Source organism: Falco cherrug, chromosome Z (assembly GCF_023634085.1).
Source record: "Falco cherrug isolate bFalChe1 chromosome Z, bFalChe1.pri, whole genome shotgun sequence".
Taxonomy (NCBI): domain Eukaryota; kingdom Metazoa; phylum Chordata; class Aves; order Falconiformes; family Falconidae; genus Falco; species Falco cherrug.
In genome coordinates, this window is record NC_073720.1 from 16,776,037 (window position 1) to 16,920,215 (window position 144,179).

Here is a 144,179-nt window from a genome sequence, read left to right on the forward strand (position 1 = left end):
CTACTGCTGGTTGTACTATTTTCCTTTGATATCAATCTTTTTCTCTTCTTGTTTTTTTGCAACCCCCCCTTTTTTTTTTTTTTTTTTTTTTTTTTTTTGGCACACAGGGAGCATTTGTTCTGTCCTTGGTCAGCCATCTGCTGCCTATCTATTATCACCTTTTGGGAAAGTGCCTGATTAGTGCCTGATTTCCATCAGGCCAGAGTCTGTTTAGTTTGAGGTCTCTGCAGGCTGAATTCCTGGAGCTTGAACTAGCTCAGGAGTTTTGATTGCGGCAGACCGAGGAGTGATTTTGAGAACAGTACCGCAACATGGAAGTCAACATAATTACATAGAAATAGGAGATATCACACACCTAAATCTGTCTCTGAGACATGTAGCCTCTTCTTGAGTAAATATATGGTGTTTTTTAATGGATAGATAAAATACAGATGAAAACTGAAAACTGATACACAAGGGAAAGAAAATCAGCAACACAACAAGCTCAGAATGATTGTGCAACAAATACGAAGCTAACATGACCCTTCTTGGAAACACTCATCATGCTTTGATCCACTGTTATGTTTATCTTTAAAATATATTGTTTATGTAGCCGATTATGCAGTTGGCTTCTGTGGTCACTGTCATATGGTGAAAAGTCCAGTTTGCTGTGAACAGAAACACTAGGAAAAACCTTGTAAGTCAGCCAGTATAAAGCAGAGTCAAACTATTGCACACTTTCCCTGGAATAAATGACTAGTTACAGGTCAACACGTGCTTGAGGATTCCTGGCAGTTAGAGAAGGTCAACATCTGTTAAAGAAAAAAAAAGGTTCAAAATCAAATTAATTAGGTTAATCACCTTTTCCCTCAGAGCACTGATGCTTACATTTAAGATTGCAAAAGACTGCACGGTGGGGAGAAACTTGCACTTGCACAAAGTAAAAAAGTAGCATGAAACCCAGGTTTTTAGAGCCCTAGTTTAAATAAAATCAAGCGTAAACCACATAAATATCTAATAGGCTTTTAAGTATTAGTGGGATTTAGGCAGTTGTGGGGTGAATTAATTTGTCCAGTTTGGGTATCTAACAGATAGACATTCCAAGGCTTCTGTCAGATTCAGAGTCAATGAGGCACCACGGCTTTTTCCAGGGAAGGTGATTTTTGGACACCATCTCTCAGGAAGATATGAATTGCACTTGAGTGCAACTCAAGCTTACATCTCTGTTAATACACATCATTATGGATATTTTATTACTCTTCAATGGCTGGAGAAAGAGCCTAAATGTTGACCCCCTATGACTTTAGAAGTTAATAATTAGACATCTAAATAGAGATGACTCTGACACCTGGTAAAAACGCAGAGATGTACTTCTCTACATACTATGTGTCTAGAGACCCTAGATAAAAGAGGAGCAATTTTCAATGAGTATTGTTCTTTGTAGGACTATAAAATCTTTTAGAGAGATGAATTTTTCTTTTCTAAATGTTTATTGATTTCACCTGGCTTTCAGTTGCAGCGGCTGGTTTCAGATAAAGTGAACCTCATTGGTCCCTTTCCTCAGAAATTAGAATCAATATATGTTTTACAGTGACATTTTTGTTTTTGATAGGTACAGTAAGTAACCACAATCATAACAGCACTGCACCCTCCTGGCTGCTGCACTTTTAAAGACTGATTTCTGCTTTGTGTGTAGGTAAACTTCTCATGGAAATTAATTCAATGGAGGTCCTCAAAACCTTTGAGGATATAGATAGTATTGACTGTCCAACCACATTCATGATTTGAAGGTTGCTTTTACAAATATAGATAAGCTAAGTAATGTTTTTGGGAAAACTAAGCAACATTGAAAGAGACCTGATGAGGATTCCGCAATGCATCTGCCTTATACTGGTGTAACAACATCTCCAAATAAGAATTTCCTCTTGGAAAATTAAACACCTGTTTAGGACAGAAACCACACTATACAATTAATTAGTCTCCTCAGAATTCCCATATTGATTTGTGAATTCTGTTCAGAATTTCAGATTCTCAGTTCAACACCTTCCTGACCAAGCTATTTTTCCTGGTTGCTAATGTTGATGTTTTTTTCCTAAGTGGTGGAGGATGGCTTAATTTGTGACCAGCCTCCAAAGCACCCCTCTGACTGTTTGAAAGACACTCTGTCCATTAGTATATTGCCTGAGGAAGGGCAGAAAAGGGTGAGAAGAGTAAGAATCACCAACAAGCTAGCATATGGCAGAGAAGAATATGTTACTACTAAGAAAGCTGTCTATGAAAGTCAGTGATTCCTGACCAGTGACCTGGCTGTCTATGGGTAATATCCATGCTCTCTGAAAATGAATGAAGTTTTGAGGGGAAACTCCCAGTGTTCCTACTCAGTTCATTGCTCAAATATTATTAATGAGATGTTCATCACTTAGTATGAGTGAAGGGGTATTTTATAGCTCTTCTAGCTTTTGGTTTGAATCTCCCCTTGAACACATGATGTCATTTCCACTATTCTGTTAAAAATTTTGGGATAGAGTTGTTGTGTCATCTGGTGAAAGGTACTGACTGTATTGTTTGAACTGTATTAGATTTCTGTTTTCGAAAGGGCTGAAAGATTTGTTTGAGGGATAATTAGTGTCCCCTTTTGGTGATTCATAATCACAAACTGCATTTTCACTATCATTTGTAGATCCATTAATATGGTCTTTAGGTGAATTCCTGTCCATGCTGACTGTGTGTTCTTTGTGCCAGCTCTTATGTGTGCTAGAGTGGCATAACCCATTTAACTACTTGGGTATCATGATGTTGTCCAGGAGCTTCTTGTGAATGTTGCATTTTTTTCCTAGTAGTATTTTTGTGTTCTTCTCTCCACCAGTGCCTCTGTCATGTCCACTTTAATTTGACTTGCTTACTTATGATTTTTTCAGCTAGCCTACTGGACAACAAACAACAAGGACTTTAGTTACGGGTATGAAGCAGCAAGCATTTACAAACCTACAAAATCCCTCAGAGGCCAGTTGTGCTCTATTGTCTCAAATTAGTTCTTTCCAACTAACAGGCTCTGTGAAAAGAAACCCTGAAGCTGTAGAAGTTCCAACAGCTATTTTCCTGCCCTGGGTTTAACGATGAATATTATATGTAACCCTGTGACTCACTGTCCAGCCCTCCACAAACTCTGGTCCATGCAGTCGTAATTTCTGTGTCCTGACATCTGTATCCTGGTGCCCACAACCCCCTGCTCTCATGAAATAAACTTACATCGATTCCAGTGCTATCAGGGAGATTTCACAGTATCAAAAGCAAGATTTTTTCCAATAAAAGTATTACGAGTTTGTTGAAACTTTTTTTTCTTCTATGTATGAATATAGACAAAGACCTATTTTGAGGCGTTGTAACTGACAATACCACTAGGAACATAATCAATATCCAAAGTAATAAAAACAACTTGAGAATGGAGCTCTTTTGTGGTGTCTTTGGTATTTGAGTCACAACGTCTGAACTCATGCAGGGTAATAGATATGTGTTTTCAGCTGTGTGTGGAGAGAAGCCTAAAAATGACTAGAAGATGATACATCCTCATATATCATATTAATTACAAGTTCTTATTTGTGATGTGTGTTGCTGGAATATTTTTTTTAAGAGTCAGTTGCTATAATCCCAAGAAGGGCGCTGTGGAAATAGCACCCCCCACCCCTGAGTACCTTTTTCATATTAATGAAGTCCATTGTTTGGTGACTACAAAAACCACTCAATGGTTTTGAGGCACACCCTGTTCTTTAAGAACCAAGAGATCCTTGGCAAGCCCTGGCAGGATTTCAGGTAATTTTTTGTGTCCCCATCACTTCCTGCACCACAAGATTGAAATGTGGTCAAATGTTTGTGTTTTTTTTTAATTGCCAGCACCCAGTTTTTTCTCATAGTATTGGAGTCACTTTTATTAGAGTGAAGTTATACTCCACTCCAGGAAATGATAGCTATTTTTCCCACAAGAAGCTTTCAGATGACATGCTTATTTAAAACAGTTTTGTCTATATTCCAGAATGCTTGATTCTCTTCAACATCTGAACTTGGTAAATGAGAACATAATTCTTTCCTCTTATGCCTTATTTGAATTCTTGAATGTTGTAGGAGATAACTTCTTGTCACAGGTACTCAGTAAGCCAACCAGGAAAGATGCCCTTCTAGATTTGCTGCTTACGAATGGAGAAAGAATCAAGGGGTGTGTGGCAGTAGGTGGTTGTCTCAGTCGCAGTGATCATGAAATGGTTGTGTTTAAAATTTTCAGTGTAATGAGAAAAAAGGACAACAGAGTCAGTACCCTGGACTTCAGGAGAGCAAACTTTAAGATATTTAGGGCACTACTTCACAGACTACCCTGGGAATCTGCTTTTGAGGCCTTAGGAGTCCACAAGTGCTGGTCAGTCTTTAAGAACCAGCTTTCAGAAGCACAGGAGGAGGCAATTCCACTGTGTTGTAAGTCAAGCAAGCAGGGCAGAAGACCAGCTTGTCTGGACAGGGAACTCCTTGTGGAGCTCAAGAGGAAAAGGAAATGGTATGATGTCTGGAAGTGAGGTCAGACTTTGCAGGAAGGTTACAGAGCTGTGGTTTGTATATGCAGGGGGAAGACATGAAAGGCTGAAGCTCAACTGGAGTTGAAACTGGCCACTGTTGTCTCAGATAACAAGAAGGGCTTTCTTAAGTATGTTAATAGCAAGAGGAGGTGTACAGAAAACATTGGATTGGTACTTGTTGCAGATGGTCACCTGACTAATAGAAATGGGAAAAAATGGAGATGTTTTTTCTGTCTTTAGTAACACTGATAGACCTTGGGCTGTCCAGTAACATGAGTCAGAGGACCACAACTGTGGGAACAGTGACTTTCCATTTGTGGACACTGAAGTTGTAAGGGACCAGCTGTACCAGCTGAATGTTCACAAGTCCATGGGACCTGATGGGGTAATTCTGGACTACTGAAGGAGCTAACAGATGTTGTGGCAGGACCCCTCTCAACAATCTGCTGAAGGTCTTGGGGGTCTGGGGAGGTCCTTGCTAACTGAAAGCTAGCCAATGTTATTCCATATATAAAAAGGGCATGAGGGAAGACCCAGGGAACTACAGACCTGTTACTCTAACATCAGTTCCTGGAAAAAGTTATCAAAAAGATTATATTGCATTTCATACTATTGAATGACTTCTAAAGAACAACGCAACCATCAGGCACAGCCCACATGGGTTCACAAAGGCAAAGACCCGCTTAACTAATTTGATGTCTTTCTATGGATGTCAGCCACCTAGTGGATGAAGGCAATGAGGTGGGTGTAGTTTTTATGAATTTTAGTAAGGCTTTTGATACTGTTCCTCACAGCATCCTTCTGGAAAAGTTGTCCAGCTGTGGGATAAGGGTGTTATGGTGTGCTGACTGAAGAACTGGCTGAAGGGAAGAGCTCAGAGGTTTGTAGTGAATGGGGTTACACCTGATTAGTGACCAGTCACCAGTGGTGTTCCTCAGGGTTCAATTCCTGGGCCAGTTCTGGTATTATATTTATGAATGATTTGGGTGCAGTTGAATTCACCATTAGCAAGTTTGCTGATGATACCAAACTGAAAGGTGCTATCGACTCTCTTAAGGGGTGGGAGACCTTGCAGAAGGATCTAGATAAACTGTGGACAGTCATTAATAGGATGAAATTTAACAAGTCCAAATGCTGGATTCTGCACCTAGGACAGAGTAATGCTGGCACAAGTATAAACTGGGAAAGGAGTAGCTGGAGAGCAGCCCCAGAGAAAGGGATCTGGGGTTGCTAGTTGACAGCAGGTTCAACGTGAGTCAGCAGTGTGCCTGGGAATCCAAAAGAAAAACTGCAACTTGGAGGGCATTGAACATGGCATAAACTAACCAGTCAAAAGTGGTGACTATCCTGTTATATTCAGCATTGGTGCGGCTTCAGCTTGAGTGCTGTGTCCAGTTCTGGGTCCCATAATTTAAAAAGGATATGAAGGTCCTTGAATGCACCCAGAGGAGGGCAACAAAGCTGGTGAAAGTGTTGAAAGGGATGTCCTGTAAAGAGTCACTGAGGACTCTGGGTTTGTCTAGTTTCAAGAAAAGGAGGCTGAGGGGTGGCCTCATTGCTCTCTTGCAGCTTCCTGGGGAGGGGAAGTGAAGAACAAGGTGCTGATCCCTTCTCCTGGGTATCCACTGGTAGGACATGTGGGAATGGTTCAAAACTATGCCAGAGGATGTTCATACTGGACTTCAGGAAACATTTCTTTACTGAGAGGGTGGTGAAACACTGAAACAGCCTTCCTAGAGAGGTGATTGATGGACACCCCAAGCCTGTCAGTGTTTAAAGGGACATTTGGACAGTATGCAGCATGCTTTAACCTTTGGTCAGTAGTTGGACTAGATGATTGTTGTAGGTCCCTCCCAACTGAAACAGCCTATTCTATTCTAGTCTATTCCAAAATACCTGGAGATATTTTTCATAAGAATATGGAAGTTGCAGTATTTCAGACCCTTTTCCAAGAATCATTAGAAATTTTCATGAGGAAGCTGTGCTAAAGAGCAATTCAGCTTTGTGAATCAGGAGTAACTCCAATCAAGCCAATGATTTTACATTGATTCTATTCATTTCTAGAGAAGGAGAAATAAATCAGTGTTAAATATTGGCTAGGGAAGGCTGTAAACAAAGAAAATGGCAATGCAGAATCTAGGTACAGTTTCTGCCATAACTACTGGTTCTGCAATACCAATAGTCTGATCTTGTTTTATATCCCTCTAGTAAGGAACAAATTGGCCAGGACAAGTCATAGGGAACCTCAGAAAAGAAAACAGGAATTAGAGATGGACCCCTGGTACAGGTGGCATGCTACTATCTGTTCCCAAATTAAAAACTATCCTATGTCTTCTGTAATTCCATCATCATAAGAGAAATTGTCTGTTATTCAGAGTATACCAAACCTTTTTCCACAGAGGGATCTATGTTCTCTGTTGCCAGAGGCTGGTTTGTGGCAGCCTGATGGATTCACACATAATTACAGATTAAGTACAACGTACAGCAGTCACTAATTTATTTATAACACTATTATGATTATTTGTCAACTGGAAATTTTGTACACTAGTCGAGAAAGTCTAATTGTTACAAAACAGGCTAGAGCTGCAGATCAAGGTGATTTTCTTTCCTTAGCCACAGGTGTTGTCAATGTCATAAACTCAAGCCACAGAAAAGAATTTAGCAGATCCAGTCCCTGGTTCTGATTCAGCTTGTATTTGCAGTCAGAGTTATATATGGATGTGATGATGCAGTGCTTTGCAGAAATCTGAGACTGCTTGATCAGAGTGCCTTCTTAACATTAGGAATTAATATAAGCAGTAAACTTTGCAAGTATTCCTGACAGGCTATGTGAATGTATCTAGGATTATACGGGCATCAGTTTGCTGACTTAAATAAATCTTGTATCATTTTGTATCAACAGATCTAATCTCTACTGGATACATCTGCAGATGAATTAAATTTGGGTCTTCAGACCTTTAATGTAGAATTCACCTTACAGGTTGAGACACCTATGTTTAGGTGGTTACATATAAGTGTCTGCATGTAAACTGTGTATTGACACAGTATAGCTGGCACTTTTCAAATATCTTAAACAGATTCCTCAGTTCCTTTGCAATTTCAGTTCACACTCCAAACATTTTCCTAAGGTTTTTCTCAGGCCATGAACCTGGATACAGTGTACATGCTATGGAAACAAAAGAACATATATAGAGGTTCTGATTTATTAGCCATTAGTTGTTCTCTCTCAGGTTTTTCTCATTTGCTGCTTGTTCAAACACTTTTTCGACATAAAGCTAGTTCAAATCATGTAAATTTTAAACAATTACATAAATAACTAAAACCATAACCATTTTGCAGTACATCTTATTTTTCACATATATTATATATATATGAAGGATTATTTCAGTATATGTGAAATACATATATTCACATACATATATTATCCATAATATTTTATCTTGAATTTACTCTTATATAAAAAAGCTTTGCATTACCATTGGGAGTGATTAGGAGCAGCAGGTTAGTAAGCAGCTAGGGTTTTCACAGAAACTGTTACAGTATCCCTTCTTACTTGATAAAATATGAAGTGAAATGTGCTTGACTGGACCATGTATGTGTTGACTATAGTGCTTGAACTACATTGCAAAGGCAGAATTGAAACCATATGTTAATGGAATGCGGATATTGATGACAGGAAGGATGTTCTCATAAACAAAGCATTGGAAGTTATATCCCCCTCCTCCTTCTGCTTTTTTCCATCTGCTGGCCAAGTACATCCCATGACTCAGTTTGTATTAGTTACTGAAAATAAGCCTAAGAGTACAGTGAATTACAAGAAAAGTAACTGCTTAAGCACAGCAGCAGCAGCAGCATGGGTTGGGAGATAATTACACAAATGTTAATTGAACAAAATGGGTCTCCTGAGTGTGAGTGTAACCCTCTGGTGTCAAGGCAGAAAACCTAGTGCCAGCAGGCATATTTTTCTGCTGTGACATTTAATTGCTGGCAACAAGCACACAAGAAAACAGTGTCAAGCAGTTAATCTGTCTTCATATAGGTGGAGAAATATCTGTATAAGGTACAAGGACATAGACCTGTTGGAGCAAGTCCAGAGTAGGGCCATGAAGATGATCAGAGGGCTGGAGCACCTCTCCTATGAAGACAGGCTGAGAGAGTTGGGGTTGTTCAGCCTGGAAAAGAGAAGGTTCTGGGGACAACTTATAGCAGCCTTCCAGTACCTAACAGGGACCTACAATAAAGCTGGAGAGGGACTTTTTACAAGGGCTTTTAGTGATAGGACAAGGGGTAATGGCTTTAAACTGAAAGAGGGTAGATTTAGATTCAATATGAGGAAGAAATTCTTCACTGTGGGAGTGGTGAGACACTGGAACAGGTTGCCCAGAGAACCCATCCCTGGCAGTGTTCAAGGCCAGGCTGGATGGGGCTTTGAGCAACCTGGTCTAGTGGAAGGTGTCCCTGCCCGTGGCAGAGGGGCTGGAACTAGGTGATCTTTAAGGTCCCTTCCAACCCAAACCATTCTATGATTCTATGATTCTATATTAGATTGATTCAAGACAAGTCTTACCTGGAACTAAGAAAATGGTTGCTGTGAGATGAACTCTGAGAAAAAGGCTGTAGTACTGACAGCACAAACAGATGCTTTTGCAAAACAATATACACAATACATGCCTCATAATATACACAAATGAAACTGTCATCTATTTTGCTGCAACTCTGTCATCACAAGCAATGGAATTATTTTGCACCAAGCCTCTTACTCATTAGAAAAGACTAAAAAGGCCTGGTAGTAAATACATTAAAAATTATCTAAGACTATTCACCATTTTAGAGACCTTCCATGAAAGATTTTCCATCTCTGGGGCCCATAGCTGTCATTTTGCTCTCCTGTAAAACCGACAGTGCTTTAGACTCTTGTGGAAGAAGCCTTGTGAGGAGCTTTAGCATAAAGGAGTAATATGAAATAACACTTTCCAAGTTAAAGCAGAGGCAGTCAATGAAATTTCCCCATGACAGTTAGAGAAGCCTTATCTTCAATTTGTTTGTGGGTGGGTCCTGATCTTGGAGATACATAGCGGTTGGGTAGTGATGTGAGCTGTGAGATTGCTTATAGAACCTGTTAGCAGTAAGTCTGTTATCACTGAATGATGGGACTGGGGGGACTGTAGGGAGAAAGATTGTTATACAGTTTAAGCACTGGGGTGCTGCCCTGGAAAACTGTCCCTGCTTCTGCCACAGTTTGTTTTTGTATAAGCAAGTGCTGTAAAATCTGAGTGTTAGCCAGACTTTCCACTCCTGGATGTTATGCTTGGATTCCCCAGCCTCTGGGTATCCAACTTAGCACCAGTCAGTCCTGGCATTTCCATATGCATCTAAAGTCAAACAGTGATATATACCTAACCATTCTAAAAAATAGATGTGAGTCTTAGGTTGAGTTGTTCCAACTCAGTAGATGTGTTTGACCTTCACAGGTGGTATATTCTATTTATCAACCTCTTAAGAATAGTATCTCATAAAAAAGAAAAAAAAGTAGAATACAAACACTTCTCCAAAAAGATCATGATTATATATTAGTTATTTCTAAAGAATGACTTTAAATATTTAAAGAATATATTTATGAAAAAGTTCTGACTACTGCATAAACAATGTGCCTTTCAAAAAAGTTAAATAGAATTTACCTATGGAACCTTTTTATTTGATTCTGCTTTTGTTTTAATACAAGTGTATTCTGCTTTGCTCCAGACAATTCTACATTCTCTCCAGGCAGTTCTTAACAGAATTAATTTATTATTTTTTTTTATTTCCAGTGAGAGTAGTTGAGGAAAAAAAAATGATACATGAAGTCATCTGTATTTAATGAGAAAAGATCTTAGTGGAGAAGACTGATATCCTGGTTGGATATGGCAGGATGGGGACATGTTTCAGGTAACTCTTTAGAGGGAAGAGAAAGAGTAATTTTGCCAAGAAATGCAGTACATCAACAGAAATAACACTGACAATGAGCTGGGTTTGGCTAGAACTTTTCCAGATTCCTCCCTTGTATCATGTCCAGTTTGCTCACTTTCATACGCTGCGTGTTTTGCATTCAGCAAACTGAAAAAATTCCTAAAGGCAGAATTTTTGTTCTCTCCTGTGAAAATAAGCAAAAGTAAGCAGTTATGTTGACTCAGTCTCAACTGTTGCCTCGATAGCTGGAAATATTGCCTAGAAATAGCTGTTGCATTGAGACAAAACAAGTTATTATATGCACATCTTTCTTTCTATGAACAAACATAGCTGGTCGGTGCTACTATGTCACGTGAAAACTACATGAAATAACTCAAGCATTTCCTTCACTGAAAATAGTGGAGATTCCTGTCTGAGTACTTTACATAGAAGAGATCAGAGGATGTGTCATCCCTGGTCACCCCGCCCCCACCCCCTCACCAAAAAAGAAATAATCAGATCCTGAAAACCCCATGCAACTCAGCAGTATCAAGAGCAAGCAGCAAATTGGTGGAGTTTGCTTGCACGGGAGATCTTAAATCTACTTAGTTTGCAGAGTTAAACAGTAGATACCCCTCCAATGTCTTCAGTTCATCCTCAAAGCACAAACAAGATTTCAGCTGATTTGTAAACTTGAATGCAGAAGATCCAGCTGTGGGAGGAAATGACTAATAAGGAATGCATGACAACTTGACTTACTGTTGACTTCTTGAGTGACCAGTTCAAATAGCCAGAGGATGTGTTAACCAAACCAACAACCAGATTCCAGTGGGTGGAGGTTATGACAACATTTGTCTTTCCAATCCCATGCCTGCCAATGCAGACACAGGGCAGATTTCTGCTGTTTCTGAAGACTCTCCAACATATGGAGCCACCTTGAAGTTTGCATAGTTCATACTCAGATTGTAGGGAGATACAGAGTAAGAGCAAGGAAGAAGCGACCTAAACAAGTGAATAGTAAATAACCCTGAACCCATGTTGCTTTTACCTATTTCATTTTGATTTAGAATAGGTTGTACAATTTGGCACTTGCCTAGCAGGTTAGAAAGACAAGGCTTTATTAGTACTAAGTCGTTAAGTCAAGATATTACAAAAAAGTTTTGCAAAGCATTAAGAAGAAGTATTATGACCTTTCTCTGACCTTTCCAACAAGACCAGCTCTTTCTTACTGGACTACTTTGAGGGACCTAATATGCAGGCTCGGGGAGGATTCTGGCTCTAAAAGACTGGTGCTGTGCTCTAAGAAGATCATACTGATTATGGATTTTTCTTACGGCAGAAGGCCTAGGAATCAGTTTAGAGACTTTTTAGTCATTTCTCTCTTGTTTTAGAAGACTAATAAAAAAAATGGCCTGTCATCATGACGTGCCAGCATGGTATTAATACATAGCCACTGTTTCAGTCCCTTGCAAAAAAATGACCTATGCATCCTTTCACTTGAATGCAAACAATATATACAGCCCTCAGTCCTGTAGTATCAGAACATTTCATGTGAATGATTTTTTTCCTCAGAAAGCTTATGTGGAATCTGGAGGCATTGCCTCATATTTTTTGTGAAAATTGAGGCAGAATATTGTGAGGTAATTGCCTTTGGTTATGTAGAAAGTCTAGATTAGAAATTGTGTTCAGGTCACCCAAGTGACAGAAAACAAGGAAATCATCCCTCCTATTGCTTCCTATCGTGTTATTCTTCGCCAGTTTTGTCATTTACTGAATGCACAGATTACGTGTGATGATGAAAATTAAGGACAAGTGCTTTTAAATTCCTTCTGAAGCAGTTTAATTCAATTCTGTCTTCAATCACATAACTTTGAAACCCAGCATTTCACTTTTAAAATTATGAGGAAATTGATTTCGGCTGGCACATTTTCTTTCTTATTCTGGTTATTGCTTTTTCTTTAGAAAGAAAGCATTTGGAATACAGAGCAGTTTTACAGATGCATGGAATTCTAGCAGATCCCTCACTCTGAAGATTCACTTCAACATGGCACCTTCAGCTGTGTTAGCAAGAGCCTGAGTCTGTTCAGAGAGGGGGGGTGATGACTGCACAGCTGTGTGGTACTTAATTGCTGGCTGGGGTTTAACCACAACAAAGCTGTATTTGCACTATAACTAAAACCAACACAGAACAGGTAGTGATGATCAAATCCTTGTTTGTTCTTTATTCTATAGTTAATAATATGGACTAAGAAGTGCTAGTGAATTTAATGCCAAGATATTGGTACTTCTAAAAATTAGTGTTATCTTAGTGTTTTCCAGCACAAAAATCACAGCAGCATTGGCTGTTCCTGTTGCCCTTTGGTGCAAGTTAAAGGTCTTTCTTTCTATAGTTTTCAAATAAACTTACACATTGCTCATATAGTTTGTGTCTTTTCCCTATACACTGTTTGTGTATAAAAGCTGCCCGTCTGAAAAGTTCATTGTTGTTGGTTGATTGGTGAGATAATGACAGTCCGTAATTTTTAGAACTAGAAATTAGACCATGTACACTTAAGTTTAATCTCCCCCTTTTTAATGCTGTTTCCCTTCAGTGTCATATCTTGCATCTGAACTAAAGGAGACAGACAGGCCCTGGAAATGCATTCAACAATTATTTCTTTCTACAATTTCATGGTGTAGTGTAAAATTGTCATAAAAAAAAAAACAACCCACAAACATGTAAAGTTACATGTGTTTCTCTTAGCTTGCTACATGCCCAGCAGTGGATACGCAGGCTAAAGAGTTTCTGTCTCAGCAAAAAGGACCTATCCATACAATTTGAATACAGTATAATTTCCTTGACAAAATGTCAAAAATTTACATAGTTATGGTCCATAATAATTTCAGTGGTTTTCTGCTACTGGAAGTCTAGATAATGGATGTATACCTTACCTGTTCTGGGCCAGTCCAAAGGGAATCAGCTTCTTCTACCACTGTCTTTATGCACAGCCACAGGGAAAAAAGTATAAGTAATACTCTGATGTGGCTATTCATTGTCTCACTTCTGAAGGGGAATAAGACAAAGACTTGAGCCTGTCCCATAAATTGTCACTGTCTGCTACAAATCCTTACATCGTCTCATTCTGTTATGTTGGCTTTTCTTAAGTGGATGAATACTGGTTTGTACTTGGGCCTCACAGGAAAACTCCCCTTTCAACTTCCCAGCTAGGTAAAAAAACTGTCAATAAAAAGAACAGAGGAAAGAAGAAATTAAAGCTAGAATCTGACCTCGTACAGAAGTTACACAAGGCATGAATCTCTTAGAAAATATAAGGAGCAGTTTGCAAATAGAGCAAAGCGTCTCACTGTAGGACTCTGCTGTATTAATTAAGAAATCTTATAAGTCATTGTGGTTTTATTAATGACTGTAATTGTGCTTAGGAGAATAGCAATTACTGTAAAGTTCATTGATGGAATATAGCACTGATCTAAAACAGGCTGGTTTGCATATAGAATGCCTTTTACAAGCATTTAGAGTTGACTTCAGTTGAATTCAGATGTAAATCACATAAATTCTGACTTAGAGAGAAGCTGATTTACCCTAGTTGAGGGCTATGGTCATTAAAATGTAAAGCCCATAGCTTTTTTCTGAAATATTACTTTTTTAGTATCTGGTAAGTGAGCTACAAATGACCTATCTATGTCTTTGAGACAGATGTATATGTTATAGATGAAGAAACATCACATGTATACATATATGCACCTACTCTCTGAGAGTGAGCTGTTGCAAGCTTGATTATAGCACAGGGCTGGGAGTGAGCACATCTCAGAGTATTGGCCACACTCACGACAAAGTGAGACCAAAGGCTAGAATATTGCAGGTAGTTATTGCAGGACTCATAACAGAGAACAAAAACACTGTGTTCACTTGCATTTTACTTTACTCTTATGAACTGTATCCACCTGTCCGCTCTTTTTCCTTGTAAAGTGCAAAAGACATGTATTCATGTTTGGAATTCCTGAGGGAAAAAAATAGTGTTAAAAGAATACCCAAGCAATATATTTAGTATTAAAAGTACCTGGGATACCACAGTGATTAGTAAAGAATGATTACCTAAAATAACAAAAGAGCCTGTGCATTCTGAAATCGCTTTATTTTCTGATTCAAGTGAAAACCAAACTAGAAAATATTGAAATCAAATGTGTTAATAGATCACAAGGAAATAAGTTATTTTTGTCTGTCTGTCCAGAATCAAAGACATGCAAGGCCTTGGAGAATGCCTGTCTTCATGTGATTTTTAAATTGAGACCTAAAAAGGAAATGAAATTTAGAAATATACAACAATAAAAAACAGGTTATCAAGTCTGTCACCCAAATGTCTTAAGGGTTGAAGAAATTCACATTTTAAGTGGCAGTTTGGATTTAGTGCTGTTTTATCTGATCTGAGCTGCTATTTCCAGAAGGGTGAGTGTATCTCTCTCTCTCTCTCTCTATGTATATATTTGTACTTTTCTTTCTGTAGTATTTTGTTGAACTATGCAATAAGAATTGGAAAGAAAAAGTTTTTATGTGTGCAAACAGGGCAAAACATACCCTGTGTTTGGTTTTTTGGATGGAACTCCAAAGACACATATCTCCCACTGCAATGATTTTGTATGCCTTTTCTTTCTACTTTATTTCTGCTCTCTATTTTTCGTACTTACTGACTTCTGCTTTAGTTTGCTTTATGGCCATCAACTAAAAGTGAATAGTCATCATCAATTCATATCTAATCCTGATGATGTGCTTATACTTAACTTTATGTATAAGATGTGAGAAAGGCTGTAAAAATCAGTAAGGATTTTCTAATGCGTGCAATCAGTCATAGTGAAAAATGAATGTAGAACCTGATCTGGTTTTGGCAGAGGTATGGTGAAAAGGTGGAGCTCAAAATGTGGCATTCGACCTTTCCGTATTGTCAAAGTCAGCTGCTGAATGTGGCAAGTTAATCACATCTCTACTTTTCAGTAGTGGAACTTCCTTGCTTTATTTAAAGTTAAACCCTTTTTAAGGGAAAAAATGATAATTTTTTTTTCAGATGATGAGTGCACTGATGAGTGCTGTATTTCTTAAGCTTGATATATTAAGTTATCTCAAATATATTTTTTCCAGTGACTGGTGAACTTCTAGCAAGGGTATTTTTCAGACTGGCATGACAGCCCTATTTCTGTGATAACACTTTATGATTACCTGGTTCCTGTACTTCTCCCCTTCTCTCTATCCCCTGCCATTTATTGGGATGTTTCCAGGCACTGAGACTATTCCCAAACAGTGTAATGTGACCCACGTCTGTACATGTAAACTGTCTTAACTCTAAAAACAGAGCAGTGACCTGCCATGTGCCTTTGGGGAGTATGCTTCTCCAGCTGTGAGATTATGCTTGTCTGGGTGAGGGTAGTTGATGACATCCAAAAGCTCCAGGATGAAGATCCTGGGTTGTCATATTTGAATGAAATTCCCTTGTGCCAGTTTTCTTTTCTGCAGGAAATATGTTTGTAACAGACTAAAACTGTGGTGTGATCTAACAGTCATCATAAAATTCACTGGGCCTAAATGCAATCTTTCTTTGACCCTGACTTTTCTAGTGATGACCAAGATGTAGATGTATGTGTGGTATAGGATAACACAAAATTCCAAACCCAAACAATCCATTGCATCTACAGCTCAGATAGGGGAACACAGGAGAACAGACATGATGTCATCAATCATGTTTCTTAATGCGTGGCTAAAAGATGCTCACATACAGCATCGATAGATCATCTTCTGGTATTTATCAGGTGTATTATAGGTGAGGTTATGCCTGTTTTCTATTTGTGAGATATACAGTGTAGGTTTTCAGCAACACTTTTTCCTTTAAAACCAGTAAACCAGCTCATTAAAAATAGAACAATTTGCTTTGGAAATTTTGTGTATTATAATATCATCCATACCAGCAGAAGCAGTCTTGAATAACAATTTCTAATGTATTTTGGAACTTGATGTAGTTCCACACTGTGTCTCTGAAGTCACACTTTCCCTTTTTATAAAACTCCAAACAGTGGGAAGCAGGTGGTTCAGGCACAGCCTTACACCACACTCTGTAGCTTCAGCTTCTTGATCACATGCCAAAACCAAAAATGGTTTCCAAATAAAGCTGTAAAGTGACTTCAGTTGTATGAACCTACTGTTCAAATGTATAAAGCTTTGGCAAATGAGAGAAAGAGCTACACTTATATTTCTTCTATCTTAGAGCTGTTGAAATGGTAAACACTGAAAACTTACGCACTTTAGACAGTACATAACAAATGTATTGCTAAAAATATGGGAGGGTTTTTTTGTGAAAATAAAAATAATTCTGGGCTTGTTATAAAGTGTGAGGAACACCCCAGGGAGAGCACAACCAGATGCTTCCTCCTAGCTGTTTCTCTTCCACCTGTTTGTTTTCCATTTGAATTTTCTTTGTTCTATCCTTGCTCTGTGTCTTTTTATATTTGTTTTCTTGTTCTATTTTCTGTGAGTAATTTTTATTTCACTTTTATAGCAGAATTGTCTCCCTCTTTCATTCCCTTAGGAAGAAAACAAACGTGATAACCACAATGTTTGAGTGGGCTAACAATTAAATAAAGAGTCCTTCTGTCCTTTCCCAAAGCACAAAGCAGTAGACTTGCTCATCTTGGTTATGCTGTCTGTAGCATCAAGACCAGTAAGTATTGAACAATGCCTGACTGAAGATGCAATAATGGTTACCAGGTTAACTGTTTTGCATCTTAACCTTTTCCATTCTCATCCAGACTCCATTGTTTTGGAGTTTAAATCTTCCACAAGTTCTTTTTTCCCCCCAGTCTTGGCTGTGGTTTTCTCCTTTTACAGTGGAAGGTAGGATATACAGTGATAGAATCAAGTAGTTAATCAGAGATTAAAGCTAACAATGTTTTCAGTGCCAGAAGAAGACTCAGGGAAATAATGTACTCATCCTCACATACATTATTAAGGCAGTAGTTTCTTATTAGCTAAAACCTTAAATGTTGCATGTTGATTCTTAGGACTGAAATAAATTTCTTGCTTAAATATTAAATTTCTATGCAGGTGGAAGACCCACTAAAGCCGCTTCATGATATGTAGCTTTTAATTTAGCAAAACCTGAGTGATTAAATTTTTGCATATGATGTAAGCCCAGCAGTGAGTTATCCAGCAATTTAACCTAGGCAAAGATCTACCTTGTCATTCCAAAAGCAGTAATATCATCCTTCAGTCTCAGGCAGATATTTTGAAGACCATCTGCTGTGCTATTTTGGTGGATCTGCATCAAAGTGGCCTGCAAGGTTTTTCTCCTTGCAATTTAGTGTATAGTCCCCTTTGTTTTTTAAATAGTTTTGCGACAAAGGAAATAATGGTTATCAGTTTGTTTGAGATTTCATCAAATCATTTTCAGGAACTTGCATGGAGTACCTCTTTCGTACTCTAGCTAGAAAGTATAAATTTGGCCAATATATTTTACTGTTTAACAATGATACAGCCAACTGAATTTGCCAAACAATTTTAAGAGACATAGGAATATATCAGAATGGAAATAAATAGTAGATTTTAATGTAATGAGTTACAGTCCATGTCTATATACATTCTCTTAAACACGTTGGCAGGTTCTGCTTTATGAACATCATCTTCTATGACAAGATGATCCTCCTAGTGGATGAGGGAATAGCTATGAGTTTTATTTACCTGGACCTTAGTAAATCCTTTGACACTGCCGCCCATCATAGTGCTGTGCTTTGTATTGGTAGCTAGAAAGGTGGTGATAACACACCAGTTTTGACCAGTTTTGGCTACTGCTGAGCAGTGCTCACACAGAACCAAGGCTGTCTCTCCAAGCTTCCCCCCACCAGTAGGCTGGGGGTGGGCAGGATCTTGGGAGGGGACATAGACAGAACAGCTGACCCAAAGTGACCAAAGGGATATTCCATACCATATGACATCTGCTCAGATATAAAAGCTAAAAGGGGGATGAATGGGGGGCATTCACTATGTACAACGCTTGTCCTCTGAAGCAAACTGCTATGTGTACTGAAGCTCTGCTTCCCAGGAAATGGCCGAACACTGCCTACTAATAGGAAGCAAAGAATAACATCTTTTTTTCCCTTCACTTCTGTGTGCGCAACTTTTGTTATTGTTTAATTAAGCTGCCTTTATCTTGACCGACAAGTTTGGGCTTTTTTCATCTTATTTTCCTCCCCTGTTCTGCTGAGGCGGTGAGTAATAATGTGGCTTGGTGGGCACCTGGTGTCCAGCCAAGGTCAGGCCACCACAGGAGCAGCTGAGGGAACTGGGATTGTTTAGCCTTGAGAAAAGGAGGCTCAGGGGAGACCTTCCCACTCTCTACAGCTATCTGAAAGGAGGCTGTAATGGGGTAGGTGTTGGTCTCTTCTCCCAAATAACAAGTGATAGTGCAAAAGGAAACAGCCTCAAGTTGTGCCACGGGAGGTTGGGATTGCACATTAGGAAAAATTAGTTCCCTGAAAGGGTTGTCAAGCACTGGAACAAGGCTGCTCAGGGAGGTGGTGGAATCACCATCCCTGGAGGTGTTTAAAAAATTGTAGATGTGGTGCTTACAGACATGGTTTACTGGTGGACTTGGCAGTCCTGAATTAAAGTTTGACTTGATCTCAAAGGTCTTTTCCAACATAAATGATTCTACGATTCTATGTTTTCACAGCCTCCTGCATTTTTAAAAAGAAAAGGTATAGTCATTTTATCATTTATTCAAAATAAAATACTTCAGTTTTTAATTATCCTGTGTAGAATACCTCAGGAATGTTGTAAAGTCCCATAGGACTCCATGGAAGCTGTTCTAAGAACTGCAGAACCCAGTATGAAATGCAATTCTACTTAACATCATTCACCTGTTCCTGTGGTATGACAGGTTAGCATCTGGTAACAGATCATAGCATTTCTGTATACCCAAGCCTGAGGATGCTCCATAAGGAAGGTCTGAGTAGTTGTGATTAATTAACTTGTCTGGAAGAGAAGGCAGAAATACATGATTATGTTCTCTATGAATGTGAAAGGTTGTTAAGAGTAAGAAAATAAAGTCTTTTCTTAAGTTGATATGTTTATGCAACAGTATGGGAAATCTGAAGTGAACAGGAAACAGAAACCCTACAGTTTCTAAAGACAGATAAATCATTAAGCAGATTTTTTGGAGATAATTTTGGGATCTCCATAATGGAATGCTTCAGAAATTGGATCTAAAAGGTGTCATTCAGGAATGATAAAGAGAGAAGTTGATTCTAATTTAGACAGGGCAGGGGCATAGGCTAGAAGTCCCCACAAGGCATTTTGGACTGTATGTATAGTTTTCTATAACAAGGGTGACAATTTTACCTCAAGATGTGTATCTCAAATCATAAATCCTATAGTAAATATATTTGCATGTACAGATGTAATCATTGTTCATGCCTTTCCATTCTCTAAATATATTTATTTTTGAAGTTGCTCAGTCTCAGGAAATTAATTGGGGTGTTCTGCAGTGTATGTGGAAATCTGACTTTGGGTTAAATTGTTGCTTGCTTGAATAATGTTCACAGAATAATACCTGCCTTTTAGTATTGACGCATTTTTAAGACAACAGTCATATTTTGTAGTTCTAATAATCTGAATAAAATGAAAGCATTACAGTGCTTTGTTTAAAACATTTAGCCATGATGAAGAGCTATTAATTCTAAAAGTAAAAGCCTTTTTGTATTCCTATACTTTTGTTTATATTTTCAAATAAAGTGCAACTTTATGTAATTTCTTTAGAAATTTAATGTTGCAATGCTTGTTTATTGAACAAGAATCAGTGATGTTGTGTTGAATTCCTTTTTCCATTCCTGTGTTGACTGGCCAAATCCTGCAGAAGTGCGAATCATGTAACATACACTGAACTGAGTGGTGTTCGAGTTTTATGGACTGAGGAATGACCATAAATATATGGATTCCAATCTTCTTTCATCTATGTCTCTTACGGGTCAGCTGACACTTCTACAGGGGGATGGTATGAAGACCAGGTAAGTAGAAGGAAAAAGGATATTCAATTTTTAAAGCAAAGAATATCCTGGTTATGGGTTGTCTTTTGGTGCATGATTTTTTTTAGTGGTAAACAATTTCTATGATCTGGTGCGGTCTTGATACAAAACAGTCCAGCAACGTTCCCCTCAGCTGATAATACTTCAGCTTTTCTGGAATGGCTGTGAGGCATTTGCATCTGACAGCATAACTACTGCTTTGTAAGCAACTCCATAAAGCAGAGTGGGTGAGGAAGTAAGCAGTCCAAATTTAATTTGGTTGCAGTAAGACCTAAAAGTAAGATCAAAAGGGAAGACATGGAGGTCTTTGCATGCAACTGAAAAGATGCTGAAAATAAGAATAAGAACTGGATGTAATTAAACTGCCTGAAGTGAAGTGGCAGTAAGAGAGAAGAAGGATAAGGATAGGCGTGAGAAACAGATGCAACATTTTATACAGATTATATTGGCTTTCAGTCAGTTCTGCTTGATTTCTAATAAAAAGAGAGCCTTTGAATGAGAATGGCCTAAATAGATGAAAAAAATAAATGGAAAAGGTAAGAAAAGAGGAAGAAAGATATGAAAGCATATAGATTGAATATTCCATTCTCAAAGTACTGAATAAAACTGCCTTAAAACATGATAGACGTATAAAAGAAAATTGCCCCAAAGTCAAAGACTTTTCCATTCAGATCACAAGAGTTCCATAAGCTATGGTGGGATCCTAATATATCTGCCCTTTTCTGCACTCAAAAAGTGTTGAAACTATAGGCATGGGTGCAACAATGCAAACCAAAATATGCAAAACAAGGCAAAACAGAAATAACTACTTTATAACCCAAGTTACTCCGCATTCAGTATAAGACATTTGATGTCTTTCAAGGAAATATAATGTCATCGTAAAAATGGTTTCCCAGTCTGACACTTGGGTATTGAGTCCAGCAGCACATTTGTTTTCATAATATTTGAGAAACCCATTTTCTTTTTCAAATTTCAGTAGTGCAAATGAATAAACACAAACAAAACAAAAAAAAAAAAAAAACCAAAACAAACCACCCAAACAATGACAGAAGTTACTGCTTTAAGGTTTTCTTCCACACTTCTCTAACTCAACATTGCATTGTTTTTTTGCAATTTTTCAAAGTCCTCCCAATCCACCCTGTAGTGGTTGTGGAGTCGTACTTCTGGCTACTCAAGGAAATAAACATTTTAAAATAACTAAATGCATTATTTTGGAAAAAATGTTCCTGCACATGTTTTGCCACAACACATTAAACCAAAAATGTCAGACAGTTTTAGAAGTGGAACATGTGGAAGTTGCACGGAGACATATAATAATAAGCCACAACAAGGGTGCACATTAGCAGATTGCTGGTATACTACTTGGATGTGATGTGAGCCTGGAGACCAGAGGCTGAGAGACTTCAGTATCCTCAGATGTGGGTTAATAGCACACTGCTGTACATCTTGACATGATTAATTAGTCTTAAATGTAGCTTGCTGCTAACATATTTGATTGAACTCTCTAGAGTTTCATGTACCATATCTTTTCACTATGAACAATAAAGACCAGTAGAAGAATAAGAGAAAAAATAGCTGTGATTTTCAACATACTCTCTCATTTTAAACAACTTTTCTTCTCAGCCTTCTTGGCTTATTCAGCCCTTTTTTGATGAATTCTTTTTGCTCCATTAAGCCAGCCTGTCCTCTCAGTAGTAGTTTCAGATGCAATAGCTATTATCTAAAAATATCAACGGCCAATTTGAAATATTGATGAGATCTGCTTCACCTATTGTTTGTGTAAATTTAACTGTCTGTTAATGCTTATTGTTATTATGGACTCAATGTTATATTTCAGTGTAATTTCCATGTGATAGAGGTTCTGCAAATGCTTCTGGTAGGTTTAACTGAAAATGCAAGTCTATTCAAATGCCATGTTCTTTTTCACGGGCAGAACAGAACTCCTCTTGGGTCTTCGGTTCTTGGGATTGTACATAAGAAGTAGTAGGAGGAAGATTTTAGTTTTCTGAATAGGTATATATGCTTAGAAGTGACTTCATCAGTGGTATCCGAAGTGCAGACATGTCAGAGGTGTATTGTAACTGCCCTTACTCATTCTGTTTATGCTCAGTTAAAGAACTATACATTTTGTGGAGAAGTTGTATGTATCATTTCCGCAAAATGCTTCCCACAGAAACTGTGAAGTGGTGAAATTACGCATCACTTGATTTTAATGGTCTTTTTTTCGTTCATGGCTACGGAAGTGGCCTGTGTCTGAAGAATGACTGTCAGTATATCTGAAAGTAGACATTTAATATTGTTGGAAAACTAAGGGTGAGATTTTTCTCATCTGCTTTCTTAGACTGATTGACTCCTTCTGATGGTCAATGGAAGGAGGTTGTCACCTCTGGAGAATAACTCATCCTAAAATGTAACTTTGTACACTGAATAAAGAGGGGTCCCAGTTGCCAGTTAGATGCCTAAAGATAAATCTTTATCTTTATAGAACCTATATCTATAAATCTATTTATACCGTCTGAACTGGCAGGTTTAGAAATATACTTCAGGAAAGAGTTTCTTATATAGCACACTTTTTATTTAACTAAAATGTAGAAAAACCAAAGATATATCATATCTGAAAAAGAAGTGGAAATTGCAAATATATCTGTTTAATAAGACAGAACCATGTTAAAGGATCAAAATAACGTTTAACTATTTATAATTTTGCAGTCTGACAGACTGTCCATTGTAATTAATGTAGAGGTAAAACCACAGCATTACAGTATCGCTTCTACAAAGAAGGATAGCATTCTTCCAGATTTCATAAACAAATGCTAGATTGGCTACTATCAGTTTATATGGTAAGGATCAATATTTTCATCACATTTTTCCAGTAGTGTGAAATTACACTAACTGATTATATTGCAATGGTTCTACTAAATGGTTGAAGAAAAGTATGTATGTGTTCTTAAACTGTAATTAGTTTTTAGCAGAGTATAAACAAAATAAAGAATCTTTTCTAATGTGCCATAATCTACTAAATTAAAGTCTGGAAAACAAGGATTCATCTTCTGGGCTGCCAGCCTAACCACAAATTCTTTGTAAAATACCTGGCTCAGCATATACTATTTACTTTATGAGGACAGGGAATGCCCAGTGGCATAATTTCCTTTTTCTTTTAATATAAAGGAGACTGAGAATGTAAGAGGGTGAGTTTTCCTTGAGCCATATTCTTCTGTGAGTACAGGTACATACTAAGAAGTTTCTAGCAGGCTGATAGAGGGCTGAATTCCTTTCTTTTCCCTCAAGTTTTTAGTGCAAGCTTGTCACAAACAATTTTTCATTACTTTCGCTGGATGAAGAATCTAAATCTTTTAAAAGTTGTTTGGTTTATGTAACTTTAAATCTGTGCTGTTTTCATTTTCTGTGAATTGCATTTTGACCTTTGGAAGCAACTTCTTACGTTCAAAGACAACAGCCATTCTTCTCTGAGTGAGGCTAGAAGACAAAACATATAGCTTCGCACATAGGTATGTCTTTTTCATTATGCTCATTTTGCAGATTTCATTGTGCAGGAGTGCTCATCCCAGATTCAAATTCTGCCTTGGAGTTAACACAGACACACTGAAACAGATCCTAAGAAGATATAAATCAGCATAGATGTCATTAAGGCAAGTGGCACAGTACCTCATGTCAGAGAAGGGTGTGGTCAAAGGTTTCTCTGTTTTTTCTTTTCAAACTGAAACCAAACGTAAATTTACTACAAACCATCCAAATATCCATCCAAACTATCCAACACTTTTTATTCTGCTAGTCAGGATCGATTCAGCAGTAGGGGCCAACAGACCTGTATACCTGTGACCATGGCTTTGTGTCATGCACACTCCAAATCTTCAGTTGGTGGGAGAAACTGCGTTTCTGAATTGACAACAGCAATTCTGTGGTGATGTGCAGTCCTGGTAGTAATGAGAAAATTAAAAAATAATGGAAGGAATGGCTGTTTTTCAGAAGTTTTTGCAATGAGACAAATGTCAGTATTTTTTAAATCAAGTCAGCAAAACTAAAATGTTGTCAATAAAGTCAAACTGTGGGGCTGGTAAGAAAAAAATAGCCTCTTTCTCCATGTGTGACTCAAAAGTTAGCAGTATTGAGTCTAATAGTAACTCAATAGCACACTTCTCCCAGAGTAGCAACAAAAACGGTTGTTTATTATACACAGTATTAGAGCTGTAATGCTGTCTAGCACTCAGTGAAAGTAAAGGCAGTCAGTATTTGTTAAGATACATTCATATTATTGAAAATCCAGGATTTCTGAATTTCAAAGAACCCATGTGGGACTATCATATTACAGATTTACTTCCCTAGTAAGATTCAGTCATAAAACTAAGACAATTGTCAGCCTACAATCTGCAAAAAAGTGAATTCCTCTAGAAGACTTTTTGTAGGTGATGAACATTTTGAATAAAAGAATAAGGTATTTTATAGTTATCTCTTTTTATGATTTTCACCTTTAGCTGAAAATTTTAGATCAAATATTTTCCAAATTTCCTTTAGTACCTCCAGGGAACTTTGAATTAGTCCCTGAACCAGTCTTTTTCAGACAGTGAGGGAGTACAGTGTATGCTGGCATGCTACAATGTAGGTATTAGAATTTTTAGGTGTTTACTGTCCCAAATATTTTTCTTTATGTTGATATATTAACTTATTCTTGTAAAAGCTACTAAAGCAGCATATTACAGTCCGCAGGTAAGTTTTTGCTGTCATTGCATTTAATTAGAGGTATGACTGTGCTAAGCTAGTTTCATTTCTTGTTAAAACATTTTATCAGGACATGAAATAAGTGGGATACGGTTTCTGTGTACAAGCTTTGTCAACATTAGCTAGATGGGGATAAATCATTGGAATCTGAGTGCATCCTTAAGTAGAAAATAGGAAGATTTGACCATCAGATCATTTCTTCATTTCTTTTTCTGAATAACTTCCAGCCCAGCATTTCCAAAAGTTTCCTGTTAGGATGTAGTCTCAATGGGCCACAAACTTAAATGTCCTGTGTGGGTTTCTATGTACCCTGCCTTTCATTTTACAGGGTTCTTTCCATCACTGATCCTATTTCCAGAACTAGGTATTGTGCAGCAGGGCAGAAAATCTTCTACCTTTGATGTTGTTTGAAATTTACAGAGCCAGAACCAATATGGTAAAATCCTTGGACTTAGATCTGTCTGGAGTTATTTCTCAGATATGTCAAATGAAACCACTCTCAATACAAATATTAATTGGAAATTATTTAAAAGTAAACAAAGAATACAAATAAGAAATAATGATTGTATTAGTATAATTAGAACATGAAATTGTATTCTAAGATGCAAAGTCTGTACTTAGTTCCTAAAAGTCACTACAGTAAATAAGAGCTTTGTGTCTTTGTGTTCTTTGTGATACATTGTAAGAATCCAGGGGTACCATAATTAAGTGCCACTTGCCAATATTTTCCAGCACTGTGTAAAGTTAACTGCACATATAAAACATATTGTCTCCTGCTGCTGACTTTTTATGGTCCTGTGTCTGTATTAAATGCTGGACTGGTATGCTTAAGGATATAATTTTGTGCAGGAAACCACAATAAGGTCTGAGAATATTTGCAACACAAGACCAAGATTAAAAGATAGAATTTTGCAAAAATCATTTGACATTTTTATCAAAATGTTTTCTCTAAATACACTAATTGTAATGATCAGTTCATGTATAAAGATAAATGTTAGCAAGAGTAACTGACATTTAATGTTGCCACACACCAAAACAGTTACATAAGGCTTGATCAAGCCATGACATTCCCTTGTCATCTGATTCAACTCTCGGCTTGAAAACCATTTTGTTATACTATTTTACAATCCTTCTAGCCATGAACAGTTTGGCTTTAAAGAGTATGTGTTAGATACAGAGTTTGGCTCAGTCTTACATGAAGCTGTTCTTGAGGAGAATTGCCAGACCCAGAGATCTAAACAAGACACGGTTTAATATAGTCTGCCTTCCATTATAGTTTATTCCAATGGAGATTTTCTTTCTGATGCATGAGGTCAGGAGAAAAAAGCTGTTTTATTCATCGGCTTCCTCTTTGTTTTATTCAGGAGGCCTTCTCTCCTTGATACAAAGTGGAAGGTTACCCTTGCCTCCCTGACCCTTGCCATTTTGCACAAAATTCCCTTTGAAATATTTTTTCTTTCCTTTGAGAGGGAAAAGATTTGATTTATGGTTCCAATGTTTCGCAGACAATTCAAAGCAAGTCCACAGCAACAGAACAAGCAACACTGTAATCCATACAGCATGTGCCATCTGTAGAGGATGTAATTGCAACAGTGTTATAAACTCTTCTCTGTGGGCCAAACATGTGGAACATTCTCTAGACGTTATGTTTGGCTGAAAATGTTTAATGTCGTGGTATTTTGAATTGGGATGAACATCCACTAACAATGTACTGTTCCTAAGCATTGAACAACTGTATCAAACACGGCATTTGAAGAAGGGCTTGTAAAACACAAGAGCTTATAAACCCCATACAGACCTCCTTGGGGTCAGAATGGAGAAGCTGCACTTCAGAGCTTTGGTATAAGATTCATGAATTACACTTAACTGTGTTTAGTTAAACTAATCTCATCTTGATCTGAGGACTTAATTCATACCAGTAGGTCCAGTTGGACCAAAGAAATAAAAAATGAGCGGCTACTTTCTTTCTGTAGTGGGCAAAGAGTAGAAAATGTCCATTAGTGCTTTTTGCTATTAAAATGCATTGCTTAAAATAATGGATAAATTCAGAAAGTTCTAATTTTTAATAACAACACCTTAATTGCTATTTGTTGCCACAGAAGCTCCTATCAAGATTATGGACATTCTGTGGAAGGAAGTGGCACATAATAAATACAGTAGTTTTCCTGAAGAGATTAAAGTCTTAGTTGGTCCAGTCTGCCTTTAGCCTTATGGAAGTTAGTATCTAGTCCAATCTGGATACCTAGGCTTCTCTTGTGACTAATGGGGAGACAGCTTACTTCTCAGGCAACACATTTCAGGCTGAGAGAATTTTCTGAAGAGCATAGTTAACCTATATTGAGGTAACTTCCTGGAAGTTTATTCTTAGGACCCTTGGAAGCATCGCTGCTGCACATGATCCTGCCCATGACAGGAGGAAAAGGCTGCAAAATGGGAAGAACAAGTTAATGAAAGACAAACTTAGAGCTCTGCCTAAGTCTGCAGTTTCAAGAGAAATCTTCACGATTCACCATTTATTTCTATAAGAAATGACAATTATTATTTTTTTTAAGTGCAGGACAATAAAACAGAACAGACTTGAACATAGATTTTCTACTTCCTTGGCAGATAATCTAACCTGTAATTTAGTCTAAGCAGTAAATTAATCACTAAATGGGCCATAGGTGAGTCAAGAACATTGTAGAATTCTTATGCTAGCCAGGGGGAGTTGACTACTGTGAAGTACCAGAAGAAAAATTTTACAAGCAGTTGTTAGTCTGTCAATTTAACCAGTTAAATTAAATGTATTTAGTTGTTTCCTTGGTAATTGCAACTGCAATGTGATGGACAGAGAGAGGGGATTTGTCCCACAAGGGTGGATGAATGCCTGAAAAGGTCATACTTACCAAAGTTCTGAGAACACTGTTCTGAGTGATAGATGAGGATAACAGCTCTGCCAGCCACTGCGTTGTGGAAGACAGCAGCCATTTTTTTGCTTGATTTGGTTTTGCTGATGTAAGATCAGCTGCCCAAATCCTCAGCTCCCATGAGTACCTAACACAGAAGAAAAACATGTTTAGAAGGGAACTTGCAACTGAGATGATTAATCACAATGAGAGGTACAACACATACAATGTAGGGACTCTTGACCAAAAAGACAAAAGTGCCTATGGAATTTAAGCAGCAACCAAATGAAGGCTGTCATATTACAAATTCTGATCTGGGCACCTATCGTCTGCTGCGGACATACTTTTTAATCTTTATTTTAGGCATTTTTATTTATATCTGACTCTGCATAGTTTTTCAAGTTCATATATAGCCATTCTGGTGGCTGAGATTTGAGGTCAGAATTCCAGTCCAGTGTGCCTTACCCACAAAATTATCTTTATGCTTAGATACTAGAGACATCTTTTGAAAAGTTTGGTTTGTGGTTAAGATTGCAAACAGATTTCCTGTCTTCTACAGTAAACATTTCAAAGAGGGATAGCTTTTGGTTTGAGGTGACATGAGGATCTAGCACTCAACAGTTGCCCTTCAGAAGTGGAGCATAAAGATGTAATAATACATTTAATATGGGTGTTCTTCTGTTCTCCCCAGCTTAGGCTGGAAAGAATTTCATTCTGTCAAAGACAAAAAAAAAGACAAAGAAGTTTCATATTATTTCACCTGCTTTCCTCATCTGTGATTCCTTAATGCTTCAGTATTCACATGAGTCTGAGAACATGCTGAAAACCATTTGAAAAGCTTCTTATTCAAGGCCCTAATTTCAGCAGTAAATAATTGCAAAACTAACTAGTCATTTTGTAATTAAAGATAGACATTTAAATCACATCACAGCACCAGTCTTGGCACATTAGTTTCAAAATCAAGCAGGCTTCAGTAAGGCACTCTATTCAGCAACCTGCTCTTAGGATGCACCATAATATCAGAGCCTCTGTAGATTTCTAGTTTCAAAGATAAGCTAATCTTCATACTGCTCATTTATCACCCAAACACAATCCACTGTATTTTAAAGATCTGTCTCACTTCCAATCCCTCCTGACCCCCTGTATCATGGATTCTTAACCTCTTGCTTTACTGGAACAGTGGCAGAGAAAACATCCCAGACAGTGGTAGCTGAAATCTTAGCAGATATATTTACAATGTTTTCCAAGTCACATCCTGCAAAATTGTAGGCTGCCTTCTATCTATACATTTTATAAGTTTTTGCAGCTGATGACTTGCTGCTTTTATTTGATAGGTTAACTAAATCTCCCAAGTGTCTTTTTAGAATAAAAAAGAATAGCTTATCATTAAACAACAGAAAATGAAGAAAAATAATTGTCAGAAATAGTATTTCCTTTGTCTGTTTCCATGAATAATGTGAACAGATAATGATGCTTTGACTCTGTATATGGAGGATTGACACTGTAGGGTGCAGGCATAGAAGTATATGGAGTCTGAGCTTAAAGAAAAGAAAGATGAGTAATATATTACTTATAAAACTTACCTAGTAACTACATAGTGACCAGTTCTGGAGAATGGGTTATCAAGGCAGTTTCTTGATACTTGGCCTTGAAAATAAAGGTCAAAACCTGAATGAAGGATATGATTTTTCTAAAAATTAAGAGGAAGAATTGGAGGTGTACTGGGTTTCTTGGCCTGCACAGCAGAGTGATGGTGCCCAAGCTGACTCACAGAAGTCCATTGGTCTCCTTGCCATACATACATCTCTGCTTTCATTGTGTGTGTGACAGTAGGGTTCACAGTGCAGAACCAGTCCCTTATAGATAAAGAGTCTGGCTAAAGGCTTTATACTTCAAACACCATTGACTTTGTGGCTACTTTTTATTAATTGCAACTAGAAAAGAAAACAGCTCCACCAGTCACCTTTCATATAATAATCTGAGGGCACTTACCATTCCCTGGCTCTTAAGAAAGTGACATAACCATTCATTTAGAAGGTGTGCAGGAGGTGGCCATTGTCCAACATTTCCTCATGAGGATACTGCTGTAGGGCCAAGGGACCAAATTAGTGTGGCCAGAGAGGAAGGAAGGAAGGGGAAAGTTCTATCCATTTCAAGGACGAAGATACTTTCAGAGACAGAGAGTGTCCTAGGTTCTATTCCTTGGTTCCAGGACATTCTTTACATTAAGAAGCAGCTTGATGTAGGCATGATAGCTGCTATAAATTGCTTCAAGTTGGACATAACATCATAGGGAGAATGACAGAATAAAATTCAAATTTTCTGCCAACCTTCACATCCCTTCTTCAAAGAACAATGTTGCTAGATTTGCTCAGTGTAAGCTGCTCTAATGTGTTTTAAAGACAGCATGTTTTTAATAAGGAATGTTGCTTGAACAATGTTCTTTTTCACTTCTGACATTTGGCTTCTTGTTTACTAAGTCTAATGAAAGGTAATTTGCATTTTGACAAAAAAAAAAATCAGCAGAGTAAGATTGCTCCAATAAACTTGTAGGTGGCATGCAATGATGAAAACTCTTTGTATTTGTCTACTCTGTTGAGCTGAAGTGTTTTGCATTATGACACTAATTTTCTGGAAAAAAAATTATTCCAGAATCATATAATCCTTTAGGTTGGAAAAGACACTTAAGATCACCAAGTCCAAACATAAATCTAACATTGCGAAGTCCACCACTAAACCATGTCACTAATTGCCACATCTACACTACCTCCGGGGATGGTGACTCCACCATTTCCCTGGGCAGCCTGTCCCAATACTTGACAACCCTTTTGGGAAAGAAATTTTTCCTACCATCCAATCTAAACCTCCCTTGGCACAAACAGGACATTTCCTCTCATCCTGTCAGTTCTTACTTGGGAGAAGAGACACTCGCCTCACTAATGTCTCCTTTCAGTTAGTTTTAGAGAATGATAAGGTCTTTCTCCCATAAGCCTCCTTTTCTCCACACCAAACAACCCCAATTCCCTCAGCTACTCCTCATAATACTTGCACTCCAGACCCTTCACCAGCCCCCTGCCCGTCTCTGGACATGCTGCAGCCCCTCTGCGTCCCCCTGGCAGTGAGGGGCCCAACCTGAACACAGGAGTCGAGGGGCGGCCTCGCCAGTGCCCAGTGCAGGGGGACAGCACTGCCCTGGCCCTGCTGGCCACGCTGTTCCCGGCACCAGCCAGGGTGCTGCTGGCCTCCTTGGCCACCTGGGCACACGGGGGGCTCATGCCCAGCCGGCTGCCGACCAGCCCCCCCAGGCCCTTTCCCCCCAGGCAGTTCCCAGCCCCCTGCCCCCAGCCCGCAGCGCTGCGGGGGCTGGTGTGACCCAAGTGCAGGACCCGGCACTGAGCCTCGTAGAACCTCACACAACTGGCCTGGGCCCATCGCTCCAGCCTGCCCAGGTCCCTCTGCCGAGCTTTCCCACCCTCAAGCGGATCAACGCTCCCCCGCAGCTTGGTGCCCCTCGGCAAACTCACTGAGGGGGCACTCCATCCCCTCGTACAGGTTGTCGATAAAGCTATTAAACAGAACCGGCCCCAGCACGGAGCCCTGCGGAACACCACTGGTGACCCCTCGCCAGCTGGATGTAACTCCATCCCCCACCACGCTCGGGGCTCGGCCAGCCAGCCAGCTTTATACCCGGCGCAGAGTGCACCTGTCCAGGCCACGAGCAGCCAGTGTCTCCAGGAGAATGCTGTGGGAGATGGTGTCAGAGGCTTTAGTAAGGCCCAGGTAGGCAACATCCACAGCCTTTCCCTCATCCACTAGGCGGGTCATCTTGTGATAGAAAGAGATGGGGTTAGTCAAGCAGGACCTGTCTTTCATAAACCCGTGCTAGCTGAACCTGATCACCTTGTCCTCTGTGCAATGTGTGAAAGAAGAACCATGCAAGGCAAATTGTTACAACTATACCGGCAAGTAGGACTAGTAGATACAAAGAAAATACAGCAAGAGTGGAGGAGAACAACATGGACAGTGTAGAGGGAAAGCTGTGCCTTTATGAAAAAATTATGAATAATGTGGTTTAATCGATGCACAGTACCTTTGTGGTATTGTGTACCTGTGTTTGCAAAAAGGACTTTTTTGGTCCTTGTACACATACAGCTGTTTCTTTGCTCTAGTGTTATTTTATCTTGAGATTTGTCTTTCATGAGATCAGTATGGAATTATTGTTGGAGTTCTGAGTCCTGTGTTTTGTATTTTCTTATTACACATAAAAACAATCATAGGTATGCTCACAAGCTAAACAGCGTGCATTTCATGGATGTGCTATGTCCTAATCACTCCTGTTCTAAGGCAGAGAAGCAAAAATGGAAAAGGCTTTCTAGACCTGATCTCAATTAATCAGCTTCTTATAACCATGACAGATGTTCCTGTTTTTCTGTATTATATAATACTGGAAGTAATGTTCAGAAAATGGCCTTTCAGAACATACAAACGAAATACTTATTCCAGATATTTAAAACATGATACTTGGGATGTGTAGGATTGCTTTAGATTAGTATAGATGCAGTTAGCTATCAGACACTTAGGCTTGGCAAGTGTTAGAGTAAAGTAAGCATGTTACACGTGTTACATGTTAGAGTAAGCTAACTAAAGTAAATACTTGCCTATATAAGGTTTATGTGAAAAAACAACCAGTTTATCTTGACTCTTACTTTCTGGATCTCGAGAAGCAAACCTGTTAATTGAATTGTTAGAGCAGGAGTAGATAGAAGGTAGATAAGCATCTGTAGTAAGTAAGGTTGGAAGGTGGAGAGAGGAGATTCTTCACTTATTTGTATTTTGGCTGTGGATGGTAATAATCACAGTCTGGATTAATACTTATCTGCACTGGTTGGATGCTTTCTCTGCAGTCCTCTGTTCTGTGCTAAAGCAAGCTAGGGACATAGGGTCTCAGTGAAACTAGTATAAAGTGAAATGATTGAAAACCACCTTACCTATCATTTACTGACGACATGAATAGCAAATGGCCAAGAACTGGCTTAGCAAATGCAGGAAACATGTTGGGGACACAGATGAAAGCGAATATGCATTTATAAAAGAGGCAAATGTAATTCCAGCAAGTTAATAAAAACATGTCTCTTGTTAGATTTAGGATGTGTTTATTTCATGCTACCTGGTATTGGTAAGCACTTTTGAGGGAGGGGGGACAATTTTTCTGAAAGGCACAGAAATTGGAGATAACTTATCATAAATAATATGGATGATAAGCAGTTTAGAAAACGTGACCTCCAAAGAAAGTATGAAAGAATTTCATTTGTTTAGTCTGGGAAAGAGAAGAATGAAGAAGAGGTATGATAACAGGCTTGACATGTATAAAAGGTTATTGAAAAGAAGATGGTGATCAAGCGTTTTCATCCTTACAAAAGATAGAACATGAATTAGTTAGATTATTAATGAATTGTAATCAACAAAACCAACATGGACTTTCTTATTTGTTATGTTCCTACAGCAACCCGTTGTCTTAGTGATTAGATGAATAAAAATTTTCAGCCCATTTATGGATTCAGTGGAAATGGAGATTTGAACCTATGTTGGCAAATTAGGCATATTGGTGATAGATTTTTTCTTAATCCTTTGGATTCTTTATGAACTATCTACACAGAGTACATTCTAAATTAGTGAATTAAAACAGATTCCTTATATGTAGCACGTAAAACTGTAATTATCATCAGAAAGGCATGTGGGATAACTCAGGGGTATATAAGCCAGTCAGCTTTATATAATTCCTGCTACAGTATTTGCGACCCAGAGAATGAAAACACAGTAATAGCTAATGGGCCTCAAAGGAAATTTAGACCTTATGAATTAAATTAGATTTTCTTTGGTAAGATAATAAGTTTGATAGATAAATTAAATGTGTAGATATACTACACTTTATAAATTTTAGCATCATATCATATTGTAGCTACAAAAATCAACATTATGAAATAACAGTAAAACACATGTTAAATGATACACCAATTGGCAAAAAATAGCAGTCAGAGAAGAACAGTTGAATAGAGAGTTTAGACTGGAGTTCCAGAAGTGAGCATATTAAGCCTGATGCTATTCAGGTTTTTGATCAGTGACCTGAACATAAACTTTTGACATATCTGTATGAACTAAGTTATTAGAAAAGTATTCTGTGGCAAAATGTGAACTAGTCTCATCCTCAGACTACAAGTAGGGGTGTTAAAGTTTTGTTAGAAAGTTTTGTTTCACTTCTGCATGGTAGGATACTGTAGACACTATATATGCTGCCACACAAAAAAGTCCTAAAACATTATCAGCGAAGGAGCAAGGTACCGTATGCTGATCAACTGAAAGAATTCTGTCTATTCAGAAACATTGAGAGTGTTGTTATTCTGGTCCTTAATAGAGAGTAAAACACTGGGTATTACTGCCTTTTACCTCCAGTGGAAAAAGGTAGAATTGAAATAAAGATTTGCATAAAGCCAGACAAACACAAATTTTAAACACAGTATGTAACTGGAACAAAACTGGACTCAGTCTCTCTTCAGATACTTCTGTCAAGGTAAGATCATTTTCAAGAGGATATACTTTAGTCAAACACAAATTAGACTATAGTCAGTCACAAATGTATTGAGCTAAATATAGCTACAATAGAGAAATTTGTGAAGATGAAGTGACATTGCCTGCCAGCTTCATGCTTTTTGGGTACATGAGAGAAAGATGAATAAGTGTCTTGTTGGCAAGAGTAATTACTGGAAAATTCTATATCTGAGTATGTGTATGAAACTATTGGTGAAATAATTATTCATGACTGAAGGCACAACAGTCATGGGAGTGTGGAAGCAGTGGTTCATTAAACAGTGTCAAGTGTTTTCAGTGAATGATCAGATTGTTTCTTGCACTGATGGAGTTCTCTTGGTTACTACAGGTAATCACACCAGTCCAGGTCTTCCAGCCCACTCTGTAGCCAACTTCCTGCATTTTCTACTTCAGCCTTTCTCCTCTTGTGTCTTGACTTCATTAATTTTTCCTGAAGTTTTCTCTCCTCTTGCTTATGGAACCAATATTTAGTATGGAGTGGAGTCTTTACCCGAACGTGTCATATAAAACCCTGACTACATCAGCCTTATCTGCCCTTTTTCCACTGTGTAAACTACTTCCATTCTTGCTTTACAATGCTGCTCTTCCAAAGAGTGAAGTTTGATGTTGTGTGGCAACTGAGGACTGCTGCTAAATTGAAGAAGTTATTTCCCAATGGATTTTCTCAAGCATGTTCAATGATAGAGATCTGGTTTATCACTCATGTTAAACTGTTTCAGTGTCCCCTGTAGAAGTCCCTGGGTTGGCATGGATTTCATATCATCTACCTGGGTAAACACAGGCTGCTGCATAGTCCCACAGTCAATGTTGTGGTTCCGTACAGTACTAGCTATATGAATTTGCGGGGAAGAATAGAGTGAGAGTGTGTCTTGTTCAGTTCTACCTAGGTGACAAGAAATCTGTTGTGGATTTCACGCTCAATAAAAAAAGACAGGAAACAGCACAAGATTTCTATGTATTGCAATAGTACTGCCAGCTGTCCTCTGCTTAATTAGGGCTGTCCTTGTTGCATGGTGTTTGTTTTAAATGTGATCTGGCTCAAGTTAAGAAAATTCTCCATTTTTATATAAAACACAATAATGTTACCAGTAAAATGTTTAAAACAGACAATCCAGAGGAGTCTGAAAGAAACAAAAATCACATTTAATTTATTAATTAGAACCAAATAGCAGCTTGCTTCTAGGACTGGATTTGAAGAAAATTTGAACTTCTCCCTAAGGCTCAGGCGCTGGCCGAAACTTACATTGGACTTTTTCTGTGAGGTTCTGCAAAGTTAATTTAAATCATTCTTCCCTATACTCCTTATTACCACTTCTGTTCTTCCTGGCCACATTTAAATTCTCCTGTTGCTTTTGTGATGTGACGCTTGTCCTTGCCCAGCAGTTCCTTGCAGTGATCCCCTATGCATAAATCTCCTTATACCACCTTACTGTACTTAGGCCATGCCTTCTAAGTAATGATTAAGGCTCTGATTTTGCTCTACAATGCTGATACGATCCCTTTTATTCTCATGTAATATAGCCCTGAGCTAACTATTTGTTTAAACAAGCAAATAGAGGCAAAATTTTTCAATAAGTTTCATGTGTGGCTCTAGATCTATCCACTCTTCCCTCTCTGCAGCTTTTGGTCCACACAGTTGATCCTGCCACTTGTGAACAACATTGACAATTATGTTGGTCATTACAGTGCATTGGCAAGTTTCATGTTATGCTCCTCTGAAATAAATGTAATATTTTCTTCCAAAGCACAACTGTATTTGCATGATTAATATCTTTTTCTCAGTAACAGTTTTCTAAAATAAAATAATGAAGTCCCATTTAGAGACCATTTTCCAACAGGTAAATACCAATTTACTTTCAATTCCTGCCTGAACCTACTGAGAAGATGTGCCTTATTCTGAGAAGACCATAATGATCACATACTTAAAGGATTTTGTCCTGTTACTGTTTGGCTGGGATGCCAGCTGTACTGTGTCCCCACATTATGAGTATTAAGGAGACAGCTCCTAAAATAATTCTTCCATCACAGGGCTTGGCAACCCTTCATTGTCTTTCTGTCTTTGACCACGCTTACAGAAGAGGGCTCTATAAGATTTTTTCTGATCTGCCTTATATGATTTACTGATCTTATGATACTAGCTGTGACTGGTATCTCTGACTTCAGTATGTCTGCTAGGGTTTAGTACGTGCTCCTTCTTTTGGTCTGAGGAAAAAGAAAAATCCTTCAAATGAAAATCTGTATAGATTTTACTTTACTTGTCATAAATCTCTCCCTGAATTCCACCTTTCAGTAAGGACTATGTATATAATGCCATCCTCCATGATACGGATTAAAGGTATGCATAACAATACCTTAATGATAACACTCTCATCTATTTATTGTTCTCTGTCATATGCCACCATATCAGATAAGAAAGTTGTAATCATACTGGAGCAGTAACATGTATTCTCTTACCTTTTATTGTTTGGAACCTAAACCAATGGAGTTTTGATAACAGTGGTAGCAGTAGCTAGCAATTGTACTTTTGCTATGACTAGTGAACTGATAGCTGCTAAATACATAAAGAAATGAGAACACCTACCTTAATGACTTTGAGGTACAAGGTTTTGTCACATGCATTTGTAAGAGCTGTGAATCGTAGAGATGGGTACTATCTTCAAAGGATGCTGATTAAGCTAATTTCCTACCGAATTTACAGAAGCAACAGGAGGGGATAACACCGGTGCTCCTATGGGGTGAAAAAATGAAAACAATATAATTAATATGGCAGGAAACTGCCAGTGGTGTAAATGTGTGCATTTGTGTGGTACTCATGACTACTGGGTATAAATATTGTTGTATGCATTAACATAGACCTAATTTAAGAAAATGAAGATCAGGATGTGTAGTATACTATATGTTTCATGATATATCTGTATCTGGTTAGTGCTAGCATTAACTGAAAAATAGTTTTACCTTCTTCCTCCTGTAACTTAGTTATGCTGAATCCTTGACACACTTGCAGAGTCTAAGCAGTAACAGAATAGTCATAATCGTTGTATATTTTCCCTCTTCCGCAAAACAGTACTTCTTTTCAGGGCTTATATAAAATGGTGATACAAAATCTAAGAGGAAGAAACTATGAGTGGCTAAGCTGTCCCCAGTATATACAGAGGACTCTATATTCTAGGGTCAGACTGTCATTTGATCAACTGCCACACTTACTTTAAAACTGAACAAAAGAAAATAAACATAAAATAAGCAGAACAAATTATTGAGCTGCCATCAGATCAAATATTAAATAGAACAAATTGATTTACTGGTTAATTTATAGTGCCGTTCGTGATAGATGAAATAAGTAAAGATTCTTGGACAGTATCCATAAATCAACCGATATTAGGGCACAGTATATTTTGAGGAGTGGATTAATGGAGAGGTTTATTCATTGTGGCATTATTCTTGCAAGAACCACTTAAAAATGTAGCAATTATCTACAAAAATTATCAGTTCATTTTTGTGCAAGTTACTAAATGTCAAAAGGAGGTGGATACTGACCTTTGCATATTGTAACTGCCTGGGTCAGTCTTGTTTCCTGCAATCAGCGTGCAACGGAAGCTTGAGTCAGACCCAGATTGCATCTCTCTATAATGGTTAGTAAAAAGGGACCAAATACCATTTTGCTGACGTTTTCTGGAAAGGTTTGTGCTGTGCTTAAAAAACAAACTTGGCCTGCTTTTAGCCACTCTGGTTTCTTTTAGTTAGAAATATTTTAGCTAATTATGGTTTTGTCCTGTTCAGCACTGCAACACACTCGTGTAAAGTAATTGGGGTGGATGGGCAGGGGCAACTGGATTGCTCTTGGTATTGTTTTATAGGATCTCTGCATGCTACTGGCTTAGGTTCGAGCCTGTCGGTAATAATTGACAGTTATGACTGCAGCTTACTGCCTAATGTTTTATATAGATGCAGCTGGTGATTCATAGAATCATAGAAAATACTGCAGTAAGGGTTGCTGGAAGAGAACTATTCCATCCTCTTGTCTGTGGCAGAATCAACAAAGTAAACCATTCCTCATAGTTCTTACATGTTTAAAACTTGGAAAGAAAGTTGTACAATTATCTAATGAATTTACTTCAGAGCTCTTAGTGTTAAGAAAGTTTTTCCAAATATTTAAACTTAAATTGCCCTTACTTCTTGATAATTGCACGCACTTACTTGATATTTGTTCTTAAACTAAAATATCCCTAAAAAATAGGGATATTTGATTTATCAATGTAACATAATAGCCTAACTGGACATGTATCAAAAATCAACATAGCCAGTTTTGACTGGTCTCAACATATTTGAAGGATTAATGTGTTCTAATGGTTCTGGAAACAGAACAGCTTCCTCAGTAGTAGTGGTTCTATCTCAAGTCAGATGAGGCGAGAGGTACAGGGTGATATGGAAATGCTGCCATATGACGGTGACAAGCATTGTAGCTTTTGAGAAGAGCTGACTCTCTAGAATTATCAATCCAGGATTATTTTGCAGAATTTGTTACTGGATAACTCTTTCAATGCAGTTTGATTTAGTAACCTAATATAAACATTTTAGGCAGAAATGTTCAAGTATTTCTTATGTAGTGATATACGTTTTTTTATTTTCTTGGACACAGATATTACACGTAAAGCAGAAGCTGAGGGTCTGGCTTTCTGGAGTATGTTGTATGTACCATGTCTGTGTTTCACAAATTACTTGGGTACATGGGGTCAGTCTGAATGGAGCTGGGCATGCCCAGCTACTGCAGTACTGCTTGTGTGTTGATCTGCATATGAGCAGTGGCTAGGTGGGCATTTTTTGGAAGTCTAGAAGCCAAAATGGAATTATTGGTGTGCAAATTAAATACAAGAACAGATCTATTGTGCCAGACTGAAAATTATCCTCTAAAATGTTCTGCCTCCAATAGTAAGCATAAATGAGTGGCAAAAGGGATAAGCAGAATGAAGCAATTTTATATCATTTCATTAAAGTACACTACCAAAGTCCAGCACCAAGAAGCTCAAGTACTTCCTGTGCCAAAAGATGGTGTCTTGTATTAATATCCCTCAGTGGACAAGCTGAAACAACTGTCTGAAGTCCTTTATGGCAAAATAATTCACAGGTTTGGGAAAATCTAATATATGTAAGGCTTAATACCAAACAGAATACCTGTCACATAAGTGCTGAGGAGTAGCCTGCTCTTACATACAGTCCTGTGTCTCACAGGCAGTTTTCAGCAATGCTTGTGTTTGCAAGGTGCCACCTTGATTTTTTGTCACAAGTGAATTTTCATCCTTACTGCTTGGTGTACATAAGATGCCGTGTTAGAAACCTCACGCTGTACTGCATTCCAAGTGCAATGAGGAAACACTGTATTTCTGTCAGGACTCAGACAAGAAGTCCAGGGAAAATGTTACAAGAGTGAAGGGGAAGAAACACAATTGCTGCAGGTGACTTAAACTCAGTCACTGTCACTTTCTGACTGAAAATAGAATTTGCTTCACATTCTACATCTGTACACATAATCAATCAAGTTTTTTGTAAATTTAATGTGGAGAATGGTTAAGACACTAGAGACGTCAAGGGAACAAAGGGCCTACCATTGCTTCTAGATAACTGACTTCCTGCATCTGGAGGCCCAGGCATTAATTTACAACTTGATGGTGGCTTCCAGTATGAATATAGGCTGAACCTCACTGCAGGATTTGGTATTGAAGTATTTTAACTGGCCTGACACTGTACCTTCCCACTGCACCTCCCAATTACCATGCAAATGTAATCATTGTGGCTATCAGCAAGACTTTTCTTTCATACTGTATCATTCACCTCAGAACATTTAAGAAGCAATCAGTTAAATAAATTAATGTATTAAATCTTATCAGTCGCTGTCAGGCAAAGGATACAGTACACATTTAATAGGATAAGCAGAGCTATATCTCTTCTTCCTAAGCTGGAATCTTTTAGCTTAATCTATATTTAAGTGAGCATAAACTGTATGCTGTATCAGTAGCACTCAGTAAGTCAAACTGGCTGGCCATGAGGAAGAGAAAAAGGCTGACCTTTCTTTTACAACATTGCTGGTATCTCTATTCTGTTTCATCACTGAAATAAGATCCAGTCAAAGACCAGCATAGGTCATGTATTGGCTACCAATTAAGAAAAGCAATGAAGACTGTAAATAACTATAATATATTCTTTTCTTTTGTTTCTCTTTTCTTTAGTGAACCATGGAAAGTGAAAGAAGGTGGTAAATATGTTTTCCTTTGCAGTGTATCTTGTGCACAGTAGTTGTTATATTAGCCAAGCTATCCTCACAATGCATATTTAACTTGTGAACGTAATTTGCATGTTTATATTACGTATATGGATAGTTTCAGGGGAGCCAAGATTTATTAAAACACTGCAGTATCACTGGGTCTCTGTCATGTTCTACATCGAACCAGAAATGAGAGTTGCATTTGTGGCGTTAATGAGTGTGTACTGCAGACACCAGTTGTGCAAGCTCGCTGAGCGAACCATTTATAATTTTTGTTGTTTGGGGGCATCACTACATGTAAAAGAAGGAAAACATCATAGAAAATTACCATAATTGGACAAGAAATATACTGCACACACGAGTACAAAAGTAAACCAAAAACTTTATATTTTGAAAATATTAAATGAAGATTGTAGGGTTTTTCATGCTCCCATTTAGTGCAAATTTTAAAATATCTCACATGAATACTTAAGTTCTGATTTTTATTTACACCCAATACCATAATTTTTCAAATTGAGATTTGTTAGAAATATTGCCTGAAGGGTTCTAGCCTATTGACCCTAACATCTAAAAGGTTTTTATTGATTTTTCTGGAAGATTCTGCTCTTCCTGAACTAGTCTTTCTACAACTGAGTATAAATAAAACAGTTTTTTTTGAGTAGTTAATTGTATCTGAAGCTTACTGATATGGATACTAGAAGATCATGCTCAAAACATTTTGATTGACCTGAATGGATTATTTCAGTACAATTTGGAAAGAATGTTGAATTGTCTGTACAGTGTCCTGCTAAGGCAGTTCCTTTTCTGAATGCTGTCTCAACTTGTTAAAAAAAAAAAAAAAAAAAAAAAAAGGAAAGAAAAAAAAAAAAAGAAAGAGAGATAAAAGGAAAAGCCAAAGTGCTCATATGGTTTTGTGACGTACATTTGGGAAACATGGGGAAGTCAGACTTCTAGAGTATTTCTAATACAAACAAGTATACAGATTTGGACATCATGAAAATAACAGAGCAGAGAGATTCACTTTTCATCCCACTCAGATACACCTCACTGAGTAAGGCAAGTTCCTGTGTGTACAACATTGAATGTAATCTGTTTTTCCAGCTATTTATAGGTAGAAAAAAGTGCAGATTCAGGTGTAGACCAGTGTTTGGCCTTTTCCCAGGCTTCTGTGAAGACTTAGCAAATAAAAAAGTTAAAAGTTCATTAAGCAATTAATTAATTAGAAAATTAAGCATTTTCATAATAAAAAAAATAAATTAAACCAAGCCACAGAATAGTTTGGATGGTGAAATAGTACATCTGGAGCTTGAATGAATAGCTACAACAAAGGTAGGCACACTTTACATTTCAGTAGTAATAAAGAACCTGTAATATCTTGATTCTTCATTTACTATGTTATCAGAAGATAAATATAGAGTCTGAGCTTTGATGTAAATATAGACTCTCTTTCCACTGTGGTGCATTTTCTATATACTATCAGTGCCCTAAATATCTTGCACAGAACCATACAGTGGGTATTATCTGTGGCTTTTTTCAGATATTGTGATTCTCATAACCTCATAGTTGAACAGTGGTCTGATAGGACATGTATTTCTGATGTCACTACCACCATATGCATTTATTCAATTGCATGAGTTAATATTTTGCAGTAATGAATACATTTTATACTGGCATCACTAAAGGTCCTGGTGAGGAATTTCAGAAGTGTGAATTCCTCTCATTTGTACCGCAGTAACTTAAGAGATCAGTGTTCCCATAGCAGTTACTTGAGGCTTAGTAAAGGTTCCTTTATTTTGCCTTTCACTGGAGCATATTTTCTTTATGTTGTTGGGGTGGGCAAAGGAAAACTGCATTTTTTTGTCTGGAATTAATGAGTGAGAAGACATCAGTCAGGTATCTGATATCTACCATGTTTCATTAAAAAACCTCAAATTTTATTCCAAGAAATCTTCCATATATTTAAACTTGAAATCCAAATATTTGAGGAGGTAAGCATAATTATAAATCATAACCTGATAGACTCAAACCCAATTGATTTTTCATATTCTATTTGTTGCTTATAGTATGAAGGGAAACACCTTTTTTTTGCATGTGTTACTTGCAGTTGCACTGAAATTTTTCTAATCAATGAGCTTTTTCTGAAAAAATAACATCAGTCATCACACATTGACTAGCTGTAGCAGAAAATGTGTTTGTGTTATGCATTGTACTTTTATTTCTCCAATTTAATAGGAAATTAGCAGGATGAATTCTGTCCCAAAATCTTAACAGAGTAAATAATGATACTTGATACTTCAAAAGAGGAGCTGTCTTCATGCATTAGTTTCGAGATCACTCCTTGAAGCAGTTACAACTGATGTGTGAATAGGGAGAATCAGTTTCAGCAGGGGCATGAATTACAAAGTTATGCTCATATACTGGTATTCTTGTATTACTAAAGCTTACTAACAGTTAAGGAACTTTATAACCTGAAATGTCTTGGATGACATCTTATATAAAATGTAACTATTTTTCCATATCTGAAGTTTACTTTAAAAATATGAGTACATGTTCTTCCTAAATCCTTCATTCCTTCATAAAATGTGCTTGCTTTAAATTAGTTGCTTTTTACACTGTATAAACTAGATGGATTTGAGTATTTTCAAGAAGAATCTGAAGCATTTGGTTGTTATTAGTGTGGAGATATCTGACTCACACATGCAAAACATTAAAGAAACTTGCAAATGTTCAAGAAATTTTTGTTTTGTTTTGGGGCTACACAGCACCAAACCACATCCTGTAGTACAACAGATATTTTCCCTTTTCATTTTTATTGTATAGTATTATTTCAGGTTCATAGAACAAACAAAGACAATACTCTTATTCTCTGTTCCCCATGTTTTATTATTTTTATTTAAATACAACATACTATACATTGTTCCTCAGTGATTTTTATTTCCCCTTTTTTTTTCTTAAATCCCTCCCTCTGTTTTCCTGTTACTCAGGAGTCTGTTATGCTGAGGGTGATTTAAAACAGAGCTTATGGTTGAAGATCTGTGATATTTTAGATAGTGTCTGCAGTTTGCTCCCACTACAGTGGGTATTACAGTATACCAAACACACAGGAATCATTGATTCCTTCAAGTGTTTTATTTTTATTTTGGTTAATTTTCAGAAACCACAAATAGCTCCTGACGCACTTTGGAAAAGTGATATTTCCCCATATTGGTCTTTTAGCAGCATGGTGTTTTAAGTACTACGATAATATTTATGTACAATTCATCCCCTGACCACATCATATAGGTAATTCTGTCAAAAGAGAATTTCATTTGTACCCTAAATGTTCTTTAAGTGGTCATCCAATATTGCATTCACCCAGGCCCACACTGAATGTTCACTGCGGGTGGTCCATTATGTCTTGTCAGTTTTAATTATGATTACAAATTTAAAGAGAAACTTGCCTTTATCACGGCAGTTAAGTTTTTCTGTGACCTGCAATTACATTTAAAATCTGAAATCCTTATTTCTTTTCAAAAAAAATCTCATTTGTGAAGAGAAAGCTGGAGATAAAGTACCATCAAATACAATGTCAGCTATCAGCTAAAATGTTGTCTCTCAATGAATTCCTAGTTTTAAAATAGTTGACTTTATTTAAGGACAGAAAATACAATCTGCCCATTTTGTATTTTTTTTGCTTTTTTCTTTTTTTAAATGGCTAATATTTAAATAACAGATTAAGATTGATGTGCTGGTTAAACATTGACTTAAATAAGTTATAGAAGATTCCAACAACACCAGCCTTTATACAGGTTAAACATTCTCAAAAAGACACATTAAGCAAGGCTCTCCTTTGTACCAAAATACAGTTTCCAAACAATAAAAATAAAACCAACTTTTTCACAACAAGAAATATTGAAGATAAAACTGCAGCATCAATATAATCTCATAGTTATCACTTAAAGTATTTAGAACAAAATAATATTATACTACTTTTGTTTCTTACTAAAGACACTGCAAAGACTTATTTATTTACTTAGTGGAATACAATGTGAAGACAGTGGTACAAATTGTTTGATGTACTGTTTTCTACTTATCTGCTCTAACAAAATGAATCTCAATATGGTTACATTGATGAGCTATCCAGAGCTCTCTAAAATTACAGAGTAAAGCAAAACATAAAACAAACCTTATGTACCTTTAACTGAACAAAATTCATATTATGCTTAACTTTATTATACTGCAGTTGCTCAAGTTAAGCCATGGGACTAGTAACACGTCCTAAAAATGTGCTGGATATTATGTATTTTGAGCCACCAATTGCTATGATGGATATGAAAGGCATGCTAAAGCTGGATACCAGCACAGCTTTTTAGTTGGCTCTCATATATAATATATGTGTGAGTAATAATTTCTGATAAATGCATGAGCATGATTTTGGATCCCCGTCCCTCAGTCTTTACTTAGGTATCACTCCCACTATATGCCCATGATTCTGCAAGCTGGTAACAAGGACAAACGTGCTGAATGGGTGTATTAATTAAAGAAGGAGTGCAGGACTGTGTTGCCTTATTACCTACCTTTCAGAGGCCAAATTTTACACTTGGGAATTACACAGTTAAACATTTGCAATCTTAGTGACTTTAACAGGGCTGTCCACACCTAGGTTCCAGCCCAACGCTTCCTGCAGAATACTGCACTGATTGCAATGCGTTAGAACTTAGCTCCACATTGAAATCAGAATCAGATGAATATATACACAGATGCATTGACACCAAAGTACAGATGTATCCCCTTCTCTCAATTTCAGAAAAGCAGAAAGACCCTTTGAACAAAGTATTTCTTGAAGTTTGTTCTTGAGTGCTGGTAGAGTAAAAGAAATGCTCTGCCATAGAGACACCCAATACGATAAATCCAAGCGCTGCTCATTTGGTCTTTTTGCTTAAGTGCAAGACAGTTTAGGGAAAAAATGGATTATACACATTAAAATCTGCCTTTAAAGCCTTGTCTAATACCTATTCTCAGAGTACTTCTGAGGTTTTGACATTTTAACCTATCAACCTCCAAGTGAAGTACTGAGAAAATGGGAAAGTAACAAAGAAGCAAATGAGGAAACATTTCAAATCAAAAAGATATTTAACATCCTATTAAATAAATAACTTAGAGAGAAATAAAAAGAAATGAATTTAGAACATACAAGCAAACCATACTATTCGTTTTGTTAGAACAGTTTCACACTACTTTGCTTATATTCTTTAATCCTATTCATTTTTCCACAAGGCTTCTCCAGAAATTTCATTATTTGTGCATATGACCCAAGTGCTTCCAGTAAATGCTTGTGTATCTAATTGTTCATTGGATCATTAGGCTTGACTGAGCAATTAAGGTCTTTGATATGAGTTAGTATTCCATAAATAGCATTCCCCATGAAGATCATTCAACAGATTGTCTTATGTCCCATAAGTTCTGTTGAAGAGGTAAAAAAACAATTGTTCACACTGGCAATAACTTCCATCCCATTTGATCCAGCTTTTATCTTGACTATAAGATATGACACTGAACTAAAAAAAAGTATTTCACGTGCCAGGAATGAGTACAAAACCTTCAAAGGCTTCCCCTGCTCTCTTTTCAAACAAGCAGATGTCTGCACTATTTCTTTGCACTTACTCTTCAGGATTACCAAATATTCTTGAAATAAGAGCCTTTGGTTCAACTGCATCAATAAAATAGTTCCTTTATCTAGGACATTACTACCATTGGAAGAAAGTGAGCTGAAGTATTTTTCCTTCTTGTTTTCTGCCCTCTCTTTGTGGCTCCCCTTCCATTCAAGGCCACAAACATTTGCCTTCCATTGTGCTTCCAATTTAAGGACGCGTATGTGTTATAACCATTTTCTTCTATTCTTTCCTTCAATTTGCAATCACTGTTAAACTCCTTCTGTTAAAAGAAGAAAACAAATTCAGAATAAACATAATATTTCAGAGTTGCAGCATACTGCAGGTAAATAGTTTCTAAAATTCTAAAACCATTTTGGAAGATTTCAATGTTCTGTATGTGACACCTTTTTAGGATTCCACAGTGTATTTAAAAAAAAGTTTCAGTGTGCCCAGAGCATTTAAAGCAACATCAGTTAGACTGAAAAAATGAAACAAAAAAAAAGACATAGTCAATTATTCAGTACATAATTATAGCAGAGATATGATATAATTCACTCACAGATGAAATTAAACTTCTCTGTATTAGAATATGGCAACAATATTAAATCAAATTCCCAGTCATAAACTCAAAGTATGAGGTGGCAATCTCAGAATCATTCATCATATTCCAGTTCTAACAAATATAACCATTAAATATCCTGAATGAGATTATTGATACTGTATGTTAAACAAATACGCATGACATAGGCCTACTTCTTATTTGAAGTAAGATCCTTATCCTTTACACCACACTGGACATGAAAAAGGGCTTTTTTGGTTGGGTGTAAGTCACTGTTATGCTGCTGTTACAATGGAAGTGAGGCCTGTTTACTCTGCTGACCTCAAAAGGGGCTTAGTCAAAAAAGAATAATGTACCATCCTGTATCTTATTGACTAAAGAAAGCAACTCTGCATATAGTACTATGGTTTAAGATTTTCTGTTTTTAAAGGAGAACCAGTTACCAGTTGGGTAGAAAGAATAAAAAATAGAAGCATGTAGGAGGAAATGTTGTTTGTTTTTTTTTTTTTTTCTGTTAAAAGCACTCTTACAAAGATCTTCTTCTCTATAATGAAGCCAAGAATGCTTTGTTTTCATAAAAAAATAATCCCTACATATAAAAACCTCCACTTTTATCAAGTTACTTATATTCCATTTAGAAGGCCTTCAAAAGTGCAACATTTACAACATCCTTAAATTACAACCAAAAATTAGCATTTTGTTATTTCTGTATTTCAGAAAATGTCATTTCACACCTCAGGCAGAAGCCAGTCAGAATCTGAGAGTATGATATACTAACTACATGTGGCATTTTTAATGTGTCTATTAACAAGGTAAGAAATATGTCTGAATAATAAAACAATTTTCATGGCACAGATAAGAACTTCTGGCATGTTTTATCTTTAATTATGATCAATTCCCTCAGATATTCAGCTATTAAAGACACAGAAAGTATCCACATTAATAAAAAAGGACATACGAATATTAAGATATATTTTCTATTCCTATTAATTTAAATTGGAATTTTTAAAGTAGTTAATGTTCAGTACTTTGATACAGTAACAGTTTTTGGGTCTATAATTAATGTTTTACTTAGCTGCTAGGAGCACAGAACAAGTTTATGTTTTCCTAACAAAACTGTGCATAATTAAACTCAATTTGACTTCCAACATGCTCTTTGACATTGGGAACAGTAGTTATTTGAACCACTGGTGGGGAAGACACTATCAAGAGAAGAGTCTACAAATCCACGCTTGATATTTCTGGTATTCACAAAGCTACATATAGGTCATTTAATATTTATTTACTGCAATACATCACCTCAGGCATCAAGGTATTAAGAATGCAGCTGGACATCAGTCACAGATCCAAACTGCAATAAGTTCTCTGACCTACCAGCGGCTTATTTTGTTAAAGAAACCAAATAGTGAGTCTTCTTTTTCTCCCTCAAAGTCAGTCAAATTGAACAGTATTTGATAAACATCGAGTCTTACTTGTTTTCCCAGATGCAGAATGTTACTCAGATCCAAAGTTTTATCTCTATTCTTAGATAATAAAGAGAGAACAGATGATGTTGTGATGTGGTTAAGAAGTCTTATTGGCAGGGGTCTGAATGTTAGGCCAGGACTGCTTTGCTCATGTCAAACAAATGTCAGCATAACCCTGCACCAATGTCTATTGTGCACATGCTTAAGAGTGTTTTTAAATTTTTTATTGGTTCTGTTTTTCATATCCATCTGCAGGCTGCCACAATGTAGTAATATAGGTCTAACTGCAAGTCTTGGAGGATGAGAAAAATAATAACAGAAGCATTCTTGAAATCTCTGAAGCATTATGGAATAGGTTTTGATAAGTCATTATGCTGTGATTTTATGATGTGAATATTGAAAAATTATCTCAGCTGGAATTAAAAAAAAGGCTTTCCACATTCGTATCCTCCTGTCAACACTATTTCAAATACACTATGAATTACTGAACCTTATGGCAGCAGTTTCCACCTATGGTACATGAAAGATACTTTGACTTCTTTTGTGTGTATGTGGGGTTGGGATGGACTCTCACCACACAAGCCACAGCTAACAACTTGGGTAGGAAAACTTAACTCAGGCTTTGGGACAGGCCATCAAAAATGACTAAACACTGTAAACTGAGATGTGTGAATTGAAGATGGTGATTTATGCTGACACCTTCGTATGTGTACAGAAGCATACCCATGATCAATGAGTGTAGCTTAACTGACAGATAGTAACTTTGTCAGCAACTCAGTACATGCTTATACCTCTCAATGGTGCAGGACTGAGCATTGATTGTCCTGTATTTCTGATCACTGTGGTTCTAGAAGTTAAAAACCACATTTACAGGAGTTTCAGAAACATTTCTCTATTCTGGCCTTTCCTTAATGTGGTTCTCTGACACTGTCCAGGAGTTTAGAAAGTCAGAAGTCACCTTCTGAACCAGGAGTGACTAGCTACAGTGCAGATGAGGGAGGATAGTTTATACAGCTGTATGAACTAAACCCACCTATAAAAATGTTTCCTTAAAAAAGAGGGTCAAATGACTTCAAGCTCCTTGAGTCTTAGTTGAGACTGGCATTACTTCAGTATTTTCAGCAGAGGCTTAGCTACATTGCCTAAGGATAAACCCAGTGCCAGTATCCATCCGTGACCTGCTGTCTTTAGAGCATCTATGGGTGCTCTGAACACTGAGCAATGTGATCAGCTCATAATCTTTGCAGATGACTTGAATAAGTTTACATTTCTGCGGGCTCAAACTCACTGGAACTGGAAAAAGTTGCAAAATTTTAAACCAAATCAGATATAATACCAGAACATCTGGTGTTTGTGTAATCATGTGGATGTGTGAGGGTACACTTGAGTTTAGCAGTCAGATTTATAGACCATATTGCTTCCTATTAAAAATATTTGGATAGTTACTGGGTTTTGTAGGGTTGGGGTTTTTTGTTTGCTTCCCTCCCACCCCCCCACTCCCACCCCCCCCTCCCCCCAGAAAGTATCAGTAAGCCCAAACTTACATAAATGCAAATACAGTTTTCAAATGATACCCAAATTCTGCTCAGACACGAAGCTTATTCTGATAGAAAGTGCCCCTGCTTATGGCAGGGGGCCTGGAATTAGATGATCTTTAAGGTCCTTTCCAATCCAAACCATTCTATGATTCTATAATTCTATGATGTATCTGCTGATATATAAGTCCGTGCCTGTCTGTGTTGCCCACAATCCTGTTTATTAATTAATACACTCAATTTAAAGCTGGCTACTCTAGATATCTTCCCCTTCAAAGTCATAGTTTGATAATTTGGTGTGTCTGCTCCACCAGCTGAAGTTTCAAAGATTTCAGGTGCACTTTATCCCTCCAAGATTTGCTGCTAAATGTGAATGTACTGCAGAAAACCAAGGAAAACCAGCCCTAAAGATTACATTTTGTAGGATACTCTCCATTGGCCACTACTTAATAAGAAACCTGAGTGAAGCAGTAAGCATGATAAATCCCTGCAGCTGCTTTGGTATGATATGAGCTTACCAAACAACAGGGAGCTTGTGCAGACTGGGGCTGATGGTTTAGCAGAGAATGAAATTTTGATGAACAGCTCATTTCAGCTCTAATTAGTAGTATATACACAGACAAGTGGGGTTTTCAGTGGGTAAGAGATGGAACTGTGCTGTCTGCTTCAGTCCGTTTGCAAGGTAGAAAAATACTTACAGAGCCGTAGACTTTTCCTTTCTTGTTCATGGCTAAATAATAGTTGCTCTTAATGGACTTAACTGCCACAACTCCGATTTCTACAGATGTTATCTCCAATATGCCTAAAAAATAAAATTTGAGCTATTTAATCTCTTCATTAGAGGATCTTCTTGCTATAGAAATCACAGTAAACCTAAAAAATACTAAACTTATATTTGGAACCAACTGACCAACAAACTTCAGCAAAATTCTTCTCTAAACCATTGCAAGAATATATACAAACATTGTTTCAATTAACATGTTTCCATTGCTAACCCTGCATTTTAAACCCCATAAATACTGAAACAGCTCCATTCTTCTTAGCGTAGATTTTACTAAAATTTATCAGAAGAGACATCTGAACCACAGCATTAAATTAAATCTATAGCATATGTCAATAGAATGTGATATTTCTCCCAGTCTTCAAAACCAGTGGTAAACTATTTATTCCTTGTAGGACATTTAGATAAACTAAATCTCTTGGCTGCACTGAGCTGGTAAATTCTTTTTTGGCAAGTGTGTTGACATTTTGGGATACAGTAAGACTAACCCTAACGGCCGTGTTATCTTTGTCTTTCAGATATCAGAAACATTTTGTTCTGTTTGTAATAAATATGATTAATTTTTTTTCTTTAAAACAAACTCTTTCTGGGATAGTGGATGGCTCAAGGGGCCAGTAATGGGAGACAGAGTTTTTCACCCCTACGTTTTCTGCCCAAAAGCATAGTGATCTGGGAGTGGTAGAAGTTACTACAACTTAGGTAGTGACTTCAGAGATCCCTTTTCAACTACTAATAGAGTACCTAGATGGCTATGTTGTTTCAGCATTGAGTCTTAACAGAGGATAAATATGGCTCCAACCAAACAACTTCTAAATGTTTTATCCCGGTTGTACGCCTGGCTGTAACATTTCTCCTGATACTAAAGTAGTAGTCAGAACAATAGCCCGTCTAACCCAGTGGTCACTAAGGGCCCAATGAGGAAATTACAGGAGGGGCAGAAAAGGACATCCTAGGCTGAGCCAACAAATATAGTGAATAGATCAGCTGGAATAACGCTGATGACTTGTTACCTGTTTAAAAAATAAAAGAATTTGGAGTGATTTCCTCCTAAACATATTCTATACTTTTTGTCTGAGCAGAGTAGTACTGAAAAATCCATATGTTTTTTCATTTACTTAAAAATTCCTTATGGTAACTACACATCAAGTGAAGCCAACAGTGTCACTTGGGATTCAGTGCTTTTTCTGTAAATGCTGATATTGTGTCCCTGAAAAATGAACGCATTCTGTTCAGCCTGCAGAACCATGTGGACTTCAGTGTGCAGAGACATGAGGAGGAAGTTTTTTCACTGTATTTTTTTTTTTAAATGGCTGCTTTGTATGTGGTACAAAAGCCATTCTGTATGGCCATTGAACTGGTCTGTGCAGTTCAGGAGTGTGGCTGTCATTTATTCTGTGACTGGAAGTAGAGGCTTTGATGTTACCTGGGCAGCAACTGTGAATCAAGCATGAAAAAGTAATAGCTGTTTTTTATTCAGAAGTAAACATTATGTAGTTTATGGATGTGAAGAAGAGGGAGAACATCAAACTAGGCAGTTTAACATGAATGACCTCCTTCTATTGTCAAGAAAGGAGAGGTGGCCTTTCCTGGATGCATTTTTCAATATATTTAAAATTCTGTATTTATATATGAAGTACTTGATATGAAGATATATAAATTCCAATGCAAGAACCAGAGGCTCTGGGTTTACTTAGCAAGAAACATTAGCTTGGCCACAGTCACCAGGTCTATAGTACTTGCATATGAGAAAGACTTCAGTGAGAACGTCAAGAGAAACAACAGTAGGTCTAGGATGTAGTAAGCCCTTCAGAAAATGGACCATATTAAACCAGACATAATATTTAAAAAAATTTCCTTGTCCAAACCTATGAAAAGATGCAAGTGGAGGATTATTTTGTTTAAATACTCATATGAAAATGCAAATATAAATGTTGATAGACAAAAATGATGATGTAGTATTAAAAAAAAATCAACTGATAAAGCCTTCTGCTGTAAGATTTTTATGGTAAGAGTCTTAATTGCAGCATGAAAAATCATTATTGCTAAGGATGCAGTTGCACATATAAACTAAAAACTTCACCTACACTGTCAAAGATCTGAATTGCCCCTGAGCTTCTTAGAGCCGTTTGAAAACAGTTCTGCATGAATTGCCCCTCAGGCCTGAAACCCAGACTTGAACAAACAGAGTGAATGCACAGTTCTGTACAGCACTGCAAGTCTGCTACCTGTGAGGGAGTAAAAACAGCAGTTCCCAAATCAGCTCACTCTGCCATCAGTAGTATCCAACTCCGTAGCAGCAAAGGTCCCTCTAATAGCTGGAGCTGTCTAACTACTGCAAAGCAGAAAAGTTATGGCTATTTATTTAAATGAAAACTCTAAGCACAATTTCCATTATTTAATTATATGTAACGTTAGCTTGAGAATTAACACAAGGTGCTTAGGTGTAAACAAGAGGATACAACTTAGGGGAACTGTCATCTAGGAAGACCCAGAAAGAGTCAGTTAAGGCCAACGATCTACTTCTAGGGCTAACTTGTCTACTGTTGCAATGCAGACATATATCACTTTCCGTATGTGAAATTAAGAGAATTATACTCTCTAATCTCAATAGAAGTTGTGAGGGCTCCCTAATTAAGTCTTGATGGTCATCTTATATATACCACTGTCATGCCATTGATACAAGCAGATCAATGAGTCCAATCCAGCCAAGGCCTATTATACTTGGATTACTCTTGCACAGCTGCTCATTTTCACAGCAAAGAAAAGCCAGTTTCTTTCTTGCTTTTCTGTGAAAGCATTAATACAGAGCAGTGGACTTTAATACTCCTTTCCCATGGGACATCTCTTCAAGTATTTGTGCTCAAAACCAAACAGAATTAAGCGGAGAACCTTAGGCTATGTGGATGACGAGCTACTAAAAGGTAAGAATGTGGTGCAAACACTGCTACAATGCCCATTTCCTTTTACAGAGTGATGTGTATTTTGTATTTTCCATGCCAAAAAGTGATGAGAAGAATTTAGTTAATTCTTTCTACAGAAATTAATTGCTGTAATCCAAATGTGGCACCACTAAAACTAGGCTGGGTCCCTTTCTAACAGCAGCAGGAACAAAAAAACCACCACCACCACTAAAAGAAAAAAGATACTGGCATAACATGTGCCATCATTACTTTTTATGTTGAAATGGATTAAACTGAATTACATTTTGTCACATTTTCCTTGTAACAAAACACTGTATTAGACCATTTCAGCTATGGTTCAACATTTCAAAACCATGACTATTACACTTGCAGCTGAAAGAGAACAGTGCTTAAATAAGAAACTTGTTCTGAATTAACCCGTTTTAAGTGTCTTGCACTTGAATGATGGAGATACACTGCTCTTCAGTTCAGTACTTAAGTTAAAGCCATGGAAGTATATGAATGTATACTAATTAATGAAAATATAGTATTTTTTTCTGGTAAAATTTGTTTGCAATCATACTCCATTATATCCCAAATACATACTTACTCCATTATATCCCCAGTGGGAGAGCTGAAAGGAGGTCATGAGGAGAAATGTTACTACATTTACATTATATCCACAGTAACTGGCTTGATTATACTTAGTTACACTATTTAACTGGAGCCAAATGTAGCTGAATTCTTGAGAACTATTATCAGGTTGATCTCATCACCAACGATCCTGGATTTATTCTTACTGAGTGTGCTTTGTGTATTTGGAAGTTGAAAAATTATAGTCTTCAGTGACAATTTTGCATATTCTAACTTTTGCAGTATTTTGGGAGGAGAAGGGGAAATTTTAATGGACGTTTTTCCTTACAAATTAATTTAATACATGATCTATTACCCCTTGGGTAACAGGGACCTGATTTGGTATTTATCTACCCTGCTACTCCCTGTATACCCTTTATCTACCCTGCTACTCCCTGTATACCCCAGAGACTTCACTGGAGTTACATGCTAGTTAAAGCACAGAACTAGCTTTTGTCTAGATTGCAAATTATTTAGTATTATTTACAGATTTTCTCAGGAGAAGATTGTTACAGGAGTTTTATAGAAATCTACTGAAGGCAATAGGAATCTTTTCATAGGTCTCAGTGATGTAGACACAAATTTCAAATGTCAGCATGAAAGCACCAACTCATCTGAGTTGGACCTACAAGCAGAAGTCATAAGGATTTTTCAGAACTTTGAAATAGACTGGATGTAAATCAAATGCCTTGGATGTAAGGGTGAAAATATGTATTTGATTATTAAGTCATTATTAAATTAAGAAGAAACATATAAAAATATAACTGACATTTACATTATGAAGGTTAAAACTGTAGCGTTTTTCTCACCTAATGAAATTGACTTCTTTGAGGGCACAAAAATTTTTGCATTTTCCTCAAGGTTTATGTAGTAGAGTCACAGGCTCTGATTGGACTTATATACTACTGCAATAAAAAAATATAATTTCCATGGGCTCTCAAGATCAATTTGACACAATTTCATATTCTTCAAGAGCTGCAGGATTGGAGGTATGAGCCTATGTGTAGTCACAGCCTATACGGCTGAAAGGATGCCACATCACTGTGGATACTCCACTGGACTTAATTAGGAAAGATATTCTTGATGGATGGTTGTTCTCAGACACCTTCAAAACCTGAGATTCTATAACCCCCTGGTAGCCTATTCTACCATTTACGTTAGAAAATGTTTTTATTGTCCAATTTAAATGGCCTTGTAATTTGAGCCCATTAATTCTTGTTTAAACTGTAAACTAACATGAAAGAGATGGTTTTTAATTTGCAGTAACCTTTTACATATTCAGAAATTATTATTAAACCTACATATCTACCTACCAGCTTTCACTGTCTAAACAAGCCCAGCTTTAAAATGCTTTCCTTAAAGCTTTCAGGTTTTCTAGACCTTTGAACATGCCCGTTGCTTGTGCCCACAGCATGGCCATAGTACTTTAATGAAGCCTTACCAGTGTTGATACCTGAAGGAACATTTCATATTTCCTGCAAAGGATATATGCATACTCATACATTTATGCATAATTCCTCATTTTTTACAGTAATATGCTAACAGTGATTCTTGTTTGATTTGTCATCCACCACACTCGGATACACAGAAGGAATGTAAGCAACTATTTCTCATTCTATAGTTGTGAATTTGATTACTCCTAATTAAATGTTGTACTTTGCATGTGTCTCAGTTGTGGCCTTTTTGTTTGATAATTTCTCCAATTTGTCAGTGTTTTGAGTTCTTATTCAGTCCTCCAAAATACTTTCAACTATTCCAAGTTTCATATTGCCTGCAACTTCTATAATCCTAGTTTCAATTCCTTCATTCAAGTTCTTAATTACTTTTTACTAGGAGATATGTTGAAGAGACTCTTGTGTAAATTGATGCCTCTGTTCAGATTGGCAGTGAACAACTGCTCATTCCGGAGTACGGCTTTCCACACTGTAAGGCTTTCACTTAGATTTTGCTTGCTGATCTTGGTTAAAAGAATATCATTAGGGACATTAAGTTTCAAAAATCTTTCCCAAATTTATGGTATCTGCTGCTTCTTTCCTATGCATGAAGATTTTTATCTCACCACAGATGAAATTTAGGTTGGTTTGGTATTGTTTTTATTTCATTAATTCTTTAATTAATTGGGTTTGGCTGTTAATTTACTAGGTGCTTATAAACATTTATTTAAAAATTACTTTTGCTGTATTTTTTCTTAGGATATGCTGACTTGTCTCTAGGTCTTTTTCCCTCCTTTTTTAAAGACAGGTATTACATTTACTACATCCTCAGTTATCTGGGGAGTTGTTTTTTTCCTTGATTTCAGAATTATTCTCTAGAGGCTTGGCCAACCTACTGAGTACAGCAAGTAAATTTTATCAAGTAAAAAACAGATAAATCATCCAACTCATTTTCATTTTGTTCTTTTTCTATTCCAACTGATGAAGACCGAAACAAACAAGGCATTTCAACTTACTTCCTTGTATGTATCTTTTATCTGATTTTATACTATTGCTTGGGCTCAGCCATTTCCAAGCATTAAACTTTTCACTCCAAGAGAATGTGTAAAGTAAATAACTTCCATGTTATAATGTGACTTGTAATTAGGTTTGATAATAAGCACTACAAATCATTAATATTATTGGGGGGAAAATTCTTGTTAGTAGTTACTCATTTCTGGCTTTGTGCTTTTTAGGAACTTGGAAAGGAAACTAAAATAATTAAAAGAAAAAAATATGCTGTGGCCTCCATTATGGTTTTAAAGCAGATAGCACACTATTATTTTACAGCCATAACTCTGTAAACTTCAACAATTATAACTAATCCCCTTTGACCACATCCACTGTAAAAGCATAGCTTTCAATACCCAAACCATTTCCAACTCATTATAATTAGAAACATTTCAAATATCGACTTGAAACGTGCCCTGTAGCTATGCATGTGCTCCCTTTACAGGTCCCGAAGGCTAGAAACATATTCCCAATAGAAACCAAATATATTTAACTTAAATAAACTATTTTTATAGATTATAAAAGTCATCATTATATAAATGACAAGGCAACAGAAAGCTGACTGGCTGTCTTGCTCTGCACAGGGTGGCTATAAAAAACAAAAGTGAAAAGTGGCACTTTCATAATTCTGTATGGTAATTCCAAATGTCCCGTGTTTTTATAAAAATGCTGGTAATATGAAGCAAAACATTTACAAAACATCCTAGAATGTGAGTGATTTGTTAGGAAAGCAATTTGTTAGGAAAGACAGCTTGACAGAGTACCAAATGTATTATCAAGGCAGTACTGCAATGGATCCAAATATAACCTGCAATGAGGATCACTTGATTCTGGAACCAAATTCAACTACTTTGCAGTGTGAGACAGTGGCCATTTTTCTGTAGCTGATCCTGTTTGTGTAATAAATTCTTAAAATGCACTTTAAATGTCTGTAACCCTAGTTGCAGTCCTCTTAATGTAGAGGAACAGGACCACCTTGTATCTTCCTCCCCCTTTCAAAGATTATCCCATATATGTGGCGATCCACAGACAGCCCCCCCCTTGCTTGCATTTTCTTCTGTCTACAGAAATACCACAGATGAAGAGTGAGTTCATCTGGATGGAATGTGAAGATGACTGATGGCTGCCAAAACTTCCCAGTTTCCCAAATGGTGACAAGAAGCTGCTGGGCCTGTGACAGCAGCTGCTGCTCTTGGTGGGTAACTGGACAGGACGAAACTTGGTAACATTCCTCTTTTCAGAACTTTGGTTTGTGCACCCTGCAGGGAGCTTCTCTGAAGGGGTACCTTTGACTAACGTTGGCTTGAGTCAGATAAAGTTGGTGATAAGGCATAATGTTAAAGATTTCATAGTTCAAAAGTTTGCTTTTAGAAGGTGGTTTAAAAAAGGGTGGTTTAAAGAAATGAGAAGACTGGTTGGATGTGGTCATGAAAGAGTGAAGTACTAAGCAATATGAGGCCACTGACCCTGTTTCTACTCTGTTGCACCATTTACATCTGCACAAACTAAGCTGAAAACATTCCCAAATGAGAAGTTATACAGTTATTCCTATCTCTTATTTGTCTTGCATAAGAATTATTGACAACAGAAAGAGGAAGATGGTGGAGTAGAAGATAAAATAAACCTAGGAAACTGAAGATGGGCTAAGCAAGATGTGCCTTTAGAAGCTTTATAATGAAGCAAAGTAGTTCCATTAAAATGTAATCTTACAGGCTTTGCAGTTGCCTTTGGAAGGCATTTTAAGATAGAAATCTCACAACCCATGATACCACAGTTATGGGCAGAAACCTCAAATAATGACCAAGGTGAACCATAACCTCAGCTGTCACTCAGAACTAAAACTTTATTTGAAGTTAAAATCCATTTTGTGCTTGTTATTATTATTTTCTGAGACCTCTACCCTTCCTGCTCTAAATCAGAAGTGAAAGTACTGAAAGACCACAGAACAAGCTGCTAATGTGTCATATTTAAACTATAGCCAAAATGTGAATGTCCCACGAGCTTTCCAGTCCAAATTCCCTCATCTGATGCATTTGGATAAGATGTACCTTATACATGTATCCAAACTTCTTGAAGACTGTGGGAACAGTATCTCTAAGCCCTCCTGCATTAGCACAATATTAGCGTAAGGTGTGAAGTCTCTATGGTGCATAAAGACCATGTAAAAGATTAGTTATTCAATAATTTTCTCAGAACCACAAGGGGATTTAAGGAAACTAAACCACTTCTCTTCCCTTTTCTACTGCTTTTATGTCTTTAATTCCAGAGCAGAGCGAGGACCACTCAACCAGTGATTCTCTGTAGACCAAGTAAATGGGAGGGTGGCATAGCATGGCAAGAAAGGACCTCTTTAGTGATGCAGTAGTGAGAGCTGTTGGTTAGCAAAGGAGATGTTTAAGTTTACTTACAAGAATGGCAGGAATCAATTTAGCTAGTATATGTCCTGACATGTAACAGAAACAAATAATTCATAAGCACAGTTAGCCTATGTTTTCCCCTCTTGTCAGTGAAAAGAGGCGACTCCAAAAAACAATTCCAAACACCAGCACTCCTGTTAAATGTCCACAGTTAGACAGGTTAAACTTCAGTAAAGGAAATGCAGGAAGTGACTTCGAGGACACATCTATGCTGCCAGTTAATATGAGTTCAGAGCTGTCCTCAAGGGCACCTGGTCCATCACTTTCATCACCAGCATGCAAGTATGCCACCAGATTTAGCCAAAGTCCTTGCAGGAGGGAAGATATCACATTTGCTTCCTTCACATGGATTTAATTCACGTTGTGGAGGTGGAATGGCTACAGACAGAGCCAGCTGTACTGAGCTCTATTAATCAAAACCCAGATTTTTTGAGCTCCATGCTTGGGCCAAGATGGGAAGATGTATAGACAGCAACATGAATGTTGATGGAAAATATGAGGGTCTGAACACCTCTGCATGCTTGACCCCAACATTGCAAGATTTGATAACTTGTAAACCGGACAGAGACAGTGTCAGAATTCATTATCAGATCTGTTTCTGGGATGAAGAGAAAAAAAGAAAAGCACTACTCCCCGTCCCTACCTCAGTATATATGGTTAGATGTATGGTTGTAGTTATCTGATTTGCTAGATCTCTTGACAAAGGCGGCAGCTTAAGGAGTCTCCTTAAATTCCATTCCCCCAGGTATTTTTTTCTGCCTCTGTGCTGAAGTTCACCAACCCTTCAAATATAACTGTTTGTGGAGCAGCCCTATAAACAAAATCATTGGAAGGATCTGGCTTAAAAATAACTCTCAATAGAAAATAAATCAACCTATACCCCTAAGGATTAAACAATCCAAGTTTTTTAAGTCATTGTGAGTAGTATATGTTTTCTAGACCTCCTATTGCTCTCCTTCTGGTCTCTTTCCAATTGGCTAATTTTTTTTTGAAGTGAGATGCCCAAGACTGGACTGACGTTCTAACTAAGGCCTGATGGGTACTGAATTGAGCAAAAAGATTACTTCACATGTTTATAAGGAATCTTGGATCACAATCCAAATCCTAATTGAAACTTGGCAGTCCATACATGTTTCCATTTAGCAGACAGGACCAGGCACTCAGGATTTCTGTCAAATCTTAAATTTCTAGGTCTCCACAGAAATACACAGGAGAATAGAAAGCTTATAACAGACTAGTACAACTCAGTAAATTTTCTAAGAGTTGTGTGGAGCTGCCTATTTCAATCTGGGTGGAATGCCAAGTTATCTTCCACACTCATGATCATTATGTTTTCCTCCTGCATTTTACCATTTGTATAAATTTCAATATGAATAATTGCAAATTGTAAGAAACTGAATGGAGTTAAAGCTGTTCACTTATTGCCCATCCTAACACACAAGGAAGGGACAATGCAAAAGAAACAGTCAAAGTGCATGGTGACTGCCAGGAGAAGTAGCTGTCCATCACCTGCAATATCAGGAAAGGCAGGTCTTCATTGCTCAGGCAGTCAGCTGCCGTTCAGTCAGGAGCTTCTAGCAGATACAGTAAATATATTTACAAATAGGGCACAAATTATAATTAAATCAAGCCAGTCCTACTCAAGTGCTGACAGCTATGAGCAGACAGAAGTGAGCCTGGGTGCTAAGGCAGTGTATAAACAGATGAAAAAAGGTATCCCTATGAAATGTATGGAAGTTGTGAGACTTACAAAACTCAGTGTGCTGCAGATGGCCTCTGCTACTTGTCTGTCAACAATCTTTATCCAAATGACAGGTTTGTTGCCTCCTACTGAGACTGATACATACTGTAGCTGTTCATGTGAAGGCTGCTCAGCTGCACATCAAAATGAGACAATTTATTTCAACAGTTATGTTTAATTTTGGGCCTCATTTGTTCTTATTATGGATCTCAACCTGACTCCCCATTGTGTAAGACAACAAGACTGGAAAAATATAGTTTCTCATTTGCTAGTTTCAAGTACTTATCTTCTTGTGGAAGGTGGGAGACAGAAGGAAACTCACTGTGTAACTGTACCACAAAGATTAGCAATGTGCATTGCACTGTCTGTGGCAAGTAGGATCTTTTCCTAAACCTGTACGGGCATAATGACCTAGTAATGGGGTAGAACAGAAAAATCACAAAGTTCTACAGGCTTTTTTTTAAGAGACCATGACCAGATACAGATAACAGCATCCCACTACTGCTGTGTTTCTCTGAAAAAAAAAAAAAAAGTTTTAGTGTTTTCCCTGCAAATCAGAAAGTTGCCAAACACACTAATTCACCACATCAATTAGCTGTTGGTTCTAATGGTTTATGTCTGTCTGCCTAACACAGGAAAAAGGAATCCGTGGTATTTTAAAATATGTGATCCATATGTTTATAATGCAAGACTACCACTGGACAGCTATAATATTCACTGTTTCACATAATTATCCTTGGTGGCAGTTACTCATCAACACTTTCAGCAGTTTTATGCTACAATGCAACAAATATTCCCAGTATTGCTTGGTCACAATAATAATTCTTTTAAAGGAAACTTTATCATGACTGTGGGAACAGAATGAACATCTGAGAAGTGTAGATTAGGGCAGCTGTATAGTATGGGTGATCAGCATTAAGAAATGACTACAAAAAATATTACAGTATATTTTAAAATAGCTAACTGTTGGTTTTCCCTCGTAGCTTTTTTCTGTCCACAAATTATTTTCTTAACTGACCTGGATGTGTTCAAATGAAAGACAGGTCTCTGACCTTAATACTCTTACCAACATAGTCTGGGTCAATGTTGCATATGATTTAAGATGACCAGTCACAGATTGTGGGTAGCTCATAACCCCCTGGGTACTTTGCAAACAAACTACTGTCCAAACTTTTTCAGCCAAAATATTTATTGAAAGGCACAATTACTATAACTATTGTTATTGGACAGTCTTGGAGTAAATAAAAAGAAATTAATTACCAGTTGTTACTACATGAAAAGAAGTTAAGGTTAATAGTTTAGCAGCTGAAAAGAACTGTGACCTCTGATCACCAGTTCATTGCTTTGTTCATTCATTTTTTGTTTTCTCTGACATAAATATTTATGTGTACTTAATTCATCCTAAATTACAGCTAATCCAAACTAAACAAAAAGACAACATTCAATAACTGTATTATTCTTGTTATAATGCTACTTGATCAGCTTCTCATTTTTTAATGCTAGATTTGTACTTCATCTTACATATTCTGTACATTTCTTTCATCATCAAAGGTATGTTGAAACACTAAAGCAAGTATCAAGATCTATATTCTTGCACACAGATGTAAACTATTGCCTGCTATAGTGCAAGCACCTGATATATGTCTTTCACAGTGTTTTCATCTTTAATACTTGACTGTCTCCTAACCTGGCTGGAGCTGGTATTTTCAGTCTTCTAGTACAAACAGTTTTTTTAAAACTTTGATGAGCAGCGATAAGTGCTGTCTTCTTAAACATTCATTCAACACCTCATGAAAAAGCAAGATGACAAAATCGTCAATCTTGCACAGAAACTTAAAAGGCTGATCTGCAGAGCACAATCACTTCACACCCTTCTGCTTTCATTATCTTCAAGTCTCTTTCTATATTGTTTCTCATCTTCCCTGCTGACATTCTCACATAACAGTTAACAAGCATGTTTTGCACACAGGATTATGTGATCTAATTGCACGTGCTTCTGCCTCATGTCTTGTCCTTTTATACAAACTCTGATTCCCTAGCCTGGGCTGCTGAAATATTTTTGGTTTTTCCTTTCCTTGAACTATGTAAGTCTCTTGCACAAACACTCAAAAACCTATGCCTGGGACAGTTAATGAATGGTACGATTCAGAAGGTTTGATACATTCTTTCCAGCTTTTCTACTCAACTTTCTCTATTTAAATTGATTTTTCTGCTTGCTGGAGTCCAACAGCACAAAATCCCGTGCAGCCAACAAACCCCAATCAACCACTCAACTGACACTGCATTTTCTGCTGTGATTCCAGCAGAATCCTTGCCAGGGGACATGTAGAGGGCAGGCGAAGAACCTCCTATCTTCTCTATGTACTTTTATGTCAGGCTCAGAGATACCTTTGCTTACAGTACTGTCCAACATTGCAAAGAGCACCTGGCCCCTAGGCCATTTGGTGAAAACTGGCTGACAATCATATTTGCACCTTCTAGGGTGGTCTAGTGCATCCCTGAGAGTGCTTGGTTCAATTCTCCTCAACTATTACCTCTAGAGACTTTACCCATAGCCCTCAGACATGTCTGTGGTTTTTCTGTTCTGTGTCTGACATACTGTGGAGGCGTGTGGCAGCCCACTAGTCTGCTGTTTGTATAGTCTGGTGTCAAGGTCAGGTAGACATCCTCTTGCAGGGCTGGCATGAAAGTGTATAAAACCAAAGGAACCAAAGCCGGCTTGGTCTTGTCCATACTCCCTCTTAGGAGTGATCCCTGCAGTGAACTGTCCTGGTCCCGAGAATTTTGTGGAGGTTCATTCCAGGAGGAAATAGCTCATGTCAAAAAAAGGCTAAGTGTGAACTAACATGTGCAATGCAAAAGGTCAGGAGTGCTGGATCCGAAAGCTACCCGGGGAGCTAAATTATTTGACAGTGTAAAACTAGCCTTAGACAGCTATGGAGATGAGCAGCTGAAGAACAGAGCTGCCACGTTTCTGTCTGGGATTTTGCATGTGAAGACAGACATTTCTAAGCAATGTCAGAGCTCAGACACGAGCTGTGCATGCTGCCTGTGCAGCTTGGCCACAGGCAACAAATACAAAACCATGTAAAAATGTCTTATTGCTTGTGCATGAAACAACTCCACAATTGTTTCAACAACCATACGCATGTTGTGTAGCTAATGTATAGACAACAATAAATAAATAAGTACTGGATTAAAAATAGGGAACAAAATTAATCAGTTTTCTCAGGAAAGTAATCAGCAAAATCCTGGTTTTGTCTGTGCTTAATGTTTTCATTAATGATCCACAGTAATGCCATGACAAAAAGTGTTATTTACACTAAACTATTCAGGATAGTAAAACTGAAGGTACTGAGAGTAACTGCAGAAGAATCTCAGGATTCAAGCTGACAAGGCAATAAAATACCAGATAAAATTCAATGCAGGTGAATGTTGTAAAAAGTGGTGCACATAGGGAAAGTAATGTTCGGTTTATAAACACGGAATGTGTTACAGAATGGCTTATGGCCCAGCTATCGCTTCTTGGTCTTCTAATAGATAACAAAACAAAAATTAGGAATGTACAGGACAGGAGTAGGGAATGTTTCGGAAATGGGTAATAGAGCAACAAAGTTTAAATTCATCTGTGCTTGCATTTTGAACACACATGCTACCCTAGTCTCTCATCTCGTAAAAAATGAAGCAGAACTGGAAAAGCTACAGGAAAGATCAACATGCAGCTCAGAAATAAGGATTAACTATTGTTTGAAGAATAACTAAAACCTAGGGCTTCACAGGGTGGAACAGGAATTAGTTGAGGGGGAATCTATAAAATTGTAGGCAACCTTGAGAAAGTGAAGAAGGGGCAACTATACACTGAATCTTAAATGAAATTGTTGGGCAGATATTTAAAACAAAAGAAGGTACTTTTTCACACTTGTTAGATTACAGCCATCATTGGTAGGATGTCCATTTACATGAACTAAAAAGCAATCAGAACAACTGATTAAAAAAATGTGTTCCTAGGACAATTAAAGAGATGTCATCATTAGTCTTTGAATTGCATACTGATGGACACTAGGAAAGTGTAACAGGCAGTTATCACTTTTTCTTCTCTTCAAGCTTCTGCTACTGCTACTGTCAAGAGACAGGAAACAGACTGACCTTTAGTCTGAAGTAGGGGAGTTGCCCTTTAGTTCTTACTTACACATTCCCTCATATAGAGAAATGAAAGAAAGTAGAGAAACAGTCAACAAAGATTTTTCAACAGCAAATTCTCTTAGATCTTATTCATTTTATGACAATATGACAGGTCATTTCAGGGAAAGAGATACATAGTTAGGCTTTTGACACTATCACATTACATTATCATAAATACAGTAGTTTCATATAAAACTGTATTTTAAGAAGGATGGAAAGCAGGTTAGAAAACTGTATTTAGAGAATAATTCTCAATTATTCACTGCCAAAATGGAATGAAGTATTAAGTAAATACATACACAGGTTGAAGAAAAATGAGATACCAATTTTACAGAAAAGTGTCTGGGTGGTTAGTGGGCCACAATCTGGACTTGAGTGAACAATATGAAAATCAAATATCTTTCTAAGATGTATAAACATGAAAATAGTGTGTGAAACATAGAAGAAAATCTTTCCACATCATCCAGCATTTGGAAGGCTTCACCTGGGCTCCATGCTCATTTCAAGATGAGGAGGGTAACCAGCATGGCCATAGAAAATATGATTTGAAATGGAAAATTTAATAAATCCAATCCTGTTTGTCTTAAGACAAACTGTGGGAAGAGAAAGCATACCAGTAACTTTCAAATACTTAAAAAAAATATCTGGAAAGAAGAGAGGAATGTTCCATTCAAAAGGCAACAGAAATAATGGACTCAACAGCACAGAAGAGTAACAGAGGATATTAAGAATAATAAGATTTTAATAAGGGTGGTAAAAACTCTCTGTATTCATTAAAGGTGCTTTGGAGCGTGTGCAGTCTTTAAGAGCAGGTAATAAAAGTGTCCAGCAGAGCTGATGATAGATATCATCCGTATGTACATTGTGGGACAAGGGAATGCACCACATGATCTTCTGAGATTTCTTGCAAGCCTATAAAGCTGTGTTTCCACACACAAGAAGTTAATCAAATGTTTCTGAAAATGTTGGACTTAATATGCTATAGAGCACTATTCTGTACAGTATTTGCATAGGAAGTCAAACACTTCTGGAAATGTATGGACTTACTGAGTGCATGATGTGCAGCTGATATAATGAAATTTTCACAATTTATGGTTACACAGAAACCAGTCAGAACTACTGTATGATACTTCTGATCAGTGCCTTGTAATTCCAGAAGAAATGCAAAGAATCGTTGAAAGGCCCAGGCAGCAGAAGAGGTCAATTCAGATATGTGGCAGTTCTAGGTGACAGTAGGAGTGTGATAATTTAGATTTTGCTCACGAAAACTTCAAAACTATAATCTGTGACAAGTGCATTGTCTTTACAAATCATGTATAAACTTTGGAGATCTTGCTTTTAAATTGTGGAATTTTCATCCCTTATCCTCGTGTTCTTCATTTGCAGGTTTGTGCCTGTTGATTCTAACTGATATCTTCTGAACACATGCAACACTAATCGTAATTCCTTTTTGTTTTATTAGAAACTATTCAAACACTGTAGTCAGTGTTCTTTAGAAATAAGACACCCATTTATTTCTGTATTATGAAAAGCATAATTATGACAACAGTACGAGGACTGCCACACTGAAATTTGAAGGGACTTCTACTTTAAAAAAAAAAAAGAGTTTGCATACTGGTACATCCTACAGAACAGTATCTGAAAGCTGGACTCCCAACTGAAGTTCCTACAAGACTTACAGATTCATGGGACTCCTTTCACAAATCAGGCTCATAGACAGCTGGTCTTCTGCAACACAAAGCATGAAGATAACAGAACCACTTCTAACAATTTTGATTCTTACAGTCCATGTTCCTCTGCCCACCTCTAATGAATTATTTTCTTTCTATTCATCATTTTCCTGGTGCTTCTTTTTCCCCTCAAGCCCACACTGTAATCTCCTCTGTCCTTGTGGTAGACACTAACAAAAGAACTTGATAGAAAAAGATTAAGTTGAAATGTATGGCTAAGAATCGCAGTGGCTTCCTTTAAGCTGTCAGTCCATTTATTTACTTTATTTACTTTGCTGTTTTGAAATCCGTGTGTGCCAAGACCACGCTCTGGGAGCTCCTTGCTGTGTATAAACTAACACAGTAATCAACAATTACAAGACGCTGCTAAATCTATTGTCATGCATCTGCACAATCATAATTCACTTCAATGCAACTACAAAGCAATTGGACTGCCTGACTCTGCTCAGTCCCACCAGCTGCACTGTCAGCTGCCTATGAAAAAAAGAAAGCCCTCAGAGAAAGCAGAAGATAATATACCAGTATTTGGTATGAAAGAGAGAACGAATTTTTGTATCAGGATAGAAATTATATTGCAAATATTTCCTTTGTTATGTCAATAGGGTAACATCAATACATTACTGACACTATTTGCAGGTGATTTTTTTATTTCCATGTCCTGTATGTTTCACGTACATGCTGAGCAACAGCTAGTGCTCTGTAAAATCTTTAACAAGACAGAGATGACAAAATCCTAGCTGGCAAACTGCCTTCTCAGTTCTCTAGTGTTAAAGTGGAACAGTTCTGGTGCAAGGAGTCTAGCACACAGCCCGAAGATCTCAGAGCTATCAGTGCCACTGCTGCAAATCTCAGTTGACAAGACTCAGCGCCCACTGACCTTAGGAATCCCTTCTAATTGATCTTAACTCTTTGAATATCAGCCTCTGATTTCCATTGTAACAATTCCAGTGCTGTCAGGCACATAAAAGGGACATCTGTGGCCACATTCCCAAATCAAGGAAGACTACCCACAGTCAGGAAAACCAGAAGTTTCCAAAGGCTGACCTAAGTTTTTGCCAGATCTATCCTTCCTCCTGAAATCCCATTTCAACAAAAGATGTTAGACGAATTGGGAAGTGCCTAGTTTGGCACAGTTCTCAGCTGGTTCACCATTATTTGATCAAAAATATCTTAAGTCCAGTGCTTAGAAACAGAAAGATTTTAATAAGAAGTAAGCTCTGATTTATGAAGCTTCATCTCTTCTCCTTAGTTAATGTATAACTTGTAGAGCCAGTGATCAGTACTGTACCAAAACATGCTGTAATAATCAGCCTATATTCAGCAATTCCTTATTTCTGTGTTCCTTCTGACAAAATTACATAACTCTGAAACAAGAAACGTTCTTGCAGATCTGTGGCCTACAGTTGATTAAATCTACAATTTTTCTTAGCTTAAAACTAATAATTTGTCACTTCTTTGGTTGCTTGCCTATTGTCTCGTAAGAGCTGTATCTCTGAGCTATTCATTAACAAACCTGAAAGAAAATTTCCAGCAGATGCAAAAGTTATTAGAGACAACCTGCACGATTACTTAGATCCTGCTTCTTCAAGAAACTTGGCTTACCTCTTAGTAACAAGTGAGCTAAAGGAAATCACTGATGGATTTGTTATAGGACCATTCTACAATGTCTTTCCACTCTGCCTTCATAAAATATTTTTATCATGCACATCAAAAACAGGCTATTACCCATTTACTCTTAATAGACATGCCCCTGAATGCCATTTCCCCTTTATGTATGTGTTAGTATATATACATATTACAATACCTGGAAAAAGTGTGACCCTCATTCCAGGATCATTAGGTATCAGAACCAGGAAGCTTATACCATTGACTCAGAAGACCAACAGCTTTGCAGCAGTGACCCAGCAGAATAATAACAAAGTTTCAAATAGGACTCTGCTATCTGAGTTCTATTTCAGTATTTTATCCAGCGAGGCTACAATATCTAATAACAGCAATCTTCCCTGTTTATCTTAAATGAGCTGAACATCAATCTCTGATTCCCAACTTTAAAATTCCAGTGTTGTGGGACACAGATAAAGATTTCTAGATGCCTTTCCAATTCAGACAATAATTTAGGTTGGAAAAGGCCTTTGGAGGTCATCTGGCCCAAACCCCAAGAGCCAAATTCAAAGTGTTGTTACATTGTTCTAGTTCTTCCTTTTGGTATCTATGTTATCTTTAACATGGCTGTCCTGGAAAAGAGTTAAGTGTCTTCCATGACTGAGGATCCTTTAGAATCCTTCTCTGTCGACAATCTCTTGCAAAACTGCATCTGCCATATGCAAACTGAAACCTCAGTGGAAGTCGCTGTGGTAGAACTGGCATTAGATGGTCCTGATTCCACTGGAAATGAATCAGAAGCATTAAGCTTGGAGAAGATCACTGACTTTTGACAAGAAGGTGGCTAATGGGGCACTGTAAAACATACGCAAAAGACAGTGACAGCTGATTCTGATTTCTTTTCCAACATGTGGATTATGTTACATCCACCCAAGCGCTAAGCTTTCATCTCAAACAGCTGTGAAGGTGAAGGCTTCTGGGGGTCTCATTCTCTAATTATGCCTGACTTACAATTCACTTCACTTAGAGTAACACGGATAGGAAGTCAAGTTCTGTTAGCTGCTCCACCTTTCACCTTACCACACATCTGGGAAATATTCAGATCAAGATCATAACCTTGCATTTTGGCATTAGCTACCTAAAAAAACATTAAGATATCACCAACAATTTGCCTTTGACTTGGAAAATTAGAAGCATATTTGAGATGTAAACACTGCCGTGGCACTAATATTGCTGGTAATGATTAAAGGCTGCTACTTTAAGTATAATGGAATAAACCAAAACTGACAGTCTTAGTCCATGCCCATTTTCAGTTTAAACAAGATAAGGAAATCCCAGTGGTATATCATATTTTGAGTGAAGGGGAAAGCTGGAAATATTTAGAGATGAGTATTTGCAATGAAGTCTACAAAGGGAAAGCAGTATGTGTAAAGTACTGTAACAAATTTGTGGTTACAAAGCAGAAGTGGGGATAAGACCCAGTTCATTCTGCTGTAACAGGCCTCTCTGCCACTTGAACTTAGGAAAAATTGTCTTTAATTGTTACCAGGCTAGACCTATGCATACCCTAGGGCTGATGCAGTAGAGGGCAGCATTCATTAGCCAATTTATTTCATATTCATTAGCCAATTTATTAGATTATCATCCGCATTATTATTGTTATACTTCACAAAAAAGTTATCAAAAATGAGAAGCTGGTAACATGGGAGTTTGAGGGAAACAGCAGCTGGGGCTATCCACAGGCAGGAATGGGGGGAGCCAAACTCCTTTTTCCCTGCTGTTTCCAACTCAAACTTCAGAACTCAAGTCTAAAGTTGGGCCTATGTTAGGAAGGTTTGCTATCACAATCATACTGGCAAATTTGCTCACTTCTAGGATTATTTCTGTGTTGAAGTTTCTGCTCGTTTAAAAAAAAAAACAAACAAAACCCAAAACACTGGCTGCCTAATGTAAAATACTCAAAGACTGAGCAAAGTCAAATTGTAGAAGCTGAAGGCAGTAAAATTAATGATGAATGAAAGCACTTTAATGGAAAATTTTGATGAGGCTTTGGTACCAGCTATCAAAATAAAAACGAAGATGCTTTATATATCGATGTGTTTAAACCAAGCCTGTTTGGGATGTATGATTAGCTAAATATTAGTTATGCTCAGACTGGAAGTTACGCTCAGACTGGAAGTTACTATTGTCTTTGCAGTATTAACTGTAGGGAATGCAATAGTTTGTGATATGTAAGCAGTCAGACTAGATGTTATTGATCTATCCATACAAATAAGAACTCTAAGGATTGCTGTACATAAGCAATTTATTATGTTTATTTACTTTTTTGTTCTTCAAAGTTGTATTTTTAGGTTAGAATTGTTGTGAAAGATGAGATTTCCCTGCAGAAACAAGTGTTTCCTACTGTATCAAATTTTCACCTCAGTAAGCAGCCAAAATAGTAACTCTGACAAATCATGAAGCTGTATATGCCTCTAAAGATGGTGAAATGAGATACAGCACATGTTACAAAAGCATCTGCCTCGCATGTTTAGTTTCTTAAGCCTTTGATGTGTTTCATATATTGGTAGGGCCTTTTCCTCATCTTCCCATTGCAGTGCAAGTTCAAAGAAAACATAAAAAAGCTAAATTGTAACAAAAGCTTCCTAGCAGCTTTGCACTGCTGCATACAGCTTTAGCATTTACAAGAAATGCTATAATATCTAACCTAAGATAACTAAACATTTTTTGTTGGTTGGTGACCATTTATCTAAAACAGGAAAAAATAAATGAGGGTGGTGGAAATAGACTATAGAAGCCTGGAGGCATCAGGAGTATACAGGTAGTATACTGGCTATAGGATTTATTGTGACAAATTCAGTTCTGTAAATCAAATGTATCAACCAAGTTTAGCCAGAAGAAAGCAGAACATTCTAAGCATGCAAAAACTTGGTTCAAGATAAAAATAATTATTTTATCTTTAACTGGATTTGAATATCATTTCTTCTCACAAAAGTGATACACATAGCTCATAAATGAAGGAACCACTAAATGTAGGTAAGCTCTAGGAAAGGCAGAAATAGATGCAAAAAATTGAAGCCACAGCTGAACATCACCCGACAAAGGGAGGAAGAGGGACACAGAGAAAACATAACTTGCAAAATCCAAGAGGTAAGGCATTTTCATAGTTCCCTTCCAAATAAGTTAAGTTAATCAATAGCTTATTAGATTTATCTAGTCAGTATATGCTTCAATTTTAATATCAAAATTTAGTATGTTTTCTCCTTTGAGATAAAAAGAAAGCTTGCCTAATTCTGCCATGTTTATTCCTTAAGATTCTCCTCCATTCTCCCTCTGTCGCTTTGCCTGGAAACACAGGACAAATCAATATTGTGCACAACGCTGCATACTTACCATTACTTCTAGGTATGCAAGGCTAAAATAGTGAATGCTAACACTTAAACTAGAGTAACTTTAGCAATCGTTTCCTTCAAACAAGCATTGGTTTCAAATAGAGTTTTTTGAACATAAGTGACAATAAAATTCTAATAGGTATGTATGATGTGCAGAAGCAACACGTATAATCAGATGTGTAGGTGCTGGAGGTAGGAGTTTGCCTGCCAGACAGAAATGAAAATACCACTGTGTGAACTGAAAACCACTCTTCTGAAATCCTTGGAATTCATTAGTGTTTATGACTAGAGAAACTTGAGTAACATCACTTACCAGAACAATTAAAACAAAACTACAGAGGTTTTACAACAGTTGAACCAGTACAGAGAATTTTTTAAAAGGAAATGTGATTTGTCTGCTTGTTAAGATATCTCAACATCTTGAAGAGCAGCCCATCTGTGTGACAAACTCCCATGCAGGCTAGGAGCTTGTTTAATTTGAATGTAATGCCTTTAGAGGTGTTACATTGTGTCTAATAAAAAATAAAAAATAAAAACCAAGCAAATAATATGTTTAATGTGATCACATTTTTCAGAGGAACCATCTCCTATTTTGTACTTGTACTGTGTTTAGTGTAACAGGATTAGCACCACGGATTTCGAGTGCTCAGCACGCAATGCGTTAGCTCTGCAGAGTGATTCAGCCCAGTGGCTTGATTGCTGCTGATACTCAGGCTAGATAGTTTACAGTGAGTTTGTACAGATTTGAAATATTTTTTGGAAAAAAAAAAAAAGTGAAGAAATCCTTGGTCTATTTTCCAGAATACCTCTCACCCTTTCTGTGTGACTGATTCTGATTCTCTGTGCTTAGCCGTTCTCCTGCATTAGATGCTATCTCTTTGTAGGCCATTGGTCCAGTTGGCTGGTGGTGTTTTCACTTTTGTTCCTATCTTACCACGTCTTCAGATAATATTTATAAACTGGCATCACCTACTAAAGGCTAAGTTTCCATGAACAGTTTTGCATGTCCCTTTACCCAAAAGACACCAGAATAACAAATGTTTCTTTATAACCTTTTTATAAGTTATTTCTAAGTTTTATTTATTTTATATTTCATTATTAATATTATAATTTATTTTATAATAGATTATTAATATTAGAAATATTTTTATATTTATAAGTTATAAAGTTATAAGTTCTGCTATAAAACTTAACTGATGGAGTTCCTATCTTTATCTATGCACCTGCAAGTATCTACATTCATCTTGCTCGCTACATTAAACTGCACGTAGGAAAAGGTTTTTTTCACATATATATTTTTGCATATGCACTAAACATATATATAATTGTATGTATGTACCTCACTCTGCCTCGCTGTAAAAATACAGATCCAACCATATGAATGTTAGCTACTGAAATACTGTTTATGAAGACTTCTTATATAGAGACAGCATTTCACATATAATTTAGAAATGTACTCCTGAAGTCTGAAGTACATCTATTTGTATGAGAAATCCCTGGTATATTTCCTATCAGACGCTAAATCACTGCATAGCTAGCAAATTGTTCACACTCAAATTATATTCAATGTGTATAAAGTGCACTATCTAGACAGAAAATTATGCAGAAAAAAAAATTACAGGATTCTATGTGCAGACAAAATGATAGTGACCTCTTGTAAATACCTCATGTGATCCAAGGACACAGGGTGAATTTGCTTCTCTTAAAAGTTGGTGTATTTCAACATAAGCATGAGACACCATTCGTCTTCCCTTCTCATATTTCTATCCCCAAGACAGATGCCAATGTTGTCTAATAGACAGATCCCATCTAAGCTATTTCCCATCTGGAGGCAGGCCAAACAAAAGAAATAACAGCTAGAACCAGAGGAGGATAAGTTTCAGAACATATTTTAAGCTTTTAAGTAATTATGGGCATCTTTTCAGCTCAGCTGTGTTTAGCCAAAATTTAGCAAACATCTATGAAAAACATGATCTGGTTTTGGTGACATCAGATAACACGTATGTTTACATTGATATATCCCTAAAGATAATAATATCTAATAATAATAATCTAGTTGATTAATATTAAGCTTATTAATGCAGGTGGTTGCATCTCTCTCCACACCACAAAAATTTTCTGCCAGATGTCCCAATGCATGATTTTTCAGTATAAGTAAGCAAAAACATTCTCAAGTGACACAAAAGAAAATAAATAATGAAAACTGAAACTGATGCACTGTATTGCAGTGTGCACTTTGGCACAGGGCTGAAGTGTATTCACACAGTATGCTCACAGATTAACCACAAATACATCACAAATGCATCATCAAAAATTTTGTCTGTATAGGGACACTTCATTAATAAAGAAGAAATCACAATGAAACATTTGGCTGGTTTTGCTGAAAAGGAATTGTGGAATCTAATCATGAAATGCAGTGTCTGAAAATGGGTGCACAAAATGGCTGGAGTTTATATATAGTTTTTCTTCCTGTGAGCCATGAGCAGGGCTGGAAAATACAGTGGTGACAGCACTTTTAGTAGAGATGTGTCAGCTATAGTTAAATCTGAAGTTTGCTCTCTGACTTCTCCACATAAAATACTTTCACTTTACCACCTGGATGTCTTGCCAGCACTGGAAACAATCTACTGCTTCAGAAAAGGCTCAGGTCCCTGAAAACATCATGAAAAATCAGTGTTTAGTGAACACTGCAGAATTAGTAGATATTATGGTACACAAGAGCATTCACAATTCATCACACAGCTTCCTAGGCAACTTTATTTTGCCTTGTTTATTGCAGTAATATATTATGCGTGCCAGTAGAGTCAGCAAATAAGGTAAATGCACAGTGACATTTAAAACTGGCCTAAATGTAAACAGTTCATTCTTGTGCTAAATCTGCTTCCACTAAAATCAATGTTTAATTTCTTTCAACCCTGCATTACCCCTACCCATTTATAATATTACGCCTCCTCAGTTTCTACTGATCGCGCATTTGGCTCTTAGATATATAAACAGATAGTTCTTTGTAGTGGGGTGTACAAAAATCTGAATACAATATTGGGTTTTGTACTGGTTTTGGCTAGCATAGAGTTAAATTTCTTCATAGTAGGTTGTATGGCGCTGTGTTTTGGATATGTGATGAAAAGACTACTGGTAATTCAGGGATGTTCTAGCTATTGCTGAGCAGTTCTTACACAGAGCCAAGGTCTTTTCTGCTCCTCAACCCACCAGCGAGGGGCTGGGGGTGCACAGTCGGGACAGCTGCCCCCAGCTGGCCAAGGGGACATTCCATACGTCATGCTCAGCATATAGAGCTGGGTGGGAGAGGGTTTTTGGCCAGGGCTGCCATTGCCTGGGGGCACTAACTTAGCTTCAGTTATTGGGTGGTGAGCAATTCTTAGGGTTTGGTTTTTCTTTTTGGGTTTTTTTTTTTGGGGGGTGTGGTGGAGGTGGGTGTTCATCACTTCTTTTTCTTGATTTTGTTTCTTTTCCTTTTTATACTTTTTTCTTTTTTTCTTTTTTCTTTTTTTAAATTATTAAACAGTCTTTCTCTTGACCCAAGAGTTTTGTCACTTTTACCTTTCTGATTCTTACACCTGTCCCACCGGGTGGGAGAGTGGGCAAGTAGTTGTATGGAGCTTACCTGCTTCCCAGGGTAAAACCATGGCAGTTTTTAATGATGGAAGTTGCTTAAATATTTATTATAGGCAATGCTACAGCACTCCCCATTATTAAAATGTCCACCATGTGTCTCTCTTGCAAAATTGGAAAAACAGAAGTCTGTAGCACTAGATTTTTTAAAAATAAAAAACAATCAGTGTTTTTATTTACTTTTGATCTGATATTTACTTAGCTGGTTTATTTTTCATTTAATAAATACTATCTAATGAGAACTGCTGCATGACAACATATTAAGACTGACACTAAGATCATGATCTTAAATTAAGTAGTATAAATGCTAATCAAGTTAGGTGTCGAACACCTGAGTAGTAAAGGACATGGATGAAACACTTTGTCTCAGAGTTTCAGCAGAGAAAATAACATCTTTGTTATGACTTATTCATGCCCATAAGTCATCCATTCAAAGTTAAGAAGTGATTAGGATTTTGAAAGATAGTGAGATTTGTAACAGGAAAGAAACTAATGATTAAAAATAAGGTGTCAGAAGGTGAGTTCCTACTACTTTTGAAACTTCAGAGAAAACAGTAACCAGAAACAGTTTAGCTCACTAACTGCATACAATCCTTTTGCTTAATATATTAGTCCATACTGAATGCAAAGCCTGTTTTGACAAATTACCCTTTATGTTTCCAACATAATGTCATTTAATGTAATTTAGTTAACAAAACAATGGTAAATTGATGGGTTTTAATTTTTTGTAGTTATATGATAATTTCTTGACAAAAGCCATATGTAAATAAATAACTTACCATCCACCATTTTCTAGAAAAAACAAAAAGGAAAAATTGCAAATGTGAATAACTGTTCATTAATCCATGTAACTATGGATATACAAATCTGCAGATACTTTGTGGTTAGTAAAGAGGAGCCTTAAACTATCGAACAGTGAGAACCAACAAAATTACTAAAATAAACAACTGCAAAATCATTGTTTTTAAATTAAATACTCCTGTTGGATGCTTTAAATCATGGGAGTATATAGTGGGGTAGTAAATCTGAGCTCAATTACTATATGAAGCAACCACATCATATAATCATTTCATAAACAGATAAACCTTAATATCTGCTTAGTTTTTTGTTGAAAGTGCATTTCAAAAATCTCCTGTACTGTACAATTAAAAAACATAAATTCCAGCAAAAATTTGAAAGGGTCAGTTTTTACCCATTTTCTTCTGTATCATTATCTCTTTTAGTGTAACCAGTCATCTTGTCTCTTTCCATATCTGTAAGGTTACTCCCTTCTATCTTTCTGCTTAGATATATTCACAGAGAAGTCTTACATCCTCTTTCAGCCTTTCTTTTGCTTGTTTAAACAAGTAAGTTTTTTTCAGAATCTCTGAAAAGTGCCTCCCCATTGCAGGGCTATCCACAGCGTCATATCTGCCTCAGCTCACATTTCCATTTTTTTTCTTGACTAGAATAATGCATTTTATTTCAGATCAGCTCTTAACAGTGCCAGAGTGGAACCACAATTGCTCCACCTCTACAGGAACTCTCTAATGCAGAACACTAGAAGCTTGTGTTTATATTTTTCATAGCTGCATCACATTAGAAATTCTCACTCATTCTGTGATGAAGCTGTATGCCAAAATCCTGCTTTCAGATTAATCTATAGTTGCCTATACTATATATTCTTGTTAGTAGCCTGTAATGTTATGTCTTGCCCTTTAAACCACCAAATTTCCTCTTACCTCTCCACTCAGGAGTCTCATGAAGTACTTCCTATATACTTCTACTGGTTTATATTTTAGAGATTTCTTAATGTCACACCACAAACTTTAATTTGCTTTGTTGCCCAAGTTACTATGGAAAGCAATGAAAACAGATCAACTCTCCTGAAGTGCAGTCAAATAGATGAGATCTCATTTATTTTCCTTGTCTAGAAAAAACAATCATCAAAGAAAGATCACCCTGACATTACGCTCTTTTGGAAAATCCATGTTAAATTTTATCCAATTTTCTATTAATTTCCCTGCATTTAAAGTGAAGAAAGTTGAAGAAAATAATTATGTGTTATGATTTTTAGATTATCTGATTTTTAGTTGTGTGGATGAGTCAAAAGGGAAAATTGGAATGGAATGAGCAGAAGAATCTAAGAGCAGTCAGAAACAACAGTCTTTCTTCTCCTAAACCAGCACTAGATCCCAACATGGCTGAACATTTTTGCCTGATGACAGCCAGTGGCAAAGCATCCCATTTCATTTTTGACACCACTCAGTAAAGAATATATAATGGACAGGTGTGGCCAGCTACCACAGGACAGAAGGCTCAGGATAAAATTTTTTGCTAAAACCTGCCTTTAGGGTTCTACGTCCTTTGAAAAACAGCTCACCAAGTGGTGTTTTTCTGAAAAAATGCCTGAATTCATCTTGTGGGGAAAAAAAAAGTTTGTCTCCTACACAAGCAGGATGGCACTGTAAAGAACCACAGTCTGTCCTTCTTTATCAACAGAAGGAAGTGAAATTACAGGTTTGTTGTCTTCACGCAATTGAAAGGGTGACTTGCACATGGAAGTAGGGAATGAATATAGTAATGGTGAACAAGACAAAATGATTCCTCTTATAAATATGCTTAAGCTGACCTAACATGCACAACGTTTTGTGTGTAGGAGTGAATTACACCAGACCTTTGTCCATAACCATATCTTTACATGGTCTTCCATAAACCATCTAAAGCACGTTTCTTGCTTCTTTACAATGACAAGAAGCATTTTCCTAACATGGAAAATTTGGGCTATGTAGGCAAGTGCACACATCAAAAGTATTTCTGTTTAGCTGCAATGGTGCTTGGACATCTCATGTAGGATGTACCTCTCTATTTTACCAAGTTCTGTATTCATGCTCATTCTTGCAATGACCCTGGTCCCAACAGCTTCCACCCCAAAAAAATATTGACAAGATGCAACAAATAGTATGTGAACACAAGTTAACATTGTAACAGTGTGGTGAGGCCAATTAGCAGGTTTTCTGAGTGTGCTATGCTATATGAATTGGAAACAGAGAATGGAAAGGATGGTATAATGGCTTTTACAGACTTTTTGAAAGAGTGAGAAAGATGAGAAGGAACAGAAAAGAAATAGCAATGACATTCGCAGAAGCCGGAGTAAATGGTAAGTAAAGACTAACATGGTTATCAGGAGCCAAACAAAGCTTTATGAAGGTAACAGTTTTCAGAATTCGTACTGACAGACTTTGTTCAATGAGTCATAGCTTTGTGCTTTTACCATTTCTTTGTGCAGATAAAAATATTCCAATGATTAATTCTGGGAATAATAATGCCTTCGTGAGAAAAATGAGTTGGAAATTGTTTGAGGGAAGATTGGTGGGATATGAGAGAGAGCGATGACAGTGAGATCATCTCCAGATGTCAGAGACCTGAATCTTTGAGGTCAGCCATGTGTCCAGTAGGGCCCTTTGAGACAAAATTGTGTTCAGAATAAGATAATGTCAAGAATGAGTTCAAAGTCATGTTGAAATTGCTATCCAGGATCATTTTTCAGGAGGACACATGCTTATCTCTAAGGCAAAGCAAGATATTTTATACTTTGCAATCCATCCCAAGCATACAATAATTTTTAAGAATCATTAAAGCTTGGAAACATAGAATGGGAATCTTCTGGGGTACTCTGAGAAAGAGGGATATAACGGTTGCTGGGCTTTTCAACCTTTTTATCTAAAACACACTTTAATTCTTAGCTCTATTTAAAACAAATATTCTGCCAAGACAGCCATGTTAGAAGTTGATTTATCTGGAAAGGCATTTAAACCTGATTTAAAAACTCTCATTTAAGAGTTAAGGTAAAGAATAGTTCTTGAAGACAAGAGGCTTAAAAAAAAAAACAAAATAAAAGTCAACTGTTTGTTTGAAAGATTTTTTCTCCTGACCTCGCAAAGAAGTACCTGCCTTTTAACACCACATTTTAACAATGTAGGGAGCAACCTCTCTCACATAAAATAATGATTTACACAGAACTGAATTTTTTGTGTTGAAACTAATTGTTGTTATCTTCCAGTTGTGAACCAAAAGTGCAGAACAGTATGTTCAAGTAGGCATCCTAAATTTGACATTCATTAGGGACCAGATTTAAAGTTCACTGGAGTCAGCAGAAACATTTCCATGAACTTCAGTCTGGACCCTTTAATGGCACATATCTCAGTGAAGTCCATTTCCTCACAACTGAAACTCAACCCTCAATCAGAATAAATATTACTTCATCACAATCTGAAAATGTACACACAACACAGAAAATGTCTGTAAAATAAAACATACCAAAATTATGTATTAATGGATGTTGATGATCAGCTATGTCTGTGCCAGATACAGTCAACAGTTGTTTTTTATCAATCTACAATGAAAAACATACTTTTCCTCAAAAAATAATAATCACTCTACCAGCAACACTCAGCAAACATATGCAATGGGGCACTTCCTATCTGACCTTTTAAGAGTGGAATATTTGAATACCAAAAGCAAAATAACAGAAATGCTATCAAGCCTTCCCACTCACAAACAAAAACTTGTGTAACTCAGTAAAAGGGTCAAACTCTCATCTAGCTGATATCAAAGCTCCTCCTCTGTAATCAATAGAATATCTTCTTTTGTCCCTCAATGAGGTCTCACTGTGTTTATTAATGTTTTTGAGTAGTATAAAAAACCCCCTTTTAATTAGTTTCTTGGATATGAGGTTGTTTGGATTTTGTGGGTGGGATGATATGTAAAGGCCCTGGTGATACATAACAGTCTAACAAAGTTTTTGGTTTCTGGCATTTCAGTGATTTAGTAACTTTCAAATAGGGATGGCCCAGAGCTTTTGTCATCTCCGGAACATTGCTAGTAGCCCACAAAGAACTAATGCCCAGAAAATGTTTTTCTGCTTTATTTCTATCCCTGACACCAAATTAAGAGGCTACTTAAAAACACAAAACGACCTCAGCAATTTCAACAGAGATAAATAAGCTTGAAGCTAAGGCACCCAAGAATCTGTCTCAAATTGTCAGTTTGCACACTGCTATGCTATTGCTTAACTGCATAAAATAAAATGCCACTCTAAGACAAAAAAGTGAGGCTTTCCCTTGCTGCTAATGAAGTGGTCTCTCTACTAAGATTTGCTATGCACCAAGACCACTTTGGGAATGTGTCTGTCAGTGACTTCTATCTAGGGCAATATTTTTTCTACGGATTATTTCATATGAGACAAAAACTGTGTGACAGTTGTGACACTTCTACACTTGCAGGTTGTGAAAGGTAGTTCAAGGGTTGCTTTAAAAGTACCATTCTTCTTCAGAAATCAGTGGTTTACACTCTGGTGAAATGTAAGCTGTCCCTACTCCCAATGAAGTCAATGGCAGAACTGCTGCTTTGAACATCAGGTCCTGCAATTCCAGCTGCTACTTACTTACTATAGTGTAATACAACAAAAAGATGCACTAAATCCACTGAGGACATGATACTGACTTTGTTGGAAAACTAACTTTTGCCAGCCTAGGAAAGAAGTTTAAAGTGGTGTATTTTGTTACTTGATACCTATCACTGATAGGAGATTGCACCACAGTGTAGCAGGAAGACAACTTTGATTTACATTATAAAGAAAACGTTTGCGTTTGATTTAAGTAAGAGTTTAGTGCTTTCCACCAAAGAAACAACAGGGTAAATCAGAACTGTGCAAATTACTTGAAGTAAAAAAATTAAAAAAAATTTAAAAAATTTTCCCTTTTAAGGTTTATTCTGCAGTTTTCTGTCTAAAAAAACCACACTAACATGCATTAACTGTTGAACTTTGCTTCCCTTGTAGTGAAAGTTGCGGTTTCTAGCATACTGCCACTGTTACTCAAGCAAACAGAAGGGCAAGGGCCCCTTCTAGTGCCTTTCAGTGCTCAGTTCCCTTAGTTTAATTCTCTGAGTTTGCACCAAAAACTAATCTCTTCTTTCCCTTTCATCCAACTCAGTAAATGTGCCTGGGGCACGGCTTAGTCCAGAGCATGTTGCAGTTGTTCTACTCAATCTTCTTACCCTAAGCTTACACTTCGAGAAGAAAACCTTTTGCTGTTCCTAAAACTGGGAGCAAATGACTCATTTTGTATGCTTAAGGTCCTCCAATTACTACAACAAATCCTGAAATCCCCAGTTTGATGAAAATTCCTGACATGTCCTCTTCCTGTTCCTCTTTTCCTTGCTGCTTCCAAAGACACTTGTGCTGAGACTGTGCTTTCTAAAGTGCTTGTACAGCACCTTACAATGAGGCCCATGTGGTCTCAGAATCCAACTTCATACAAATTTTCCCCGAACCACCAAACGACTAGAAACAATGAAAAGGCAGCCTGACATCTTTTAAGTCTACTTTCAAAAATATTCAGTACTTCTTTTTGTGAGACAGGGTAACATTATTATAGAGGAGAATGTATCTCATGTCTTTACACAAACAATTTAGGGAAATCTTTCTTTCAACTGCAGCACCAGAAAATCAGATTATTTTACTGGCTGTTTTATTAGGAAAAAGGAGGTTGCATTCACTAGGTGCTTACTTACATACAAACTTGCACTTGGTTTTAATTCACAGCTTTGGTTTTCCTAAGGTTTGGAAATAGAGGGATAAGCTACTGAATGTGAACCAAAACAAAATGAATTATCAATTGCAACTGTCTGATTTACTTTGATATTTTTTTAATTAACTTATCATATATATACTTCCTTTTTTTTTGCTTAAACAGTATCTATTACAAACAGCCGAATGGCAACGTCTGAATGGCGGTGTTTAGCACTTCCATACAGAGTTTAGACTCCTCAATCTCTCCTCCTGTTTTGTTTGTACTTTTATTATGCTAGGCAGTAGTACTTATGAAGTAACGAAATATGGTGACATGATGATCATGTAATTTTAAGCAGTTAAGTGACAAGAATACTTTGAAAGCAATCTTAAAATGAAAACCAAAAATTCAGATTTGAACTAGAGGATACACATTGAGGTGCCGTTGTGAGGTTTTCTGCATGGACAAGCACACCTCCATGCTCAATTACCTCTCTGAATTGCTTGTACATCTATGCACATAGCATAGGGAATAAACAGGAAGACTCAGAGACCTGTGTGCTGTTGCAGGGCCACGATCTCATTGCAGTTACAGAGACACGGTGGGATAGCTCACATGACTGGAATGCTGTTATGGATGGCTCTGTACTTTTTAAGAAAGACAGGCCAGCAAGGAGAGGTGGTGGAGCAGCTCTTCATGTGAGGGAGCAACTGGAATGCATTGTGTTCTCCCCAGGGGGGGAAAGCAGAACAAGTTGAGAGTAAAAGTAAAGATTAAGGGGTAGGCCTACACGGGGGACACTGCTGTGGGTGTTTGCTACAGGCCACCTCATCAGGAAGAGGAGGTCAGTGAGGGCTTCTGTAGACAATAGGTGGTAGCCTCATGATCACAGGCCCCAGTTCTTATGGGCAACTTCAGCCACCCCGGTATCTGCCGGAAAGACAACACAGCTAGGCTCACACAGTCCAGGAGGCTTCTGCAAAGACTGATAATAACTTTTTGACACAGGTGGTGAAGGAGCTAATAAGGCAAGGCGTGCTCTCAGACCCTGCCTTCACAAACAAAGAAGGGCTGCTTGGGGATGTGAAGGCTGGGCTGAGACTGTGCTTTCTAAAGTGCTTGTACAGCACCTTACAATGGGGCCCTTGTGGTCTCAGAATCCAGCTTCTTCATATAAAGAAAACTGTTCCCAAACCACCACAAAACTAGAAACAGTGAAAGGACAGCCTGACACCCTTTAAGTGTACTTTCAAAAATATTCAGTACTTCTTGGCTGCAGTGATGATGAGATGGTGGAGTTCAGGGTCCTGCATGGAGGAAGCAGGGCAATAAGTAGGATTGTAGACCCAGACTTCAGGAGAGGTAACTTTGGCCTCTTCAAGGATGTTCTTTGAGGAATCCCATGGGTTAGGGCTCTAAAAGGTAGGGGTATCCAAGAGAGCTGGCTAATATTCAAGCATCACTTCCTCCAAGCTCAGGATCAGTGCATCCTGATGAGTAAGAAATAAAGCAAAGGGGGCAGGAGGCCTGCACAGATGAGCAAGGCGCTTCTGGCTAAACTCAAACAGAAGAAGAAAGTTTATGGGATGTGGAAAAAGGATCAGGCCACTTGGGAGGAATATAGGAACATTGTCAGAATGTGCAAGGAAGCAACAAGGAAGGCTAGGGTCCATTTGGAATTAAATCTGGCAAGGGATATCAAGGACAACAAGAAGGGCTTCTTCAAGTACAGCAACAGGAAAAGGATGACAAGGGAAAATGTGTGCCCCCTGCTGAATGAGGCAGGTGCCCTGGTGATGAAGGATACAGAAAAGTCAGGGTTACTGAATGCCTTCTTTACTTCAGTCTTCACTGCCAAGGCCAACCCTCAGGAATCCCAGACCCTGGAGGCAAAGAGAGAAAGTCTGGAGAAAGGAAGACATTCCTTCGTTGAGGAGGATCATGTTAGAAATCACTTAAGAAAATCTGACACTCACAAATCCATGGGAACTGACGGGATGCACTCCCAAGTGCTGAGGGAGCTGGCAGATGTTATCACCAAACCACTCTTCATCATCTTAGAAAAGTCATGGAGCACAACAGGAGAGGTGTCTGAGGACTGGAAGAAAGCCAACACCATACCAGTCTTCAAAAGGGGCAAGAAGGAGGAGGCAGGAAACTACAGGGCAGTCAGCCTCATCTCCATCCCTGGAAAGGTGATGGAATAGCCCATCCTGCATGTCATCTCTAAGCATGTGGAGCAAAAGAAGGTTATCAGGAGCAGTCAACATGGATTCATCAAGGGGAAATCATGCCTGACCAACCTGATAGCCTTCTGTGATGAAATGACTAGTGGAGTAGCTGAAGGGAAAGTGGTGGATGTTGCCTATCTTGACCTCGACAAGGCTTTTGACACTGTCTCCCTTAACATCCTCATAGGTAAGCTCAGGCAGCGTGGGTTGGATGAGTGGATGGTGATGAGCACTGAGAACTGGCTGAAAGGCAGAGCTCAGAGGGCTGTGATCAGCAGCACAGTCCAGCTGGAGGTTCATGGTGTTCCCCAGGGGTCAGCGCTGGGTCCAGTCCTGTTCATTTTATTCATCAGTCACCTGGATGAAGGGACAGAGTGTAGCCTCAGCAAGTTTAATGACTATACAAAACTGGGAGAAGCCACTGATACACCAGAGGTTGCGCTGCCATTCAGCGAGATCTGGACAGACTGGAGAGTTGGATGGAGAGGAACCTGATGGAGTTCAGTAAAGGCAGGTGTAAGTTCCTATTAGGAACAACCCCACGCACCAGCACAAACTGTGGCTGACCTGCTGTAAGGCAGCTCTGCGGGGAAGGACCTGGGAGTGCTGGTGGACAGCAAGGTGCCCATGAGACAGCAGTGTGCCCTGGTGGCCAAGAAGGCCAGTGGGATCCTGGGGGGCATTAGGAGAAGCGGGGCCAGCGGGTCAAGGGGCTTTATCCTCCCCCTCTGCTCTGCCCTGGCAAGGCTCCATGTGGGGTGCTGTGCCCAGTTCTGGGCTCCCCAGTTCAAGAGGGGCAGGGAACTACTGGAGAGGGTCCAGCAAAGGGCTGTGAAGATGATGAGGGGACAGAAGCATGTCCCTTCTGAGGAAATGTGGAGAAAGCTGGGCCTGTTTAGCCTGCAGAAGCGAAGACTGAGAGGGGAGCTGATCAATGCATGCAAGTACTTGAGGGTGAGTGTCAAGAGGAGGGGACCAGGCCCCTTTCAGTAGAGCCCAGTGACAGGACAAGGGGCAATGGGCACAAACTGCAACCCAGGAAGTTCCACCTGAATCTGAGGAGGAACTTCTTTACTTTGAGGGTGACAGAGCACTGGAACAGGCTGCCCAGAGAGGCTATGGAGTCTCCTCTGAAGATACTCAGAACCCACCTGGATGTGATCCTGCGCAACGTGCTGTAGGTGAACCTGCTTTACCGGAGGATTGGACTAGATAATCTCCAGAGATCCCTTCCAACCCTGACATTTCTATGATTCTGTGACCTCTATCAGCTTTTATATTTTATATGAGATCATGATATAGCATCATTAAAAACTGCTGTTTCAAAAAGAGTTAAGATCTGTGAGTATTAAACCTTCAATGTGCCCCATGAAATGAGGAAAAACTCTTAACACAGTGAAGCCTAGAGTCTACTTAGACCCCACAGGTATAATGGGAGTGGGATAGTAGTATTCCATGCACCTTACAAAAGGAGAGGTGGTCGTCTGCTGTCTCCAGCCACATTTACCTTTGGGCCAGGCACATAATGGAAGGCCACAGTGTGCAATACATGACTCTTGGACCTGAGGTCTCCAGTGAGGACCGGCTATATGAACCATGACTTATTCTTTCCCTTTTCCCTCACAATACAAGAACAATATTTTCTCAAAGGAAAAGAATAAGTGATATTTGCCAGAAAGTCATCTTCTAACTGAGCTAAGATCTGTATCTACTGGAGTGGAACCAAAAGACTTCTCAGCTCCTTGGAGCATATTAGTTACAAAAGACAGGTACACAGCTCAGATTCCTGGTTTCAGCTCACAAGTTAACATGGCAAGATATGTGACACTCGGTCGGCTTCCAGCCAGTCTTTATACAATGGAAGACATCTTCAAACTGCTATTTATCAATTTCAGGGTGACCCTGTTGCTCTCATACCTTTGTGCCATGAATTTCTGAGAAGTGCCAACTTCAGAGCTGACAGCTGCCAAAAGTTGTCTACTGTCTGTTCCCTGCCGTGTACACAGAGCACTGCAGTGCTCTCCTCTGCAGGAGTCAGCCAGAGGACTCCGCTTTTGTCGGTCCTTTGCTTTCTGCATGGCTGAGGTTTTCAGCCCTCAGAGACACCAATTTGCCTGCAGGCCCGAGTTTGTAATGAAGGTCTTGGTGCCAGGATTTTGTACATTCTATTCTGCCTTTAGTCAGGATGAGGAAACTTTCAAAACAATTATCCAATTTTAAAGACAAAAGTAACAAATGTGTACCCAAGGAGCTGTAAGGTTCAATATAGGGCATTTCCTCATACGGTTAATATTGGCCTACAAACACCAGGCCTAAGTTTAGCAGTGATTAAGATTTAAAACTCTGCAGAGCACAAGAGAAATAAATCTGTATTGAAGAAAACTGCTGTGGTGGGAAAGCTGCCCTCTACACATTACCACCCACAAAGCCATATGGGGATTCCATGGATAAATATGACTGCTAGCAAAAGCTGGGTGGGAAACCATCTCTCTAGCCAAGGAAACATTTCAAGATTTCAAAAGTGTTCTCATTCTGCATCAAGGAGGCTGACCAAGCCACTGCTACCACTGGAATCAGATAGGTGGCTATTTGTGTCAGAAGTAAAATATGTTACAGAGAAAAAGATATAACGACAAATTAGGTTTCAAAATCTACAAATTTGGGAAAAAAAATTAAATTATACTTTCTCACCTCTACAGCCTGAGAGCAAAATTAAAATAAGAGAAGTGTAATTGGAGTCTTGGTAGCCTGGCAAAAATAATATATAGTAGAATAGACAAAGCCCATAACAGTTACAGCACAGTTCCCCTTTCTCTTTTCAAATGTAAATTCTCTAGTGTGATAGCATCTGGTCATTGGATAGGCTAAGACAGTTTAGGAGTAAGAAAACCCTGAATGTCATAGGGCAGATTCAGAGCACCATAATCAAGCTGGTGGCGAAAGACCTGCTACCCTCTTTCTTGATGGCCCTGTGACAGAAGCCACAACAAAATGTGACTGTTCCTGATGTATGGTCTTGATCAAATAATAAATGACAATCCATTCTCAGATCAAAGTGATGGTGATGTGAGGTCCTTCAGTGCCGCTCTACTTTTCACTAACTCTAACCAAAAGTTTTCATCATAGATTGACAACTAAATTAGCAGGCTGTCCATGAAGTATTCAATACCACATCCCACAAATGCTCTTGATAGGCAATGCTATTTTGTATTACTTATAAACAAAATAGTCCCCTAACATGAAGGCAATAGTCAGACTAATTTGAGAAATCAAAATTTTTCACAAGAGCCTCACAAGGCTACTAGGTGTGAAAGGTAAATTCCCTTGACATCTGTCATAATCCTTATAATCATAATTTTTCACTGGTATCAGATAGCTCAAGCGAGTCTGGGAACAGAACAGGACATAAACTGAGAATGATGCAAACAGCAGTAAAGCTAACAGGAGAATTTTCTGCATTTTAAACAGATATTGATGGAAAAGCCTGAAATTTGAAAGTCTTCATAGAGAAAAATGATGGCTTTGCTTACTGTAGTATTACTCCAGCTAATATTCAAGACAATTTCTCATGCAGACATGTAAGCTGATTATGTTATCCTCCTACATCACATTCAAATCACTACAAGATTTTTATTGCTTCCTGTGCTTTAAGAAAATTAATTAGCTTATGTTGCTATAGCTTTGAAAAATTGAAATACTAATGCTAAATACCATTCTGTTCAACAGGTTGATTAGTATTACATTTAATTGTACAGCTTTGATATTTAAGAATAAACATGTAAAGTTCAGGACAAAGAGATTTTTTTGGCTGGTGAAGTGTGCTTGCTCTGCATTTCTTTGGCACACCTTGTACAGAAAAGAAAACAATACTTTTGCCAAAGCCTCCTGATCTATAAAAAGGAAGAACAGACTGAAGAACAGTCTAAGTATGAGACACCTTGGAATGCTGTGTTTGACAGCAATGCTGCAACAACATCTCAACTAAATGTTCCTCCTGTATATATAAGAAAGAAGCCCTCAAAGCACGTCGATGAACTTGAGTGTCTGATGTATACAATGCAAATATTTTAGTAGCAGTGAAACATTGTCCAGCTGCCTCTTTTAAGCTTTCAATCCAGTTTAGTAGGAAGCCAAATGGACCTAGGCTGCTACATAAATTTGGTGACATCTGAAAGAAGTGGTGTGCTCAGCTGGACAGACAGGTTTTGCACAGGAATATGTTGTATTAGGAAAGTTATAAAGCAGCTGGAGATTTAATACAGAATCTGTGATGGATAAAATCCAGGGCTACTGGCTGTGCTACTGCCTGCCCTTAGTCACACCATCTCTACTCAACCAACACATGCAACATATTAACAATGCAATAATTAGTACACATTCCTGTCTGCGACTTAAAACTTCACTCCCAGATGCTGCTTTGGTCTGATCTCAATTTTATTACCTTTGATGATTCCCTGCACTTCGTAATACCAGGCCCCATTGCTATTCATTAGACTCAACCGTGGTTAGGCAGACACTAGCTGAAGCCAGGTTTCTAAGAGGAATGCCCTTGCTTTTATTTCATGTGGCTAACTTCTGTAAATTACTGTAAATCCTTCCTCCAGATCCCCTGCAATGTATGCTCATGCATGTGTGTATCTAGGCCAAATAACTGCAGCCATGAGAACAAAACGAGAAAGCCAGTTTACAAGCCAAGTGATTAAAACAAACAAACAAACAAACAAACAAGCTATTTTGCAGTAAGCCACCTAGAGTAAGGTGACTTTGGTTACTTAATTCTATTCTTTGTGTACACACACACACACTCACACATATACACATCTACTCCTTTCAACTCTCGCAGTTTCTCTACACCCATAACACTACAAGACACCTAATACTCTCCCACAGCTGGGCAGTCACACCTGGTCATCTTATGTAAATATTTCTGCTAAGAAAATGCTTATGAGATTTACATCAATGATTAAATTTTTGTTTATAATTTTAAATAACCAGATGTCTCATTTTTTATCTTATTGTTCTGGGCCTTGTCTCACCTTTCTTATTTTCTCCTAACTATTTTGTTGCAATGTATGTGAGCAGAGTGAAATTATTTGGCACATCTTTCTGGAGAGCAGCTATAAATATTTGAATGTACAAACAAGTATGCACATTTGGACACTGTCAGTGGATACTCAAAGGCTTAGCTTCCAGCATCAAAGATTTTTAAGTTCTTTTAATTTAAAATAAATATGAAGGGAAAGATTTCATACAAATACAAGCTGCCAAGGTTTGGCTTGAATTCATCCAAAAACCTCCACCCCACTAAAACATCTTTACCTGCCTCTTTGCTTACTGCTACAGCAAAATATGCTAAGTGAAAGGGAAATAGAAACCCAATTACCTAGTTTGCAACAACTGGAAGTATTCACAGTAAAGCCAGAAATTGTGAAGCTTAGCAGATGTTGACTTTAATGAACACTTTGGGATTGAGTTGCTGAAAATGTTTATACAAATCATTCAAAAAGAAACCTCGCTGGTGTTTTTGTCTATGTGAAAATCTTTCTAGAACCTGAATTTTCTTTTAACATTTTTATTCAGTGAAACCCCAACTAGAAAGCTAATTCTTGGATGAAAGAGTAGTATACATCTAGATTGACAGCACAGGCTCTTTAAAACTGCTGTCGTTGATTTTCAGACATCTTTATTTCAAACTGGCCTAAATACATTGTATTTTCAAATTTGGATTTATTTTCTTTTTCGTAGAAAAGCATTTAATTTCATCTTCACACTTCAGAGATATTTGTAGCTACAATTTCAATCTGTCCTTCTCTTTTTCTGACATGTAATTTAGTAGACTGTCACCTCTCATTGCACAAACACGAATTTAAAAATAGTGCAATGGTTTGACTTCTATTACCCACAATGAGCAATTTTTTAACATAGACATTTCACATCATGTTCTGTTTCAAGATACACCTTATACTACTCTACTTACTGATGAGATGGAATAAATAAACAAAACCAATAAGCTGCTCAAATTCCTTAGATTGGACAATGACTAATTAAGTGTTAGTGTCCAGGAAGGGTGTCAAACCAAACAAGGGACGAATGGAGCTTGTTTCCCACACTCTCAATCAAAAAAACCTACTTATGAAACATATAACTGGTCATCTTGATAATGGAAAAATAAACAACAAACATAACTCATAAAAGCTAGGGTGTGCAGATTTTGTTCAACAGAAATGCCTTGGCAACTTGCAAGGAAAGCAAAACCAATCCCGCAAACTCCTCCATTCAAGTGATATTTAACCTCAAGAAAATTATCCAAGTGACTACAATAGGGTTTTGATGTAAAGAATGAGATCCTTTAAACTGTACTTGTACTCTAATTTAAAAAATATGGAAAAGGACACACTCATTTTGAGAACCAAGATCTCATTTGACATAAAATAATAAGGTGAGCTAATTCCCATGGGCAAGTTTCCACTACTAAATATTTAACCCTCATTTTTTGACTTGCACTATGAGATAAAAGACCTTTTCCACAGCACATAGATCTCCTGGGACCAGCAACATCTTACCTGTCCAAAAGGGAAGTTGACTACACAGACTCTTGCTTATAGGGAATAAAAGCTCCACTTTAAACTATTCTGTTTTAAAGTAAACTCTCAAAATTGTATTCTTAGAAAAACCTACTATTACGTAGCAGTTAATTGCTATTTACAGGCATTACTGTATCAACAGCTTAGTCTGTTTCAGTTAAGACGAAGTAGAATTCAACTCTCCTTCTACGCACTCTCCCCAAAAATGATGCTAAATATGAACTCAATTAAACACCAATCTGCCAAAATTTAATAACTTCATTAACTGGACTACCTAACACTTTTATTACACAACACACTAAATTATATAAACATAATTTTTGGCATATGTGTATTGTAATTCAATGCAACAATTGGCAAATCACAATCTTATCTTGGCTTTTGTAGTAATAATGTCTAAACAAAAGTAGACATTTACTGGCAACAGCAAACAGCAGAACTTGTGTCTTTTCCTTTTCACAATTCACAGTATCATCTTGGCATTTGTTATACGTTTCTAAGCACATTTTGACAAGCTAAAATGTCCCACATCATATCTCAATGTAATGGCTGTTTTATATTATATTTTTGTATCTAATCCACTTAAAAAAATGATGATTCAATTATTTTTGGTACAAATGAATTCCTTCAAAATTCTGGTAATTAAATCTAGCAACCTGGAGAATTCTTTGAGTGTCCTACGATTTTTTCCCCCCTGTGATCTCATATAGGCAAATTCAAGACAGTTCCTATGCAAGCTGTGTCCAAGTTGCTTCAAGCATACAAACCATATCAAACAGATTTAAAAGATTATTGTGCTGCTGCTCTGAAGAAGCAGGAATGAGGTGAGACAGAAGTGAATTGCCACACTTGGAGCTCACTGACTGACCTTCCAACCCTTCCACAACTTGTTCCTGCACACTCCAAAGCATAAAGTGCTGCCTCTTCTCTTCAAAAAGAGTAAAGAAAATGGTGTTGGAATGTAAGAAAACATCATAACAGGAGACAGAGGGAAGCAGGTACTTGCACTTCCATTTCTCTGTTTTGCACAGAAGATAACTGATTTCACTAGAGTTTGGCTTGAAATAAAAAAAAAAAATCTTAAATGAGACGTGATTGTCCTAAAGACTGCTTTTGTTTGAAAACCTTATGTTTTCTGTTTTTAACCTAACACCTACAAGGATCCCTGTAAAACAAAAGCAATGATTTATTAGTATGCCTACAATGTACTCTTGACAGCTCTTGTTTAATAAATTTCACTATTTTCCCAATGGAAGATATCTTCTAGGTCAATATGGAATTTTCACAGGACAAAAGAGTAAAAACATTTTTAAACCAGCAAAATGTGATCACAGAACCTCAAGAATTCTCGACAAGTACAATATATGCAGGTGTTCTAGTAAAATTGCTCTAAGCTTTTTATTAAAAAAGAAAGATTACATACTTTAAATAAAAAGAAAGCTCTTAGAAAGGACTGTTCAGGTGTTACATTTCTGGAGGATAGGTAGGAATCCTTTTCCTTGCGTACATGAAAGAAATAGCACACACAGGGTGTGCAGCTGACCAACAAATTTATGTGAATACATAAATGACTCATGCAAAACGTTCAGCCATGTGTGAAGGCTTCAAAATGCAAGCAGATTGTGCATGAGCTGGGCAGGCGCTGCCTGCTTTGCTAATGACAGCTTCTTTCAGATTGTTTATGTAGTGTGCTGAGAGTGTCAACTGATGTGGACAGTACTGGAAACTTTCAGGCGTAATTAACCTCTGTAGCCTCTTAATGCAGTTTCACCTATAATCCACAGGTCCATATCAGAGAAGAGCAAAGACTTTGTTCAGGCCCAATTGCAACATTTCACAGAGAAGTCACTGATTAAAGCCAGATGTACAGATAGTAAAAGAAAAGGAAAACAGGAAAAAAAAAATGTCATGTGCTGCCTGTTATCTCCATAGATCAGCTGCAACAGTCCACGCTTCTTCTATGACATCTTGATGCATCAGGGGAGTACTAAATAGCCTTGGCTGATAGATCAATCTTAGAATGGCAGGAACATGAGAAAATATACCTAAAGGCTTCAGGAAATACTATATTGAAAAGATCTGTCATAATACGAAAAAAACCATAATTGTCAACACTTCTTTTCACCCTTTCTTAACACAGAAGCAAGAGACCTGTATGGATTATATCAAATGCAAATACACAGCCACATAAAAGCCACTGATTCCTAAAGTGTTTTTCTAAATAGAAATGCGTGTTTAGCATAAAAATGATACAACTTCATGAAAAAAAAGGTTTTGGTTCCTCAGCTTGCACTGTATAGGGCAAACAATGCTTTTGCTTGGGAGCAGAAAACAAGCATGTTTCCTAATACTTATCCTAAACCCATTGATAACACTGATGAATGAAGCCAAGAAAGTAAAGGTAGAGCTATGCCTGTTCCCTTCTACATGTGGGACAGACAGATAACAACCCATGGGCAGGTTTCTGCATGGAAAGCAACAGTTCTGTATGCAATGTTAAGCCTTTATGGGTATGTGCCCCAACTCTCTAGTGTTTCTAATTCAATAACTCTTAGGGACTGAAGCTAAGACTAGCTGGAACTGTCTATTCCTTTATCATACAGATGTCTGTGCCTTAGAGCCTCAAGTATTAACTTAGATGTTTTACAGTCAAACTGCTTGCCTGGACCAAGAACTTGGACACAGGCCTGTGCAAAACACAACATAGTAATTCTCTGTGTTTAGCATCGTGTCAGTGAAGAGCCTGATTATTTTGGCAAAGAATACTGCAACCCTCTTCTGAGCATTTATTTGCTCACTCTCCAATTCTTTTCCTATTTTGAAGTTAGCAAGCTATAGATGGTACTTTTATGACCAAAAATTATTTCATTTGAAAATATCACTAAATAAATTTCATTTCCCCATAGAGATAATGAGCTTCAACCAAATTTTCAACTCCAGTTTCTAAAAATTATGATAAAATTCATTTATTATACTTCTAAAAGAAAAAGATAAACATCTTGTTAAGCTTACTATAGTAAAAATAGTATTTCAATTTGGACAGTTTTCATTACATGTTTCTAACTAATTCCCCCAAAATGTCATGCTTCATCTAAGCAGACATTATTTTGGACTTTGATTTTGTAGGAAAGTCTGTTTCAATGTTTCATATTCAATCCAGTTGGAAAATGCTTTGGCATTTCAACGTCTTTAAGAAAGGGGGGAAAACAAGTTTCCTCCCCAAAATACCCATAAAACAATATTCTCCTTTCAAATTTCAGAAGTCTTATACGCAAATCAATGACAGTAGAAGACCACATGATAAATTGTTTCAATTCACCTTTGTCTACATCAGCTGTATTCTGACCATCAATCAACAGAGTACTTAAACCTTTTCAACACTCTGCATTGACAAACACACCGTAAACCAGGCCCATTTCTGTAGTCCACATTTCTTTTACTAGTTGGGCAGAAGGCATCCTTTGCCAAGTGAGAAGTGAGGTCTGTTTTGGGGGTTTGCTAATTTTGGTAATCTTGGAATTATTCTTTTAGGCCTGGGACATGGTGTGTAGTTTTGGTTTACGACCAGGCACCTAGAAGCAGTTTTAGAAAGACAGGAGAATGAAAGCATTCTCTCACAAGAAAAGGGCATGTCTACACGGAACCAACCAGAAAACCCACAAGAAATACTTCAAATTAAACTGCCCCAGAAAAGCTATATAACTTAGGTTTGGAAAGCAAGACAGCTACATTTCCAGGGTGCCACACAGGAATTAATATCCTCCACCAAGATGCATAGTTTATTAGCGTATGTGGATGTAGCTACATTCCTTTCCATCCAGAATGAGCAGGAAGATGGTAAGTGATGTCTCAGCACCCTGTTCTCTGTTTAGCAACGAACCTGGCATACCACGTTTGAAAAAGAGAAAAAACAAGGAGAGAATATAACTGCTTTCTATGTGAAAATGGTGGTGGCGAACTCTAAAGAAGAAAAGCTATGAGGCAGTGAAGGGTGATACTAGGGAAAGTAGTGCAGATTATGAAGGTATTTTGACTGAAAATAAGAATTATTTGTAGCCCTTAGAGGAGCAAGACTGTGGAATAGCCTTCTGTAAAATACAGCTAAGGAGTATGATGAGCAAACCTAGCTGGTGTTAATTGAACTTGATATAGTTCTGAAAAAATGTATATGACAATCACTGGTGATAAGGGGGCTACGTTAAGGCTCCCAGGAGGTTCTCCTTGGTCCTACTTTCCTGTGACTTGACACATTTTTGAATAACAGACACACACTGACCAAATGCCCATGGTGAGGCTGTGCACAAAGCTGAGCTCCTGAGTCATCGTAAACTACACAGTGATGCTGGCTGTGTCCTGATCCTGGGACACAAGGGCTGCCTGACCATTTTAAAGTGGTCTACCAAAAGTTGATGTTAAAAGAAGAAGCCACAGGAAGATGAGTAGAGATTGGTTTTGGTGCCATAAGTTCACTGGTTATACATTACAAGGCTTTGCAGAACTTCCCTGTTTTAGGCCAAGAGCCAAAAATCACTCTCCACCTACCTACAGCTCTCAGACTGCCAACAGATAGGATGTTTGTAGGTGGGAGAGGCCACGTGGAAGTGCCCACAAGAGTGGATGAGAGTGTTCCAGAGATGTTGTAAAGATGCCATTGGTACCATGCATAGGCTGCTGTTCCACAGAAACTGTCAGCTGAAGCCATTCAGTAGGAATGGTTCCAATACTGGCATTTCACCTTTGAAATTCATGCTGATAAGGAGAAGACAGAGCTTCTAAGGTAGCTGCAGGGCACAAAAGATGAGGAGCTTATTGTGTGAATTCAGAGTGCTCCTGCCTCCCCACTGCAGCCTGCAGCACAAAGAATTCTTCTTTCATTTCCTTTTCCTCTTTAGCCGACAACTGACCTTTTCCTTCGGCTATTTCAGTTTACTGTAAAGCTGACATCTGCAACTTTTTCCAGGATTGGCACAACCCATAAAATCAACTGGTATTTTCTCCTGGACTGGGTTCTAAGGTGGTATTATTACTTTTATAAGGTGCTGAAATGGTACTATTGGTAGAAGCTGAAATCACAGTGCGAATAAATTGGCTACTTTACATTGCCAATTTCAAAGAAATGTGAGGAATGCATAACTAAGATCCTAGACTGCTACACTTAGGTACAGGGTCAAAACTCCATCCTCTCTATTCAAAGTCTAAATGATTTTGGTAATTTTATGTCAAATGTCACTCCTTTTAACACTTCCTTTACTTTTTTTCCTTCTGAAACATCCTGCATCCCTGCTATGAATCATGACTAAAGGGGAAAAAAAAAAAGTGTCTATGCCAGCCAGTCTTTAGATGGAGCTTAGCTGCCTTCCAAACACTCCAGTGTACACTTGCTTTAGATAATACCAACCAGCCAGGATGGCTGAAATCTTGAATTTAAGCTAGTAAAGCTAAGATGTGTAATTTTGCATGGGGAAAATTATAGAATGCTAACATGAGCTAGTGAGATTTAGTAACCTCCAGCAGAGGAGTTCGAACAAGTTCCTGGAGGGCTTCCGTTCTAGTCACTCACTTCTGGTAGTGATTCTCTGATTGCAACAGTATCTTGATTTTTTCAGTGTCAGACCTCTTTCCCCTGCCTTTCTGTAGGCAATTTTCTTTTGTGCCTGGTTGAATACCTTTTCTTCAGTTAAATATCTCCTAAACATTAACTCATCCATAAAAGCTCAACAATATGAGAAGGAAGCAATTAAAATGATTAATTTAAAATCCATATGCAAAATCCGCTGGTTTTCAGACTCTGTACTTCCAAAAGGACAGACTCTCTACAGCTGGTATCTGTAGTGAATACATTAACAGCACTTAAAACATTCATCTTTCATGATAAAACAAACTCAGTTCCCAAACTCTTCCAAAGGATAGCTTATGGGTTACCAGTAGCTCCTAGCTTTGCTTATTAAGAACAACTCATTTTCAAACATTGCCAATTTTCTTGAATCCATGGCTGACAGGCATTTTTACCAAGAGAAGACACTTTCCAATACCTCTGTCTTTAGACTGAATTGCTTAATGTCTCTTTTGAATCACTTCTGTCAACTTTTCTTCTTTCTGTGTCTTTACTGTCTCTACCTTCTGTATCTTTAACCAGTGTTAAAGTCGTCATTTAATCTGTCATACATGTACATCTATGTTGCAGAAACACTCTGTTATACAAAATAAATTACACTTTACCCTTCAATTTCCATTTCTATTAAGAATGTTCATGTCATCCTTTGTATAGTGAACACAAACTAAGGAACAGAGTAGAATCATCAGGCCAGGATTTATGGTGGAATAAGATTGAATAAAGATAAGAGAAATTCTTGGTCTTTAAACTCCCTGCCTCAGTCACTGTCTCTGAAGACAGGGAAAATAATACAGCCATACAGTTGACTGGTCTTTAACACATGAGAATTTTAACTACTTGTTACTTTCGGTTTTGCTGCAACTCACCAAACTTTCTGCCACTACTTATCAAAAGTAAACATGGAGTTACTGTTCTGAGTATAGATGTATCACTATAGTAAAACAGTCTGCTGGCCTAACACAGGGCTCTGTAATACTGCCTTTTCCTAAAGAGCTCTTATCCAGTTGAAAAGTTCACTTTACCATATCAGTTATTTTTGTTTAGAGATATTTTAACTTCTTGTTCCTAATGGAAACCAGTTAGAAAAATGGGGGCAAGAGGTTAAACATACATCTGGTCTCCCTATTTAACATAGAGGTTTATCTTTTGCATGTTGCTGATGATAATTTAGAAGGGGGGCACAAAGGAAAAGAAAAACTTCCCTGCCCTAACACTTGTATATTTTTGTGTTATGAAAGTGACAGCCTCCATTTCTCATTTGACATATGAAATAGCTTTGCCATAAAACCCTGTATTTTTCAGCTTTTTGTTTAATTATTTGAGCCAAGAAAACAAGGTGAAGAAATAAGACAGATCTTGCTTGGCTGATACTGTTTGAAAAGTAGGCTATGGCAAGCATGGCTCTCATTATATTTAAATGGATTAGTCTTTTTCCTTTAAAAAAGGAAGGGGGGGGAAGGAGAGATTAACAAGCCACCAAGGGCCTGCTGTAAGATTTTGACACTTTTAGTGGCTTGTGACATATTACTTGTGAGTATCAGCTCTCCTTCAAAATCAGAAAAAAAAATCTTACCATTTGGATAAGGAATGCAAAGAAAAAAAAAAAGAGAACAGCAAAAAACCTCTGCTACAAAGTCATGTGGTCATGTTAACTAGGATTCATTAGCAAGGTATTTATTGGACAAAGAGAAGAAGTTCTTTCACTAAGCTGAAATTATTATTAGATATCTAGCAGTCTCTACCATCCTTTGCTAGGTAAATTATATGCTATGGTCCTTGTGAAGACAGTAATCTAATCTGTCTGAATACTATAATAATGACACAGATGTCTACTTGTACTCAAGATGTTTCACCTCATGACAACTTTTAAGCTGTAAACTCAATGGAGGGAGCTCTCAGGTGTGCTCAGAGCAACAGATGCACAAGGATTACACTTGTCAGAGCTGTTACAGACTCTTTGGAAACTCCATTTTATGTGGTACATTAGTTGCATCACCATGCAATCTACTCTTGCACTATCAGTATGGCTGTGAGTGCGTAACAGGTGTTTTGCACATAGAACTTCTATAGTTTGGCCCACAAAACACATCTATAAATGAATATATATATATATATATACACACACATATGACTGGCTACTGTGAAAAGCAGAAAGCTTCTAAACTACCACTGAAAAGTATTTAGTTGAAAAAAAACCAATACCAATACTAGAAAATGCCAGGCTGAAATTTACTCAAACACCCAAATTATTTTTCCATCCCCGTTACGGACTTACTGAGAAGTGTTGTAATCTCAGCTGTAACTACCTATATTAAGTACAAGACGGTTTTACGTACTGGTTTTCCTGCTCTTTATTACTGATACTTCTTGATTCTGCATTGGGGTGTGAGCACAGCGCTCCTTATATCTGTGGCTTGCTTTTTAAGTATATTAAACTGTGATGAAGGTCTGGAGGTATAGGATAGGAGAGCTGACAAATCCTTCTTCCATCCACACAGTGGCTTCTTTTTTTTTTTTGTAGCATTTAATAGGCTTTCATAGTTAAACAACACTAAAGATCCTCCTGAATATAAGCACTGTGATTCGCTTTTTTTTTTTTTTTTTTTAAGTTCATCTTGGACACAGGAGTTACTATAATTCAGTCTGTACTGAAAAGCTACATCAGCCTTGGTTATGCCCTGAGTACAGTCGAAAACAAAAACGTTACATCTTGCTGACCTTTATGGTCTACTGTGTACATTTATAAAATCAGCAAAACCAAAAAGGGAAGAGTTCCACAGAAAAATTACTACAGATACTGTACAACAGTGTTTGTCTCCAAATCCTCATCTTTGCAAAATGTTTCCTGTTTCATAAGCAGAATCAGCTGCAAGCAGAGTCCACAAATGCATGTGTGGCAGAACTGAAGGAATAAAGCAAGCATGGTGAATTTTGAGCAAATCTGGATAATGCTTTGAGGAATTATTTGGTGTGTGGTCTGAGGCAAGAAGCCACAGAGAGGCGGAAGTTAATCTTATGTACTCCCCAGCTGCAGATATGTCTTTTTTGAGAGCAGACTGCAGCAGGAGACACAGAAGAAATGACCAAGAGACCAGATTAATACCACATGAGCCAAGTGTCAGCCTCATTAGATATGTTTTCACTAAAGTTGAAAAGACTTTAACTTGGATGGCTGTCATTTCAAAGAGAAGTTGTGACATGTAAAAGTAACTATAATAAATTAAAATAAAAGAATAGTGTCTGTAACACTAAAGGGGAAGTATCAATAATAAAAAAATGGTAGCAAAAGAAATAACACCCAAACAAATAATTCCTGTAGCTTAACTTCAGCACACAGACAGAATTTAATAGAAATTAAGGAAGTTTCAAACTTATACAATAGGTGTAAAGACAATAAATATTAGGTGGAGATCACGCTTGATTTTTTTTGACTGATAGACCTGACAGTCAAGTGAGTGAAATCGCAATTACATTTCAACTGTTTAATCATAGAAATTATATAGATCCTTGAGCTGAAACATCCCAATGCTCATACCTTTAAAGCAAAGTAAATTTTTACATCTCTCATGACTATAATGTTCATATAGCACAACCAGACCTAGAGCTCTGCTTGGCAGAAGGACAGATCCAGTTTGCACCTATGGTTATGCTGTTTGGTTAGGAGCTATTTTGCCATTACCTCTTGTATACATGCAATAAATTTGTTGAGTAATCTTGACACAGTGCTTGCAAGAGAGGCTATAGAATATTTTTTTTTCCATGGAATCTTGTTTTTTCTAGTCAAAAGACAAACACCTAAATCAGCAGAAGAGTTAAGAAGTAGCCTACTCTTTCTGTTCTGTAAGAGGACAAAACTGCCCTTCCTATTCCTTATATCCAACCCTTCCTGTAAAAAGAGAATGATTACCCTCTGGGTGGGCTTTTTTTTCCTGGCACTCATCACAGTGTTACTGGTGTGTTTCACAAATAATTTGTTTTCATAATACCCTTGCTCATGAAGGAAGTATTACTATTCTCATTTTATAAGCAGCAAAGAGCCAAAGAGAGATTAGAGTAAAATACATTTATAAATATTGGGCTACAATGGATAAAAAACATATATAAGGATCTGATATTTCATAATACCTAACACTTCATGGCACTTGTCATACTCAAAGTTTAATTCCCACAGACTATCCTTCTGCCAAATTGTCTTCTTCCCTTTCCCCTTAAGCAGATTCCTCCTGTGTTGCTTGACCATCAGTAGGAGGAGCACAAGGGACACAGAAGAGTCCTCCAGCTCCCTTTATGCCCAGGGTGTCTTCACAGCACGTGGTGAAGCACATAAACCTTTAGTTCCTCACATTCCTACATCATTATTCCAGTCCTTATGCATTTCAGTCTTGCTTTGATAAAAAAATAATCCATCATGGTCATTAAGAATCTTTCTAAAGTTAAAAAAACCCGCAAACTCTTCTGCAAAGAAAGCTGGTGTTGGACCTTTTCTTTCCCAACCAATTTGTTGCAACCTTGATGCAGTAGCTATTCTGTAAAGTATACCAACAAGCTGAAACGCATTTCCTTATCCAAAGCTCTATAGCAAGGTATTTAACACACTGCATTTACTAATAGTAATCTTTCTGTCTTCCACACAGTGATCATAAAATGGTTTTAGTAATGTCAGTGGGTTCAGTCTCATAGCTCCTTAATAGTTATCATCAGCTTTGAAGCAACTGGCAGTCACTGTTCTTGCCATATGAGAAAAGGAAGTACCAAGGAATAAACTAATATATAGCTGTTACATATTACATAGTCTAAATGTCATGAGATGTACATACTGGGTTCCATTTACCATTCCTCGGGTTATTGAAGCACATGAAGCTGAGAGAGGAATGGTACATTTCTCTACATAGTACTTTGAGCAGAGATTTTTGTTAGTATTGTCCCCCTCGCCCTGTCCTGCAGTATCTCCCACCGTATGCTGGCAATAGGAAACATCATCATTGCCAGGATGTATAGAATTGCCAGTATGCATGATCTCAGCATCTCTGTCCATCCTCCTGGGCCTAGGACTAGGGCTGCCCACAAAGCAAAACCCACAGGAAACAGCAAAAATGTTTGAACTGAATCCACTTCTGGGCCTCAGAAAGGGCATTATTGGCACCTCCCGGTGCTAACCTTAGTGAATTACGTTTTAGCTGCTTAAGTGGTTTAATCTATACATTGTCCTAAGAAATGAGTCATTATTTATGCGTGCTTACGGGTGTTTGGAAGCAGAGGTGATGCTGGTCCACAAAAAAACCTAACAGACATTATGGCAAATGTTATTGTTTGTAATAATCAGGGTACTTTGCACATGTGCCTTCACCCAGTATCTTCATCTCTAAGAAGGTGAATCATCATTTTCTTCTATTACATGCTACTCACTTTCAAAGCTACTTCTGTCAGAACCAGGTAAAGTGATAATTTAAAGAGCTTGCAATGCTTTAGATGTCTGGTTGTATCAGAACGCCTGGTAAAACACAGCTAGTACTAACTTTTAGCTCCAGTTTACACATGGTGTTGCCTTAGACCAGTTGGTCAAATTACCTACTGCTGACCCAGCTACTTGGGAGGGGAAGAACCAAAACAGCACATGTATCTTTCATGGGAGGAGGTTATCTTTTCAGCGTCTGAAGAGGCAGCTGAGCAACCCACCCCTGAAGCACACTAACAAAAAGCAGCCACAGCTTGGCTCATGTGGTTAGCTCTAGACTCTTTCTGCCGCTTCTCTTCATGTCACTGTTGGTTTTGCAGTGACAGATCCTCAGTGAGCACACAACTTCTGTATTGCAGTTATTAGCACTAGTGTTTTGACAAAGGAAAGGTGTCCCGTCATCACAACATGGGCTGTGCACCACACTCCTTCCCCTGAGACAGGGGAGAGAGGCACAGAGAAGTCTGCTAAGGTTACAGTTCAGGGGAAGGTTTTCATTAGCTTCCTTTCGTCCAAGGGACAGGTGCCACAGGTACTAAGATACTTCATGCAGATGAGAAAGGTACTTCCAGACTGACAATGTCTACCTCCAGGAAAACTATATGGAAAAAATGAGTAAGTGGGAAATACAGATAGAGCAAACTTAGTTCTGTTGAAGTCAAAAGGCTCTTTCAGTGAACATCAGAAGCTTTAACATCTCCTAAAAAGTCATAAGAATGTATAAAAAGGTAGCACTAAAACCATGGTCTTATAAAATCCACTTCCTATTAAACACAGTCATCCTGTACCCTGTTCTGTTCTAGGGCATATACTCTCTTGCTGACTGTAGTAACAGTTACTGAATATATGAACTTATAACTACATTACTACTTCAAATCTTAAAGATAAGCTTACAAAATACGACTTACTTGGTAATACTAAATGTATCAATCACAAAAATACCCTATTCCTCCCTCAAAAGATTACAACCCTTAGAAGTTTAGGATATCTTGATGTCCTTCAGGTGTATGTTTCTTATAATAAATACAGTGGATAGTACTAGTGTAATGAAAAATTGAAGAAAAACCTACTTAATAAAACCTTAACATTTTTCTTCTTTAATACAGGTTTGCTCGTAACTCCTTTAAAAAGCTTATTACTTCCAAGGGCAAGTTTACCCACCTTTCTGCTTGGAAGTAGTCCATACTGACTTTAACATTAGGAATAAAGCAAGTTGTTAATCCTCTGGAAGAGGATAATGTGAAGAAAAGAATCCCAGAGCATGCATCAAATAGTATCTATTATCTATAGAATAGTGTCAGAGAAGACACAATGAAACCACGAGTTGGAAGAGTTTATACCCCAACACTGATTATGCACTTTTGAACAAATTCAATAGGTACCTTAGTGACTTCATAGGTTGAGTCTGTGAGCAAACTGATGAGTCAGTGAGATGAGACAGGACAATTCAACATCACCAACACTTCTCCGCTGCCAAAATTGGTAAGCCACATTGCCCCTTCTCCCCACACCTCTCTCCCACTCATGACACATGCCACCCCTATTTCTTTCTTGTCATGCTTTCTAATGCTGCTCTGGCACTCGCCACACTTCCCATCGCCTTCCTCTAACGCAGGCATGCTTTCATTGATTTACACCCAGCCTCCACTTGGCAACCATGCATTAATTCCAATTAAACATGATCTTGAATGATTGCAAAATGCTTGTGTTCCCTCCTCAGCTCCCACACACACTGACTACACTTGACTACAGCTGCACAGATGTGCATCAGGAACCTGAAAGAAAACTTGAATTTCCTTTTTTTCTGTGCAATGTTTGAACCTCTAATATGTGGCAGAAGAAGGAAGAGCAATTAGACTCCTCAGGCCCCCCATTTTCACTTCTGGTCCCCATGTAGGAAGAGGAATCAGGAACTGCAAAACCCAACTAAGTTTATTGTCCTTCACATATGTATTGCACCATGAAAGGAGCAGGCATCATATTGCTTTACTAAATCAAGGTTTATGAAAGATATGATCTTTGTTTTTATATAAAATTCACGAGCATTCATGTTTCTAGTATCCATAGCCTTTTCCTGTCTTGCACTACACCAGAAGTTATGGAAGGGGGAAGGGAGAAAAGTAATGAAACTTTTTGGTGCAGTTTCAACATCTCCTTTTTTTCCTGAAAGTCAGCTTCGATGTGTGTGAAAATTCCTCTTAAACTGTAGAAGATATACACTACTGACAGATTATTTAGAGGTATATGTGAAAGGGGACAGGCTAATAATTCTTTAGGCTAACTATAAAATAGGGGAATGCTTTACAGCTGACATTGTGAGTATATCAACCAAGTAATTGGATGCACGTGTTAGTAGCAGTAAAAAGGCACTGTCCAGTTGTCCACTTTACATGGGAGTCTACTTTGAGTGTATTCTTTGATTTACTGTTGCAATTAGAACTGAATGTTCAAAGAAAGAACACAAGTGACCTAATTTAAAAACAGAGTGCCTTTAAAGCCATTATTTAGCGTGTGACCTCACTCACTTGTAACATTTTTTCCCCCTGCAACTTCTATTTGTTGCATTGTACTCATGAAGTAGCATAATAATAGCTTTAATAATCCACTCAGCTAACAAATTCAGTTTTAATATCCATTCAGTGATTAAAGATTAAGCCACCTCCTCCTCACTCCTACCCTTGAAGATTTTAATTTTCTTCATAAACACAGAGTTTTCCCAGGCTGATTTTTCAAAACTTTATATAATAGTGTTTCCGGTCTCCTTTTTACTATGTTGTAACTAACACAGACATTTTACAACAAATTGGCAGTAGAAACACAAGCGATTCATACAGCTAGGAAAGGATCTTTCTAGTTAACAAAACTAATGGTTGCAAGTACCATTGACTTCTTTTCTGTGTTCAGAGCAGCTGAGCAATAAAGGGCTGCAAGATATTTAAACACTGCATCACAATAAGTTGTTCAAGCAAAAGAAGAATCTGTTTAATACATACATACAGTCAGACTAGTAGTACTAGTATTGATCAGACTAGTATTGATCAAGAAACATATGTGCTAACGTTAACTAAATGCATCCTCCATTTCTGATCTAGTAAGTTGGTTTCCATAGCCCAAAGCAAGCAAAGGTTACTTTTTCACAGTCTCATCAGGCTGAAGCTGGTTGTTAATGCTGATAAACATTGAAACTATTTGTGCTATTCAAAGTGGCAAAAAGGCCATTAGATGATAAGCCTTGGAATATTAGAATAAAAGTAGTTCAGTGTCTTATGGTGACTGCAAGCAGTGGTAGCAGGTGTTCAAAATGTGCAAACTGAACTTTCAATTCAATGCAATTTTGGGGAAGAAGGGACTGTAAAAGCTTCAGAAAGCTCTTCAGAAAATGAAGAAAACCAAACAAAACTAGGCCAGGAAGACAGCATTATAGCAAATACCAAGTTGACTGAATAATTTCTCTGCTTTGCTGACACACTTTCTCTATCATCCCAAGTATTAAGCTTAAGAACCTAAATACAATATTGTTTATAAAGATTATTTTTCCTACGTGGAACCTTCCTTGTACAATTATATTACTTGCTCAGAAGAAAAGTCAGGAATCCACCATGAGAGGAGATGTTGCCCTATGTTCATACAGGTACCTGCTATTTCTAACTTAAGACATACAGGTTAACAAGATTTGCTCATAGAAGGGCTCCACCTTTTCCAAAATGAAAGGTTCAGTGGAATAAACTCCCCTATTGCAAGATCCAATCTGACTCCCTTTTGAAGTGAAAAGGCCCCTATTCACACACACAGCTCAAAGACATCTGAAAGTCATCTTAAAATGCTTTATTTCAAAACAGAGGATCTTATCCTATGAGTGAATGCATCCAAGATGTTTCAGAAGTATAAGCACATTCTGTAGTGCTCACTCAGCTAATGCCATCTTCAAGGGAAGCTTTGGCCAAGCCACTACTTGAGAACCCTCCCATTAGAGCAACAGCATGGCATCTATAAACCTGCATGCCCCTTGGTTTCTTTCTTCTGAGGTTTTGAGAAGAACAGACTTTTTCCCATCACCACCACTCCCCCAGTGTAAGTGGCTATAAATTAGACTTATGAAGAAAAAAAGACTTCTTACAACTCTGTATTTTGAACAGATTTATGACAGGGTTACAGTACCAGTATGAAGGGTCCACAAGGCAGGAATGCAGTAAGGGGAACAGGAGAGTGTCATGTAGACATTAAATAGTACAATTCTTTCCACATTCATAAATCTTAGTGCCTAAGGTTGTATACTGCTAGTTATAAATTATATAACTGAGCTCTGCAGAAGGAAAAAAAAAGAAGAAAATAAAGACTTAAAGTACGATATCATCTCCATAAGAACTTACACATTGCCTATTAAAGAACCAAAGTTCCAAATAACTTCGCTAAAACAGTATTATTTCCTATTTCAAGTCTTTTGATTTTATTAATAAATAATCCAGATCTCTATGGAGTGTAAAACAACAAAACACATATGCCTACTACTCAGTCTTTAGAAAAACAGAAAATTTCTCACACTAATTTGTAAACACCAGCTCACGAGGAGCCCATAACCCCAAACAGCTAGCTTAAAGACGTTCAGTAGCAAAAGAATGTATTTTACCAAGTATTCTTATCTGGTTTGAGCTTTACAGCTGAGGTTGAGGTACCCATCAAGCTTTATGACTTTATTACACTTAAGGTATAATCAAAAAGCTGAGTATCAAACCGAGTATACTTAACCAAAACACATTTAATGCTATTTTTATGTATATAACCCAATACATAGTAAAAATCTGTATTTATATGTAATATACATATGCACACACTTAAACCCCTCAGTAGTAATGTTCAGCACTTCTAGTAATTAAGAGTGGTTGTTTACAATCTTTTGGGCTACAGAATGAGACTCAAAACTTTCTTGCTATTAGTGACTATGTTGCTAATCTGAACCCACGCTAACTAAAATAAAGCCAAAGGTTATCAGGGACTTCAGCAGATCCTAAAGCTATATAAAAAACATAATTGCATACTCAGGGGAAAAACCTGGAATAGGTTAGCTCATGAGAAGTAGCTAATTGTTTCATGCTTGCTCCCCAGTAAACACTGTTATTCTGCAATCACAGCGCCTTTGCACTGTTTGGATCCATCCACTTTGGAAGCTCAGAAGGCCAATTAATGGACTCTCCGCTGGTGTAAAGCCCTTTTAGCTTTGCTTGATCTGCACTAGCTCATACAGCTGAGGATCCAGCCCCTTCTAGTCCACCTACTTCGAGCGGAGGTGACACCACACAGTGACTGTGCCGCCATCTACCGTAGGTTTTGCATAGCACTGCTTGGTCCAAAGCCCGCAGGAACAGCTTCAGCATTCCCACTAACATCCAAGCTCTGTGACATAGACTCCAGTCCCTAAACTCCCACCTAAATAATGGCCTGATCCTGCAGTTCCTGCTCAGGCAGAACGCCGTCCACACACTGCAGGTTAGCAGCTGCTAATTAAGCACTGCATATTGTGTTACCGTTCTTTAGCTGCTAAGATCTGTCCTGTACATTTGAAGTCTGTGCACTTCATAGTGCTATTAGCAGCTGCCTTAAAAGTCAATTGAAAATACATTCAGATTTCCCTCAACCAGCTTATCATATATCATGTAGTCCAATAAACGCCATCCATTAAACCCCAAAAATTTCAGTATCTTCAAGAGAGCTTTCTGGGTGCAATAAAGGCAGGATCTGCACACATATGGTTCACTCCCAATTTTAACATCTAGCTTAACCTTCTCTTGGTCATCCCAGATATCAAGTTGTAGTGAAAGCTTTTGTAATTCCTCTTTGGAAGCTTTTTGGTTTTGTTTTTCCCCCATGTACTTCAGTCACCAGAAAGCAGTACAGGTCTCCTTATTCATGCATGCAAATAGCTCTGTCAAGCACAGGGGCAAGGGAACTCACAGCTGTGGTGCTGTGGGAGGAGCTATCAGTTGCATTTTGAGGACAAACTTCCAGACGTAAGGATCAATAAAACAAAACTTAAAATGTGTTCTACTTCTATGTACTGACAGACACCCTCCAGATACACCAAATGCTGCAAGTTCCCCCAGCCTCCTGACAGAGCAGTCAGAAGCTACCTCTGTTCCCCTTACCCTGTAGGTAAAGAAAGGTTGATGGAACAGTTCCAAGCAATTAAGTTGGAAACCATCTGCCAGATCAAACTTCAATTTAGCACACTCTACACAATATTTACAGAGCAAATTATGAACGCTGCATGAGCCATTTAAAGGCTGAAGACTAAATTCTGTTTTCTGAATGTTTACTCTGACTTTCTCCAATTGTTCTTGCTTGATAGTGTTTAACTGGCATCCAGACATGAAAGTTGTTACCTAATTACGTATCATGATCTTACAGCCCTACAGATAAGGCTTTACTGCAACATAAATGAATTTTAAACATTAGCATATAAGAAAAAGAAAATTAGCCCCCAAATTAGAATATTTCCAAGTCTTGTGTGTCAACATTCACTATTATTTGTTTAGGAAAGCATGGTTTCAAGAGAGGAACATGTATTAGAGGTTAAATAGCCTCTAATGTTCAACAGGCTACAATTTTGTAGGCTGGCTGGCTGACTCTTCAAGCACGGCAGGAATCTATCCACATATAATTATGTATTTCAGACTATCTTAAAGATACCATATATTTGTATGGAATCAGTCCAGCTCAGGGTTACAGCAGTATTATGATAGCACAGCTACCTTTGAAATAAAGGTGCTGTAAATATATTCTTAAATTGTCTCAGACTATGTACTTTTACAGAAAACAATTTCACGTGGCATATTGTAATGACTACTAAAGAGGAACATACAACTGTTTGACTTATCTTCTAACAAAATCCTAATTGTTTCGTATTTAAAGATGCACACTAGGTCTGATTTTGTGATATAAGTGCAGTTAGCAAGCTGCAAGTTTTAGGATGATCTGAGTCCTTTCTTCACCGCACATAAATTTGAGGGACAGGATACAACTATGCATAATGAAGTCATTGTTTTGCTTTTATATGAAACAAATTACATTCTCCTCTGTTTCAGTAGATAGTTGCAGATGTGACAGTAACCATGACACCACCAGAATGCAAAGTCTCTTTCTGATGCATTGACTGGAAAACCAGGGGAAAAGGATCACACTCTATAGTTGCAGTGGGTTGTTATTGTACGTTGACTGAAAGTAGAAAGATCAGTATGTGCATTTCAGTGTATTCTACCTTTTCTTGGCAAGGTCTCCCAGAAGCACATGCATGCATGCAACTTTACTGACTGAACAGTTTTGCTGGCTAGGTGGGACCGCTCAAATGAGTAGTTACTTAGCTCTGAGTACATTGTTGTCCGATTGGGCCCCTTACAGCCTACTTGACAGTAATGCTCTACACATAATGGCTTGTTACTCTCAGAGGTGCACACAAAGCTTTCAGAATCCCAATTTTGGGGGAATGATGCTGTCCTCTGCCAAACAAAATTAAATCTAAGGAATACAGTGCTAGGGCCTCATTCCACACAAATTTATCAAAGCGAAGCCTTCATCGTAGCTCTGTTTTCCAATAATTTGGCTTTCTGTGGAACACAGAACGGGAGGTATTAAGATTAAACTGCTTTGACATCTAAAGTTTTTATGAATATTAAGTGCATAATAAAGTATGAAGTTGCAAGGTGGAGCAAGTGAAGTAATGACACATGACACTGCAGCCCTCTCCTCCCTCTTTGTAAGCCTACATTATGGGTATTTAATAGAAAAACAGCTGAATTAACAGTCATGTCTGTCATATAGCATGGCAACCTGCTGAAGTACTCCATACTTTACACATTAGCTAACAAGACCTACTTAAGTTACTTTAAGTTGTTTTAATTTAACAGAAGACTTATCCTCAGATTTATTTGGATTTATGTAAACCAGTCCAAGAACCAAAATGTGGCTGTCCACCACTGAAGCCCATCAGAGAGTTTCCTCCAGCATAACAGAGCTTACTTTCTCAGCATGCTACTATAGTGGGATGCAGTCACTTAAGAGTTACAGTGCAATATATTGTGATTTACTGCACTTACTTCAGCTTGAGATTGCCCAGGCAGGAAAACCGAATAAAGGTTACATTTTGAGCACTGACAGCCAGAAATACATTACCAGGAGCATGCTATTACTAACGGTCTAATTAGAACTACAGAAAAGCTCAAAACTTCAGCCATGGAAACAGTCATATGCCTTTTGCTTTGAAATAATTAAAAAAAAAAATGACAATGAAATGCGTGTGAGGTCTGCGCGAAGCCGGCCCCAGATGTTTACAATGGAGCGGTATAGCGGCGCTGCGGCCCGGCAGCGGGCGGCGGGCGCGCCAGGACGCGGCTGGCACCGCACCGGCACCGCCGCGCTGCGGGCGGCCGCGCACCGGCTCCCTGCGCCCGCCAGGCGCCCCCGCGGCATGGAGCGAACCCGGGCACGACCCCAGCCCAAAGGGACCCCCCCGTTCCGGGCTCGGGGAGGAGGGAGTGCGGAGCAGACAGCTCTTGTGCGGCTCCTGGAGAAGAGCGAGCGTGTGTGCATGGGGGGAACTGATGCATTGTTCCAATACAGCGTTCTCATCAAGGCACTTTAATGACAGGGGATAATAATTTTCAGATTCGGGAGACAATGACCCCCGCCACTCCGCGCCACATCCTTGCACATCTTTCTAATTTGCTTTGCTTTTCTGCCAGGCAAAGAAACAAACTGTGCTAGGCGAAGCCATTTGCAAAACAAATGTAACCGAGGAGACTTGCAGATACGGGCTAGCGGAGAGCTGCGTCCCGGAGGAGCCCACCCCACCCGCGCCCCCTTCCCGCCGAGGCGTCGCCGTCCCCGTCCCCTTCCCTCCCCAGCGAGGGGGCGAGGGCGCCGGGGCTGCCGCGGCCGGGGCGCTGGGCAGGCGCTGCCCGGCAGCGCGGCGGCGGAGCCGTACTTACTGAAGGGGCAGTTCTCCTTCTTGGTGCCGCTGACCTTGCCGTTCTTCTCGATCTTGAGAAAGTACTTGTTGTAGGAGTAGAGCTTCCTCTTGCGCACGTCTCCTTGGAGGTGATTGTAGCTCCGCACGTGTCTCCCCGCACTGGAAGGAGAGGAGAAGGACGAGGGGAAGGAGGAGGATGATGAAGAAGAGTTGGTGGCCTCCGGGGACAGCATGTCCTGGCCGAGGTCATGGCAGGTGACAGGCACAGAAGACACCAAGAACAGCAGCAGCAAACAGCAACAAGGCAGGTGGGAAAAGGCTGAGGCACCATTTGTCAGTATCCATTTGCACATTGTACTGAAACTCTGGGCGCTGGAAAATGTCTTATCAAATGAAACATACTGGAAGGGTAAAACCTGGTAAAAGGCAAGTGGAGAGCCGGTGGTTGCTGTTTCTGGTTAGATCCCTCTGAGCTCTGATCTGGCCTGAAGTTAGTGCACCAACATCCATAACTCAGGGGACAAATCGCCTCAGAAGTTGCTGCCTTTTAATCCTTCGAGTCCTCCCTCAGAAAAAAGAGCTGTTGGTTTTTTTTGGGGGGTTGCTGTGGTTAATCCTCTTTCCTTTTGCTCTTCCCCACCCCACCCCCCCCCCACATACACACACACTCCCCAACCTGGTTTGAGACTTCCCAGTAGTTATTTTGTTCTCTTCCTCACTCCTTTCTTCACCATCTTAGATGCAGAAAGGTCTGAAAAATAGATGACAGCATAGTGAACAACAACAAAGATAAATAATAACCAGTGGAGAGGGGTGCTGGAAGGAATTTTTCACACATACCCCTTTACACACGCACTCACACGTTGTGGCTTTGCACCTTCTTCTGATCCCCACCCCCTTGCCTTTTTGCAAATCCCAAACCAGTTGCGCAACCCGTCCTTTCTCACTGACGACCCCAGAGGAGGCAGTTTCTTTGTTTTGCTTTGAATTCTCTAGCACAGTATTAAAAAAAAAAAAATCCAGAAAGAGAGGGAGAAAAAAAAAATCCCACGTTGTGTCTCCCCCCTCCCGCCCCCCCTTCCTTTCCTTCTCCCCTTGGTTGTAAACAGGTTGGAAGCCGTAGCCTAAATGTTAGAGATTACAAATCAGAGGTGGGATGTGCCTCTGGTGGTCAACCCTCATTTGCGGCGGGTCAGGCAGCGGTGGGACATCTGAAACCCTTGGAGCGAGCGGTGCCTGCTGCGGAGGCAGCGCCGGGAGCTGCCCTCGCCTCCTCCGGGGCTGCAGCGGCGGCAGCCGCCGCCTTTGGCTGGCTGCTAATTGCTGCTGCGGCGTCCTGCTCCTCCGCCGGCCACCAGCATGGCTCGGAGACTCATGCTTTACTAATTTCCCTGTCTTCCAGGCTGAACCAATCCCCTCCAGGGAGGCTTCCCTCCCTCTTCACCCCACCCTCCCCCCCCCCCCCCCCCCCAAGAAAAAAAAAAAAAAAAAAAGAACCCAAAAAACTTTTCTACCGGAGGATTTTATTTTATTTTTTTGGCAGTGGAGCGCTTGAGAAAGCCACCTGGAGCTTGTTGCCTGCTAGATCCCCCCCCCCTCCCCCCCCCCCCACTGGAGGAGGGGTTGGTTGGAGAGGTTGGAAAGAAGTATATACTACAGGCAGACCCTGGAAAAGCAGATTATATGCTAGTCAGAGAGAGTAAAAAGGGAAGAGACATAATTAGCTCCTTTTTCTTCTTCTTTGCCAGCTTCCATGGAGGTCTTTCTCCCTCCATTAATGAATCACTGATTTCTTGCTTCCGTTGCTGAAATAAAAAGTTCACACTTTAGCCTGCTCTTCCTTTTAAGCCTCTCAAGATTTATTGTGTTTCTTTCCCCACCCTCACCCTTCTTGTCTCAAAAGAAATCAGGGCCCTAAATGACCATTTACTAATTGCTAACATGAGTCATTTACCGAATCACACATCTGACTTCAAAGCAAAAGGGGTTTTATTGGAATTGCAAAGGTTTCCCCATAAAATCTGTCTGAATATTTCGCTGTCTTTATTTTTTTTTAAACTAATGCAGTTTTCTTTGCCAGAAAGAAATAAATTTTCCATTTTCAAGGCTATTTTAAAGCGATTTTTCAAGCTATTATTTTCATTGAGGGGTGTATGTTGTTGGTTTTCCCTTTGATTCCTTCTCTCCTAATGGACTTGTCGTTTCACATACTGAATGTTACGACAGATTAATATTTCTAGCCCCTCACTCAACTGTTAACTTTCCCAGTAATTGGCGGGCATCTTCCATATGATGTCTTTTAACACCAGAATAAGGGATCATTGGCTGGGAGGGTGCAAGCAGCATGCAAGACATTACATTTCTGTTCAGCATTTAGTATTGTTAAATAACCGTATTGGAATGCAAGTAGGTGGAATATTCACTAAGAGAATGAAATAGAGGAGAAGTGAAGCAGCACATAAACACAGTGAGTAGCTCAATACATAAACCCAGATATTTGTTGAAGGCAGTTTATTAATACAGATCAGTGGACTGCAATGGAAAACTGCCTATGCAATTACATTTGGCATTTGGAGTAAATCTTAATTTAAACAACAGAAAATGCAGAAAAGAACAAATAGTTCTAAAATTAGACTGATGCATTAGATTAGGATGTTAAATATATTGTGAACTTCACAACAGAAATTAGAAAAGATTTTCTCCAATTATGGTGTTTATTCTGGAAAGAGCTGGCTCCTAAATTTATGATTTCACATTCTGGGGGTGACATTTAAACAGCCTTAAAAATGAAACCATTTAATGTTAGAATCAATATGTTTTATGGTGTTGTTTATGATACTTCAGAGTATTTATTCTGCATGTATTTGCAATGAGTGCAAAGCATTTCAGAAATTTTTTTGTGAATCTGATTTAGGCTTTCCTTTTGTGGCAACTAATAAAAAAAAAAAAACACCAAAATGAAAAGCAAAAGCCTACTTTTCAGTGAATGCCTCACAGCTTATATATATCCACAAAACTGATGTCAATATTTGGTTGCTGTCTAGGTTATGAAGGGCACAACACATTATTTCTAAAACTGAAGTTCTTTTGATTCCAACAGCTTAAATTGTAAATAATTGCTATGTCTTGAAACTATACATTTGAAGAAACCTTTCATTTTTTTCTGTCTTTTTTTCTTTTTTTCTGTAAAGTGCTGGAAAATACAGTGAATTGGCATTTTAGGATCTCTGGTGGCAGGAGAAAAATAGTAGTTTGGGGGTTGAGCAGAAGTATTTAACCCCTACTCATTAAAAAAATAGGTACTGTCTTGAATTTACTCAAGAAGACTTCTGCTTACATGTATTTCTGGCTTGTTATTGGCTGTATGTTGGTTGTAAGATCTTGTGGTTAAGAACTAAACCAACATATCAGGAATTTCATATTAAATCTGCTTCTGGCAGGTGCAATATTCAGTGCAGTACTTAAAACTACTACAACGCATAGAGTCCTTTTCAATCCTGTGTGATGACAGGGAGGGCATTTACAAAACAGAGTCCAAATGAAAAGCTGACATAGCTTTTTAGATTGTATCTCATTCTTTTTTCTACTTTCTGTATAGCCTTTCTTTTATAGCACAGTTGAATCCCTAAATACCCCACTACTTTGTATTGTCGGGTCACCTCTTAGGTTAGCCTGAGAAAGCCTGAGAAAAGTTCCACAGGAAAGATGCACTATTTAACGGAATTCAATCTGTCCCAATAGATTTGAATCACTAACATAAATGTATGAATGTAGATTATATCTCTGTAATGAGGCCTGAATCATTCTCAGTTACTTCAAAGGACTGAAATTCAACCTTCCTTTTTAGCAGCAACAATCAGACCTTAATGGGTTCCTTTATTAATTGTTCCATTGCTAAGCTTGAAAAGCAGCTACCTTCAGCACAGGTCCTAGACTAGAAATGGTACCTGCTGCTTCTAAAACAGTGTTTCTGTTTTGCCTTTTACCACTCTTAAGATTCTGTGACCAGTATCCTGCACTGCAGTTTTATGAATCCTGAACTACGTTGACTCATCCAGAATGAAATAAAGAAAGCTCTTTTCAAAAAAATGTGTAAAAAGTAGAAAATGTATTTTAAGAATTTTCTTTTTGGTCGGTTTACTTTCCAAAGAATGTTGGAAATGAGTCGCAGAAGTGAATTGTAATGAAAAATAATCTAACCAAAATATTTGTTTGATACTTGTAGTGATAACTTATGTCATGTTTTTGTCTTTTGATCAGCAAGGAGCAATGCTTTGGGGTTTTCTTTATTTCTGGTCTGGGTTTTTTTTCCTTGCTAAGCAGGTGACTTGAATCAGAGAAAGAATATTTTAAGGTAGTTGGAATAGATTTTGCCTTGTATGATTTTCCCTAGGCAAGGCATTATCTTTTCTGGTGTTGTAAATAAATCTGTCTATGCCTTTGAGTGTTAATGTAATCAGCTCACTCTTGGATGTGTAATCAACTCACTCTTGGATGTGTAATCAACTCACTCTTGGATGTCACTGGCCCTGCAGTTTGGATTGCTACATAGCGATCAGAACATTTACTGCTTACAGTATGACGAGAGAGATGCACATACATCTCCTGGTCATGGGACCCAATTCTGTTCTTAATTCAAGGTGTTGGGGAATTTGGCAGTGGTTTCATTGAGAGAGATTTGGGCCAGGAATGTCACTGCCAGATAGGCAGCTCTGCCAGAAATGAGGTGAGGAATGCCAAATGCTAATGACAGCTCAGATGCCTCCATCTGTATGTCAGTTCCAAACTGATGAACTTGTTAGTGCTGTAAAACACTGCTCTTACTTCTGAAGAAAAGGCAGTGGCACATAGTATCCACAACTACCAGCCAGCAGTAAGGCAAGCTGTTTGTTTTGAGATGCAGTGTTATTTGCTGAAATCTTTACACTGTGGAGTTCATGCCCACCAACAATGGGGACTAACGGCCATTGTATTTTATCTGAGTAAAGTATGTCTTAAAGCGTGAGGGGAAAAAAAATCATCATTACAGTTGTTTTCTTATGAGAAATCTGAGAAATCTGAAAAATCACTGTCATTGAATTTATCTCTGTTTTCCACCATTTTATGCACCTCCATGTGATTTAAAAGGTGTTAAAATACTGATATCATTCTAATTTTATGTATAGAGTGAGGCATAAAATAAGTTGTCGAAGACCAAGACTGAAGGCAGTGTAACTCTTTTGTGTGTATGAAGCTGGAATAAGACACATAAAATCAGAATACTCTTTTAGCTGCCCATCATAGTGGGATTTGGTAGTGTGTGGAGCATACTCCTCGGCTCTCCGTGCACTTTCCTTTCCAACTATTTATCCAAAACTGGAGAATAACTCAAGCAGAGTTTAGCAGAGGTTAATAAAATGCTTCTTTCAGCATTGATTTCTTATTTCAAACCCACTTGCATTTCTAGGTCAGGCATAACAACAGACACGTGCAAAACAAGTCTGAGATAACCTAAATGTAGTTCAGCCAGAGCTGGTTCCACCCAGCCTACAGTCACTAGTGAGAATGGCCAAGTGCCCTGCCTGGGCTGAGGCTAGTCCTCAGGAGGAGTAGGACAGTTAAGATGCTACTCACTCCATGAGATCTGGTAGAAGAATGAAGAGTTGGCTAGGCTAGCGCTGCCACTGGTGATAAGTAGTTTGGTGATAAGATTTGCTGGAATATACTCTGTTTTATGTTTTTCTTTTAAGAAACAGAATCAAAATATGGCAGCTCTTAGAGCTGCACAGGTTGTCGTCTTGTGAACAAACATATAAATTGTGGGTCCAGACAGGATTTGCCCCAAGACTTAGATCAGTTTCTTTCTCATGAAGATATTGGCAAAACTGTCTGAATGCTGTGCTTCAAGCAGACAATTAAGAAAATTGTTTAAAATGCTAATTACGACTATTCTTTTAAAATAAGTGTATAGTCATGCTATGTCTGACAAAAATTACAAAGAGATGCGTGACATTTGAAAATATCTGTACGAATTTTGTTTGATAAATACAGCTGTTAAAAAAACAAGAAGAAATAAGTAAAAAAGTGCATTCTATGGAGTCATCTGGAAGAGACACTACAGACCGCCAGACATTGAGCTGCAGTACCGTAAATAGCTATGTGCGTGGGTTGGACACTGACCGTGTTTAGTAATGGTCTGCTGGCAGCCAGTTTTGCATACTCTGTGGCACAAATGTAATTAAAAAGGCAATATTTTCAAGTAATTACTTTAATCTTGAAGATTTGTTTTTCTTTCTCATTTCATACAGAACTACCATGAATGCAGGCCACTTAAACACTCTTACAAATATGAGTGATTGAGAACAAAACTGTCAGAAACTTCCAGGAAGAGGCAAATGTCTGTCAGGCTTTTGCAGATTCTTTCTTCCCCATTTCCCGTGCCCGGCCTGCCCCCCCCCCCCCCCCCCCCCCCCCCCAATCTTACCTAAGCCTACAGTTTCCATGGGCAAACCTAGGAGGACTCTGAGGAAATCCTTTGTACATTCTGATATACCCTACCTCCACATATACCTGTACATCTGTGAGTTTTCCTTGCAATGGATAATGCTGACGGTAATTAACACCCCCACCCCACCCCGGTTATTCTGTTTACAGAAGTTCTTCTGAAGATACACTATAAACATTTTCACTAATCATTCCCAGGATCCAAACCTTCAGCTGAAACAAGATGTTGGCTCATTTGTGACATTGAAGCTCTGGTTCTGTGGAGGAAACTCTCCACAAATAAAGACAATTTGGTACTTAAATTTAATCCTTGTATCTTCAAATTGTATTCTAGTCATTTATTGGAAAAAGTCTTTGTGTGAGATATAACTGAGACAAACCCAAAAAAGTTATACAAGCTTTTTTTTATGAACAGGGGTATGTACCCTGAAGGTGCCAACTATCAGGTACTCTGCCTAGATCCAACCAAGACCCCTTTTAGAAAGGCAACAAAAACACAACTCTGCAGTTCTGCTAGGCTCCATTCTTCTTGAGTGCTACTGGGAGTGAAGAAGTCAGTTCTAGACATTGCTTGTGTAGCTATTTGAAACAGAGCTGACAGCTAGGAACATCAGCCCAACAGCTGAACATGCTTGCCTCACCACAGGCAACCAGGGTAGCCAGCTGGGCTCCCTCTGAGCTGGTTAATAGTTCACACATTGCAGGGGGAGCTCGCACATTCCCTCTTCTTTGTCAGTTAATTTGTAGCAGTCACTGGAATTCTGTGAGTAAGCACCTCTCAGCGTGAGGAAGGGTTGTGGAAGCGAGCCCTCTGCTAGCGGAGAAGCGTGGGGCAGCGCTGGGAAGCAGGGGACAGCTCCCCATGCCTCCCACGGCGGGGTCAGTGCCGGAGCTGCTCGCAAGGCAGGCCGGGCACCTGTCAGCCTTCCTAAGCATGGCATCATCCGGGAGGTAGGTCGCAACCGTATCACTTACAGGGTAGGTTCCACACGCATTTCCACAGCAGCGCTCTGTGGCGTTGGCTGCCACCTTTGCTAAGACCATAGCTTTTCATATCTACATGACAAGCATGTCTCATTGAAGCTGCCATGAAATAAAAACCAAATGTGGACTCAGGTCAAATATACGAGACTTTTTCTTAAGCACTTCATAGCTTAGGGCATACTATAACCTTAAGGTTATTAGTAAGAACACCATACATAGTGTACATAAAGAACACCAGATACAATTGCCCCACCAGATACACCCTTATTATCTGGTCCTGGATTTCAGAAACAGCCAGGCTCTACTGCTGTTCTAGGCTCTGTGTCAAAGAACAAGTCCTCAAAGTCAGCTCATTGCTGAGTTGTGATGTTTTTTGAGATTATTTTCTTCTGTTATAGGGCACTCTCCAGCTGCTGATTATAGTTTTGGAAATGCAGCTTAATTAGTTCTGTATTTATTAGCAGATTGTTTAGCTTTTTATTAAGATCAAAACACAAAGGATAACAATATGGTATCTTCTTTCTAGCATTATTTAAAATGTTTACAGCATGTTAAAGATTTAAGCAACTCTCTGAAAAGCAGACAACCATTCTGCAAGGCTTAAAGGGATTATTTTTCTTTACAGCATATGGGTAACAACTGGCCACACAGATCCAAATTATTACAGATTTTAACCATGTTGCCAGTTACTGATTGTAATGATTAGCACCTAAATGCCAGATTCAGTAAACGTGACATCACATTTTATGCATCCTATGTCTAGTTAAAAGCAAGGGACTTTGGAAATGACACACACTGGTTTTTGCATGCCAGTAATTGGTAAATTCCTTGGATATTTCTTAATTCTAAAAAAAACTGCTGCAATTTTTTTCAAGTGCAGATTAGGGATAAGCATCCCCTAAACCAGGATGGAATTTGCCAGACCAAGAGACATTACTGATCACAACAAGCAGCAGAAGCCTGTGTATATGGTATAAGCTCATTCTGACTACTTCTCCAAAGAATACAAGAGTTTCTTGCACCCAAAGAATGGAGGGAAGAAGCCAAAGGAGAGACACCTCTGTTTCTTTCTCTTCTAAACTGTTTGTGATGCTGCCTTGTCTCTGGTGTTCCTTCCAGCCCTGAAACACCAAGTTATCATATTTATGTGATTACTGGGAAAAGAATATAACCTTGGAGCCCTCTTTGTATATCTGAAGGATAAAAATACAAACAGCAAGAAGGAAGTTACTTAGTCGTGGCAAATGTTGACTGTTGTCTGTGGAAAAGAGCTAGTTAATACAAAACACGGTCTAAGCAGAGGAGAGCATATGGAAGGGTTGAATAAATAGGCCAACCTACAATATCCACAGATGATGCAGGGGTAAAAATATTTGCATAATTTCTGAGGCATTCAACACTAGTGCTTTTAATGTCTTGGGAACTTCTATGAGTCTGTTGTACAAATGATTTAACAGAACAGGTGACCCTTGCTTCAGCCTGCCTCAGGTCAGCTTCACTTGGTGCTTGTGCCAAGTACACACCAAAAGGCAGAAAACTCTTAAATTAATTAGCAGTTTCATTCTTTATTTATTTTTTTATCTATCTAATTAGCTAGTCAGTAAAGTGGCAGGTAAATATTCCCTACAAAAAACTAAGTGTGAGAGACAGCTAGTTAGATACATAGTTACTGAATGACCATTAGTAAGAAAAAATTTAAAAAACATTTACAAATAATATATTAACTCAGGCCATAACATTTAATTACCAGACAGTCTTTCTGGTCCTGGTTCCCTACAGACAGGCATTCAAGTTTGTCAACAAATCACATCGTTAGATAAGACACCACAAATCAGCTCTCTAAGGAGAGGAGGTGAGGGAAATAAAGCTCTTTTTTTCTCTACAGCTTGCAGTAAAATTTGCTCCTCCAGATGTCTTAGGCTGGGAGCTTATGCACAGCTGCACTGGACAAGTTGGTCCCTGGTGGCCTTCAGAAGAAATATCCTTCCGTTCTCTTGCAATTGCTTAGTGTCCTCAAGTGAGAGCTAGGGAGCAGCCATACATCCTCCAGAACTGAAACTTGTCCTTGATGATCTGTTCAGAAATGCTCAGTATTGTGGACCCTAAAACCATATCCTATTCCCAACATGAAGCATCCACGAGGTCTGGGGTGTTGTCTCCCCAGGTTTTGATGATGGCTGATGTGTAGATCTCCTTTCTGAACAATGAATAGAATTGCAAGTAGGGAGCGGCCTGGAACCAAGAATGACTATGTCCAGCCTGGATTTCTGACAAAAGCAAATAGATTAACGTCAGCTAATGTGTAAAAAGTATTGTCCTCTACAACAGGAACCAATGTGGAAGTTCTGTCTATGAAGAGATAGTTACTGAGGTTAATCTCAGGGAAATAAATGCAAATCAGTTCCCAAAATCATGACATAGAAAACACTATCCATAAATAAGGCTCTCTAATCTATTGGCAATCTTCAAGCAAAGCTGTGGCTTGGCGTTATAGGACTTGGAGCCATTTGTGAGCTGCCTGGACAATTTCTTACACTTGTACTTAAGCACCTGTATATTCCAATAAATTTCAATATGACGGCACACATGTTCAAAGCTAAGTGTGTGTTTAAGTACTCTTAGGACAGCTTTATTCAGCTTTTTCCATTTAGACTTTCCGCTAGCTTATAAAAAGTTCCTTAGATGTGGAATTCTTCTTGCAGAAATCTGGGCATCAGGAGTGAGATTATCGAGCTTTTTAAGGGATTAAAAATTACCTGAACTGTGAGAATAACAACCTGGTTTTGCATGGCATTTTTTCAAGGCTGAAAGATACCAGTACTTTCATAACTGGAAAGAATGGTACCAAAGTAGCCATTATGTGTCCTCTCAGGAGAAGATTATTATTATGGACACAATGTTTGATGTTTTTGATGAGTGTTAAAAGGAACCAGCAGGTTGTATGATCTTTTTCATGGGATGTTTCAAAGGTAAGTTAAAAAGAAATTTGTTGGGTTGTTCTAGGTGGACTGGTCTCATGCAGGGATCAGTTTAGGTGATTCTGGATTATTTTCTTATAGTTTTTCTGAATTTGAAGGAAAAAAATAGATCTCAATTAAAAAGCTTAACAAAATGCTTGCATTACTAAGTGACATCTGCAAAACTACAACACAAGCAAGAACAGAGCAAGCTTTCTCATCCTTTCACAGTAATTTATTTTCCATTTCTTTTTATGAGGATCCTCTCTCTCTAAAACTCTAATTCTGTGAAACTTAGAGAATAAACAGGACTCAAATTTCAGTTGATTCTGGGCAGCTGACTTCAACAGATTCTATGTGGTTTTCCTGCACTGACCAACTGCAGAAAATACATCAGGGCGTGGCAATTCTAGAAATTCCCTGGAAATTCCCAGTGTGGACTAAGGAAGAGAGTAATTAATGCTCATTCAGTGTATGCTGGCTTTTTTCATTCTTCTTATATTTTTTCCACTGTATCATATTTGTGTCATGTGTGCACATCCACTAAGAGTTTGATTTAGCAGTTTGTTTTACACAGTACACAGAGTACCTGTCAGACATATGAATATTTGATCATATCTAAGTGAAAAAAATCAATACCATAGCAGCAAAAAGTTTCTACTTTTATTTCTAATCCTTGGGATTTTTTTAAGCTATGTTATGCATTCACATAGAAGGTTTGCTCTGTGTTAAAAAAAAAAAAAAAGGGGGAAGGGAGAGGGAAGAAAAGAATGCTAACAATGCTAACAATCCATTAAATTCTGGGACACAAATTTCCTCTAGATTAAAAATGACATTTGCTTTAAATACTGGTTCCCCCCCCCCCTAATAATTGCTGGATGATTTTGATTTAGAAAGACAAGTGAACATTTCAAGTCTTCAAGACTTGCTATTGCATTACTGTAACATATGAATAACTTTGCTTGTTAAGTGAACATTTGCAACCAATTAGTCTGAAGAATGCATCCTTACAGCTGAGAAAAAGAGGACCTCTTCAGCTACCCTTGTTTCTCTGTCTTGGACATTGGTCTGCTATGGCAGCCGTAAGTAGGAGCTATGTGTGCATGTGCTTGGTGCAGCAAGTTATTTAGCTGGGGATGGTGGTAGCAAAGACTAGATAGATCGAGTTCCTTTTACTCCTCTGGTGCTGAGTTAGAGGAAGGAGTCTTTTGCTCATGGTATTGTCAGCCCTCATGGAAAGGAGCAAAAAAAGTCATGAGAGGCTCTCTGACTCAGAATGGCTTCTGTCATGGTGCTGTTTATTTGCTACTCTTACTTAAGGCTATGTTAACAATCCGGGTCCTGTAAATGGTTCTCGACCCATTCTGCAGCCTGTTCACTCATAGAGCTCCTGCTGGTTTTAAATTGTGTCAAAATTTTAACTGTGTTAATTGTCTCAAAAATTTAACTGTGTAAATACTCCAACAGTTTGAAGTAATCTGGTCTTTGCCTTTTATTGATCCAGATGTAGTGGTATTTTCTGTATAGATAAAAGACGTGAAAAACAAGGAACTATACCACAAATCATATCCTCAGATAGTCGGCATTCAAACAAATAGTTCAATAATAAAAACTCAGGAAGCAGTAATTTATACTGCCAAAATCCTGACTGAATCAATCTCTTCAGAAATGTGTGTGTAAATACACCCCCTTACTCCCCAACCCTTCAACTGATGGCTTTTTGTGACATTCTTGAAAATACCTATAATAAATATGACAGTGGGTTAAGGTACTAAGGACGTGAACTAGACATGTACAGTGTTTGACTCATGTCAGATTACTTACCGATTATGCTTTTACGTGACTGTAAGGATGTAATTTCTTACTGGTAAATGCAAGAAAACTTAAAATAATACTCCCATATATATTTATGAGAAAATGTATGAGCCATGAAGTTGGAATCTGAACTGGAACACTGTAAGAACCTCCGAAAATTGCTGGGTGTCTGGAGACATCACATGTCTACAGGTGAGCTCCTGTTTCCGTGCAATATAACTACCATAATCTATTAATAATAAAGGATTCTGGCAATGTGATATTCATCATCACAGTCCCTAAGCATCAGATGCTTGGCTTCTCCAGAAGAAGCTACAGCCTGGTGCATCTAGGTTGTTGTCTGTTTCTAAAAGGAAGCATTCTGACCTGTTACAGTTCTGTTGGAGACCTAGGTGCTGTTTCCATACTAGAGGAAGATGTCGTCTTCTCCTTTGAATTAAATCCTCTCTTTTCACAGGTATGATGGCTAACACTCACTGGATTGAGTCCCTCATGGAAATAAGCAGATCTAGCTTCACAATTGCAGTAGGAAGTACATGGGCTTACACCATAACACAAAGTAGGCACTAGTGTGTAGCGTTGCTTGGTCCTGTCCAGTTTTAGGTGTTTAGGTGTTTGATCTGTGTTTGATTCACACTAGGAGTTGATCTGTAGGTGCCAATGCACCTTTGTTGAAGCCTGAGACCCCTATGAATTTTAAACAATCTCTGAGCAAAGGCTGTCAGAAGTTCAGTTTGATTAGGTGCATGTCTGCCTTAAGTCCCATTTTGGGTACCGGGAAAAGTCCTGGGTCAAGATTATGTGTGCAAGGGTAGTATAGTGGAATAAATTATATCCCACATGCCCAACCTATATTTTGCTTTCAAAAAGGATAAGTTCACAGTAAAATATGAAAACAATACAATTTAACTATGAGAGATTACCAACAATGCTTTTCAGAGGAAATCCACATTACATAGTATGAAACTAAGGTACAAGCTGTGGAGGTGACTTGCTGAAGGCAACCTAGAAGGCTAGTAGCAGAATTAAGAGATAAATCTCCAGAAGCAAGTCTGCTACTCCATCTATTCAGCAAATTCTTTCTTCCCATGTAGTGTCCACTTACTTTGGATTGTAAAATAGCTGACAAAATAAGATTTTGCTCATCTGCTTATTTTTTCATTTGCTATTTTGCTCATCTGATGTAGTTTAACATTTTAAGAAATAAACCATTGAATTTGCTGTTCTATTTCCCAATTACATCTCGCCTTTCTTTTTAAATTGCTACCAGCTTTGTAGCTCTGTAGCTTTCTACATGGTAGGCTCTCTTTAAAATATGGAATAAAATTTAGAACCGTTACTGGTAAAGTTTCTATTTTTTTATAAGTGCTAGAGCCACAAATAACTATTATGGCTATTAGATCCACTTTGTGTTCTAATATATCAGTTCCATCAGTTAAAAAGAACAAAAACTCAGCTTAATTTGTGTCCATAACCAACAGATGCACTCTTTTTGTTTGTGCCATGACAAATCAGCTTTTTAGCTCTGATGAAAGAAGAATGGGTTTTGTGAATCTTATAGAATCTTATAGAATGCTGTAGCTTTTCTTCATTGAAGCTAAAGATAGCAGAACTGATTCAGTTGTAATTTTTGTTGTAGAATATCAAAGCTGTGGAAAATATTAATGTTATGTAAAACGAGGGCTGACATTTCTACATCACCGGTCTTCATGTTAGTCAGAATGAAATGGAAGAAGACATTGCAGTGAATCAGATCTTACAGTGCCAAATTTTTCATATGCCATTTCCTTTAGAAAAACATACTTGCCTCATTTTTGTGGAAAAAAATTGAAAAAAAAAAAAAAAAGAAATGAACGTGTGTGAGCTCATGGGTTGTTCTGTATGTTTGAGTTGTTAGACTTAGTTTTCATTTTCTTTCCACGAAAACCTTAGAGAGAAAATTTCTAAATAATGAAGACAAGACTAAACAGTCAGTTTGTCTTTATTTAAAGTTTCTTGTTGATGTAAGATTAAATGTCAGAAAGCATTAGAAATGAAAAGAATATTTCAATGAAAAGAACAATCTGTATTAATTCCTTTCTAGTGCTTTAGACTGTATTACCCCCAAATGTCCCAGGTAGGTGCTGCTGTCATAGTCTTAATGATTTAAGTTCACACACTGAAAGAAACCCTACTTACACAAACAAGACTGTTTATAATTCCTGAGCCAAAGGTCTGTCACATCAGCTGGAAAAAGGTCTCCATTGATATCAGTGTTTTCTGGATCAGGCTAACAGTATGTTAATTTGGGGGGGTGTACAAGTCTTTGCAAGAGTAACACCAGACTGTGGTATCCCAGCCTGTTAGTTGTTGCAGTAGTGTAGCTGTTGGTGAGTTTTGACATCTTTCTGTGCCAATCTCAAGATTTCAGAGGGTTTCCACTGTACAGCTGGCCTGTTATCCTGTTGGCCAAGGTCCCCTGTAGCTGCAAAAACAGTAGCCTCAGAAAAGGCATTGACAGTGAATCTGAGAGATTTGGAAAGGAATTTGCTGTGAAGAATGGTTATTTTTACCCTCCTTCTTTCTTCTGGGTAGTTGATGACAGATCAGCTACCAAGCACTTTAGTAGAGGGGAAGAATCTCTTTCTTGCTTTAATATTGTCCAAGACATTACAATATGCTAAAAGTTGCATATCCATATAATAAATGATAGGTCTTGTCCCACAGAGGGACCTGCATTTCCTAGGTAGATGACACAAGCAATCATCTTTTTAGTACTGTATCCCACTGTCACTAAAAAAAAAAAAAAAAAAAAAAAAAAAAGTAGTTTAAGCTGTTGCAGTCAGATTTATCCTTGAACCAATATCAGGGCCATAGGGTCTCCTGTGCATAGATTTGATGTAGAACTGTTAAAGAAACCTGTAGACCATGCTAACAGGCAACACTTTTAGGACAACACCTATGAAACTCTGGAGACATTCAAGATACCAGAGGTTGGGAACACCACTGCATATTCTGTTTCTTTTGCTATTGGTTCTATGCTGTCAGCCTCAGAAACATTTTTTTATTGCTTGTTTGAAATACTGCCCAACTCTCTTTGCCATGCTGGCACAGTTTGGGTCAAAAGAGCCACGCAAGCCTGAGTCTTTCATTCTGGGAAAGCTGCAGAGGTAATTTGTACATCTGGCTGTGACACTGGAGTCACTGTTGCCCAGAAGTGTCCCTTAAAGCACCTGTTGTAATTGATGGTTGTTTTCTTTCTATACAGCTCTATAGTTTAACAAGTTGAATTGTTCTAGCCTCTGAAGCCTGTTACTCATTTAAAATATGCTAAATCAATCTCTTTACTAAGTTTGTTTATAACAATACACCTTTAAGCCACAAAGTATTTAATAAAAGCAGATTTATCTAGAAGCATTGACTGTATCAGTTTTAAGAATATGCCTTTAATTGAATGGCTGCTTCTCACTGTACAGGCACAAATTTCCTTTCAAGTTGCTTTTCCTTTAAAATCCAACTTTAATGTGAAAGGGCAATTTGCCTTGTTGTAGCCCAAGTGGGACTTCCTACTTAAAGAGAATGTTTATTCTTTGCAAACAAACAAATAACCAGACAGTACCAACACAAAAGCCAGTTGAAAAAACCTCACCTACACTGGGCTTACTGAGTGACTCCAAGTCTTTTTTGATCTTTCAGCATGGACCTCTGAACTCAACAAAATAAACAACCCAGATTATGTTCTAATTGCTCCTACTGAGCAGAGCTGCAACACCTGGGTGTGTGGTTTCCCTTTATAAATTAAAAGGTCAAACTGGCTCCTCCTCCCTTTAGGAAAACATCCTGTGCCTATGCTCTCAGTGGCCTTAGGCAGCTAATCAGTTTTACGCCAGTGGGTTAGTTGTGTGTGTGGGTTGTCCAGTTTGAATGTATTTCCACCCTGCATTTTATTCTCTGCTGCTGATTTCCTTTAGAAATATTCTATTTAAGCATTAAAGGTATGATGGTTAACAAATGGGAGCACTCCCATATCAAGCCCTGAGCTCTGCAGGGATAAGATGAACCTTCTGAATAAACTGCTGTGATCTGCATAAATAGCTATACTAGTGTATACAAGGTACGTTGCCTCCCTAGGTCTATAAGCAGAGACTCACCCAGTGGGAATGAATTCCCAATCACTATAACAATCCCAATTCCCTTCTGTAACAGAAATAAAATAATTAAAAAAAAGGAATATAAAAGTTTCTTAATTAGAACACAGCAAAAAGGTAAGATAGTAACTTGCATTTAAACAGAAAGTTGAAAACAGTGTAAAAAAATATATCGTTTGCTGGAAAGGAAATACTGAGTCGTTAAACCAAATTAGCGACTGAGGACAGAAGGGAGCTCGGCAAGGCATCTACCATGTCTCCATTCCCACATTTCCTTCAGACTCTCTTTCAAAAGTGCATGTTGCTCCTTTCTGTTAGTGGGTCTAAAGTTAGGGTGATTGTACTGGAAAACAATCAGCATGCTGCAGCCATCTGTATGTTTTTTTAGAAAGGTAAAAACATTTTATCAGACTACAGTGTTGAGAGTTTGCTTTTTCACTTCTCTACGTAAAACCTGCTAGTCTTTTTGAAAGAACTGCAGATATATTTAACTATTCTTACAAAGTAGCATTTCTCTCTATGAAAAAAAGTGTTTTGGAAAAATCAACAATTAAATAGTCAAAGTCTTGACATGAAAAATGAGAATATCATAGATAAGTATTTGGTGTTTGTATCTAACTCAGCTGAATGCTGTGCCATAGTCAAATCTCATAGAACCTTATGTAATAGCAGTTCAATAAGTAGATAATAAAGTGTGGCTTTTGACTGATAAAAGGCACTTGTTCCCTGAAAGAAAATAATGTAAATATACATCTAGATACAGCACTTTTTTACTGGGGCTGCTAACAAAGCAATGATTTTGAGATAGTTACAAGTGACTTTACAGTGGCTGCCAAAAACGTTACATTAACATAACTTAGGTTATTTTTAACATGTAAGCCAGATCCAGATTGTTATATTAAATTTTATCTTTATCAGTTTATTTTCTGTGTGTTTCTGTGGAAACAAAGCTTGCTGGTAGTATGTCATAGACTGGACTGGACACATTGGTTATCTGAGCTGAGTGATTTGACATCAAGACTTGGTGGGGTTAGTTTTGCTCCATGGGTATTTGGTTAAATCTTTGTACTCTATATTCATTTCTATACCAAGAAAACTTAGCTGGGATGGGGGAAGAATTTTGCTTCACAGACAGCATAATCTAGGGTATTTGCAAGCTTTATCTTAAATTTACATTTCTAGATCAATGACACTTTTTTTCAGGGAATGTCGACACAAAAATGCATAAGAACAGTGGAAAAAAGTGGCAGGTTAGATTTATTTGAAAATCGCCAGGGCATTAATAATTTTTCATAACATGTAAGTTCTTCAGGGACTTTCAAATGAAAGATTCATAATCTAATTTTCATGTCTGTGATATAATTAATTCCTCCGTTTTATGCAATATAGAAATGATTCTTAACTATGGGGCAAAGGTGTGTGTCTATACCTGTATCTACACACTGTTATGCCAAAGGGCTGCTGTGGCTGAACTTGTAATATTAACTCATCTCACCTCCTTTTCTCGGAACACCTTGTGCTACAGTGTCTTCCCACCTGTGTTTTCACTCACGTTCTTTCTAAAGGTTTGCTCCTAACAATGATGACAATTAATGACTATGTTTCAAGGCTTCCCAGTACATCCTGTCATTTCAGAGCCTGTCTTCTATACTGTAGGCTCTGAGAGCCAGTATTTGTTTTCATGTTTTCTCTTATGCGATGCCAAGCAATTCATTCTGTTCAACAAACAATAAGTGGGTGAAATTTCACTCAATGTTATACTTTTGCAAATCTTAAGCCTTTTAACTCCATATAGAAAGGAGCAAATAAATATATTTCATATGCATTGTTACACGTCAATATATGTCTGTGCAAAGCAGAGATCTAGTAGATTTCAGAATGGGGAACTCATTTATGAAGCAAAGCAAAGCACATGTTTCTCTTTATCGGCAAAATCAAGTATTTCCTTTGGTCACCTAAAGCATTCTACTTTTTTCATATTGTTTAAAGGATCATAGAATCATAGACTTGTTTAGGTTGGTATAGACCTTTAAGATCATCAAGTCCAAACATGAACCTAGCATTGTTAAGTCCACCCTAAACCATGTCACTAAGTGCCACATCTACATGGCTTTTAAATACCTCCGGGGATAGTGACACAACCACTTCCTGGGGCAGCCTGTTCCAATGCTTGACCACCATCTCAGTGAAGAAATTTTTCCTAATATTAAATCTACATCTCCCCTGGTGTAACTTGAGGACACTTCCTCTTGTCCTATGTCTTGTTACTTGGGAGAAGAGACAGACACTCTCCTCACTGCTGCCTCCTTTCAGGTAGCTGTGGAGAGCAATAAGGTCTTTCTCCCCTCAGCCTCCTTTTCTCCAGGCTAAACAACCCCCGTTCCCTCAGCCGCTCCTCATAAGACTTGTGCTCTGGACCCTTCACCAGCTGCACTGCCCTTCTCTGGACACACTCCAGCACCTCAATGTCTTTCTTGCAGTGAGGGCCCGAGGCTGAACACAGGAGTCGAGGTGTGGCCTCACCAGCACCAAGTACAGGGGGACAATCGCTTCCCTAGTCCTGCTGGCCATGCTATTTCCATACAAGCCAGGATGCTGTTGGCCTTCTTGACCACACTGAACACACAAAGAGAGGTCCTTTTCCACGAGGCAGCTTTCCAGATGCTCTGGCCCAAGCCTGGAGCATTGCGTGTGGTTTTTGGTGTGACCCAAGTGCAGGACCCGGCACTGAGCCTTGTTGAACCTCACACAACTGGCCTGGGCCCATCGCTCCAGCCTGCCCAGGTCCCTCTGCAGAGCTTTCCCACCCTCAAGCGGATCAACGCTCCCCCGCAGCTTGGTGCCCCGCGGCAAACTCACTGGGGGGGCACTCCATCCCCTCGTACAGGCTGTCGATAAAGCTATTAAACAGAACCGGCCCCAGCACGGAGCCCTGCGGAACACCACTGGTGACCCCTCGCCAGCTGGATGTAACTCCATCCCCCACCACGCTCGGGGCTCGGCCAGCCAGCCAGCTTTATACCCGGCGCAGAGTGCACCTGTCCAGGCCACGAGCAGCCAGTGTCTCCAGGAGAATGCTGTGGGAGATGGTGTCAGAGGCTTTAGTAAGGTCCAGGTAGACAACATCCACAGCCTTTCTGTCATCCATGAGGGAGGTATCATCTTGTCATAGAAGGAGATCAGGTTGGTCTGGCAGGACCTGCCTTTCACAAACCCATGCTCTGGGCCTGATCACCTGGTTGTCCTGCACGTGCTGTGTGATGGCACTGAGGATGATCTACTCCATAACCTTCCCTGGCACTGAGGTCAGGGTGAAAGGCCTGTAGTTCCCTGGGACCCTCCTTCCTGCCCATCTTGTAGATGGGCATCACACTGGCCAACTTCCAGTCCACTGAGACCTCTCCAATTAGCCAGGACTGTTGATAAATGATGGTGAGTGGAGTGGCTTGGTGAGCTCCTCTGCCAGCTCCCTCAGTACTCTCAGGTGGAACCCATCTGGCCTTATAGACTTATGTGTGTCAAAGTGGGGTAGCGAGTTGATAACTGTTTCCCCTTGGATTATGGGAGCTTCATCTTGCTCCCTTTCCTTGTTATTCAGCTCAGGTGACTGGGTACCCTGAAAACAACTTGTTTCACTGCTAAAGAGTGAGGCAAAGAAGGCACTAAGTACCTCAGCCTTTTCCTCAGCCTTTGTCACTGTGTTTCCCCCCGCACCCAATAAATGATGGAGAGTCTCCTTAACCCTCTTTTTGTTGCTAATGGATTTATAGAAACACTTTTTATTGTCTTTTACTGCAGTAGCCAGACTAAGTTCTAGCTGGGCTTTGGTCATTCTCATTTTCTTGCTGCCTAACCTCATGACATTCTTGTAGTCCTCCTGAGTTGCCTGCCCCTTCTCCCAAAGGTCATAAACTCTTTTTTACCTTGAGTTCCAGCCAAAGCTCTCTGTTCAGCCACACTGGTCTTCCACACCAGCATGTCTTTCAGTATGTGTGGATGGTCTGCTCCTGCACCTTTAAGATTTCCTTCTTGAGGAACGTGCAGCCTTCCTGGGCCCCTTGGCCCTTCAGGACCAAGGGACTCTGTCAATCAGGCCCCTAAACAGGCCAAAGTCTGCCCTCTGGAATTCCAAGGTAGCAGTTCTGCCAATTCTTCTCCTTACTTCTCCAAGAATCAAATATGATCATTTCATGCTTGCTATGCCCAACATGTCCTCCAACCACCACACCACCCACAAGTTCTTCTCTGTTCATGAACAGGTCCAGCCAGGTGCCTTCCTTCATTTGCTCACTGACCAGCTGTGTCAGGAAGTTCTCTTCCAAACACTCCAGGAACATCCAAGACTGTTTCCTCTCTGTTGTGTTGTACTTCTGGAGACATCCACTAGATTGAAGTCCTCCACGAGAACAAGGGCTAGCAATCTTGAGACTTCTCCCAGGTGCTTGCAGAATGTTTCCTTTGTCTCTTCATCCTGCTTGGGTGCTCTATAATAGACTCCCACCAGGGTATCTGCCTTGTTGGCCTTCTCCCTGATTCTTACCCTTATCATCAGCTTCATCAAGCTCTAGGCAGTCAAAATACTCCCTGACATACAGGGCTACCCCACTGGCTCTCCTTCCGTGCCGTGCCTGTCCTTCCTGAAAAGTTTGTTGCCATCCGTTGCAGCACTCCAGTCGTGTGAGTCATCTCACCATGCTTCTGTGACTATGGCTATATAATAGTTTTCCAGTGTACAGTGGCTTCCAGTTCCTCCTGTTTGTTGCCCCTGCTGTGTGCATTGGTGCAGATGCACTTCACTGGGACTATTGATCCTGCCACCTTTTTGAGGGAAGAAGCCCTAATTCCGGTGTGACTGTTCTCAGGTGTTTCCATGGTTTATAACATATCAATAACCCTTGTGTTTTTGCTGCTGCATGGATCTCCATCCCCTACCTCCACCGAGACAGCAGACCAAAGGACCTTGCTAGCACACTGTCCCTCAAACATTGCTGTGCTGCCCCCAGGCTTATCTCTAGTGCACCTGGTTTTATCCCTTTCTCCCTCAAATCTGGTTTAAACTTCTTTCAATGAGCCCTAACTCCTGTGCAAAGATCCTTTTCCTACTTTGAGAAAGGTGTACCCTGCCTGTCACCAGCAGGTCTGGTGGTGTGTAAACTGACCCATGATCAAAAAACCAAGAATTCTGCTGGTGACACCAGTCCTGGAGCCAGGTATTGATCAGCTGGCTCTTCTTGTTTCTTCTCTCATCACTCCCTGCAACTGGAAGGATAGAGGAGAACATTACTTGCCTTCCTGATCCATTAAGCAGTCATCCCAAGGCCCTGAAGTCTCTCAATTGTTCTTGGACTTCTTGTTGCAACTTCTTTGCTATCTACTTGAAAAATCAATAATGGATAATGACCCCAGGGCTATACCAGGGTAGGAAGCTTTCTCTTCACACTTTTAACCTGGGCCCCAGAGAGGCAGCAGGCTTCCCTAAGAGGCTGGTCTAGTCTCCATATCAGGCTTTCTGTTCCCAGAATCATAGACTCACAGAATGGTTTGGGTTGGAGGGGACCTTAAAGTTCATCTAGTTCCAACCCCCTGCAATGGGCAGGGACACCTTCCACTAGCCCAGGTTGCTCAAAGCCCCATCCAGCCTGGCCTTGGACACTGCCAGGGATGGGGCATCCACAGCTGCTCTAGGCAACCTGTTCTAGTGCCTCCCCACCCTCACAGTAAAGAATTTCTTCCCAATATCTAACCTAAATCTTCCCTCTTTTATTCTAAAACCATTACCCCTTTCCCTGTCACTACAGACCCTACTAAAAGGTCTGTCTCCATCTTTCTTATAAGTCCTTTTTAGGCACTGGAAGGCTGCTATAAAGTCTCCCTGGAGCCTTCTATTTTCCAGGCGGAACAACCCCAACTCTCTCAGCCTGTCTTCATAGGAGAGGTGCTCCAGCCCTCTGATCATCTTTGTGACCCTCCTCTGGACTCATGTTGGGGGCTCCACAGCTGGATGCAGTGTTCCAGGTAGGGTTACATGAGAGCACAGCAGAGGGGGAGAATCACCTCCCTCAACCTGCTGGCTACATTTCTTTTGAGGCAGCCCAGGATACTGTTGGTTTTTTGGGTTGCAAGCACATGTTGTTGGACTATGTTGAGCTGTTCTGTCCACCAGCACCCCCAAGTCCTTCTCCTCAGGGCTGCTTTCAATCCATTCTCCACCCAGCCTGTATTGATACTGGGGGGTGCCCCAACCCAGATGCAGGACCTTGCAGTTGGCCTTGTTGCACAGCAGGAAAACCTTTTGCTGTTGCTTCTTCCCATATTTATTACAGCTTCACACTATCCATGTATTATAACCCAACATCGCATCAGTGAATGCAGACCTCTTCTTCCCAGTCTTAGTTGAGCTCTTTCAAAGACTAAAGAGTTTTGTCTGAAACTTTTATTGTCCAGATGGTTTGTGACATGTACAGATGTTATATTTGGTAATATGCTGATTATCAAAACATGTCCTGTTGCTCACTTGAGGGTTACGACTTGATGCATAGATCTGTTACAAAAATTAATAGTCTTAATAAATGCTAACCTACCAATTCTTTAAATGCACAGAAATTTTGTTGTTGTTGTTGTTTTTTTTTTTAAGATGCTAGATGGCACTGCTAGTCCAGGCTTTATTTTGAACAGCTGGGTTTCATAAAGCTAATTCTGCAAGTTATGAAAAGGGCATGTAAGGTATTAAACTTGACAGCTAACACATTCTGAGAAATATATACCATGATGCATACAATAATGTTTCCACTCTAAGAGTATTCAGGCTTAGGTCTATAAACTCTATTTAACCGCACTCAAAACTGTTGTACAAATATACTTGTGTTTGCATTTTGTCCTCTGTGTTTCTTCTTCATACGACACTTCATTTTGTAGTCATTGAATTAGCATAGCACAGAACTTGTTACATACTTGAATTTTTTATTCAAAAGGTTCATTGTGGTACTTTAAATGCTCTTTTAAATTTAAGAATTAGAGATCCAACAATCAAAAATATATATTTTTTATACTGGAATAATTTATTTCATAAACATTATGCCACACATGTTGAAAGTCATAAAACAATTATTTTGGAGTTCTGCAGAATATTTAACTATCTGTTACCATAGTGCTCTCCATTTTCTTCATTCACTTTAAATTCTATTTAGTATATGGTTTACCTTTCTTTTATAGAAGTGAGGGATTCAATAGTGTTCTCTGCCAACAGGTGAGGCTTTCATTTTTGAAAAATACATTTTACACCTGAAAACTGAAGGGAGGAAACAAAAAAAGTAATCTCTGCAGTGAAAGACTCTAGTAACATGCAAAGTCGCTCCTTCTGCATAAAGATTTGTGACTTGAAAAAGTTTATACAATGTAATTGACTATTCATTCTCTGTTTAGTTAGTATCAAATTCCCTTCTTTTGTTTATTGTGCAGTAAGCTTACAAAGAAACTGCAAATTCTCAGCCTTTTGGGCAGACAGTTGGATACCATGTCTAAGCGTTCAGAGCAACCAAATGGAACCTGCACCGTCCTGACCACTGGCTGGGTCACTGGCTGGGGCTTAAAGACTCACCTGCGTAACTCGAGAAATCCCTTCAATCTCCCCTTTTGATTTGCCTTTCACAGGCCAGTACTTTTTATTTCTTCTCATCTGTCTGCTATCATGTTAACAAGTGAAGGAGAATCTCGGCAGTTCATTGACAGCATAATAAAATGGGATTTAGATTTCAGTATTTGAAGAATGGCTTGCTTTTAGGGTTTTAAGCTTTCGTCTCATACTTGTATTGCCCCAGCGATCAAAAAAGCCCCAAACCCCACAATGTATGTCATTGGCCCTATGAATTAGTCACCTAAGCTGTTCAGTCATAATAGGCAGAATATATAATGTATAACAAACTTTATGCAAAATTTTGCATATTTCTCTGTAATACTGTAATATTAAACAATGAATATCCTGTGGGGCTTTTCTCAGGTAATTATTTCCATCTAAATAAAGCTGAAGATGCAAAGTCTAATTCAACACAGTTGAATAGAGAATAGTCCAAATTCATTCCAGACGTGAATTAAGTGAACTGATGAGGTGAATTTGGCCTTGTGTATCTGCATAGGAAAACTCATACTTTCTCTTGGAAACCCAATGCAAATGTAACCTAAGATTATTGCTTTGAAAATCTGTACTAGTTGATGCTCTCAGGTGAATATTGTGCTAAATACTTCATGACTGTTGAGAGATGTTGCTTGACAATGTTGTGTTTAGTTCCCAGATGAAAATAAACACTGCTTTGTGAAAACAAGGCAGGAGTGAGGATTGGTAGAAGGTTATTTATTGTTGATGGAACAACTATACTGCAATGCAGTGCTGAAACATTTGCAATTTAATATACTCTAAAATACTGTAAAACTTCTTTTATTTTGTAAGACTGCATTATTGTTTTCAAATTATGCTTCTGTGTATATGTAAGTTAATTTGAATATATTTTATCTGAACAAGAGTAATGAAAGTAGTATCAATCTAAATGTCAAGTGTTGTGGCATCTATGGAAAAACTCCATCTATATATAAAACTGCAGGTTTTACTCAAAACTGCAGTTCACCAAGTATGCTGGCAGCAAATACAATGATATCTACTAGGATAAACAGTCATGTGTATTAGTTTGTCAGCTATTCCTGATTCTGCATAATTTAGATGCTGTGAACTGGAGAGGTGTGCATTATTTATCAATAATGTATGTGTGGATTAGTTTCATGTGAGAGAAATCTGAGTAAATAAAACCATTCTAATGTGCTTTATCTATTATTAATCAGTGCAACAGAAGAACTCTTAATCCCAGTATGCAATAGGCATCAGTATCAATTTTAAAGACTTGTGACCTATTCAGTACTAAGTTTTTGAGATCCTTGTTTAAATTATTGTGATGCTATATCTAAAAATACCCTAATGTAGGTTTTGTTGTGATTTTTTTTTAAATAGAAATATTTATTCATCTCACTTATTCTAATTTTAAACCATGTCAGCAAGGGAGAATTTCAAATTAGGGCCTCCATTCTTCAGAAACTCCATAAAGGGTCCAGTCAGGAAGCTTTCAGTACAAGGCCAAGCCTCAAATTGACAGAGGCTGAGCACATCTTAAGGAAGCTGCATTCTTCTTTTCAAACTGGTGCCTGGAAAATAACTCAGAATTAACATCAATTCCATACAGAGAAAAACCTCAAGATGGAATTCAAACCAGTTGATCAGTCACCCAAGATAGTCTGGGTCAAATGTGATGAGCAAAGGTGCATTTTTTTTCTGCTTTTGGATATTTTATATATTTTATTATATTTTATTCAGGGTTTTAGAGAGAGATGTCAATTTGGAAACCTTGTGGAGTGCCAAGTGCATGGGACATTTGAGCATGGCCACTTCGTGAGAGGTGAGATTGTGGGTTTGTGCTGAGAGGTAGGTTTCCTGCAGAAGAGAAAGGATGCATTTTCTTGTTCCTAGAGTCTGTTCAGGAGACTGAGGTTTTGCACGTCATGCTGCAGAAAGCCTTGCTCCTTCTTGCTGTCTTCTTCCACTTTGATAAATTTTTTTTGTTTGTTTGTTTGTTTGCTTGTTTGTTTAGTGGAACAGCTTCATCAAGAGGGTCTGAAACCACCAATTCCTTATCTGACATAGTCATCAGACTACTCAATACCTGAAGGGCTTTGGCACATCTGGGGACATGAATTCAAATGTCCTCAGATAAAAAAATTATTCTGTCATAATCTACATGTGTGCTTTGATCACTTAGTGTAAAAGGGAAGGCAGTTCTTCCAGACATCTTTTAAATTAAAGGAATTGTTACTGCATTTTATACAGATCCTGCTTTGGCTGGTGTTCAGTAGATGTGCTCTGAGAATTGTGCTTGATAAGAGAAATAGGAAGACTGACCCCGAATGCAGAGCTCTTCTTATCTGTCTCTAACTCTGAGATAGTTGTCCTGTTGAATATAGAGTGGAATATGTACTATAATTTCCGCAAATCTTAGCAGCAGGTGAGTTGTGTCCCAAACTCTATTAACTACAGTGACTTGATCTCCCTTGGCCATAGAAAGATTCTTGCTGACAATGTCAGAATGGGACACCTACATTGTAGACCCCCACAGCCTGATGGAAGGGTCTTGGCCCCAGAGCCTTGGGTCTATATCTGGCAATGGCTAAGTGGTAAATTAAGCAGGGAGCAGTATAACACTTAAGAAAGGAGCTGGAAATATATGTTCACAATAATTGAGGCACTGCAAAGTTTAAGAAGTTGTTGAAGAAGGATTTTTCAGAGCTATTATTTTGGAATTAAGTGCCTAAATTGTTCTTAAACTAACATCAGGCATCTAAAGCCTATTTTATTAAAACCTGAGCCACTATATAGCTAATGTATTTATTTCAAGATTTAAGATTAATGCTAAAGGCTAATGCCTGATCTGCCTGCACTGGGGACGGACTTTTGCCATTACCTTCAACAGAAGCAAAATTGGCTTTCATTCTGTGCACACATAGTAAATCTGAGGTATCAACAAGCCCTTCCTGACACTACAGTACTTTTTAAAAAACTGTTTCATTTTTAACCAAGTTAATTAGTTTCCAAGTGAGTAGGATGCTTTTATACCCTCTTAATATTCTCTTTGCAGTGTGTTGGTTGCCTGGGGTTGAAGTGTTTTTGATTAGCTCTATGCGATAATGAAAACCATGAGAATGACCTTATGCAGAAGTTCTCTCTTTCTGATGTTACATATAAAACAGCGGAAGTCTTACAATATTTAACACACAGCTATTTCTCTCCTCCTGCTCCTTCCCCAACACCCCCCAAGCCAGAGCTCAAGCTAATTATGGAAGTGTTAGAAATAGTTGTATACTGAGACTTTAGTGTTTTGTAAGGTGTGTCAAAGCAGAGAATTTGAGAATTTTTACTGGGAAGAAGGGACAGCACGGTTTGATAAGGACACAAAACAACTGCAATGAGAGCTGCTTTGTTTACTACAATGTCCTACAGTGTGATTGTGCGTGACACTCAGCTGAGCACATGTGTGCTTAGGGCTTGCTAATGAAGCAAGCGGGACACTCTGCTCCACTTGCACATTTGTTATTTTTTCAGCTAAATGGTGTTGACTTTTGGATCTTTCCTACATCCTGAAGCCCATGAAATGGATTATAACTAGCCTGTTGGGACTAAATAAGACTGCCAAATGGTAGGGGTTGAGAAAACAGTACTGACTGTCTGCTCTGGATTCTGTGTTATGGACCTCATTTTTTATGTTAATTCCCATTGCAAAAATACTTTTAGATATGGATGATTCTCATGTAAAAACATGCATAGCAGGGTGTAGTCCCTAGTAAAGATCAGAAAAGATCTGATTCTTCTCCCAGTGAAATGGGCAAAGGTTTTGCAATTTCCTTTAACTGGGGAAGGACTGAAATCCTTGAAAGGCAAGCATATTTTACTGCCTCAAAAGGATTTAAATTTCTATTAAATATGTAAATTACAATGGCATTCAAATTCACCTTTAAAAATATTTTAAGGTTATTAGGTTTGTATCAGACTGAAAATCTCAGCCTTTCTGTGTCAGTAGTGGGAGGAACTCTGTGGACTGTTGTGGTTGATGGCAATCTCCCAGTCTGCCTCATAGCGAGTTCTGAGCTCTTGAGAAATATTATTCTAGCTTGCTTTGGAGGGGCAGGGGGCAAATGTGATGGCCAAAGTTCCTTACACTAACACAGAAAGATTTGGAGAATTATAAATCTAAAAATAGTTCTGGTTATGATGTTGAAATATATGATGCAGTTTATTAAGCTTGCTGGATATTGTTGCATATTGTGTCAAGAGGATACGATGTAATGTGGATTTGTACCCATGGGAATTTTGCTGCAGATGATCACTGAAACAGGAACTGAAACCCATGTATTACTATTTGACATATGCTACAGGAAAAGATTTGGGCATATGTTGTATTTCCTTGTAATTTAATTTTTTCAGGAGGAGAGCTATGCTCAGAGTGGAAAAAAGGAATCAAGCACAATTGAGAATTCATTGATTCTGGTTTATGCTAACAAAATGATCTCCAAACTGAAGCCAGTTTAGAAGAAAAGAGAACTGTTGTAGATCATAGATTTGAGCATTGCGTACTAAAACTGAATGTGCTCTGGGCATAAACTCTTTTGAAGTGAAAATAATTCTACAGCTGTTGAAACTGGCATGTGTAATCCTGCCAGGGCCATGCTATTAGGGCTTTGTAAAATGTTGCTGTATCGAGCTAAGAACTTCTTATAGCTTGTTGGCTTTTTACATTTAGGGGAACACTTTTGTTGGTATGTTAATTAATTTCACATAATTTGGCAAATGGGTAAACATTTCAGTGCAGGACTGTATGTAATCACCTTTTCTGTAGCAAAATTAAAGAAGGTATTAAAAACAGCTGAAACAGCCTTTGTCAACAGCAACAGAAGAATAGTGGATACTGCAATGATTAGATAGAACTGGTGCCATCCTTTTTTGGGGAAAAAAAAAAAAAAAAAGGCATCTCTGTCTCATTAAAATCCTTCCTCTGAAACCACTTAGTTATCTGTTCCTTTAGAAATGCTGTACTACAAAGGTGCTAAATTGCAGGGATCAAATTAACTCTCAATACATTCAGATTATTGTTTCTCTGAAGTGAGCACCACCTAAATGTTCAAAGTAAGAGCAGTGGCTTTGAAAAGGTGTTTGGGATAACTGTAGTATTAGTTTTTACCACAGCAGTATCCTGATGGCAAACAGACACATCACAGCATGTCACCTTTTGGCAGATAGCTGGCTGGGCTGTAGTTTGCATCCCTACTGGCTCTGCATGGGATTCCAGAGTGTAAATCTGGGTAGAATTTGTCCAGTGTGTCCAAAGAACATTGCTGTGAAAGTTAATGGGAAATTCAGTAATAATTTTTACTGTTGGGAGGAAAAGTAGGAGATCATGCCAAATATGACTCAAAGCCAATTCTCAATTCCCATTTAAATATTAGCAGCCTGATACAGCTTAGAGCCTTTTATTGCTTTAAAAATCAAAAGTAACACTGTCAGATGTGAGAAGTATGAGTCAACTTTCTACTGGCTATAAATGGCATAAACCAATATTTTAAAAACATTTGTAACTAATTTAAAAACCAGGAAACCAGGACAGTTACTTATTTGTTTAATTAGACAACCTTTAAATACAAGTCCAAATTATTTTATAAATGTTTAGCTTTCCAATAAAGTTATATCCAGATATCAGTCATTTGATAGGAACCATCTGCAACATTTGAACTTTCTGCATGTTCAAATTCTTATGTCATTTTTTTGTGAAAGCAATGCTTTTTTTACCAATGTTAACAAAGTGGCACCTAAGTGAGATCCCAACTCCATGGCATGATACAAGCACATAACTCAGAGGCCAAACATGGATAGCTACTTTGAGTTAGACAACTGCTAAAATTCCTTGTAGGTCATTTGGAAATGCAAGTACTGTAGATAGGAGACAAAAATCACACAGAGAAGAGACTGATTTAGAGATAATGGTCCCTTCTGATCTTTTTTTATACAGTAAAATCTCTGTATTCCTTGGAAGTTATTTTGAAACTAGTTAACAATTTTTATAAGGATAATAAAGCAACCCATGACTAGAAAGCTTCTAGTGATAATAGTTTTTTATCTGCCAGTAACCATGCAAATGCCGGAAACTACTAATCTAAAGCAGTAGCAAATACATCTTTTGGTCTTTTGCAACTTTGTTCATTTTACCTTTACACCTTCCGTTGATATTCCCTCTAGCTATAGCAATGTCATCTAAATTTAAAAGATAAGCTATTAACTGAAATATTTCTTACTGTTTCACCTGTTCAAGTCAGATTTAATAAACTAAAATATTCCATTACATGAGATGAAAGGTACATATTTCCTGACAATAATAAATACAGTTCAAAAGGGCTTGTGTTTTCTTTGATGTGGTTTGTGTGTGTTGCTGTTAAACTTTAGGATAAACATCTGTTGTCTGTGCAGATTTTCCATGATGGTTTGATGTCAGGTGCACAGATTAGGACTTAATTGTACTAACCTCTGCTTAAATACATAGCCAGTGATCAGAGGCTACGTACAAGCCACAATTTTCAGCATAGGGACCTCTGTGTTTTCTGATGATAGAATGTAAATTGTTTAGTCTGAATAGCTTGTAGCATGCAGTTGCTTCATATATAACTCATATGTAAATGATACTTGACACTAAGCAAACTGTTGCCTTTAATGTAATTGCTTGCATTACAAATGGAAATTTTTTTTTGAAAAGACAAAACTAAAAAAATGGAAGAGGCATATTACTTTTTCTCCCTCAGACACTTCTCTTATGCTTTATAGCTGTAATGCTGATATTATACAAAAATACAAAGACATTTCATTAAATATTGCAGTAATATATGTGTCTGTTCATGAAAACTGCATTTTTAGTGTAATACACAGTGTAGACATAGAAATCACTCTTATGAAGTACGTTCAGAGCTTAATGCATCCTCAGCATTTTTGCTGTAGTTTGTATTTCCAGACTCTTGACTTTCTTGAAGAACCCCCTGTGTCAGCCTCTTTATGCATGTTTATTTTCTCCTGGCTTTGCTTTTTATTAAAAAGCTGTTTCTCTGTTCTTCATGAGCATTTAAAAGGTTGGTAAGGCTGGAGTACCTCTACAGCAGTCTCTAAGCTTTATCTGCTCAGTGAGGTTTACAAGTTCTTACTGATGCAAAATTAGGGCACTAATTTCTCCTGTTTTCTCCTCACCCTGAGCACTTGCGTGGGGAGAGAGAACATTATAAATGGGATGGAAAAAGCTTAAGCATACTCACCCTGCAGGGCAGAGGATACAGAAGATCACATCTGTGTCTACCTCTTGGATCTGGATCTTATTAATGTCATCAAGCAGTGAATCCTCTGTAGCTGTAGGCTGGACTTTTCCTGCTGTTAGCAGGCCTCAGAGCGAACTGAAGTTCACCAAACCTTCTGCAGCTAAGTAAACCCAGCATTACTTGAAAGATTTCTCCAGAGCCTGAGACGACAACAAATGGGATAGTGTTAGTACAACAACCCCATGGAGCTGTTGACCGGAGTGCAAAAAGTGTATCTCCTGGGGGCTGCCCCTCCCCCCCAGCCACAACCTGCCCCTCCAGAGCAGCAGCAAAGCTGCGAGGCTGCGGTGCGGTGCGGTGTGGTGCGCAGCTCTGCCCCCGCACTGCCGCCTGTCCTGCTGCCGCCTTCACCGCAGCCAGCGCTGCCTTTGCTGCCTGGCCTGTTCTTGCTACTTTTCATGTGGGATGGACAGACTGGAGACCAGGGAAGAGGAATGCAAAATGCCCTTCCGCAGGATAGAATATATATGAAAACAGTCAAGCTGGAAAGGGGCTGCGGGCGGGTGAGCAGCTGTGGATGACAAAGAAAAAAAACCTCACCGTGCACACACACACACCCCCCCACCCCCCACTTTTGAACTATTTTTTTGCTTAATTGGGCAGTTAGTAAAGTGGAAGCTCCTTTCCATGAAATGTGTTCCTGATAAAGCTGACTCCTTTCTACTGTGGTGTTTCATGCTATTTATAAAAACAGTCTAAACCTGGGAAAGCAGCATCAACAGATATCTTATTATATGCTGAGCCTGAAACACTTGGGAAAATATACCTTTAATATCTATGGAGTTCTACATTATTTCTGTCATGAAAACTGGTTATCTGTTATTTGAGACTTTTTCAATAATGTGCGGTATTTAAGAACATAGTTTTTAATTAGCCCAATCACATTTCTTGCCTAATGCCAAACATTTTCAAAATGTCATCAAATTGCCAGTAAGAATGGATGGCAAGAAATAAATGTAAAGTAGCTTTTCTTTTATTAAAGGTCCTCAGCACTGCTATTTTTAAAAGCCTTGGACTATAATAAGAAGTTGAGCTAAATACAAGAGACTGATAACACCAAGGGTATTCTGGGGAGAAATTAAAAGTGACTACAGATGGAAGTGTCATCTGAACGTGATAGTACATTAAGTGACTCCAACACCAAGAAACAAAATAAATTTTGCAAGATCACATGATAAGGAGGTGGGATACTTTCCCCCCTCGTGGCTGCTTTACATTTTTTGGAAAGCAGATCTGCTTGCTTATATACACTCTCTATCTGTGAAATATGGAAGAGGCAGTAAGGGACACAGGTGCCACAGTTTAGTTACGTCAAGACATGTCATAAGCATGGAAAAATACTGCTATATATTTTCTTCTAGGTGAGACTGAGGCACACAGATTAAACCTGTCACAGGATGTCACTGGTACATTTGATACTGCAGTCTAAGTTTCTGGCTTTAAGTCCACTAAAGAAATAGGTGTCCTGTTTCAGTGAGTTCTTGTTCATGGATCCTTGTACAGCAGTGATGCCCACAAAGAAAGAAGAAGAAGGAAGGTGTGAAGGATGCACTGCAAAGAAAGTGTCATCCATATATTATTACAGAAATCAGCATATTAATGACAGGGCAGCATAAGTCTGAATTACCTACAGCACAGGGCAAAGATTTTAAATTTTGTCTCATTAAATAATTCTCCATGCAGATCTGGAGCCTTTGTTCTAAAGCATCTCTCAGAGCTTTTACAAATTAATACTCCATTGAATGTTTTCAAAGGTTCCTTAACTTGAATGGGACCCCACTTA

The 144,179-nt window shown here is 38.3% G+C and overlaps 1 protein-coding gene across 1 annotated transcript; it reads right to left on the minus strand.

The window, feature by feature from the left end:
• Positions 1-44,666: 44,666 nt before the first annotated feature.
• Positions 44,667-111,723, minus strand: FGF10 (fibroblast growth factor 10). Its single transcript, XM_005443929.3, has 3 exons — positions 111,113-111,723; positions 50,901-51,004; positions 44,667-46,922 (listed from the first exon to the last, which is right to left on the minus strand). The coding sequence occupies exons 1-3, from the start codon at positions 111,444-111,446 to the stop codon at positions 46,725-46,727; spliced, it is 636 nt and encodes a 211-aa protein (XP_005443986.1). The 5' UTR covers positions 111,447-111,723; the 3' UTR covers positions 44,667-46,724.
• Positions 111,724-144,179: the final 32,456 nt, after the last annotated feature.

Excerpts from the sequence above, each read along its gene's own strand:
- FGF10 (XM_005443929.3), bottom strand. The coding sequence starts at position 111,446 with ATGTGCAAATGGATACTGACAAATGGTGCCTCAGCCTTTTCCCACCTG. Across the intron at positions 51,005-111,112 it reads GAAGGAGAACTGCCCCTTCA|GCATATTGGAGATAACATCT; the intron begins GTAAGTACGGCT and ends TTTATTTTTTAG. Across the intron at positions 46,923-50,900 it reads AAGGAAAAGTCTACGGCTCT|AAGGAGTTTAACAGTGATTG; the intron begins GTAAGTATTTTT and ends TTCTTTTAACAG.